Source organism: Leucopleurus acutus, assembly GCF_964270905.1.
Source record: "Leucopleurus acutus genome assembly, chromosome: 14".
NCBI lineage: Eukaryota > Metazoa > Chordata > Mammalia > Artiodactyla > Delphinidae > Leucopleurus > Leucopleurus acutus.
In genome coordinates, this window is record NC_139156.1 from 14,193,540 (window position 1) to 14,337,718 (window position 144,179).

Here is a 144,179-nt window from a genome sequence, read left to right on the forward strand (position 1 = left end):
GCCTGTCTCCACTTCATTTAGTTGTTTTTCTGGGGTTTTATCTTGTTCCTTCATCTGGTACATAGTCCTTTGCCTTTTCATTTTGTCTATCTTTATGTGAAAGTAGTTTTCATTCCACAGACTGCAGGATTGCAGTTTTTCTTGCGTCTGTTGTCTACCCTGTGGTGGATGAGGCTATCTAAGAGGTTTGTGCAAGCTTCCTGATGGGAGGGACTGGTGGTGGGTAGAGCTGGGTGTTGCTCTGGTGGGCGGAGCTCAGTAAAACTTTAATCTGCTTGTCTGCTGGTTGGTGGGGCTGGGTTCCCTCCCTGTTTGTTGTTTGGCCTGAGGCAACCCAGCACTAGAGGCTACAGGCTCTTTGTTGGGGCTAATGGCAGACTCTGGGAGGGCTCATGCCAAGGCATGCTTTCCCAAACTTCTGCTGCCAGTGTCCTTGTCCCCATGGTTAGCCACAGCCATTCTCAGGCTCTGCAGGAGACCCTCCAACACTAGCAGGTAGGTCTGGTTCAGTTTCCTGTGGGGTCACTGCTCCTTCCCCCTGGGTCCTGATGTGCACACTTCTTTGTGTGGAGTCTCTGTTTCCCCCAGTCCTGTCGAAGTCCTGCAACCACATCCCACTAGCCTTCAAAGTCTGATTCTCTGGGAATTCCTCCTCCCATTCCCGAACGCCCAGGTTGGGAAGCCTGATATGGGGCTCAGAACCTTAACTCCAGTGGGTGGACTTCTGTGGTATAAATGTCCTCCAGTTTGTGAGTCATGCACCCAGTGGTTATGGGATTTGATTTTATTGTGATTGCGCCCCTCCTACTGTCTCATTGAGGCTTCTCCTTTGTCTTTGGATGTGGGGAATCTTATTTAGTGAGTTCCAGTGTCTTCCTGTCAATGATTGCTCAGCAGTTAGTTGTGATTCTGGTGCTCTTGCAAGAGGGAGTGAGTGCACGTCCTTCAACTCCACCATCTTGAACCAATCCTTTCTAACTATTTTTTCCATAACACTCTCTATACATACAACCAATGTTATATTTTGGATGAATTGGTGCATTGATATATTAAAATCGAATCAATAACTGGTGAAATTCTATTTAAAAAAATCAACTTTGTTGCTTGACTAAATTGCTCTTGTCACTTTTTAAAAACAAAACTGACCAGTTAGTTGTCTTAAGTTGGCTTGTGGACAGAGCTTAAATGTTGTGTTCACACACTGTTGGGTGCTGTTCAACTAAGGGGAAAGTTCAGTCTCTGGAGAGAAATATCTTTATTGATTACTACACCAACAGCAATTACACTGAAACAGAGGCTAGTGAGTAAGACTTCTAAGTTCTTATATAAGCTGATGACAGATAACTGAAGAACACCCACAACGTGTGCCCGTTCTGCCCCCACACGCTAGACATTCTGTGAAGTTGGACTATCACTACTATAGTTAGTGTTCACCTTCTTGGTTCCACAGGCAGTCCCTGTCCCACCTGAAACATGTGCTGGGGGAAATCAACAGCAAACCAGCAGAGTCCGGGACCCAAAACTTCTCCTCCTTTACTGATGTAATTCATGCATTTGGTGAACAAAACATCCTCTATGTTTTATAACTCAATGCACACTCTTCCTCCAAGAGCAACAATTCAATGATGGGGGAAGTTTTAAAAATGATATTCTACTTTTACATGCCTTGTTATTCTTAAATTTCAAGACTGGTTCCAAATCAGAATTTAAAGGGAACTTAACCAGAGTGATATATTGCGATCTTGAGAACTAAAAATTTCCCTGCATATAGCACTGAGGTTTGATTCATTAAAAATTCATAGTGTTGTACAGTGGTTTGTTGACTATTAAGCTGTCACTGGATGACACAATATGCTCATTCTTCCACTAGAGGGCAGCTTAATAAATTATATATTAAACTCAAGCAAGGCTTTCCACAATAAAAAGAAAAATAAAACTTTAAAAAAACATGAATTTTTTAGGGCCAATCAATGTACATCATAAAAACATATAGATCCCTAATGAGAGCATTATATGGTTGGGAAGAATTATGAACACACAAGAAAATCCAAATTTTATTTTTAAATGATTGATTCACCCATCTATCCACTCATTTAGGTATACATACCCTCACCTAATTAGCCGAAGGATTTCAGAATGAGAAAGCTATCTCAGAAATCATACATATGATCTTTGTTTTATAGGTGGACATGCTGGGGCTCAAAGTGAAATTATTTGTCTGAGTTCACTTCGTTAATTGATTCTGGAATCAGAACCAGACCTCCAATTCACAATTCCGTGCTCTACATTCACTACATTAAATTTTAAGATATTTTGAAAGTTCGAAAAGAAATAACCTTCTGTTTCTGAGATTTCAGAAAACATCATCGGCATTGTTGGTACAAAATAGCATGTGTCCCATATTCCATTTGTTTTCTAGTTTTCTTTTTCCAACTTGTGTGTTTTGGACTCCTTGGGCTTGTCTTTCTCTTTGTGATAACCAATAGAATTACAGTTTTTGTCCTTGAACATCCACAAGGCTTCGTTAAGTGCTGGTAAAAGAAACCTCTGCAAATAATACAGGGAAAATGTGGCATTTTCCCTTGCAGCTTGGGAGAAAAAGCAAATGGCATTGTGTATAATGAAAATGTTAGTCAAACACCTGGACTTTAGATGGTGATGTTATATCCCATGAAAGTAAACCTCATCCTGTGAAAGGTCTAATTTTGACTGGTTGACTTAAAAATGTTTTGTTGTAGAGATAAAATTTAAATTCCTTTCTGCTTTCCAGAAGCTACAAGTGTGCATACCTTTTCATTTTAATCCAGAAGGGAATCATTAACACTTCCTTTTTCTCACTCTTGAATGAGGTATTATGATTTGAATAGAATTCTTATTTAACCAAAGAGCTTGAGAGTCTTACCTCATATTAATGAACAGCGTCCAGAGGCATCACCTGCTGCCCACATGCTCTTCAAGGTAAAAGTCCGGAAAAAATGCTGTTTCCCTTACTTTTAAGTGGTATTCTCATCTCCACACACAAATCTCTAGCCTTAAGCTATTTAAAATTTTAGGTTTGCTGTGGTTATTCCTAAATGATGGATTGAAGTTTGGTAATTGCATCTGTCTTCATGATGCATAGGCATTGCTCTGCAGTTGACTCCGTTAGGACCACTGGACTGGGTCTTACACGAGCCCAAGATGAGTGGATTAGTCATGCTCTGGTTAGCGTCATCCTAAATCTATTGGGCATGGCCTTTGCTCCCTCCTCCTGGGAACCTCAAGGAAATTATTGCTCCTCTGGCCACAGTTGACAATCAGTAGATCCTTGATGGATAGATTTATGTGTGAATGTTTGAGAGAAATGTCAGTTCTGTTTCTCCAGGACCACAGGTACTGGAAAAATAAAGTACACTGAATTCCAAATGGAATGTCTTATAACAGTATGTATGACAACCACAGAATTCAGAAATGAAAACCTACTGCTCTCTCTCTTTATCATTATCAGTGAGTGAAGGATGAAGGTGTGAAAGTAGTTGAGTAAGCTGGCTCTTTTCTATGCCACTCTCACTCCTGTGCCTGCTTCTATCACAGTCCTTGTCATGATGTATTATAATCAAGGATTTATTTTCCTGTGTCCTCTGCAATGCTATGTGTACCTCAAGAGTAAGGACTATCTCTTGTTTTTCATATAACCTTATGATTTAGCACAATGCCTGGCACATAAGGGTAACGCAATAAATGTTTTTTAAATGAATGAATGAAAAAAAGCCTCCAAAAAGAAAAGAAAGATATATGACGCTGGAAAGGTTAAATATTTGCAAAACTCAAACTTTGAAAATAGACTGTATATGGGACAAAGCATTTACCAAAAATCTTGGCCCAGTCTATATAGACATTCAGACATTCTCTCGTATTGGAGAGAAATCTAATAGAAAGACTCCACTCTCCTGAGTATAAGACTTAAATCATTTAGAGCAGAACTCTTAGAGAATCATGTGTAAAATAAAGAAGCCCATCTGGTATTATAAGTATGCATCTGGGGAAAAAAATAACAAAACATAACAGAAAACACACCTATCATTTTTATTACACAATCTGCAGAAAGTAAAGATTTACGAAATCTTTTTGGCCAGAGGGTATATGAAAAAAGATTGATTTTCCCAAGTGTAGGAGTAAAGACCCCAGGAGGAACACGAGATTTTTATGTTTATCTAACATGAGCTTAGGTTTTAAAAGGCTGAGAAACAATAACTTGGCATAAATTATACTTCTGTTCCTGAGACCCCCTGCTTGTTCTGAAGAGCTGCAGAGTCAACACAACCTGAGGGCTCTGTTAAGCAGGGTAATTTCTATTATTCATTCTGATCTGAGGAGCCTGGGGAAACAGACACACAACTCCACCAGGTATCTGAATTTTCCTCAACTTCTGCAGGAACATTTATGACCCACCTCCTCCAGCCCTAGGCATAGTGCAGAGTTCAGTGCCTCTTCTGTAATTGGATCTTTACACAATTTGCCCCTTTCCTCCAATCTTCCTGGAGCACAAACCCTAGTAAATCTTCTTCAAGTCACCTTTCTCCTCTTAGCCTGCCATTTAGCAACTAGATTTGAAGCCCATCAGTATTTTGTTTTACCTACAACTCTAACTGGTATAGCCCTTTCAAATTTATAAAGTGAGTACATATATAATCCTTTGAATGAATAAAAGATCACCAGTTAACTTGAGAGCTGTAAGTAAGGTGTAGAAATTACCCATCTCGCATGGAGGGGGTCAATCCCCACTGTCCAGCGGACAGGAACCCGAATCCCATCAAGTGTCCCGACCTAAGTACTAGTTTACAGGAAATACACAGGAGAGAGGAATGTACTAAATGATACCAAGGGGATCCCATCAGTTGAATGTGAGAAATTTTACAGGACAAGTGACCTGGTTTATTTAACAACTGGTGTGGAAGAAGGGGGAGGGGAACTGTTATAGATGAAAAGAGACTTAGGGACATGTTAATCATGTGCAATTTGTGGATCTTGCTTGGGTCCCAATTTAAACAAACCAACTGCCGAAAAGAGCTTTTTCAGACAATCTGGGAGATTTAAAAACAAATTGAATGTAAGATGATATTAAGGAATTATGGTTAATTCTTTTGGTTAACCTTAAATACATTTAAAACTTATTGTTAAAATAGATATTATGATTATGTTCAACAAATTTATTGTTTAGAGATTCATACCGATGTGTAAATGGGAGAGATGGTATCACATGTAGGATCTGGTTTAAAATTGTTCAGCAAAAACAAACAAACAAAACAAAAACAGGGGGTGTGTGTTTGTGGACATACTTAGAACAGAATTGGCAAAATCTGAAAATCATTTAACTCGTTGATGAATTCTTGGGAGTTCTATTTAACCAATTTCTCTGCTGCTGTGAATATTTGAAAATTTCTACAACAAAAAGTAAAAAGAAAAAACAGTGCTGAGTTCTGTTGAGGGATGGAATAAATGAGTAAAACTTCCCATTCAACTTCGTACCTGGCAGTCACTGGAAAAGTGAGTGAGAGCTGTTTTCAGGTCAGATGGGACTAAAGGGGAAAACAGGGTTGAGAATGACTGTTTTCCTCCAATGGGAGAGACTTGGACTTTAAAAAATCTAAAGCAATGAGAGCTTGAATGCGCAAAGGAAAGAAAATGTAACCAATAGGATAGGATTCCCAAGAAGGCTAGAGAGAGTGAGATCCAAAGCACAGAGGCAAGCATTGGCCTTGGGTGGCAGATGGGGCAGCTTCCTTATTAGAAAGAAAAAGGATAAAATGGATGCAGATGTAAGTAACTGACGTGTTTGGATTAAAAAGAGGAGAGATTTGCTCTCTGATGACCTCTGTTTTCTGTATAAAGTAGGTGGAGAGTTTGGGGTAAGAGGTGTTAAAAAGTGAAAAACAGACACATAAACAAAAAACCAAAAACCAGGTAGAATTTCAGGACAGTGTTGATGATCAGTTTATAGCTATACATGTCTTCTCTGAGACATGACTGTCCCAGTAGCCCTCAACTATTTGAGTGCTGGCCTAGAGGAAGAGGAACACTGGGTGTGCTCCGGTTGAGGTTTTGCCCAACAGGATGCAAAAAAAAAGGGAGTTTAGGGTGTTAATAAGCATTATTACTAAACTAAATTATCATGCAACGTAAGCTGGGTATGAAAGGAAATGGGTTGGTGGGTTTCAAGAAAGTAGAAAGGTAATGGAACAGAAGTTGCAAGGACTGAGAAGTTCACTCCGTCGGCCTGAAGGGAAAGCAGTTGTGGTCCAAGAGGGGGATGCTCCCATGTGCAAGTTTAGAGGAGGGCATTTGTGGGTAATGTGATGACGAGGTACGAGTGTGAACTGATGGCAATGGGCAGTGGAGAAAGTGATGGCTAATGGGATTGGAAGTCACTTTTCAGCATTAAGGGCAGTTCGCTCAAGAAGCAGAAGAATTTCCTAACAGCCTTTGCCCCCAATACTCTGCTATAGTTAACGCTAGGCACTCAGAGAGCAAGGGAATCATTTTTTTAAGATCTTTCCTAGGCAGCAATACACACAGAAAATAATGTTGTCACCTTGAACTTTCAGATCTGCCTGGATAGCTCATGCACTATTCTTCATATGACATTCTTATAATGCAAAAAAGGGGACAGATATTAAGAACAATGGGACAGAAAGCCTATAGTTTATTAAAATAGGGTTCCCAGAAGTTAAGTGACTCCAATTTGTCTTTTCAAGCTTAGAAAGAGCCAGCCCAGAGACGCCTGGAACAAGGAAGCAAGCCAGGACACACAGAGCCTAGTGCAGCATCCTGATTCATAATTCTTCCTCCCAGTTGGCAGCCCCCTCCTGAAAGGAAGAAAGGCTGAGCAGAGAGCAGTGCAGGCCCGGGGCAGCTGCTCTAACAGGTTTCCATCCCCCAGAGCCATGGACCAACTCCACTGCCAGGTTGCTCAGGAGTGCTGGGGCTGCGATGCAGTTACTCAGTAGGGTTCGGAGCCTCCTACAGGGCTGTTCATGGCCTCCCTGTTCCTGGGCTGGTGTGGGCCTCAGGCTGATGTGGCACCAGGGAGGTAGGGTGCTCAGCCGGATCACGCCAAACACACCCTTATCTCCTCTCCTCCTTCCACTAAGCCTTGCTCTCCAATCAACCTTCTATCTCCTCCTTGCTCAGCGGGAAGGTCACCCCACTTTGTTCTCTGCTTTCTGCCACAACTCAAGTTCACGTACACCCATGGGTCTCTTCTTAAGGTTCAGTTGGCAACAAGGCACAAGGAGAATCAAGAAACCCTCTGCAGAGTATCTGTCATCGTTTCTTTTCAACAATATTCATAGCACAGTGCTATGGGCCAAACACTGAGCCCAGTGGTAGAGAACAGAACAAATAAAAACACTCATCTTTTATTTTCACTGGATGAGGACAACTGAATTAGACGAAATTGGAGCAAAATAAAAGAAAAAACACAAATGACACATTTAAATATTACAATACTGTTATTATAAACACAAAGGGTTAGTCACGGGCTTTAGAAATGAAATACTGCTTTTAGGTTAAATAAAAATTTGCAATGGGACCTTCAAGGCCCGGGGAGATGAGTAATTCTGTGGTGGGGGCTTCTAGAAGGAGGGGCTGATGATCCTCAGGGCCCATTACTAACTGAGACATACATCATAGATAAGCTCCAAAATCTCTTACCTCACACACTCCCTGAAGACCAAGGAACACCTTACAAACACTAACGCGCTCTCATTAGTTTTTATTATTAATCGATAGATGTATCAACCCACAGGGTTATCATCTACTATACATCATGAACTATAGACATAATTTGTCTTAGTGAGATTTAACAACACAGTAAATATTCTTCAAATCATTTTAGAATAAGGATTATTCCACCTGGAAATACTCTAAATGTACTTCAAACACTCAACCAGACAGAGGCTCATTTTCTGATGAGTTTACACCACCTACTTGTAACAACTCCTCTTATTCAGGGAAATACTAACTCAGCTCTATTTTGTCACTGATAACCCAGAATCCCAGGGCTCAGTCTGGTTTTAAGGGACATATAAAAGCTTGTCAATAAGAAAAACATTCTATATAGAAAAAAGGCAACTATACATTTCTATCTCATTTACAAGGGCCAAGTTTGGTCTGGATACCAGCTTAATTTTTCCATTGCTCCCATTAAGTAAATCCATTGAGATTATATCTGGAATTAGCATGGTTTCAGGATCTGGGCAATATTAGGTCCTACAAAGTTCTAGCTACAGAAGGCAGATCTGAAAAATTTAAAGGGGAAAAAAGAGGATATTAATATGATTCCAGGGTAGGTGGGGTGGAAGACATAGGTAGGTCTTCTAATTAATGAGTAGTTACTATTTTATAAACACTTTCACAAATATAGTATTGGTTTCTTAAATAATTTTTATCTCCTCTAATTGAAAACTTTCAATGGCACAAATTTTTATACTATTTTCAAATTTCAAATTATATATGGGTTTTAAATGTCATTTGCAAAGTTTAAACTATGTTTGCAAGTGCAAAGGAAAAAGTAAGACTTACTCATATCCATATTTTCCAGATATATCTATCATCATTTCTGCTCCCAGCTTATTCTGAGAATGTTCAAATGAAAGTTCCTTCCAAATGAACTCAATACTTGCAATGTTTCCAATGTTAATGTCTGCATCAATTAAATTTGTATAAGTCATGCCTGGCTTCAGTGTTCCACTGTAAAGAGAAAAATAAACTCATAAGCTTGCACCGGGTATTCACAATGCTGAAGTTGAAGACAACATCTCTGTGTACCATGGAAGAGAAAATTTCATTTTCTGGCATTTGCTTATAGGAGATTTATTCTTTCCATTCACTTTGGTCAGCCTCTCAGAATAGCATGATTCTGAAGCTTGAAAAAAGGGTTAGGTAAATGGGAAGCTTGACTAGGTGATTTTTAGGGGATGAGTACTCCATAATAAAAGATCTGGTCTTGGCTTTGTGGCATCAGAAACTAGATTTTATTGACACCAGGAAATGATCAAACTACCAATGATAGACTAAATTCACACAAAACTCATATAAGAACTAGAAGCCTGTTTATCAGCTCACAATGGTGAACTGCTTCCTTTCTATTAACCAAAATGTTCTCCTACACTTTCCCTGGTACCTTCTTCATCTGTATGAAAAGAATTGGGTAACCAAACTAATGATAAAAATGATGTTTTGGTGAGTGTGGAAATAGAGCAGAGAGAAGTAGATTATCTTGAGACATAAGGCATATTTTATGCACGCCAAAATTAGACCAGATGAGATTTCTCTATTGCTGCTATTTCCTTATTCCTTTGCTGATGTATTGTCTGTCTCCTCTAACTGGAAGATAAGCTCCATGAGAGTAGGACCTGTGTCTGTTTCTCCAGCAGTTAGAACAATTCCCGGTATATAATAGGCATTTGAACGTTTGTTGAATGAGTGAACGAATGAATGTTGCTATTCTTAGGGCCTTATTCCATTACATGTAAAATTAATTGATTTAATTACCAGAAGACAACTTTTCTTCCAGATTATTGGGGTAATTTCCCTGTTGCCCCATGAACTGCCTTCACACAGTGCACACACAGTGCAGCTCTTCATGACAGTGTCATTGGAAGCCCAAATAACTAAAATATAATCTACGGTGACACCAGACTCTTAAAGGTTGACCGAAGAGTGGGAATAGACTAGCATACAAATTCATTTAGTGGCTTCATTTCAAGATAAGACATCTACTGTGGACCTGAAATGCTTAATTATTCTTAAAAAAGAGGACTGGATAACTATGCAAGGACATTACAAATAGCTTCTTTAGACATTAGCAAAAGAAGTATAGAGATGTCAAAACACTGTCACAAATCTTAGAAGGGGCAGGAACTGCACCTTTCTCTCCACCTGCCCCACGTCAGCTGCCTTTGGGCAGGACACAAAGCCCACAGCCTTAGGCAGCGAGTGTACTGTGGGCCTCAGAGCCACAGACACAAGATGGTGTTGAACTCTTCTCAGAGGAATAGCTTAGTGGAGATATGAAAAGCAAGTGGATATGAGACATGCTAAGACACGGAAGGGTATTTGGAACATGGAACAGCATGGATAAAGTCAGGAAGGGAGGAAAGGGGGGGATCTATTTAATGCTGGGTGGAGTAATCAGGGTAACATGGCTGAGCTGAAGATGAACAAAGCCAAACAGCAGGAGGCAGGGCTAGAAGCCACGGGCTGGAGCCTGTGCATGAACCAGAATCAAGACAATCACTGACCGTACCCATCTTTAGAGGCAGGTGCGCCAAGGTGAGATGATGAGCACAGATGCTGCCAGAGCGGTTGATCCGAAGCAGCCCTCAACGGACAACCATAAAATCCCTGCTTTTTGTGCCTTTGCCCAGTATTTGAAGATGACGGAACTCACAGAGGCAATGCATCTAATCCGTTCATCAGTTTGCACAACGCTAACCTCTAATTAGTATGTATAATGTTAATTCTGAAATGATTGCCAAATTAAGCAATGAAAATGAAAGATGTAATACAAAAATGCTAAGGCTGATCAAAGAAAATATTAAGGAAAATTCAAGATAAAAGGGGACTTCAGTCCAACGTGCACAGTGAATGTCTCTACTGAATTATTCCTACCTTTGACTGTCCCAGCATATAGCATATACCTGTGGGTACTACTTAGAAAGCTTATTAGGAATTTGGCAATTTATATAAATGTCTTAATTTGTATGGAATCTATAAAAATAAAAGAGAGCTACCCAAATTTGTATAACACTAATGGACTGGATTAAAAATATATTTTGTTTCCTGTCAATTTTTTCCCCTTGCTTTAGATCTGTATTTTCATGTTATCAATTTCCTAACATTTTCTGTTTGTAGCTGGAACTGTAGATATTATTATTTCTATTTTATATTTGGAAAATATAAAGTAAAAAGAAAAGATAGCTCGTGGTATTGTAGGAAAAGAAAAGACTGAGCCTTACTGAGCCAGATGAACTGAGAACTGAGTGCAGCACTGTTACCTGCCAGGTCCTCGTCCTTACCTACCTGACAACCCCAAACTCCCCTGTCTTCTCTGTTGTTCCACCTACATGGAGAAACATGCTTCCTTGAGTGACATTGTTTCCATCAAGTTTGACAGACACTTTGTGCCTCCAACCTGGAAATAAAGAGAAAGAAGGGTTAAAACACACGGAAAGCATGACATCCTGGCTACTTTAATGCAAATACAACTTTCAAGGTTAAAGTGGAACAGGGCTGTTCACGTCCATGAAAAAATACAACTTTATATAGCTCGAGTGAATTTGGTGAGAAATTATATTTTAAAAAACATATAAACGTTCACATTTTGATTTTGTAAATGTAAATAGCTTAACAATATTTTTTAAAGAAAATTCTTTAATTTTCCAGACATTTTTATAACTTTAAGAAAATGTGTGGTCTTTTCTCATCCATTAAATTTGTAATCTGTGGCATGTATGCTTTCTGTAGCCAAGTTTTAATTTGCCATAGTTTGACAACTAATCCAGAAAAAAAAATCTAGAAAACCTATTGAGCAATAAGGTCTGTGCTTTTTTTTTTTTTTTTTTTTTTTTTTGCGGTATGTGGGCCTCCCATGTTGTGGAGCACAGGCTCCGGACGCGTAGGCTCAATGGCCATGGCTCACGGGCCCAGCCGCTCCGCGGACCGGGGCACGAACCTGTGTCCCCTGCATTGGCAGGCGGACTCTCAACCACTGCGCCACCAGGGAAGCCCAGGTCTGTGCTTTTAAAATGACTTAGAGGCAAAGTAAACTGTCCCTTCCTCTCCTGCAGGGCTATGTACTAGGAATGCCCAGCCAATACAGGTCTGGGTCAGCACAAAGCCTGTCAATAGGATAAAGCCCTTGCAAATGGTCAAGTGTAACTAAAAAAAAATCTAGAGCTAAACAGATCTTTTATTCTGAATTCTGAAATTGTTGTATGCTTAATAACACAGAAAAAAATGCAATTCTTCATAAAATTGTCTGAAAAGCCTCTGAAAGGGGAAAAATTTTACTAGAGAGAATTTTCAATCTGTGAGTTAATCATTGCCAAAGAGCTCCCTTTCCCTCCTCAGCCCATTCCACTGCCGTATGGCTCCCACCGTCACCTCTCCACTGAAACCCCAAACTCAGCAATGACGGAATTGGTGGCTCACCCCTAGAGCCCCTTTGGGCCCCTGTCTCATCTGACCTTTTAGCATATTTGGTGCAGTGAATCCCTCCCTTCCTCATCAACTTTCTTGCCCTAGCTCCCACACAGCTTTGTATTTTCTCTCTATTCATTCCTCAGTCTCATTCACAGGGGCCTCTTTCTCTGCTCTCTTTCTTCTCATTTGACACAGTCTTCTTGGGTAATTACATCGTCTACTTTCATAGCTTAGATTACTGTCTAAATGCTTAAATCTGTAACCTTAGACCACATCTCCAGAGGCCGAGACCCATATCTAACTGTACACGCCCAAGTCCTAAGGGCATCTCAGACCTAACATGTTAGAAACTGAGCCATCAACTTACTCCAAACCAGCCTCTCTGCCTGTGTTACCAAGTTCAGCAAACGGCACATCATCCACCCACCTAGAATCATCCTTGACTTCTCCATTTTCTGCATCCCTCAAATCCATTCACCCAGTTCCTTTCTGCTTCTACCTGCCCAAAGATAAAGCCCAAACCTCCCACATGGAGCACAATTTCATTATTTGATCCAATTTACCTCTCCCACCTTTATCTCGTGTTACCCTCCTCCTGGTCTCTACAATCCAAGCAGGGGGATCTTCTTTCAGTTCCAGCTCTCTCTTACCTCCAGGTATTTTCATATGCAGTTCCTTCTACCTGGAATACTCCATTTCCTTCTCCCTCTTACTCACTTTTCAGGAGTCAGCTTGGAAATCACCTCCGCTCAGAAGGCTCCCCTGATCTGGTTGCAGAAGTTCCTCCTTTGAAAATCTCCCAAAAGAAAGTTTATTACTCAGGATTGAAACTGATTTTTGTTTTTTTTTTTGCTTTCCCCCTGGCCTAAACTCACTACATTGTTCTTCACTGCATCCTCGGAGTCTGGCCCAATGCCCACTTATTTAGTAGACACTCAGTAAAAACTGTTGAATTTTAAAAGATAAGTGCCTTAAAGCATTACAATAAAATTCAGCTACAATACTTACGGGAAAATGGGGAAAGAGTCCCTGTGTTTAAAACATAATACGATCTATTAGGCTTCATTTTTTTGAGGTGAAATCTATCAGCAAAATGACCCATCATTGGGCAACCTTCCTTGTGACAACGGAAGCAATTTCCCTGGTGACAGAAAATAAGAGGTAATTAGAAATGTTCACCTTCAATAAACTCAGGATGTATTATTAAACTATCAGAAATTTTTGGAATCTAAATAAAGTATATATGCATTTAAAAATGACTAAGTTGCCTAACAGACCATCCTGCCTGTTTGCAAAAACAAAACTTAATAAAACAAAAACAACTGAGGGAAAAGAAAAAGGGCCTGTTAGAAAAATTAGTAAATGATATGAATAAACAATCCACAGAAGAGGAAACTCAAATAGTCAATGATTATGTAAAAAGATACTCAATCTTACCAGTTGTCAGGAACGTGCTAATTAAAGCAACATACAATTTCATACTCAGCAGATTCACAAAAATTAAGACAATCGGCAATACCAAGTATGGGTAAGACATGGAGTGGGGAATTCTCATTTGCTTCTTATGGGAATATAAATTAACAGACATTGCAGACAGACATTTGGTAATGTCTAATAAAGATGGAAATGCACATAATGCTTTGACAATTTCACTTCTATTATATGTCATAAAGAAACTTCTACACAAGCACATAAGGCGATATGCAAAGGTGTTCATTGCAAAATCGCTTTTAATAAGAAAAACTGCAAACAACCAAAATGCACATTAGTAGGGGAATGAATAAATAAATTGTGGCAGATTCCTACAAAATAAATACAATAGGTCTATAAACATCAATGTAGATCTTAAATTTATAAAATTTAATTTAAAAACAAATTCAGAAAGATACAGTATGGTACTATTTATATGATATATGTATATTGATTTGCTTCAAAGTCTGCCTTAGGGAAGGGCATTAAGGAAATGTAAGGTACTTCAATTTTATCTGTATGTGTTAAAATCTAAAGCAAAACTAACACAATATTAACTTAAAAAAATCTGGGTAGCAGTGTTGGAGTATTTGCTGTTTTAGGTTTTGAACTTTTAGATTTTTAAACCATGGACACTTAGGCTAGGACTATAGTAAAACACCCCATTTAAAACTCCATTTTTAATGAATAAAAATACTAACAAAATAACAAGGGGTCATATGTATTGAGTGCTTACCATGTGCAAGGCACTGTTTGAAGCACTTTATATGCATTTAGGTCAATTACTCCTTACAAAGTCCCTTATTATTATAATGCTTTTACTTTCCTTATTTAGCAGATCAGGAAATTAAAGCCCAGAGAAGTAAACAATCTGTCCAATGTTGCATGTCTATCAAGTGATGGAGCAAAAATGTGAATCAGACAGCCTGGCACTAAAACCCCTCCTTATTTTATTTTATTTATTTTTTAAAATTTCATCTCATTTTTTATGACTGTTGGGTAAAAGTACAATAAAACATGCCAAGGAAATTGACTTGATGTTCTCTAGTTTGTTGCCATGATCGGCATCCATGTGGCACAGGAGCCTGTGGTTCTCCAGTTTAGCAGGTTGAACCCCACTAACTCTGAATCCACTGTGACTCTGAGGACCTGCTTCCTTCCACCTGCCTTTGGTGTCGTAAATGTCAGCATCCATTGAGCCATTCAGAGCAGCATTTGGAGCTTGAAGAAGGTTTTGAGGAAGTGCCAGTGGCTGGATGGCAAGCTTTCCAAGAGCAGCAGTTCACCAGCCACAATATGAGTAAGGACAACTTGCTCAGGAAACTGAGAAGCCAGCCTGAGGGCTCACTCACCTTGCTCTGTAAAAGGAGGGAAATGCTTATTCCTGTCCCAACACTGTACTTATTCACAAAATGCTATCACTTACAACACACTTCGGCTGGAAACCCCACATTTTTCTTCCCTGATAAAACAGGGGGTAGGTGTCTAAAGCACAAGCAGCAAAGCCTTTCCACTTCCCGCTACAAAATGGATTTTCTTTCTCCTTTTTTCACGACGATAACCAAATGAAAAATAGGTTCAGCTCAGATCTGGGACCACGAGCTTTCTGACTCAAGCAAAATCAGATTTGGCATTTTGTAATGTATTGAACTGCATGGCTCTCCTGTGAGCTATCTACGCCTCAGCTCTGCTCTGTATAAATAATTAAATTTTAATAAAAATAATTTTCGTGTTCCAAGTAAATGGTAACATGTTTCATTGTAGCTATGGATTGGTTCAGGCTTCTCGGGGATGACATTTAAAATATATACACACAAAAATTTTTGCCCTTTTAGATAGTAGCATCTAATTATGGCAGAACAAATGGCCAAAACAGCAAAATTGGATATAATTCAAAAGAGCCACAACAACCTGAATACAAATAGTTGGTTTAGTTATTTAAGCCCTCCAGCAACCCCAGTGACTGTTCAGTACTCAGCACAGAAAGAATCTATTATTTCCCAAAATGGCAGATGCATTTTTTCTGCTACATACTCAATGCTCTAATTTTTAGTTGGCTGATCATGCTTCAAAAAATGACTTGCTAATTAAAGTACACCGCAAAACGTTTTACTCACTGCTTTGAAAGATTTGTAGGATCTACAAGGATAAGCAATAAATGCATCGGGATTGAGAATGCTTTCAGCATAAAAGCGATGACTTCGGGCATGGTTGTAATCAAAGAAGGAAAACACTTCTGTGAAAACAATTTCCAATTAACTGATAGTATGAACCATTTCTTAGAAAAAGTAATTTTAAATGATAGTTTTTTGACTTGGGTCTAGGTCACCAGACCTTGTGTGTAGGCTTGGATATTCCACATTATCAATATTACATATCATTTTCTTGTACGAAAGAATTCGTGTGACTCTAAAGGGACATTCAATCAGGATAAATAAACAAATGCAAATGTAGGTGACTGTGCTCTGACACTAATATCCCCAACACTTCCCAGATCTCTGATGTAAGCACTTAGAGCTCTGAGTATCATGGTGCACATAGCATCTCCGCCTTAGACCAATTAATTCTCCGTATCCCTGTTTCTGCAGGAGTGACTGAACTCCCTCCTATTCAGTCATAGAACAGCCAGCAAGGTTAACCAGTGCACACCTTCAGCTGAGCTTCCAGGTGAGACAGGTGGGAGGTATTGTAAAGAATGCTACAGACAAATTAGTTTTGCCATTGTCAGGCATAACATTACTGCTACTAATAGGATTATTGCAATAATACATAAAAGTTCTAAGTACATTTGTGCATTCTCAAGTTATCATAGCATTCCAGTCATTTATACTCTCTTTTCCTTACATAAAAATGTTTTTACTCTTTGACATGGACTATTCTTCCAATGACCTACCCAGCTTGGCTGACTTTTGAGAAACCAGAGTTTGGTTTTAGTGTATGTGGTAAATCACTTATCTATAACTGTGGCTTCCAAAGAGTCACTCCTTCCTGGGTCCTCACCCCTTTGCAATATCTTGTTACTCTTCTTCCCTTCAGGAGGTGGAGTTGTTTTGGGTTTTTTTTTTCCCTTCTGGGTTGGGGTCACAGGCTAGTCTTGTGACTTCTTTGACCAATAGGAACTGACACTGTGTGAGTCAGTGGAGGAACTGACACTGTGCAAGTTCCAGGGCCTTGGTCTTCAGAGACCTTCCAGCATCTACTCTTGCTTTCTTGGAACCCAGCCTCCATGTTAAGAAATCCAGGTTAACTGGCTGGGGAGAGAAGCTCTGAAGGATAACAGACCACTTAGAGAGGAGAGCTAGTACCAAGACCCCAGACATGGAAGGCCATCTTGGACCTTCCCACTCAGCTTAGCCCAGCCCAGCTCCCAGCTGGATGCAATCACATGCATTCGTCCAATGGACACGTCACAAAGCAGAATCTCGGCAGAACTCTGCCTGCATCTTGAGGCTTAGAATCATGGGCAATAAAACCAATATTCTCTTAAGCCACTATGGTTCATTATGCAATAGATAACTGAGACAGCGTAATTTCAGAAATGCAACATAGCAGAGATAAAGAATTGGCATCATTTTTTTAAAAGGAGGACTTCTCTTACATCAGGTTTCTTTACATACAGATTTATATTCATAATTAATTGTGATTTAGACAAGATGGTTCATTAGAATATTGGGAGCTATGAATTTTAAAAGTAAATGGTTTCTTAGTAATAAATATAATGTAACAGAATATCTTGAAGCTTAAAAGTCATTTAAAACTTAACATGAATGATAAATGTACTTTTAATCCAATAAAGTTGTGGGAATTATATCTCAAAATGATAGCTTACGATAAATGTATGTTTTATTTGAATTCATTCTTTTACAGAATTTCAAGTGCTCAGTATATAACACTTAATATAGTTATGTAAAGGAGTCTTATGATCTATATTTTATCCTAATAGAACTAATTTTAAATCATAATATGGCAAATAACGAGAGAGATAAGTTTTATAATGGGTCTTTTCTGAATGAATTTCGCTTACCTGCACTAGGTCAAATTGGCTTTAATTCTCATTTTGAGTATCCATAGTTTCACCAGTTTTTTTTTTTTAAGTAGTCATTGCAAACAGATATTTCTAATTACATTTACTCTTTCAGAACGGCTATTAAAACTTTGTAACTTATCTCTAGTGAAGAGGAAAGTCGAGTTACTCTCAATGTCACGATCTGTGTGTCTTTCCTCTACAACAGCCAAATGGAAGATAAAATAATTACATCATCTAGCTATTCTGACCACATGGGATCAGGTGATGGGATATTTAGAATCCTCCAGATATTTATTATGTCATCATACGTTATATTACTGTGCATTATTATATGTTATGTATGATATAGTTCATTATTTACATGATGACGATATGTAGAGATAGGGAGGAATGGAACTCCCAAATAATAACTTTTTGGTGTCTTATAACTAAGTGCCTTATAGATATTATTATTATTATTATTAGAAACCACTTTAAAAGGTTAAATATTATTTGTTTAATTTGTGATTAATTTAATTTGTGACTCAGAGTGATTCTGTTAAAAAGCAAGTCAAACCATGTCCCTGTCTGCTCAAAATCCTCCCACGGCTCCCCTCTCACTTGAGTAAAAGCTGAAGTTTTACTACAGTCCATAAGGTGCTGTATTATCTCCCTCTGCCCTGTTCCTTCTCTAACTTAATGTCCTACTACTCTCCTGTCTTTCACTTCATTTCAGCCACAACAGGCTCCTCACTGCCATGAACTTCACAGGCTCCTGCCCCAGGCCCTTTGCATTTGCTATTCCCACCCCTCAGCCTGGAATGCCTAACTGGCTAACTCCTTCAGGTCATCTTTTCAGTAAGGACTTCCTGGCCACCCTATCAAAAATCTCCTTCCCCTACGTCACCCCCACTGTCACCAACGCATCATATTCCCATTACATGCTTTGTTTTGTCTCTTAGCACTTATTCTATTTTTGTTTTTCTAGCAAATTAGAATATTAGCTCCATCAGGGAGGGACTTCTGTCTTTTGTATGCGTTCCTACATCTGCTATTCCTAGAATAATGCTTGGCATATAGTAAGCACTCAATACATATTTGTTGGATGAATACATCCTCCTTGTTCCTACTGAGTGAGTACCACATACTAGACATTCTGTTAGACCCTGGGGTTGCAGAGATAACTAAGACGTGCACCCTGACCTTGCAGATCTCACAACTGCTGGGAACTTCATACATGCAACTGTGTTTTGGGCTAAAACATATTTTTATATTATATTATATTATATACAAAAGGACATGGATTCTATCCAAGCAGGGAGCTCACTGAATTTATAACAGCAGTCCTCATATTTTAGAAAAGTATTTAGCTTCCTTGTAAATATTGAGATCAAATTTAAATAAAGGTGCAATTAAATCTTCACATCTTGGCATGTGCTTCCCTCCATTTGGGTAAAAGTCAAGGTGGCCACAAGCATTAATAGTTCCAACACCTGAAATTTTAAAAAGCAGGATAAACGCTTCTAAAATTCTCCTCCATGTTTCAGTGTAGTTTCAGTTTGTGTTAAAAACTTACCAAGCTCGAAGAGGAAGCGAACTTCATTTGTATGAATAACATCAACAGAGTTGGCATCTGAGGGGTCCAGCCTGACTTCATTTGGAGTGCTGTGGAAACCTGGCCCAGTTGGGTCCAACCCTAGGAAAAAGCATAATGTGTATTAAACTAATACATACAAAAGTACATTGATAGTACATGGATAGCATTGTTATTTTGGAAGGATAGATGGTGAATGCAAGGTATTCTTTCTTATATGATTTATGTAGGTCAAACACCACTCAGCTTGAGGGTCAGATACATAAACTGTAGGGTCTGTTTACATTTATAAATTCAGGGTCTGTATATACTGCAATGTCGGATTCCTACACACAAGTGAGGCTGTGTCTAGACAATGCCAAAGTAGCTAACAGAGTCAGAAAAGTCAAGGTGGCTATTCTAGGATCTGTACATGCAATATCATACATATAACTAAGGTTACGGATTATAGACCATCTTAAAAGCAACATTTATATGTAAAAATATAAAAATAAAAGATGAGAGCTCTTCAAACGTAAAGATGGATCTCAAAGCAACACAGTAAAAATAATAGAATCATAGTCCTCAGCTAAGGCTCACTGAGTTCCATTCATTATAAGAAAAACAAAAGCCCGAAGCCCAGGGAAGTGAAGGGACTTGACAAGGCCATCATATGTTAGGTGCAAAATGGACCAGAAGCCTGGTGGCCAGACTCTCAACCCATTGTCTGCTGTTCAAGTGTCTACTAAAACAAAGGTAAGATATCTAGGGTCCTTAAAATGTTATGATCATTCACATAACTCATTTACACGTTTGACAGTTATTTATCAAGCACTTACTATGTGCCAGGAACAGGGTTCAGCACCTGGGTACAAGGAGTAAGGTCTAGCCTTGTCCTCAAGGAGCTTTCTGTTTGGTGGGGAAGGCACTACAATGCAGTGTGCTCAATGCTGAGACAGGTGAGCACAGGTGTTATGCAAGTACAGAGAAGCAACACGTAACCCAATTTTGGGAAACTAGGACATGCATCTGCTGGAGATGAGAAATACAAGCAGAGATGTGAGGGAACAGAAGGCCAGCCAGGGTGAAGATGGGGTCAGCAGCATCCTGGGAAGAGGATAGAGAATATACGTGACCATCAGGCGAGAGGGTTAACCACATTTGGGAAACTGTAACTAGCTTTCAAGGGCTGGTGCACAGAGTTTTAGAATTTGGTGAAAGATGAAGATAGCATTTTAAGCAGGAGCCAGAGGCAACCTGAGCCACGATGAGTTTGGACATGACCTGGTTGTCGATGGGCAGCTCTTACAAGTTTGCAGAAGGGGAGATTTACGGTCAGATTTGTATTTTAGCAAAGTCTCTTTGCTGTTAAGTGGAGAGCGGGCCCCAGAGTGGAGAGGACTCAGAGCTGAGCTGCAGCTGACCTTTGGGAAAATGCGGCATGAGTGAGAAACGAAAGTGCCGCAGTTGTGGGTGTGCATTACTCAGCGCAGCAGCCTGTCATACGATTCAGGTTTTGTTTCTATTTTTCTGGTTAATATAAGCATGGAGAGAGAAATGACAGAATGAGAAGAGAAGAGGAGAGGAGAGAAGAGGGGGCCTAGGATAGAACCTTGAAGAATACCAACGAGTAAGGGAAGGCGAAAGAAAAGGCACCTGCAAGGGAGCCTGGAAAGAAGCTGTCAGACAAGAACAAAGACAACCAAGAAGATGGGGAACCACAGGAGCCAAGAGGAGAGGAGGTTCCAACAGCACAGAGGGGCCAGCGGGTCAAATTCTGCAGAGGGGCCAAGGAAGGTCAAGATGGGAAAGGTCTGGGAGAGTCCCACTAAAAAGTCAGAGTGCAGGGAAGGGATACAATTAAGTATCATCCTCAAAACCCTAATTCATAGGGTTCACTCTGCAACTTGTTTTTAGACTTAACAGTGTATCCAGGGGCAATATTCAAAATGTTCACAACTGCAATGGCATGGGCCTTAAACAAAGCAGTTCAGCACTGCAGCTACACTGGGCGAGCAGGACCATCATCAGGGCTCTATCTCGTTCTGTGTTATCAGTTGGTATGGAGCTGCAAAGCATGGAGTGCGTCATAATTCAGTCAACCGTCCCCAACAGGTGGATGATCACAGCTTCCATTACTTTGCCACCACAGATAACGCTGCGGTGAACACCCCTTGAACGTGGATTTACACACTCACACTTTGGAAGCGTTTCAGGTTTTGGTTTGGGGGAGTCACGTTTTCTCCTGTCTTACATTTGCTTCTGAGACTTCGTTTGGCATTCAGATACTTGACATTTTGTGCATAAACAAATACGGAAACAAACCCAAGGCCCATCTGCAGGGCTGACTTGCCAGTTATCCTTCCAAGGCCTGGCGTCCTTGACCCGGCTTCCCCAGCCAGATGAGCTCCCAACCTGCGGCCAATCAAGTGCACTTTAGAAGGGGAATATCCAAATTTTTTCTGATAGGATTTTTTCAAAGGAAAACAGAACAACTATTTTTAAAAGAGCAGTAGAATGGTTGAAATAGGCTTAAAATGAAAACGGAGCTGACATGTTTCTCCCTCTCACACCCAGGATGGGGACTGTTAAAGTGACAAAGCGACCCCACGTTCAACTACATCCTTCCAGCTGAAGCAGAGAGCATCAGGTGGGCTGGAGGGATGCGTTCTGTCAGAGTTCTTCTCCCTGTGCTAAGGGGCCTCAGAGTCCTCGGGAGCAGGAAGGAGAACAGCCCAGTGACCATGGCTGTGGCTTCCAGCCTGTGCCCATCCCTCCTGAGACCCAACCCATCCAGCACGCCCCCAACACAGGGCAAAGGCAGCTCACGCCCACGCTATTATCCACCTTGCCTGTGTCTGTCTTCTCCACTTTAAGGCAACTCTAGCAAATGTCTGGGATGACTTTGGCCTTCAGAAAAAGTTTTTAAGAATATTCACAATGAGACTATGCGGCCTGAGAGTTTACACACACACACACACACACACACACACACACACGCACAATCAACTTAATGGGGAACAAAGGAGCAAACATTTTTAGTTTCAGCAAAGTTTCAGGCTCTCTTCATAATAGTGAAAATCATGCAGTTGGCTTCACTTGGATAAATCTGTCATTTGATCAAATCTTCTATTTATTTTTTCACCAGTAATGACAGTATTATGTGCTGCATTATGAAGAGTATTTTTACATGTGAATGGCTGCCCCAGTGGCTCCTGTCGTTAGGGGGCCCTGTCCCCCACTGCTGCCACCATTTAAAACCTCTGCTTGCTTTCTTATCTTCCCCTACAGACTGTGTCTGATATTGGTTCTCACCCTCCCCCCCTTCAGCTTTCTCCTCCTCCTTCCCCATCTACCTGTAACCCTATTCCAGGCACCTGCTTGCCCCAGGGCTAATCCTGGTATCCTGTGATAAAATGACAGAAGAGGGGGCAGGGAAGAGACTCCTACCTGTTCCTTAGCTGCTCCTTCTGCAGGTCTGGCTCCTGAATTACTCTCGGGGGCTCCAGGCTCCCTCACCCTAGACCTTCTCCTGCTTTTCACCTTGGGCTTCCGAGGGGGCGAACAATTCACTGAACATTAAAGTCAGCCAACACTTTCCTCTTCAGTTCAGCAAAATCTCCTCCCAGCTTCCTACAAGCCACTCCTATTTATTTCCTGGACCTTTAAGAGCCTGCAGTTCAGGCCCCAAGATCAAGGAAGAAATTCACAAAAGCTTAGGACTGGTTTTTCTCTGAAGAGGTGATGAATCTCATTTTATCCTTTGTGGACAAAGACTCACTCTGAGCTCTTCCTTGTACTGTAGTGTCCCTGACAGAGCGGCAAGGGCAGGCAGAGGAGTGGGGGGCAGACAGAGAAGTGGGTGCAGACAGAGAAGTGGGGTGCAGATAGAGAAGTGGGTGCAGATAGAGAAGTGGGTGCAGATAGAGAAGTGGGGGGCAGATAGAGAAGTGGGGGGCAGATAGAGAAGTGGGGGCAGAAGAAGGTGAGTATTTGGCTCCCTGACTCTTCTCCAGGCTGTTTCCTAACTGGGCTCAGTGTTCTACGCCACCTTCCCTGACCCACCATCTAAGTGAGGTGCTGGTCCTGTCACGCCCCCTCCTGTTGCCTTGGAATTCTCCACAGTACTGTTTCCACACTTGGCCAGAGCAGAAACACTGTCTCACTCACCATGTACCTTCAGTGCCTAGAACAGAGCCGGGCCCACAGCAAGTGCAGAGTGAAATAGTTGTTGGATGGACGGAGTGAACTCTCCTTAAGAATCTGAAAGCGTCATAAATCTTTAGATTTTACTTCACTGCATTTCACGGCGTGAAATTACTTTCTATTATGGTAGAGCTTTTGGAGATTTATAAATGTCTCAAAGTATATCCCTCATAAATAGCAAAGTCTGTTTTATTCTTTTAGAAAACGTGTAGGTTAAAGGGTCATGCCTGGACTGGCCCATGGACCTAATTCACTGCCATAGAACCCAGTTTCTGCTGGAAAATGCATTTCACGTTCTACACAAATAGCATCCATAAGGCAGAAACAGTTTCTTCTCTATCATTAAGGATAGGTTTACAATGTGATGAAAACGAATGGAGATGGTCCTACACACTGACCGTGGCAGTAACCTTGCGGGGTGGGGAAGGATTTGGTGAGGAGCCTGTGAAGGGACACTGCCACCATGTGGCACTTTGCAGAACCACAGGCACTTCTTTCACAGGAAGTAACTTCCCTTTTTGGCTATCATACACCAATGCTTATTATTTCACGTGTTCAGTATATGTGTAAACTAATAAAAAAGAACATAGAATTACCCCCAAATTCTTGGTGTTATGATACAAAGTCAGTTAAATATAATTTAAAAAAATCAACAGTTCTTACCACAAGAACATCAATACAATAAGCTATCTCAGCACCAACAGCACGGAGATTGCTTACAGCGTGGATATATTTCAGCAAACCATTAATCCAGTGTAAATTAATGCAGTTCACATCTTCTACTTTTAGGAACACCTAAAAAGATTTATTGTAAGTATTAAAAAGTAAGAATTAAAGAAAATCAAGGTGCCTGAACAACTGATTTCACAATAAGAAATAACATTTGCAGGTATTGAGAACCTACTACATGCTAGGCCCTGTCCTAACCCTTTTACATACACTAACTTAATACTCATTTAAAGAGAAGGAAACCTAGGCACAGATAGGTTAATTAACTTGCCCATGACCACAGAGCTAGTAAATAGAACCCTAATATGATTTCAGACAGCCTGACTCTACCACACTATATGGCTTATAAATAATTAATTGCTTACTACGTTAGCAGTCTATTAACCCTGGTATAAAAGAGAGGAAAATTAATTTCATGGAGTGAACTTGGAAATGTTTTCCTTAAAATAAATGAGAAATTTATCACACCACTCAATCTTTTGTCAAAGATGAGAATTTACCAAAGAATAATTATAAAAATCTTCCATCATAATCTGTGTGATTCATAATAAGTGAAAATAAATGGGAAATGGGTAATTCATTTGAGGCCTTGGGACACGGACAATGTGAATAACTGAATGGAGAATTTCCATGAATACATTAGTACCTTGCAAAGTACATTCCAATTAAACATAAAGCTTTCATACTAGTGTAAAGAAGCGTTTATTCACATCATACATTGCACGTCTTGCTGCCATTGCCATCTGATTTCCATCCAGGTATGTTGATATGGGTGATCTTGTCTGTTCCGAAGTGTGAGGCTTGGATAGTTAAATGATTAGCTGCACTGATTTCCTGTTTCAGGTGAAAAGAAATTAAGGTAAAATAATTGAAAATTATTTACTATTTAGTAAAATTCTTCTAAATTTGCTCAAAAGTCTTCCTCTAAATTTGATTTTAACAGGCTTCTTTAATACATTTTTATCAAAGAAATAGTTACTGCTACATATTGCAAAAGTACCAAGAAATTATTAATGCATTACAAAGTGCAATATACAAATTTTATCATAAAGGAAATAAACATGTTTGGTTTTGAGGCAATATTCATAAGACAATGTTGGGTCAGTTTCAATCAGAATTTCAGTAAGCCTTACTTTTGTATAGTATTTTTCAGTTGTCAATATAATTCATGAGAATTATCTTACTGGAGACTTAGAAGCATGCTCCAAAGGTAGCAAAATAGATCGTCCACCACACTTTATGGATGAGGAATAGAGGTTAGACTTTCACCACATGAAATACAACAGCTTATTAAAGATAATTTTATGGGATTATGTTAAATATTGTTTTGAATTTCTTGTACTTTGTTGGATGGTTTTTATAACCAAACTCTCGAAGTCTTATAGAATGCTATGAATTTAAGTGATTTTGTTATTAAAAGAAAAATTAAAAGTCACAAGTATAGGGCTCCCCTGGTGGCACAGTGGTTGAGAGTCTGCCTGCCGATGCAGGGGACACGGGTTCGTGCCCCGGTCCGGGAAGATCCCACATGCCGCGGAGCGGCTGGGCCCGTGAGCCCTGGCCACTGGGCCTGCACGTCCAGAGCCTGTGCTCAGCAACGGGAGAGGCCACAACAGTGAGAGGCCCGTGTACCGCAAAAAAAAAAAAAAAAAAAAAGTAAATTCTTGTCTATGGTCCAAATTTTTATAATTATAACTTTCAACAACTTATGGAGAAGGAAGCAATTCTACAAGTTCATTCATTCCATTCTCCTTTTTTTCTAGTACATGTAGGCACTTAAAAAATCAGCTTCAGGCCTGGTTCCCATTCTCTGAAATCCAAGGATCACCATTACGTATTGTTCTCACTGAGACAGTAAAACTGGTACGTGTATCCCAATATAACAAATATATGTATTCCCACAACAAATAATGCCAAGAATTCAACTTTGGTACTGATGACTATTTACCTCTAATCAGGTTAAATATTGGATTATTTCATTAACTAGTTCAATTTTATTTATTTATGATCCTATATTTCCAAAATGTCTAGTTGCCACTTTAATGAATTTAAATTTTCTGAGAAAAAGATGACTTAGGGGCAACTTGAAGACAATTGGGTTTTCTCTTTTCACTAGAGAGTCAGTATTTGGGCTGCTATAGACAGAATGACATGCTACTACTTGAGGTTTATTGAATACATACCCTTAAGCTCCTTACATGATAAATCACAGGACACATTTTAACCAAAGCATTTATTTCCCTCTGGTGGATTTTATATTTAAATTTTATGTGACAGTACATGATACAGAAAAGACAACCTAATTTGACATCTGAAGAGAGCTGTATGAGAAAGTACTCTGGACACAGAGAGATAATAGAAATAAAGGGTGTTGGTCTCTGCTTCTCATACCACCACTAGCTAGCTAACCTAGGACAATACACTCTGAATGTGACTCCCTCGTCTATAAAATGAGGAAGTTGAACTTTGTAATATAATATCCTTTGTGGTTCTAAAACAGTCTATGCTTTGAATTTTAAGAGTCATATTCACAGATATTTGTGTAAGTTCTTCTCCTGAGGGGAGGAGGGACCTCTCTCACAATAATTCTGGTGCTGTAACCATAAAACCACCCTAAAGTGATTATTTCTTACCATCTATACTGACTCGGTGTTTACCACAGCCAGGTGCTGACTCTTGGCACCATCCAGAAAGGAACTCTTCTCTTGAGCAGGATATCATGAAGTAATTTTAAGAATTGAGCATGACTGGAATTGCAACTAAAAAAAAAAAAACAAAGCAAAGAACCCGTGTGCTTTGGTGAGTAAAGGCGTTGATTTAGGTCCAGTCAAATCTGAGACCTTGCAGCGGCAAAGGGAAATGAATACCACTGTGTTTCAAAGAAACCCATCAACTGAGATCAGCTTCCCCACCCCGCCCCAACCCCTCACTGTGGAAGGGAAGAACAAGGGAGCAATAATAAGGAGCTGCTTCACCTTAAAGATGAAGCCCCACCCTTGGGCTGGGAGACTCTGCAGAAAGGAGTAGGACCAGCTGACAGAAGTTGAAGAGTTCAATTTAAGGAGCAATTTTCTAATAAGTAGAATGTCCCCAAATTAGAACTTATTGATTGATTACTTCAATAATACATTTGATGGGACTTCCCTGGTGGTCCAGTGGCTGGGACTCCATGCTCCCAATGCAGGGGGCCCGAGTTCAATCCCTGGTCAGGGAACCAGATCCCACATGCCACAAATAGGAGTTCGCATGCCACAACTAAAGATCCCGCATGCTGCCCACATGCCGCAATGAAGATCCCGCATGCCGCAACTAAGACGCAGCCAAATAAATAAATTTTTGTGTGTGTGTGTGTGTGTGTGGTATGCGGGTCTCTCACTGTTGTGGCCTCTCCCATTGCGGAGCACAGGCTCCGGAAGTGCAGGCTCAGCGGCCATGGCTCACGGGCCCAGCCACTCCTCGGCATGCAAGATCCTCCCGGACCAGGGCACGAACCCGTGTCCCCTGCATCGGCAGGCGGACTCTCAACCACTGTGCCATCAGGGAAGCCCAATAAATAAATATTTTAAAAAATAATAATAATACATTTGAGAACGTTGTTACAGGGAAAACACTTATTATAAACAGGATATTAGGGATTTAAATATTGAATCTGCCCTCAAGGAGACTACAGTCTAGTAGAAGTCATACATCATATACATAAAGAGCTCTAAAACCAGACAGAAGGTAAGATTTATGAACTGAGTAGAAAGGTAATAAATCCAATATCAGTGGCACTGTTCAAGGAGAGCCTGCATGACTATTTGGGGTGACGTAAGAGAGATTTACACATCTGGTAGAAAGTTAACTATTATACATGACCTTCAAGATCCTTTCCAACAAATGCTTTGTGGTTTTATTAAAACTATCACTATAGTAAGGATTTTTTAAAAAACAGGATTGTCTGATTTTCTGTTCCACTCACAGCTAGTTAGATATTTTTTTTCTTGCAGAAATGTAAGAAATCATTTTCCAACACAAGCTCTTAAAACAAACATTCTTTTTTCAATAAACTTTATTAATTTTTTGGCTGCGTTGGGTCTTTGTTGCTGTGTGTGGGCTTTCTCTAGCTGTGGCAAGCGCGGGCTTGCGGAGCACGGGCTCTAGGCGCACGGGCTTCAGTAGTTGCAGCACGCCGGCTCAGTAGCTGTGGCTCGCGGGCTCTAGAGCACAGGCTCAGTAGTTGTGGCACACAGGCTTAGTTGCTCTGCGGCATATGGGATCTTCCCTGACCAGGGATTGAACCCCTGTCTCCTGCATTGGCAGGTGGATTCTTAACCACTGTGCCACCAGGGAAGTCCCAAAACAAACATTCTTAATTTACTTAAAACATGTTTCTGAGAATTCAACCAGTTTTAAAAAGCCAATACAGCACATTTGAAACTATTCCTAAAAAGGCACGTACCAACATTCTTTCCAGTATAATCATGATGGATTTTTTAAAGTAAAACTTAATTATTTTATATAATACAAACCAGAAAAATGGGACTAATATAATAAACTTACATACATCTATAATTTCCATTTGCTCTTCATACTGTTCTGGTTTTAAAATTAATTGTTCAGAATCTTATTTCACAGTCACTCAACTTTTATTGACTCCAATATTGACAGTCTTGGTACAAGTTATAAAGCCTTATGTGGCATGATATATAATTAAACTACTTCGTCTCTTAACTTATATTAATGGGTGCACGTCAGAGAACACCAATTCTCTCTGAGAAGAATGTAAACTCACGTTAATTTATTGAGGAAAAGCCCACCAGGGCCATTACCCTCTTGGCCTGTGCCTCATCTAGTGAAGCGCTGGCAGTTGCAGGCCGTGGTTGGGAGCCCTGCAGCTCAGTCTACAATCTTCCTTAATGTAACTTCTATTAACAGTAAATTCATATTTAACTAGCCTGCTAGGTACATTTTTCAAAATGTAAAGCCACTGGATTAGATTAAAATACAGCAGAAAAAAAAAAAAAGCATTAGTATAAACATCTTTTCCTGGAACTACTCACCAGCTATTTTGATTAGCATTTTAAATAATCCCCAAATTTCTCCAAAAGTCTTCACCAATGCCTAAGCTCATCCATTTTATGTGGGCTTTCGAAGATTACTTTTATTTCTAAATTATTGTGGTAGGGGAGCCTCTCAATGTTGTTTCTAAATACTCATACATAAATTCAGTTGAACGGTAATGGGTATGGCCCAACCATTTTTAGAACACTGAGTTACAAATAAATAAGTAGCAGGATCTGGTCTGTTGTTTATGGGTCAAGACACTTACTCTGTTCTTACACCTAAGGGCGATAAGGCCCTAGCAAATGATTTAGCCACCCAAACTGACAAGAGGTTGCTATGTAAACTGGAAAGCAAATTTATTAATGTGTAAAGGAAAAATTCACTTCTAAGGAGAAAAGATACTCTGGTGTCTGATAATTATGGTCTCTCCCCTAGGTCAGATCAATAATGTTCCTGTTACTTGGTGAGCATAGCATCTGATCAAGGATAGCTAGTTGAATGATAGTTATGGCCACTGTTACCCACCTAAGAAAAGACTGATGCATCTATCTCCACAGTAACAATATCCCTGAGGCCACTGGTTAGGTACATGTCCCCCCTAGACAGTGCTGGAGACACTCTGACAAACTCACTTCCCAAATCTGTTTATAGACACCATACAGTCATTCCCTTTAATACAATCTTTCATCAAAGGATGACTGCGCATCACATAGAGGCTTAGGGGTTACTCATTCAAATGCGTACAAGGGCCAGCCAGTCACGGAAATAAGTGAAGCAGATGAGACGTGAGAGAAATCAAGTGTCAGAAAAACAACCAAATTTACTTTATATTTTCTGAATGTGTATTAATATAAACAGGTATGTACGGTTTTTTTAGAGACACATGAAACTTTAAAATAAAAAATAACATTGAAAAAGTAGAAATATTTCATTACTTAAGTTTTCTTTCATAATTTATTATTTATTGACTTATCATTGAACCTAACATATCACCATCAGACCATGTAAACCTAAACCACAAATCCTTTAACTAGGTGCAATAATCGGATTGACTCAATTTCATATGCAAAAATGGAATTTACAAACACCAGTGCTACTTAACATGTATAGACTCTCTTTACATGAGGGTTATTGTTGGACAAGTGTTCAGTTATGACATTCCAACATCACTGTATTTAATTTTCAGTTACTTATTGTTTTGCAGTTCTACAACTTCAATTTGTAGCTTTTTCATATTATCAATATCAAATTATAAAGGTAGGCTTTCTAATGTTTCAATGTTAGTTTATTTTCATAGAGTTTAAAATCAGAGAATCTTTTTGGAGTTTTACTTCAACTCTACAGCTTTGGTAATGTGGTTCAAGCCATGCCTTTCATTTCAGGAAAATGATTTCAGTGTAGGGTAATGGGCCAGATTATTCCTTGCCAAATTATTCTCTTAAAGGTACAATTTCACTTCAAGTGAGCAAATTGACTCATACATTTGTGTAGCTGTTTGTGAATGCCTTTGCAGAGAACTATTCAAAGTTGATAGGTTCTAACATCAACCCAAAAGGCCAAGACTTTGATACACTTTTTATTTTTGGATATTGAGTAAGGATTTTTTCTCTTGAATAATATAAAAGTGTCCAAAAATATCTTTCAACACTCAGCCACATAAATCCATATACTACAACAGGCCACCTTAGCATACATCTAATTCATAAAAAGAAGGCCTGGAGTATCTGGATTTCACGCTGTGGGATTTTATCCAGTTCACACTGTTAATTACTGCACATTCATGGTATACTACATTTTAAATTATTTAGCACAAAGCTATTACTGGAAAATGATGTAATCAGGAGGGCTTCCCTGGTGGCGCAGTGGTTGAGAGTCCGCCTGCTGATGCAGGGGACACGGGTTCGTGTCCCGGTCCGGGAAGATCCCACGTGCCGCAAAGCGGCTGGGCCCGTGAGCCGTGACCGCTGAGCCTGCGCATCCGGAGCCTGTGCTCCGCAACGGGAGAGGCCACAACAGCGAGAGGCCCGCATACCACAAAAAAAAAAAAAAAAAAATGATGTAATCAGGAGACCTAAATTCTATGTCTCTTGGAAAATGTTACCTTCCTAAGTTTAGGTTTTCACCTTAACCCTGTCCATTTCAGGAGTTGAATCACACTGACTGATTCGGACCAAGTACATTATATGTTGTCAATTTTCTTATGGACAGAGAGAAGTCATTTGCTAAATTCCAACCAGAGCCTCTCACCTTCCGACACAAAAATTTTTGTCAATATCACCAATTTAATATAGCTGACTACGTGATATCATTTATATCTGTGCTCTCATCACCTATTCTATTTTCATGTAACAGAAAATGCTACAACCAATTTAACTTTTTTAATGCAACTTTTCTGTAAGTGCTAAGACATGACTTCAGTTTGCTGGTCAATAGTATTTCCAGTAAGACTTAAATTTACAAATGCTTTCTCTGTGTAGAACACATAATTTCTGCTGTATTCTTTTACAAAATCATCCTCTATTAAAAAAGCTTTTGCTGTCTCAGTATTTTTTTGACTTAATATATAACCTCATTTACAGTAGCATCAGATATTTTATTCATATTCAAAAACAACTGTTTGTTGACATTTCAGTCCTATTTTCAGGTTAAGTTTTTCATTTCTCATCTCCGTATAGCAGTCCTGGATCTTATCATGGTTTACTTCTTGTAGTTTCATATGGTTTATTTCATATTTCACAACCATTTAAGTTGTGGTTCTTTCAATACAGACATCTTTTGTTTGCATATTACACATGGAATAATTTTCTTTACTTCATCAAAAAAACATGATCTCGTCCACGGTGCCTGAATCAAGCATCCTGTTCCCACATTCAGTGGAGACAGGGTATAGAGTAACTACTCTCTGTTCCAGGAGAAACGAGTGCAGGTGGCAACTAAAATCAGCTTTGGTGCTAGAGAGACAATAAGGAGTCATAGTAATTGTGGCTAATGAAAGAGCAAATGTTCCATCTTAAGGGAATAATTGCTGCTACTCCATATTAAAAAAGGTGGCTACTATTTTCATACAGAAATGCAAGTTTAGTATTGCCAAAATCAATTTTTTAAAAAGAGAAGCTGAAAATTATTGGCTCAATTAAACAACAACAAAGCAGTATAAGTCAACAGGCTGGACAGAATAGTTCAGTAAACTGAATTAGCCCCGTAGGCAATCGGTATGCAATCTGTGTATTCGATGTTAGATATTTTCATAGAATTTTACTTTTCTGAGACTACATCGACCACCATGATTGGAGCGCTATATATTCCCCAACACTTCAAACATTTGCAAAAACTTCTATAGATGTGAGTTTACAGTGTGAACCTCTTATTTTTGTTATCCCAGCAAGCTCTCCCTACTGGAGGGGATGTCCCTACTGGGTGGTTATACTGCACCCACCATCATAGAAAGGAAGTTATGTGCTGCAGGCTAGCCACAGTTCTGAGATTTGTGGACGGGCACGTGACCCAAGCCAGCCCAGTCAGAATCCTTCCCAGGTTTTTGTTTAGACAGTTGAGATACTTACTCTCTTTCAGGCTCACTTTACCTGAAAGTACAATGAAGTCTAGAATTATTTATGGTCATTTTTGTCACCATATAGAAAGAGTCTACTTCAAGTTATGCCAACGTGGAGGAAGATATCAGAGCCATAAAAACTGGAAGAAAAGGGACAAATTGGATAATATCATTTGAACTGCTGAATCCAGCCATTTCTGAAGCCAGAATTTTCCCTGGTCTTCCTGGTTACATAAACCAATATATTCTCTTTTTGGCTTAGGCTGGTTTAAGGTGGGTTTCTACAACAAGCAAAGAGTCCTGACTCTGTATCTGACTAGTACAGATAACTTACATTACCAATTATGTCTGAGTTGTTTGACAAGCTGTGTCCATATAACCCTGAGTTTTCTTTATTGTAACTTACTGCACTTAATCGTAATCTCTTATTTAACATCCACTTTACGTGCTAGCTTTGGAAAACTTTTTCTGTAAAGGGCCAGACAGTAAATATTTTAGACATTTTGGGCCAGACTGCCACAACTAACTCAACTCTGTATTTTAGTGTGAAATCAGTCATAGACAATACATAAACAAATGAGTGTGGCCGTGTTACAATAAAACTTTATTAACAGCACTGGAATTTGAATTTCATATAATCTTCACATCATAAAATATTACTCTTCTTTTGATTTTTTTCAACCACTTAAAAATCATTTTTAGTGTGTGAGCCATATTTGGCCTACAGGCTATAGATTGCTGACCTGGTAGTAGACTGTAATCTCCACAAGGGTGAGGAGTGGGTCTCACCCTCACTGTGTCCTCAGCACCAAGGGGCAGGGCTTGCCTACAGCAGTTTATCACTAATTATTGAAAGAATAGATGAATGCTCAAGGAAAATCAAGATTACAGAAAATTCAGTTTTCACAAAAAATACAATCACACCAAGTAGTTTGGAAAATTAGTAGAAATTATTAAAGACTTAAGGAACCTGAGGAAGGTCGTGCTTCTTCCTAGTTCTCCGGTATCTTCTTTGTCCCTCTCTGATCTCTTTACAACAATTGCTCCTGAATTGTCCCAGGAACCCCCAACTTTTTCTCCTTCTGTTATGCAGATCAAATTTTTCCCTTTACAACTTCATCCCCAAACTTGCATATCAAAACCAATCAAGGTATTCAGACGAACAGAGGGATCTACCCCACAAGTCAGGTGACCAACCTCCACAGTTCCACTAGCGACATTCTCAGTAGGTCACTGGTCTCAGGCAACACACTTAAATGCTCATTTTTTTTGATAAAGAAAATGGAGAGACTATCACCTATTGATCCAACTCATATGTTTTCTTGAAAGTTTCACATGAATTACTGAATATATAGTATATATTCATTCATATATATAGTGGAATATATACATAAGTTTTTAAAATTCTTCAAAGAATTTAATACATTATTAATAAAAATTTTAGTAGTGTTCACAGTGATCAATGTGTAATAAGGAATGTGATCCAGCATGCTTACATCAAATTTGTTTTTTTAAAAAGTAGTCACTTTAATGAAATTTCTCATCTTAAAATAAAAACAAACTAGTTCAAAGGCTTTCTCAGAAAAAAATCAACTACAACCAGAATAACTTTCATACTATATTTTTCTTAACTGATATTCTCATATTCAACTAATTTCAAACTGTTAATGAATGAAAATGAAAAGTGATGACACCTAAGTTTTAACTGTGTAAAAATAAACAGAAGAACTCAACCAGTCTAAGATCATAAAATATGAAAATTTATCCTTTTAGGATGTTTTGCTCTATAGGAACATGGATATTTCTGAATATCTTTAAAAATAATATTTTACTCTCATGGAATCCTTTTCTCTTTCATTAACCTGGAGAATAAACTTAGACTTTTAGTTAAAGTAAGTATAAAATGAGTAAGACAGCAATGTGTTATCAATACATAACACAGCAGTATTATAAAATTTTTAAGTCTTTCATACAACAATGAACAGGTCTCTTTTCCTCAACATCATCTTTAATGCATTGCTCAGCTGCTGTTGCTAAGATGTTTTTCTTTTTTCTTTTTTTTGAAAAAGAATAATATGTCATATAACCTATGCACTTCTCTTTTTCTGCCTTAATATCTGCTATTATATCCATGTAAAACTAAAAATTTACACAGATATATCTTTGTTTTAAATAATCACACATAAAAGTGGTTATAATTTAAATTGTTTTAAATGTTTGCATTATGTTTCAAACCGAAAATTCTCACAAATGAAAAGCTTAGATTTATAGCTCCATCCATTTAATCCGTCCATTTTTGCATTTACATCCGTTTATTAAATATGCAAGTAAAATATGAAATACCTAATGCTAAGCAAAGGTGATTCCATCATTTAAGAAACACAGGATGAAAACACCTGATTGCAGACTTTCCTGGTGGTGCAGTGGTTAAGAATCCGCCTGCCAACGCAGGGGACACGGGTTCAATCCCTGGTCTGGGAGGATCCCACATGCTGCGGAGCAACTAAGCCCGTGGGCCACAACTACTGAGCCTGCACTCTAGAGCCCGAGCCCACGAGCCAGAACTACTGAAGCCCATGCGCCTAGAGCCCATGCTCTCAAGAAGAGAAGCCACCGCAATGAGAAGCCCACGCACCGCCACGAAGACCCAACGCAGCCAAAAATAAATAAATAAATAAAATTTAAAAATCCCAAACGTCTGATTGCTTTAACACTACACAGAATTGATAGCTCTCACTGGTTATCTCCCCCTGGCTCTATAAAATCAAGTGTGGACCTAAAATGGAATCTTTTCCCTGCTCTCGAATGTCATGTCATTTTCCACGGCTGACTATGAGGAGCCTTTGCCAAAGAAGATTTCACTCCCATTTGTTTTTAATTGAGGGGATAGTGTGGGGAGAAGGGCAGTAGGGGAATGCAGGAAATTAAACCAAGTCTAGTCAATTCTTAAAAAAAGATAATGTGTTCTTGCCACCTGTCAGTTGCAACCTCCTAATTGGCAGGAACCAAGTTCGCACCGAGGTTGTGCACAAGCCTAACTACATTACACTGTGAATTCTTCAAGGGCAGGGCCCTGTTTTATTTATCATTTTAGCTCCAACACCTAGCACAGTGCAAGAGAATTAGGAAGAGTTTAGTAAGAGTGTTGAAGGAATTAATAAATAGGTGAAAGCCATTAGTTGAGATTCTATTTGTAGCCATGGCCATAAGTCTTTTTAGAAGAGAAATGAAGACAACATCTCATTAACTAGGACTGTAGGTAAGCCCCAAAGAAGAATAAGAGTAATACTGTTATTGATTTTAAATACAGAAAATAATTAGTGAAAATCACTCAAAAATTTGCATTCATCTATTGAGATCTGAAAGTTTGGGTTGGTTTCTGATGACCACAGGATAGGAATGAAAGAAATACCATTGGATTAGAAACTAAAGTTTTGCCATGTCAAAGACCATTTTGATCAATTGTTAGAATTTTTGTCCCCTTTCAATTCCTGTGTTGCATATGGCAATATTTTAGAATAAGGTGGGGTTAGAATTGCTTTTTATCCAATAAAAAGGTAAATGGAAGAATTGGCTTACCTTCTATCTATTTTTTGGAGACAAAGGTGGGATTCTGTTGAAAAGAAAACTGGACCAAGAAGGGCATAATCAACTCATTCTCATCATTCCTGATCTCCATCTGGTACTTAAGTAGATCCTTTGTTTTAAAATGAGCACTTTGGGATGTACTGATGAGTTAGATGTTGATCAGTATATGTCCCAGGATTTCTTTAATGGCTTTCCTTTGCACAAAGAAACAGATGTCGCTGAGCAGTTTATGGAATTTGCTCATGTATTTTTTTTTTTTTTTTTTTTTGCGGTACGCAGGCCTCTCATTGTTGTGGCCTCTCCCGTTGCTGAGCACAGGCTCCGGACATGCAGGCCCAGTGGCCAGGGCTCACGGGCCCAGCCGCTCCGCGGCATGTGGGATCTTCCCGGACCGGGGGCACGAACCCGTGTCCCCTGCATTGGCAGGCAGACTTTCAACCACTGTGCCACCAGGGAAGCCCTTTGCTCATGAATTTTGATAAGGCTTTCCATCGTTACTGCTTTACTTATAGTAGTACCACTGATCATCAGAGCCGTAACATCAGACATTGCTCAAAGGTTACCCCTTCACAAGTGGAACCAAGAACTAAGTTGCTTAGGTCAAAGACCTATATATCTTTTGTCAACATTTAAATTTTTTGCATTTCTTAGACAACATAGGACAAAATCTAACATGGAGTTACCAATAAAATCCTCCTCATATACTTTCTGACTGAACTCAGCCCAAGTAAATTCCCCAGCCAGTGAAACCACATAACCAAGCATCACGATAACTAAAGAAATATATCCTAATACTAACGTCCGTATTACACAAGGAGAAAGCTACTGCCCACAGAGTCAGCAGAACACAGGAATTGTATGCATCATAATACAAGGAGACAAGCCCGATATGGCTTTGGCTATGTAGTATCTAAAGCTTTACCTACAAATTCAAGGATACCATATGAATATTTTCTCAGGAAATGCCACTTCATGTGAACCTGCCATTAGGATGAAAACTTAGCAATAGTATAATAAATTTCATGACTGGATACGAATATTCATGTGACCTTGACTATAAAAGGGTTTTACTCAGAGGGTCTATGCTAGGGCATATACCTTAAGGCAGGGAAACATTAGCAGTAGCCCTCAAAATGGCCATGACTTGGTAATGTCTACTGCAGTTCTTGGGAGTCAGTCAACGGTGACTACTTCCTCACATGGTCTGTTGCACAGATAAGCACCACATCTGATGTAGCTAGAAAGAGTGCAAAGAAGGGCAACAGCAACTCAGGCAGGGGGACAGCTTATAAAAGTGTCTGGGAAAGAAATGATTCACAAATTTCCTAAAATATAATTCAGGGACCTGCGAGCTTATGAAAAGAAACCTGTATAATCCACCTGGATTCAGACGTTACACCATTTACTTGAAAACTGAAATATGTCTCTCTTGTTTTAAGCGGAAAACAACGGGCACCAATTAAGTTAATGGAAAAAGAGGGCCTCAGACTAGTGGGACGACCCCAGTTGGACTACACCAAGTCCCTTGAGAAAGGTCCCAAACATAGAACTACAGGAACATGTTGAGAGACCACCAGTTATCCATCAAATAAGAATCTAAGCACCTATATTTAGTGCTTTCGAGCGCCTCAGTTTTTACCATATCTTGCTTCAATAAATGTGAACTACTGCTGAATTATTTTATAGCCCACTAGAAAAATGTTGCTCCATGATATTAAATTCACCAGCACAGAGATGCTTTCTGGAATATCAAGCAGGTACTGAGTCTTGAATTTGTGCCACAACATTGCAAACACAAGCCACAATTTCTTCTGCTTCACACTAAGAAATCAGACGGTGCTGAGGGAGCAAATGCTCGTTCTTAAAGGACAATGTCATCTTCACAATGGAACCAAATAAAGTCCTTGATCCTATCTCAGAGTTGAGAAGTTCTAGACATTATTCTAGAACTCTTATATAGAACAATTATGTCTATATAATTTACATTGATCACAAGTTGCTTTCTGGACTACAAGGAGGATGCATGCGCTTTGAAGTAGTGGACAGAGAGAAGACATTGTAAGAGTCTTAGTGTAAATAGTTAAGGCTGGTGGGAGTAGGAAACAGGTGGTTGGATAAACAGGACCTGAACTTTCTGACAGGAAGAGCAAGGAGAATCCCAGCCTTATTCACACGAAGTCAGGTGTCAGAACCTTGGTAGAGAGGAGGTATCCAGAAGAGGATATCCAGGTTCAGGAATATGACCTCATAGCCAGAACAGTGTCCAATGATTTTTTTTTTCTCCAAATAGGAAGGAGACCAGGAAGAGGCAAGAGAGCCAAGCATTGCAGATTTACAGGGGGGGAAAAAAAACCCAAAACTGCTGACAGAGATAGAGATACATCAGTATACTCCACACTTCCCCAATTTCCACAATATCCTACAGAGGAGTGCAACTGAAAGGTATGAAAAACAAAATAATTATCTTTGGCTCTCAGCCACCAACAACAAAATAGACTTTTTGTGACACAACCATAGTTGTATAGTAGTTACCTGCAACTGGCAGATCACTAGATCAGATGGTTTCTGACTCAGAGTCTAAATGAGTGAATCAGTTTTGTCTATGCTGATATTGGGCAGTCTGTGATTATTTGAACTGTCCTTTGCCTCCAGCATTTAGTCAAGTGGAATGGATGATGTAGATAACAAGGATTATCACTTTGAAGAAAATTGCCATTAAGGCTCACCAGGTTTCTTATCACTCCAGTATCAATTGTCCCACATTTAATTTTTAAAATCAAAGTCTGTCCAGTGAAGACAAGAAGATGGTGCCTCACTTGGCTTCAGCTGTCTCAAGTAAACTGAGAATTCACAGGACAGTCATTAAGGCTGCTCCCTTACCTGTACCTCCCTTCACATTTTTTTTTTTTTTAACAGATTGGTCTTTGCAAAAAACTATAGAGTTACCAGCGTTGTTTCCTGCCATGGGTGCTGAGGAATCCAACTTTCAAATACCCAGTACAGTGTGCAGATGGGCCAACAGCTCTGGAATGGCCACCTGGAAGATGTTTTCCCCCAAGGAACTAAATAATACCAGAACCATTAAAGTATTTCTCAGACTTAACTGAATATTCAATGTTCATTTGAATTTTGTTCATTGAATTTTGTTCAATGAACAAAATCCAGTGTTCATTTCAATGAGTATTTTTTTTTAATTGTGGTGAATTATAGATAATGATAAAATCTATCATTTTAACCATTTTAAAGTACATCGTTCAATGGCATTAAGTACACTAACATTGTTTTGCAGCCATCACCACCATCCATTTCCAGAACTTTGTAACCCAGACTGAAACTCTGTACCCACTAAACATTAGCTCCCCTGTCATGTGGAGCATCGTTTCATACGCTTACTTTCCATCTGAATATCTTTGGTGAGGTGTCTGTTAAGGTCTTTGGCTGATTTTTCAATCGGGTTGTTTACTTTCTTGATGAGTTTTAAGAGTTCTTCGTATGTTTCTTACTCCTGCCCCTGCCTCTGCCTCAGGTAACCACTGTTTTGATTATTTTTCGCTGTGGATTAGTTTTGCCTGGACTTGAACTCGATATAAATGAATTATACAGTATGTACTCATTTGAATCTGCCTTCTCACTTCAACTGTAGCCTTGCCTAAATTCCCATAATCATAGTACTCATTGCCCTAAAATATCCCATATTGGGTATAAATGCTCTAACACAGTGAATAATAAATGAATATCAAAGTAAGTTCTCAGCACTTATAAATTGGCTTGATAAATGAGACCTTATGGACTCCCAGTTAAAATAGTTAATATGACCCAATGCATATTAAAACAGAGCCTTCAAGGATAAAAACTTACTATATAAAACCTAATTAACGGAGGGATGATCATTCTCATGACTTCTCCATTTAACAGCCCAATTTCACCTGTTCTTAAACCTGGACTAAAATAAAGGGCATCCCAAGGTGGATTACTACTTAACGCTGGCATCCTATCCATTAAGGCCTCATACTCAATACCCAATATTATTAAACTTACTGACTTCAGTCAACAACTATAAATATTTTGCTCTTATAGATCTGGCTAACATGTTCTGTTCAGTGCCTACTTCAGCAGACTCTCAGCTGCTGTTTGCCTTTACCTCCAAAGGGACATTAGGCCTTTTCCAGGCTACCCATGGGGTACCTGCAAAGTTTTGCTAACGCACACAATCTTTGCAGACAAGGTCTTAACCATATCCACCTTCCTCCAGGAGCAGAGGTATGAGATTACATTGATGACATCATCCTCCAAGGAGATTCATTTCACACACTCACCTTTCTTTAATAAGAGACAAATTCTGAGGTGTTGCTACAGAGGCCAAGTGCAGGCCAGGATTCCAGGGCCACAGGTGGCTACTGCTGTAGGAGCAGAAACTTAAAAAAAAAATCCTTCCATTCTATAAGGAACAAAAACTCTTAATTCCTTGTTTTAACAAGTCAATGGTCCTTAGACTAGCCCCCTTATCAACCTATTACCAGTTATACCTAGCCTCCAGCTAAACTAACCAGTCCCTTATCTGCCTTGATCCTATGGAGTGGGGGAGAGGAGATCAAAGGACAAATATACTATACTTTAATATTTTTCAAAGTTTTTAGCATTGTTGCATGTGTAGTCATTCAGTCATTTGTTCATTCATTCACTTACATAATCATTCATTGACAGCTGACAGTGCTGGGTCCAGTGCTCGGCCCTGGAGTATGAACAGTGGATGAAGCACCACTTCTCTCTCTAGGAGCTCAGTTACCATTTGAAGGCTCTTCTCAAAAGAGGCAATGAAAAGGAAAGATGCTAGTTGTTTTTCCTCAGTTTTTAGTTTTATCCAAGTTATAACTTAAAAAGTCAAATTCTTCTATACATTTCTGCTTCTATCTAGTCATGACAGAGTAATGGGCACTGGACTTGCTATCCCACTGAAAACAAGGAGAAAATGGGACAAAATATATGAGACAACTTTTTCAGGCACTGAGGACAGGCAGAGCAGAATCACAGCCTCTGAGACAGGAACCACAGGTAGGTGAGCCTGCGGCAATTTTGTTTCTGTTGCACAGAGAGGTAAGTCCCAAGTAGAGAGAGGTGAGATAGGTGGTTTTCCTGAGCTGAGAAGGCACAGACTCAAGTTCCAGGTAGCCACAGCAGCTGTAATTTGTGGGGCGGGCTACTTAAGAGGAGGCTTCTACCCAACAGGGTGGGAGAAGAGGCCTGAGTGGGGGGTGCAGGGTAAGAAGTAGGGGTGGGGTTAAGACCTTCAGGAAAGCCACGCCTTAGTATACAGACCACACCCTAGAGTAAGGGCCCTGCCCTAAAACTAAGTTCATAATGAAAATAGAACCGCCCAAACAATAAAACCAAACCAACAAGATCAAAAGAATTTCCTAGTAATCTAAATGACTGTTGGGATAAAATGAAACACTCTCTAATAGAAGATGTCATAATCAAAATTCATTACAATGTTATCCCACACAATATGCAGCATAAAGTCTTAAACACTGAGGTGTATACATATAATAAAATACTTGGTACGCTGAATGACTGAACTGCCGTTATATGCAACACAGGTGAATCTAAAAGACATTGTCTGAGGCCAGAATCAAGTGAGTACACACTGTATAATTCAGTTATATAAAGTTCAAGTGCAGGCAAAACTAATCTACAGTAAAAAAATAAAATAAAATAATCAAAACAGTGTTTACCTGAGGCAGAGACAGGGGTGGGACTAAGAACTGACTGCAAGGAGACATGGGAAACTCAGGAATGATGAAATTGTTCTATCCCTTCCTTTGAGTGGTAGTTACATCGGTGTTTACCTTTGTTAAAACTCATCAAACTGTTCACTTAAAAACTGCATTTTATTGTATGTGAATTACATCTCAAAAATTGATTTAAATTTAAAGAAAAAAAACAACAGCAAAGAAAAATATAGAACCATGTTTTATATAGCAACACTGAGTTTTTCATGCAAGTCAGAGAGGAATTTTTTACTCAGAAAAAACAGGTACTTTTTTTTTTTTTTTTTTTTTTTTGCGGTATGCGGGCCTCTCACTGTTGTGGCCTCTCCCTTTGCGGAGCACAGGCTCCGGACGCGCAGGCTCAGCGGCCATGGCTCACGGGCCCAGCTGCTCCGCGGCACGTGGGATCTTCCCGGACCGGGGCACGAACCCATGTCCCCTGCATCGGCAGGCAGACTCTCAACCACTGCGCCACCAGGGAAGCCCAAACAGGTACATTTATTGAAGTCTTTATAAGTTGATTTACACTGCCTTGAAAGAAGTGATTGTTAAATTTTAGGAACTTTGGAAGCTAGCTGTTAAACTATTGCTAGCTCAAAATTGGCCATGGTATAAGTCTTTGCAACACATTACAAATCAGGCCTCCCCAAACCCACTCCCACCCCAAGAGCTGGTTTATTAGCACACGACTGGATTTATGATTTATATTAAAATAAAGATCTGCTTTGCATGTCATGTCTAGAGTTATGGTCAATAAACAAAGCAAACTTTCCAAAATATAGTTCTAGAAAGATTACTTGTAATAATGGAGACTAACAATACCTCCTTCCCTGCTCCCCTTTTCATCTTATCACCACTACTCCCAAGCAATGATTTCAACTCTTTTGGCTGTTTACTTTTGGATTTACCTTCATGTCACTAAATGATATGCTCATGCTGCTACTTATTTTTTCAGTTTTGGCATTATCTACTGATTTCCCAATATGGAAGATATGAATTTAGTCTTCTTTTCCACAAAACGCCTGCCACCATCAAAAACACATTTCACACCACTCCCATCCTTGAAACATTGTGTTATACTTTTAGTTAGATCAATATTCAGTATTTACACTAATATGGTTAAGAAAATATCCACAGATGATCTGTCTAGTATTATGATTAGTATTACTTTTCCTTCCTTGCACAACTTTTTGTTTTCCCTGGAGTTAGTGATATCCTTGCGGTTTGCTTCTTTCAATTGCTTAGTTTTCTATGCACTTATCACTGATTTATACCAAAAAATTTATCCCAATTGTTTAAAACTTCTCTCAATAGTTCCAACATATCAGGTATTCTAGCAATTTAATCTTCTTGGAAACATCTCTCTGGAGGCTGCTCTCATTTGGATTGACTGCTCTCTAGGCTGGTACATAGTTATGATTCCGGAATTTACCTTCCCCATATCTGTGAGATTCTCATCACCTCTCTTGTGAATTGTGAAACCAACTGTTGGATTGTTCATCCAAGTATCGCTGTTGTTGTTCCTTAAGCACAAGGACCATATCTTAGTCACCTATGCCACAACTATCATGATATCCTGATAGTAGGTGCTAATTTTTCACTTTAAAATATAGGGAGAGATAGTCAAACTGACTGTATGTAAAGGATAAGAAGGTTATACTTACTTGGACATTTTAATTTAGAGTTGACAAAAGCACCGAGAATATGTCCCTACTAATGTAATTTATAAAATATTTTGAGAAAGAGGAAAGTAACTCAAAGCAAATCCGTTTGTGTAAGAAATATGCTATATGAGTACATATATGTGTCAGGCATTGTCTGAGGCACTGGGGAGATTGCAGTGAACAAGAGACAAAAATCCCCTACATTCTAGTCGGAACGATAGATGGTGAATATGACAGAATTCATAAATAAGTAAAATATATCAGATAAGTGCTAAGAGATAAATAAAGCAGAAAAGAAAGACAGGAAGTATCAGGGAGCCTACACCAGGGCAGTAGCCATGGTATAATGAGGAGAGGTTCCAGATTCTGCATATATTTTGAAGGTACAAACAACAGGATTTGCTGATGGATTGGACACATGAAGTACTGTAAAATATTCAACTATTAGGATATTCTTGGAGTCAACAGACATTCAGCCCAATTTCCCTTCATCAACAGCACTGCACTAGGAAATACTCCAATCACTTAATTCATGAAACAACATGAATTCTGACATCATGAATTCTATAGATGTTAAATGATAAGGAGATAGGAATTTTTAAGTAAAGCTTTAAAGGAAACACATACCTGGTGATAAAGCTGACTGGCAGGTCAATTACCAAAGATCCTAAGTAGAATGACTTCACTTTATTTGATGGACCAATAATTCATGAATGAATATTTGAAGACTAAAGACAAAGACTAAATAATCAAGATTAACACATCCAGAAGTTATATAAATAATCAACAACTTAAACTAACATCAACTTTTCATGTGGTCTCAGGGTGAAAGTCTGTTACTTATATTTTTTAATTCAAAAATAAAGAAAATGTGTTGATTAATCAACAAGGCTCTTTTAAGTTTAGCAAAAGTAAAAACAGTACTGTAATGTTACTGAAATTTCACTTTTATGTCCCTTAAACTTTATATTTTCTCAAGGGTACATGTGACACTAATTTGAAAATAAGCATCAAATACATGGTATTTGAAAATTATGTATGGAGCAATTGGAAAATATATAGAGAGAGAAATTTTAAATTTATACTTACATAAATGGGGAAGGAAGGAGGGAAGAAGGAAAGGGAGGAAGGGTCACTCTTGCAATTTTATCATCTTGTTCAAGGTGGTACCAGAGAAATCCAGCAGATGGCACTCATACATTTTTCTAAATATGATGCTGAATTAAAAACAGAATTGTTTAAACTTTGTATTTCAGACAAGAAAGACCGAATAAATCACAGTTGAAAGCAAACACATTTCAAAATTTTCTATTACCATGGAGAAATAATGCTTTTAAGCTACTCTAATGCACATTCATGGCTTGCAAGCAACTTACAATTTTCACTTCCTATTCTAGCTGCTGGTGGAAAGTAAGCATTCATAATCATTACCTGCCAATCAACAGCTTGATAATAGAAAGCTGTAAGTTGTCATTGAGAGACTCACAAACTTTTCCCATGATGGAATATGGGATCATTGTTTTCTTCCAGTCTCTTTTGAATGCTTTTATTGGTTATTCTATATAGATGGGTTCTGAAATTAGGAAACATTATTACTACCATTTTCAACTAAGTAAACAGAGGCTCAGAAAGAGTAAGAAAATTAGGGGATATGGTAACTCAACCAAGAAAGAGAATCAAAAATAAATGATTTTATATATATATATATATATATATAATCAAAAATAAAGTATCCAGTTATATATATATATATATATATATAAATATATATATATATATATATAATCAAAAATAAATTATCCAGTTTCTTTAACTGGATAATCAATAAATCCTCAATTAATAAATATGGGTTAAATGAACAAGTTAATTCAAGTCATACTTCAACGCACATTTATTGAACACTTCCTGTATGCTGACACTGTTCCAGGCTCTCAAAAAAAGTGGTGCGTAAGACAAATAATATCCCTGCCCTCATGGAACTTGTGGTTTAGTAGTGATAAATAGAAACAAACAAACAAGAAAGAGATCAGAAATCACAAATAGTATGAAGAGAATTAAACTAGAGTGTGCGATAATGTGATGATGTGAATACTTTAGACTGACTGTTTAAAGGAAGGCTTCTCCCAGGAGGTGACATTTCAGCTGACACCTGGACTACAGGAACAGACAGCCATACAAAGATCAGGAGGAGGAGCGTCCCAGGCAGAGGGAACACAGCTTCCAAAATGATCCCAAGGCCAGAGTGAGTCGGGCCTATTTGGGGAGCAGAAAGAACGGCAGTGCGGCTAGAGAGGAAAGTGCAAGGAGGAGAGTGTATGGCGTGAGTTCCAAGAGGTAGCTAGGAGCCAGGATGAATGGATACAAGAATGGATGGAAGGAACAACAGATAGGGAAAAGAAAGAAAGAAGAAGAGGGCTACTTTTACGTTAATCAGAGATTCTTTTACACATTGATCTTTCTGGAAGTTCTCCATTAGTCCATATCCCTGCCTTAGCAGGTACTGAAAAAATGAATATAACTCTTATTATTTGATATTTTAAGAAGATGCCATTCCTCAGGTTACCACCTTAAATTATCAATGACCACAGGGTAGCACTGAAAAAAAAATCTGCAGAAAATGTAAAGTAGGGTGAATAGGTATTAATTTCAAGAGATACCCAGAAGGTGAATTTTCAATAGTACTTGATTTGAGTCTGTTTTGTACTGATTTGCCTCTTTCTTCTCATGGAGTGTAAAGGATATTCTTAATTAATTCAAGATTCATTCACTGATTCTGATTAATCCATGTTTTCTGGTACCAAAAGAGTGATTTAAATAATTCTCAAATTTCTCTTATCTTCTAATATTTACCTGCTGTGTAAAAGTTTATTGTAAGCATATTTTCAAAAGCAATGTATTTTTAAGATTTTTAGAACTGAAGCCCAAGCAATTAAACAGTAAATAAAGAGGCCCACTGCCCTCTGTGACCTCAGACGAACCAGATCATTAATCAAAATCTCAGTTCTTCCTGAAAAAAACTGGGATATATGCTTGGTCTCCAACTAGAATCTCAATAGAGATCTTTGATTTTATTGGATAAAAATATTTTTATAAATATAACCTTCATTTTATAAATTTTAATTGGCACCAGATTTTAGAGGTGACATTACACTGACTCTATGATTGCTCTCATGTCACCCATGCCCAACCAGGAGCTTCTTTGTCTGAAGTCACGAAAGCTGCCAACATCATGTCATGGTGGTTTGAATTTACACCTTCTCTCAGCAGTCACAAAGCCCTATCCAGAAATATTTATTAGTAATTGTATTTGTATCTATTAAACGTAGATTGAGAGGATTTTATTTTAACAAGATTTTATTTACCAACTAATTAGAATGACAATTTATTACAAGTAGGACAATAATTAACCTAGAATTAACAGAATAGTACAGCTTTTCTGGTTGTAAGAAAAAAATAAAATCAGTTTTCTCCCCCGCTATGGGCCTCATTTTGCACAGCTACTTATATCAGTCATTGTTATTAATTTCACATTTTTATTTACTCTTTATTTTCCTAGACATTTGAATTCTGCTGCTGTCAATTTCACAAAGGTCTTTTAAAGATAAATTCGCTATGTACCAAAAGCAGTTGTTTAAATGAGCATTCGGTTCTGACAGCTTTGCTCTTGATACTTTTCATAGCAGCAGCTTAGGAGAGCATTTTACCATCAGTCATGGTTTTCTTTGTTATGCTTTCTTCTTTTCCTCCAATCAAAGTAAATATGTTCTTACAAACAGCATTACCCTAAAAAATTTTCCTCATGTTTAATGAATGTGACCCTCAGTACAATGAATAACAACAAAGCAATGAAATCCCGATTTTCCCTAAGAGACAAGACAGTTATCACATTATTTCATTCATATATTAGTCAATGCTGTCTCAGTATTATTCTTTTGTCAAACGTCAAGTTAATAAGAAAATAAAGCTTCTTCACTGGTATGATGATTTTATCGTTAACAGGCCAAGCAAAAACTTATTTAAACTTGAAAATACAATGTTTAGAAAGCACAAATGCAACTAATTATTCATTTCCTACCTCCAACATTTTCAAAGATAACTTCATTCTTCCCATTCTTCCATTAAAAGAAAAATCTGTTCTTAAAAACTCCAAGACCTAATCCCTGCTTCAGGCTAATGACAAAAAATATTTTTCATTTTTAGTTCACATCTTGAAAAAAATTCCCTTGACAGAAAATGCTCTGAACTAGACTCTGAAAGGCAAATGTATTTGCTTCATTTAAGTTTTTCAGGATGACAAAGGAGAGAAGAGGAGTCAAGAAGAAACATGAAAGTTGAACTAAAATAATCTGCTTCAAATACTAAAATATTTTTTAGTATAATGAACAACTTCAAATATCAAATTTCATACTATAAATAAATATTTGAATGACAGAACACCTTACCCTTCTATTCCCAGGATTAAAAACCATATCATATTTATTTCTAATCATGTCACTGAACTGCTACTGTTTTCTGGACTGCAAATAAATGACATATTCATAACAATGTGACACAGTTATGTATGACTGATTGGTATGAAATAGAAAGGGACTTTGTCCTCAGCATAGATTAGAACAGGGCCTGTCTAGTGCATGCTGTCTGTATATCTGCAGCTACTGATTGCCCTTCTGGTAAAAGACTCAATAGATTTTTCTTAGCATAATTTCTACTCTACAATAAATTACCAAATCTCAATTGACTCTGTTTTAGAGTCATTTCTAGATTCCAATTCATTACAATACAATGACTTCAAACTTATCTTGGACTTTAAGAATCTCATCATGGTTTTACACGTTTCAAGAGAAAAAAGATAGGCAGACAATGTGCTCCTCAATTTTTGTTTCTTTTACAGAAGAAAACACTACTATTAATAAAACAATGAGTACTTTAGAAATCTTCCTGACTGTACACACTTTAAAACTTTTCCTTTTCTTTGCTTTTTCCTCCCATTTCAATAATTAGGCCAGGGAATAAAGAAAGGAATTTCCAGTCCAGTGGTCATGCTCTACATCCTATCATTGTGTTGCTGTCTTTCCCCTAGCCAAATAGCTCCATTAATCAGCAGGAAAAATATGCAGCAAACTATCTATACATCCTAGTATTATCCCCAGTGGAAGGCTGATAATTAGGAAGTTGCTTCTACTTCCATTAGAGTAAAGAACTATGGTGGCATGCCAGGAACCTCAGAGATGTATCAGTGTTACTCTGGGTTAGTTAGGCTTTGGTTATAACTAAGTATAGGGAAAATTTAGTGAATTTATTTAATGAATGAGCATTAATTTAAAAATTGCCTTTTTATATAGCCAAAGTCTTACTTCCAGAGTAAAGTCAGTCTGAGACACACTTTTACTTAGATAATTTCAGTTATTTTTCCTACTTAAGAGTTGTATGAATTACGAATTCTTAAAAAAACTAAAAACAGACCTAATCTGCTGGTGTACTGACAGTGTAGGTTCGTACACTGCAATTTCTATTGATTGTTGTATTTCCTTTTTTCAGTGAACTTGTGCCTTTGATTACATTGATTCTAATAGTCCCAGTTATTTTGGTTGGTATTACACGGGCAGTGCACTGTATTACTCTACCATGCATTGCCAAAACAATCATTCGATTGTTTGAAAAAAAATAGTTTAAATCCTAAAATACGCATTTTAAGCATTTTGAAATAATGAAAATACGTTATGAACCTCCCATTTTGTCTCAAATTCAATTCATATGAATTCTGATTCATTACTGAATATTAATCTAGATATTCTATATGATGTGAAGACATGACAAGACTGTTATATCAGTAAGAGTTTATTCTGCATATATGCCATTGTGTGTTAGTTGTGCAAATAACTGGCAGATCTCTAATTCACATTGATATTTTAGCTACAAAACCAATAATGAACAAAAATTACTGTGAAAAAGGCTTTACATGTAAACTTAGCCTGCATATTAATGATGTGATACACATTTAATAATAAATATTCCGAAGACTTAGAACTTAGAATGTGGTTAGATAAATGGACTAAAATAAGACAGAACTGAAGTCATGACTAATTCCAGTAACCATTTCCCACTCTGCATTTGCATATAAAACAGACTGCAATTCTCTGGTACCATTCATTTTTTTTCTTCTTAAGCAAAAGTAATTTACTCTTAAATATTTAAAGAATCAAAATAAAAATAACTTTTGAAAATACAAATTATTTAAACAGATGGCAATTGGTACACATCTCAAAGGAGAGTTTTAACTTTGCTACTTTTAAAAAAAATAAGGATGTAAAGCAACCTATACAAAAAGCTATGCCCTAATAAGACTTGATTTGAAACAAGACTACCTTAACATTAATAGATCTAAGACATTTGTAAACATCTCATATTTGATATTAAACTAATTCAACTAGAATCATAAAAGAAAACATTTGCACTCAGAACTTTAAGTTATATCCTTAAAGTATCTTTTGTTTCCCTCCCCCGCCTACCATACTTTAGGGCCTTGTTGAATAGTTTCAATATACTTTTTTAAGAAACAGGTGAAAATACACCTTTCTTCCTAGTTAGGACTGCTAACAGCAGAAAGAGATGTGATGTTGGAAATTTGGTGGCAATATCATGATTGATCCAAACATAAGTACACTGTTTTCAGTTGCAATATTTTAGGCCACCAGCAAAAATGAATCCTGATGGCCATAAGGAGACTATGTACCTCCCCGAGTAGATGACTTATTTCATTCTAACCAACACTGGCATTAGGAAGAGAACTGGCAGGCACAAAGTGCTGGAAAGTGGCTGCAGGTGTCCCAGACTTAAATCTGTAGACACATTTAGAGAAAAGTGGAGAAAACTGGCTTCTGTAGATGAAAGGCCTCAGAAGGCCTCTGTCAAAAGACATCTTATGATTACAGAAGGATTAAAATGAAAGTAAGCATCTTTGTTGGTGCAAATGGCACTGACAAAATTGGGTCAATAATCTGAGCTTTTCTTCCTACACTTGATTGGATCTGAGGTAGACTGTAACAAAGAATGAACAACATCAGAAAGTATAGATCAGCTTAAGGGTCGGGGGGGGAATAACGAGCCTGAGAACACAATATCTGTTTCCCCTTTTTTCTTCCTTTAGAAATAAAATCAAACCACATAAAAACTCTTAAGTTTCAGCAGGTAACAAGACCAAAAACTTACTTTTTTTAAGTGCTAATATATCAATTCTAGATATCAACAACTTTGAACATTTTAAACCTCACGTTTTCCACAAGAAATGGGTATCATTCATGTATCTACCACAAAGATTTGATACTAAGATGCTTGATCAAATCTTAGATAGCTGATCACTTCTCTACAAGTTTTTAGTTTCCTGAAGATCTTTCTGTGCCAATGTCTGAAATGAAAACATACAATTATTCATGAGAGAAATGAAATTCTTAATAAAAGAATTACATAAAATTCATGTAAATTTAGCACAACAATAACTGGGCATTTCTAAATTTTACTATTGAAAGTTTTTCTAAATATATAAATCCTATAAAATATAAATCCTAACATACCTATTGGATAATCTTAAATAAGAAAATATTTCCAGAAAATAAATATGGAAGAAAATGTAGTGTATTAAATTAAAACTATATTTTAACATACTTTAAAGCTAGCTATATATGTCTTCTATTAAAATAGAGCATGACAAATACTGTGTTCATTTTATAAACAACGAAAGTAAGAGGTTAAAAGCAATCTGAAGTGCTCCCACACAATCTGAAAATAAGTTTCCAATAATTGAATCCAAAGTTCTGGAAATCATAAAAATTTGTAATAAGAAAGTTTTAGGATCAAATATAATCAAAGTATAATTTATGCCTATCAAAAACAAAAAGCTTTTAAGCATTATGATAGTTAAACTTCTTCAGTGCATTAATCCTCTAATAACAGTTTCAGTCAAGGGGATGTTGTGAGGTCAGGTTTGAATTTTTTTTAACTTAGTTTGAAATTGTACATATTCTCTTTATATATTGATATAACTTGCCTCATGCAGCATCTAAATCTCCAAGACTCAAAACATTTCACAGATTTATAGCATGACCTTAGTTTTGTTTGTTGTTGCTGTTTTGGTTTTTTTTTATTTATTTATTTTTGGCTGCGTTGGGTCTTTGTTGCTGTGCGTGGGCTTTCTCTAGTTGTGGCGAGCGGGGGCTACTCTTCCTTGCGATGAGCGAGCTTCTCATTGCTGTGGCTTCTCTTGTTGCAGAGCATGGGCTCTAGGTGCACGAGCTTTAGTAGTTGTGGCATGTGGGCTCAATAGTTGTGGCTCGCGGGCTCTAGAGCGGAGGCTCAGTAGTTGTGGCGCACGGGCTTAGCTGCTCTGCGGAATGCGGGAATCTTCCCAGACCAGGGCTCAAACCCATATCCCCTGCATTGGCAGGTGGATTCTTAACCACTGTGCCACCAGGGAAGCCCTGTTTTGTTCTTTTGTATCTAGTGCAAATCCATGTGAAGGGCACAATACTAATTCAGTGAGATGTATTCCAGTAAAACCATTCTTACCAGTAAGTAAAAACAAGTGCTGAACGAAAGTTAAACAATCAATTATGGCTTACCAACTGCAAAAATTCTATTTCTGTCTGGAGAGCATCATAAACACTTTGCATGTCATCTTCCTTATAAAGTTCTAATTCTTTTTTAAGTCTGTTTTAAAGGAAAAATTCACTCTATTAATTAGTTCATTAGTAAACTTTTATAATAATTCTTTATTACATGAATAGTGCCAGATTTGCAGCTTCTATTATCGGAATTTCAAGTTAACACTAAAGAATTTGGAAAGAAATTTTAATTCTCTATAATTCTGTAAGGAACCAGCCATTAAAATTAGTCTAGGAAAGATAACTGGAGGAACAAGAATTTGAAAGAAGAAATAAAGCTATCTCGTTTTTCAGGTAATTTGAAAACATACTTGGAAAACCCATGAATCATGTTAAAACCAACTCAAACAATAAAATAATTCAGTAGGGTGACAAGATACAAAATTAGCAAACAAAAATAAGTAGCCTTCATTGTCACCAGCAATAATTAACATGACTTTTTCATGGATAGGACATCATAAAAATGTTAACTATCCCCAGTTAAATAAAACTTAATTTGACCCTAATAAAAATACTAACACTTTTTTCCGCTGGTGCTAGGCGAATTTGATTCTAAAGTTCATATGAAAAAAGAAAAAGAACATTCTAGAAAAGGCCTTGAATTTTTTTTTTCCAAGAAAGCCCTGAAAAAAGAAAACAAAGAAAGGTGACTAGCCCTGTGAGATATTAAATCATACCATTAATCCTTTATAATTAAAAGAGTGCAGTAGTGGCATATAAATAGAGCAGTGGAACACAGAAGACAGAAATAGCTTAAAAGGGACAAGTGGACATTTAGCATATGCTAAAGGAGCTTCCTCAAACCACTGTAAAAGACTGACTTTTTAATAAGCTGTGTTAGAAAAACCAGATAGCTTTGTGCTATGTGGCTATAGATGGATTGTCAAAGCTAAAATTGGCTCTGTATCTCATAGCATACACCAAAATATACTCTAACTGGATCAAAGATTTAAGTGTAAAAAATGAAACTATCTACGGACAAAGTGAAAGAATAGGGAAATTCCTTTATAAGCTGGTTGTGGCCAAGAACTTTCTCACTATGGCTCAAAATATAAATGAAAAATGAGTACTCAATTCAATTACATTTAAAAAGTTGCATAGCAAAACACATGAGTAAAGTCAAAAGACAATCTGAGAGAAAATACTTGCCACATACATCACAGATAAAAGTGTAATCTCTCTAATATGTAAAGGGACTTTATAATCAAGGGGAAAAAAGACCAAAACTCTGATTAAAAAATGGGGGAAAGTCATAAACAGTCACTTCACAGAAAAAAGTATAAAAATCATCCCTAAACATTTGAAAAGTGCTTAATATTACTCGTGATAAAAATATGGTCAATTTCACTCATAATAAAGACTTGAAAATTTACTACACAGGTATATAATTTCGCATCTATCAGATAGGTAAAACTCCAAAAACTTGATAACACACTTTCTTCATAAGGTTGTGGATAAACAGCTCAGACATTGATGGGGGAATTTAAAATGGTTAAACTTCAAAGGAGGAGAATTTGGCAGTATATAACAAAACTACATTTATATTTTCCTTTTGACTTTGCCATTCCACATCAGTAATACACCCTATAAAAACAAACAACATATGCACAAAGTTATTGTTGTATTATTATTTGTAATCACAAAATATTGTCAACAACCTGTGTCCATTCTTATGAGACTGGTTGAATAAACTATAGCACATCCATATAATGGAGTATTATACAGTATAAAAAGAATGAAGATAAAGATGAAAAGAAACACAGAAAGGATAAACCAGTAACTAGTGAAAATGGTCATCTACAGCATGAGTGAAAATGGGGTGGAATAGATATGGAATGAAATGAAACTCATCTGGGTATATCCTTTTTATATATTTCTGACTTTTGAATCTTGATGATTATTTACATATTTGACAAATAAAATTAAATAAATAAAGTTGAGGAAAAGACCATAAAGTTTAACACAAAATAACAGTTGAGTTAAACACAAACAAATAAACCTGTTTTTCAAATTTATAATCACAGATTAAAAAAAAAAGAATTAATTCAAGTAATTTTCAAACATAGTAGTCTATAACCCTCAGTGGGATATGTTGTAAGGCAATAAGAAGTATAAAGGAATCTTAAATTTTATTTACTACTTTTATTGTTAGTGAAGGTACACAGCTAGCAATTCTAAAATTATTTTACAAGATTGTAAGAAATGGATAATTACATTGATGTTGTTAAGAACCAGAGTTTTCACTAGAAGAAAGAAGATATACATAGAAAATGGAGGGAAGAGGAAAAAAAAAACCTGTCATTTTGGATGTGAATGGAAGGGATCACTATAAAAAAAATCATGATTTAAAAAAATGGTATTTTTATTTCTGTCCGTTTAAAGTATTCAGAAGCAATGATACCCAGTAGTAACGAGCACATCTAGCATGCTAATCTTAGTTTCTAAAACCAGTACCAACTAAAAGATACCAGGACTCCTTGAAATAATTGGTCCCAGGGCTGAGGTAGGTATTATAATATACAAGATGAGCCTAGAATATTCTGTTGCACAAGAAGGAAGGAAAGTGACCAAAAACTGATGGGAAAATGTCAAAAGACACAAAAATTTAGTTCAAGCGACTGCCTCTAGCCAAATCTGGGACAATTTGAGCATCAAAAATAGTGACAATAATGTACTATAACACATGAAATAAAAAAGAAATCCATGAATCCATAGAAAATCTTAAAAAGGAGAAATTAAAAGGATGGGGTAAGAGGAAGGGGAATTTCTGTCTTTTTTTCCCCCAGAATTTTACTAGCTAATAAAACACCATCAATGTGACATCTATGACTAACTTAACTGGATGACCTTTTCACTGAAGAGGCAACAGCACTGATTTACTACTTCATATAAATGCATTTAGAGTCTCTCAGTAGCAGGTGTATATTAACTTTTGTGCTGTTTCCATTGCAAACATGCTGTTCACAAAACCACTCTATCTTCAAATGTTCAGAAAGAAAATCCCATGCTATTGACTTTGTAGCTTCATTTCTGAAACAAACTTCCTGCTGTATTAAACAAGCATAAACATTGGTTATAAAAAGTGTAAAACCATTCTAAGAAGAAGTGTTGTAGGTAAAAAAATGCCTGAAATGTTTCAAGTTGTCTGGTATGTTACTATTGCAGTAAATAAAAAGTCATGATGAAGAACTGTATTTTGGTGACCCTGGTGTTGAGTAATAATAAAAAATAATAGGTGTTGGGAGTTTGAAGTGGTCCAGTATATACTGCTATTCTTGCCTACCTGAATTCTGCCCATCTGAGAAATAAGGAAGGTCAAGATGTCAAGTTTGCTACTAATATAGCAGTGACTGGAGAATGTGGCTTATATCTGCATGCAAAGGATTTACTAACACTGAACCCCAGAATTAGACTAATGTAACTCACACCATTAGAGACAGAATTGGATGCCACAAGCTTTCTTTCATGGAGTCCTATCACTGTAAAACTTAAGGGATAGAGGAGCAGAGTGGAATATACACTCTGAGGCAGGCCATACTCCAGAGAGATAAGGAAAAGAAAGCTGGGCTTCGGTTTATCCTTCCAAACTCACCAATCAGACTGAATCACTCCTCTCCACCATAGAATAAGAAAGAAGGAGTTCTGGGGGGGACAACAAGGTGGGTTAAACCAGTAAAGCTTTTTCTTCATGGAAGAAAAAAACCAGGAGTGGAAAGAAGAATTCCATGGGGCTATCTCAGGGGTTAATATATACCATGTCTTTGCAAATAACACTGAAAAAAGATGAGGAACTTTTATCTTCTTTGTAGTAAAAATAAAATATGTAGACTCAATCACTGGAACAAATATTTATTAAACACTAAGTACCCTGGACTATGTTAGATTCAGACACTGATAGAAAAATGAAGAAGAAGTAGAGGGAGTTCCCAGTTAAGTGGGAGAGACTGATACACATAAATATCATAGAATATGATCAATGATATGACAGAATTATAAACATATTCTCTATGGACACAGAGAAAGGAACAGTAGAGGAACGCTTTCATAATTTATTATGTTTATTCCTTCATTTATTTATTCAATACCTACTATATGCCAACCTCTGTACCAAGTATTAGACCATGAGTATACAATGGTAAACAAAGTAGACAAGATCGTTCCCCTAACTGAGCACATGATGACATAGACATAAATAAAATGAAGCACATAAATATGTAATTACAAAATGGAATCTGTGCCATCAAGGAAAAAACACAGTGTGTTATTAGGAAAAACAACAGGTTATAAAATTTAGATCACAGGGATCCTTCTCTGAGGAAGTATTTCAACTGAGATCTAAAGGATAGGGCATGTCCCACCAGGCAGGAGACAAGCAGGCAAGGGGCAAACAGATAACTTGAGGGAAAGCAAGGCATAGATAAAGGTCTTAGGTGGAAGAAAGCTCGGAGTGCTTTAAGGAGCAGAGTGAGAAGGGGACCATGGTTGAAAATAACATCAGGGAGGTGGTCATATACCATATTGTGACGAGTCTTGGACTTCAGGTTTTATTATGTTCATTATGAAGCCACTGATGATTTTAATAAGGGGGCTGACACGATTCAATTTATAATGCAATGAAGGTTGCAAGAGTGGATGACAGGAAAGCAGAGAGAGATTGTTACTGTGATCCAGGTGAGAGAGAGTAGTGGCTAGAACTAGGATGGTAGCCATGGAGAGAGAAGTGGAAGGATTCAAGAAATGTTTTGGAGGTAAAAGCAACAAAACTTGGTGATGGACGGGGGTAGGGTGAGAATGATGAGATCTCTGAACACATCAAACATGCCTGCTACATTTTGGGTTTACTCAGGAAAAATTACATGTGAGCTAGGCCTTGAAGACTAAATCAGATTTTTAACTAATAGAGAAAAAAGAGAAAGATACAGAGGTGTGAAGTCCTGTGGCATATTTGGAATTCCACAAATAGTATTCTGATGTGCTAGTAGAATAGAGTATGTGATAGAAATGCAGGGAGATAGCACAGATTATGTTTTTGTTTGTTTAATCAGGACAGCATCACTTCAGATCTATTTCTACGTTTATATTAAATTCTTGGGAATTCAGAACTGGAGCTTAGGAAGGAGGGATTACTGACAAAGATTTGGAAATTATCTATGGATGATAACTAAAACTTTAGACCAGATGAGATAGCCCATGGAGAGTACAAAGTAAGAAAACAATCAATGACTAACCTTTAGGGAGCCTCTGCACTTAAAGGACAGGCAGGAGAAAAAAATGAGAAAGAAGCCTGAAAGGCATGAAACTCACATGGATAATATGAAATAAAAATGAAATCATAAGTAATTATACAATTATAATTATGTCTAATAATTATAGAGCATTTACTGTGTACCAAGCACTGTTGTAAGGGCTTTATATATATTAAGACATTTAATTTTTGCTATAGTCTTGTGAGGTAGGGCCATTATTAACCTCATTTTATAGATGTAGAGAATGAGGCATAGACAAGTTAAATTGCTTGTCCAAGGTCACTAACCTAGTAAATAGCAGAGGTGGGATTCAAAGGTGTTTGTAATCTTAACCTCTATGCTTTCTGCCTCTCGAGACCCTGAGATTTCTGTCCTCCCTGGACTACATGAAAAAACTAGCTTGGTATGTTATACAACCCTCAGGGACGCTTCTTAGAAATTAACACAACCTCTGGTTTAGGTATTAATCATAGCAATATTCTATAGGTTAGTTGCTTTAACATGTGTTAATTAATGAGCCCACACTCTTCACATTAGAATCTTTTAAATAAACAAACATCTTGTAATTTATAAATAGGGGAAGATTACTTAAAGCAGAGACCATTAAACTGTTGTGAATATAAAGTACTGGTTCTCAAATGTAAAATAGATAGCTAGTGGGAAGCAGCCGCATAGCACAGGGAAATCAGCTCCGTGCTCTGTGACCACCTAGAGGAGTGGGACAGAGAGTGTGGGAGGGAGATGTAAGAGGGAGGAGATATGGTGATATATGTATATGTATAGCTGATTCACTTTGTTATAAAGCAGAAACTAACACACCATTGTAAAGCAGTTATACTCTAATAAAGGTGTTAAAAAAATAAATAAATAAAGTACTAGTTCTCTCCATTAATGGATGGCATTAAGTTAGAGTCCAACAAGCAACCTGGACATGACAGATTAACTTTATAAAAACATAATCATTACAAAAGAATTTCAATAATATAGACAGAATAAAATATGCATCAAAATTTTCTAATTACAAAAAGTAGAAACAATAAGTTCATAGAGATGAAGTTTTAAGTTTTTGTAATTAATTTTTTGTAACTTTTTGTAACCCAGTAATTGCTTTCTTACTGGTTAAAGTTTAATAAAAGTAGAAGTACAATTTTAATAACTTTAAAATAAAACTGGTTCTGAACTGGGGACAATTTTGCCCACCCATCTGCCCAGGGAGCACTGAGCAATATCTGGAGTCATTTTTGGTTTGTCACAGCGGGGGGTGGGTGGCGCTACTGGCATCTAGTTGGTAGAGGCCAGGAATGCTAATAAACATCTTACCCTGCATGGGACAGCTCTCCCACAACAAAGAATATCCCGAGCCAAAATCTCAACAGTGCCAAGGCTGAGAAACCCTGCTATAAAAATAGCATCTATACCAAGAGTAGTTAAACTTGAAAATTTAAGATAAAGGCAATTACTATAGAATTCAGTATACATTTGAACACACAGATGAAAAAGATTATTCTATTCCAAAATTTAGGGATAAAACCAACTTAATTTTGGCCTTAATGATGTTCAGTAAATGTCATATCATTTTTTGCCATCATTAGCTCCTTGTTATTGCGCTAATTATAAGACTGATGGCCCTCTTTTCTAAAATCTTTACACTTAGTATTTTGACTCTGCTCTTCACACTTGAAATAACTTTTATGGAACATACCAGAAGGGAAACTAAGCTACACATATTAAAGAATTTAAAGTGGGAATTGATAAATATTGGCATTTCATTCAATAACTGCTAAGATGCAAAGAACGGACTAGGTATATTGATTGATGTTTCTTTCTATCCAAATTTCCTTTGTCACCATCTGTGAAGGAAAAGCTCTGTCTAACAAACTTTGTGTGCTTAATTTTAATCCAGGGCAAATTTTTATGACTGAGTGATAAACAAAACTGGAGTTCATATTGGAAGCCCCTTTACTACTAACTATAATGATACCAGTGGGCATTACCATTTTTAAAAGTGTAAAAATATCAATGAGCAGACTGTCATTACAGAAACTCATTCTGCATCAAACATATCACCCAAGAGATTGATATTTCATGCTTATAAAACTTAACATAAAATTAAATTGCAGATATTTTCTCACAATCTACTAAAATTATGGCCTAAGGCAATACACTGCTAATATGAAGCATTTGTTCAGCTCTAGTGGACTTATTTCCTATATGATTTATGTGAAAGAAGTCTTCATTTGCCTCTTTGTAGATCTGGCAATGAGGTTTCTGTTTCTTACATTAAATGTAGAAAGTATAGGAAGTTCTTTAAAATTAAGCCAGCAAATATAACACTGAATTATTAATAAATAACAGTGAAATTAATAAACTGGGGGGGGTCCTCCTTTGGTATATAATTATGTCATTTCAAACCTCAGCCATTCTTTCATTATCCAAATGCATTAAAAACATCTAAGTATTCCGTACAGAAAATACATTTTCAATCTTTAGGCCCCAAACCAGAGTGACAGATTTCAAGTGAAACAGTAGACTCTGGTTTTTTCCCCTGAAATCTAGAAGGACCAAAAATAATTTCAATCATTTCACTCCAGAAAGTTAGGGATAATAAAAAAGAGAGTTGTGGAAACAATACTGTATCTTAATCTGTTAGGATATGAATAACTCTGAGACCATGAGGTATATGAAAAGATTAAATTGATTTCAACCTTATCAACCTGATGCATCGTGAAACTTAAGTGTAGCACTTTCTAGCCAGTAAAGTGTTTGCTTATTAGTATGTTTCAGAATACACATAGAAGGAAATAATTTCTTAAACAAACTTTAAAAAAAAAAGCAACTGTGCGTTTAGTTTTATGCTGAAATCTACTTGACGACTTGGAAAATTATCAGATTTTATACCAAAGTATAATAGGCAATTCTTACCTTAAGCATTCAGCATCATTTTGAGGCTTTTCACTGATTTTTATTTTTTCTTCCTCTAGGTACTTGGTAGTACAAACGGCTTCCTTTTTTTTATCTTCAAAACCTAAACAATTTAAGAAAATTCTTACAATCTTTAAAAAATTAAACATAAAGGTTATCTTTATGCAATCATAAGAACAATACTCAATTTTGGTGCTTCATGTAAAATATATGTACTAGTGATTTTTATTTTTCTACTTTAATGTAGCAATTAAAGGCACACACAAAAAAGATCTTAACAAAATTTGTGACATTAAAAATACCAGATCTAACACTGATCAGCTCAGTGCTTTACCTATTCCTTTTTTACATCAATAGCAGCACTACATCCCAATAGGTGAATACATTTTGAAAGAATAATACTACCCTATGGTAGATATATAACAATATTCATCAGCAAAATAAACTAACTCATAAAGGTAATACCTTTAAGCTCTCTCTGCAAAGTAAATAATTCTTGTATCAATTCACTCTTTTGTTTTTGAAGTTCATTTAACTGGCCACTATCATGTTCCACTGACTTCATTTCTAGAAACAAATAGACAAAAACCAAAAAACATAATTTAACTATTTTAAGTTTTGCTTTATGTATGTCAGGAATGATTAAGTTCTTCTTGTGTAGTAAAAATTTAAGCAGTATATGGTCAATTTTAAGTCCCAACAGCTTCCCTTGGCCACATAGGAACTGTTTCTTAATAAACTGACCAGGATTATTTAAGCAACAACTGGATACAAAAGAACAAGTTAGTTGAAGGTTAGACTGCTGAATGAGAATTCAAAATAGTGTCATATTACTAAGTAAACCGAGCTTCCCAATGAAGTTAGAAAACTCTACTCACTTTTTGGTTACCATGAACAATGCTGCTATGAACATTCATGTACAAGTTCTTACGTAGACATATGGTTTCAATTATCTTGAAATACCAGGGAGTGGAATTGTGGGTCATAGGGTAACTCTAGGTGTAACATTTTGAGAAACTGTCAAACTGTTTTCCAAAGTAGTTGTATAATTGTACATTTCTACCAGCAATGTATGAGGTTTCCAATTTCTCCACAGCCTATCCAACACTCTTATCTACTCGTTTATTATAGCCAGGCTAGTGGCATCTCATTGTGATTTTGATTTGCATTTTCCTAATTATTTTGAACGTCTTTCATGTGTGGCTATTTGTATGCCTTTTTTGGATAAATGCCTTTTTAAATACTTTGTCCATTAAAAAAACTGGGTTATTTTTCTTTTTACTGTTTAGTTGTAAGAGTTCTTTATATATTCTGGATGCTAGTCCCTTATTAGATACATGATTTGCCAATATTTTCTACAATTCTGTGGGTTGTCTTTTCACTTTTTTGATAGTGTCCTTTGAAACTCGAGTTTTAATTTTGATGAAGTCCAATTTATCTATTCTTTTGTTGCTTGTGAATACCTAGAAAACCATTTCCTAATCCTAAGTTAGGAAGATTTACAACTGTGTTTTATTCTAAGAGTTTTATATTTTTAGCTCTTACATTTAGGTCTGTGATCTGTTTTGATTTAGTTTTTGTGTACAGTATGAGGTAGATGTCCACATTCATTCTTTTGCATGGGGATATCCAGTTATCCTAGCACCTTTATTTAAAAAGACTATTCTTTTGCAAATGGTCTTGGTATACGTGTAAAAATCAAGTGACCATAAATGTATGGGTTTATTTTTGGATTCTCAATTATATCCCCTTGATCTATATGCCCATACTCATACCAGCACCTCACTGTCTTGATTACAGCAGCTCTGTTCTAAGTTTGAAATCAGAAGTGTGAGTCTTCCAACTCTGTTCTTTTTCAAGTTTGTTTTGACTATTATTGGTCCTTTGCATTTCTATGAATTTTAGGGTCAGATTGCAAAAAGCCAGCTAGAATATTTGATAGGGGTTGTATTGAATCTGTAGATCACATTTAGGAGTATTGCCATCTTAACAATATTAGATCTTCCAATCCATCAACTTGGGATGACTTTCCATTTATTTAGGTCTTCTTTAATTTCCTTCAACAATGATTTTTGTAGTCTTGAACTTTTGTTAAATGTACTCCTAAGTATTTTACTTTTTGATTGTAAATTGAATGTTCTTTAATTTAACTTACAAATTGTTCATTGTTAGTATATAGAAATATAATTGATTTGTATATATTGATCTAATATCCTGCAACCTTGCTGAACTTGTTTATTAGCTCAAATAGTTTTCCGGTGGGTTCCTTAGGATTTCTATACACAAGATCATGTTATCTTCAAATAGAGATAGTTTTACTTCTTCCTTTCCAGCCTAGATGTCTTTTATTTCTTTTTCTTGCCTGATTGCCCAGGCTAAAATCTCTAGCAAAATGTTGAACAGAAGTAGTAGGAGTGGATATTTGTATTTTCCCAATCTTAGGTGAGGAATTTTCATTATTTCATCATTAATAGCATTCACCATGGGTTTTTCATAGATACACTTTATCAGGTTGAGAATGGTCCCTTCAATGTCTACTGTATTGAATTTTTTTTTTAAAACCATGGAAGGGTGCTGAATATTGTCAAATGATTTTTCTGAATCTTTAATTATTTTTATATCTTTTTTCTCTTCACTATATTCATGGTCTTGAGTATATTTATAAGAACAATTTTAAAAGTCTTTCTCTGCTAATTGCATTATCTCTGATTTCTAGAGATGTTTCTATTGACCTTATTTCCTCCTTGCTATGAGTTATAATTGGCTTTTTCACATGTATAGTGATTTTTGATTGGATACTAGACATTGTGTTCACTATTTTCTTGAATGTTTGAATTTTGATCTCTTCCTTTAAAGCATGCTGATGCTTGTTATTTAGCAGGCAGTTAGGTAACATGATTAGGTCCAAACCTTGCTTTTAAGATTTTTTTTAAAAGAGTGTGTCCAGAAGAGCCTTAAGTCTAAGGCTAATTTAATCTTGCTATTAAGGCAGGACTCTTCTGTTTAATGAGATCTTTCTATTCTGACAGGATGGAACATGAATGTCTCCCAGCCCTGTGTGAGCTCTTAGAATTGTCGACCTTATGACTCCTCAGCAGTTTTTCTTCACTCAGCCTAGTGGTTTTCCTGTACGTATGCACAGAGTAATATATAGCCAAAGGCTCAAAGCAAACTCTATGAAGATTTCTGGAGGTTTTTGTCTGTGTAGTTCTTTCCTCTCAAGTACATTGTCCCGAAAATTGCAGCTAACTCAGCCTCCCTGAACTCCAATCTTTGTATCCTCAACTCAATCAGTCCATTCTGCTTTGCTTAAGTTCCCCCTCTCAGTCCTGCTGTCAAAGAATTGCATCCAGGTAAAAAGCTAGGGTAATCATACCTCAAGTGTTTCCCTTCTCTCAGTAATCATAGTCTTGAACAGTCTCTTTTCCTCAATATGTAAAAATAGTTTTTAATATATTTTCTTCAGTTCTAGCTGTTTGTGTTGTGCTTCTTCCTGATTATAAGTGAAAGTTCTCCACATACTATTTAAATTATCCTTTTACTTGTCTATCTCCCATAGTAGACCATAAGCCCCTTAAAAACAGGAGCTTTCGGGCTTCCCTGGTGGCGCAGGGGTTGAGAGTCCGCCTGCCGATGCGGGGGACACGGGTTCGTGCCCCGGTCCGGGAAGATCCCACATGCCGCGAAGCGGCTAGGCCTGTGAGCCATGGCCGCTGAGCCTGTGCGTCCGGAGCCTGTGCTCTGCAACGGGAGAGGCCACGACAGTGAGAGGCCCGCGTACGGCAAAAAAAAAAAACAAAACAGGAGCTTTCATTTATCTTTAAAGTCCAATTCTTGTACAGTGCTTGTCATATATATACAGAACACACAGCATGTGCTCAAGAGAGTGTGCTGAACTGAACTCAAATAAATCATATAATTGAATTAAAAATTTTTATTATCCATGTTTTTGTCAATTAATTTAAAATGCACAGTTCTTTGAAAAAAATTAATAAACTCACATTTATGCTTCTGCTACTTTAATAAATGAATATTTAAAATATAAACATAACTACATGCTAATAATTAAGAGAAGTATTCCAGGATACCATTACAATCCTTAAGAGATTTAAAAAGTGAAACTATATTTTATTCATTATTAACTGATTTATCAGACAGTCTATGATATGATTTATGATTTAAAATATCTTTGTAAAACTTGGCCAAGAGTGATAGAGAAATTTTGGACTTAAACATTCCTGAGGTAGAGAATGTATTATTTTTCTTAGTCCTAACTCTCTAGGCTAAATGGAAAAGGCATGGTTCCAAGACTGTTTCTTCCCTCCCAAAAAATAAGACAAGTGCATCAATTCCTATGACACTTACACAACAGAAAGAATAAACACAATGTTTGTGGTAATAACTTTTTTCCCACTTTTCTACTGCCTCATTTTTTTTTTTTTTTTTTTTTTGCGGTACGCGGGCCTCTCACTGTTGTGGCCTCTCCCGTTGCGGAGCACAGGCTCCGGACGCGCAGGCTCAGCGGCCATGGCTCACGGGCCCAGCCGCTCTGAGGCATGTGGGATCTTCCCGGACCGGGGCACAAACCCGTGTCCCCCGCATCAGCAGGCGGACTTTCAACCACTGCGCCACCAGGGAAGCCCTCTACTGCCTCATTTTAATTTTGTTATTACTTTTATTTTATAGCTTTATTGAGGTATAACTGATGTGGTGATAACTTTTTACTTCCTTCCACTGCTTAAAATCCAAGAAGTTCTAATCAAGCTAGGTTTTATGGCTATGAATATTAAACCAAAGTAAGACAATGAAAATTCATTCCCATCGTTTGACATGTGAGTTGTCTTTCTCATATAACTGCACATACATTGCCTATCTTTAAAGAATACTAGCAAGCAAGGTGTGTCATATGCTTCCTCTTATCTAACATCCAAGAAAAACTGATTCACGAACTGAAAGAAAGAAATAAGGGGGACATTTTGAGAAAAATGTTGTGACAATCATTATAGTCATTATTTTGAAGCCAAAAGTGATGGACCCTTTTATTTATGAATTATCAGATGTTCAAAATAAATAAACATTTACTAATTTCACAGATATATATTGAATACCAAATACCAATGCTTCTAGTTGCTCAGGCCAAAAAAACTTGGAGTCAACTGTTAATGCCTCTCTTTCTCTCACACCCCACATCTAATCCATCATGAAATCCTACTTGTCCATCTTCAAAATTTATCCAGAATCCAAACACCTCTCACCATTTCAATTGCTTACAGTCTTAAACTAAGCCATCATTATCTCTGGTCTGGATTACTGCCACTTTTCCCTAGGTTTCTGTTTCTGCTTTTACCTCCATTAAGTGTATTTTCAACTGAGGCCAAAGAAATCCTATTAACATATGTGAGACCCTTCACTCCTGTGCTCAAAGTTCTCCAATGACTTCTGATCTCACTTGAGTAGAAGCCAAAGTTTTTTGAATGTCCCACAAGTTTTAAATGATCTGAGTTCTTATTTTTAAATTAATTTTTATTGGAGTATAGTTGCTTTACAATGTTGTGTTAGTTTCTACTGTACAGCAAAATGAATCAGCTATACATATACATATATCCCCTCTTTTTTGGATTCCCTTCCCATTTAGGTCACCACAGTGCATTAAGCAGAGTTCCTTGTGCTATACAGTATGTTCTCATTATTTGTCTATTTTATACACAGTATCAATACTGTTTATGTGTCAATCCCAATCTCCCAATTCCTCCCACTCCCCCTTTCCCCCTTGGTATTCATACATTTGTCTCTATTTCTGCTATGCAAATAAGATCATCTATACCATTTTTACAGATTCCATATATATGCATTAACATAAGATATTTGTTTTTCTCTTTCCAACTTACTTCACTATGTATGACACTCTCTAGGTCCATCCACAAATGACCCAACTTCATTCCTTTTAATGGCTGAGTAATATTCCACTGTATATATGTACCACATCTTCCTTATCCATTCATCTGTCAATGGACACTTCCATGTCCTGGCTATTGTAAATAGTGCTGCAATGAACACTGGGGTACATGTGTCTTTTTGAATTATGGTTTTCTCAGGGTATATGTCCAGTAGTGCGATTGCTGGGTCATATGGTAGTCCTATTTTTAGTTTTTTAAGGAACCCCCATACTGTTTTCCATAGTGGCTGTATCTTGTCACCTCTCTGACTTCACGACCTCTCCTTCTACTCTAAAGACATTAGGCTCTTGGGACTTCTCTGGTGGCGCAGTAGTTAAGAATCCGCCTGCCAATGCAGGGGACACAGGTTCGAGCCCTGGTCCGGGAAGATCCCACATGCCGCAGAGCAACTAAGCCCATGCACCACAACTCCTGAGCCTGCGCTCTAGAGCCCTCAAGCCACAACTACTGAAGCCTGCGCACCTAGAGCCTGTGCTCTGCAACAAGAGAAGCCACCTCAATGAGAAGCCCACGCACTGCAACGAAGAGTAGCCCCTGCTCACTGCAACTAGAGAAAGCCTGCACGCAGCAATGAAGACCCAATGTAGCCAAAAATAAATAAATAAAAAAATAAATAAATTTAAAACAACAACAACAACATTAGGCTCTTTGTTTTCCCTCAAAATCAGATTAGGCACAATCTCCCTTTGTAGGCTTTATATCAGCTATCCTGCTGTCTGAAATGCTCTTCCCCTAGATATTCATTTGGCTCATTCTCTTACTTCTTTCAGGCTTTATTCAAAACACACCTCATCAGTGAGGCCTTCCCAGGACATCTATGTAATATTATAACACACACACATGCACGTCTGTGTGCACACACACACACGCATACACATAACGTATCCCTAGAAGGTGGAGAACCACTAGGTTGTGTAGGGCTGGCAAAACAAGTTGAGGAACTTGGTTTGCTATGTTTATCATGATATTTTAAAACATAATGTAACTAAATTAAGAGGCTCATAGTAATAGTCCAGAACTAGTAATTCCTTCTAAAAATATACGGGTGTTAATATTTTGGCAACTTCAAGGGGTAAGGATAGCATCCACATCTGAAGTTAAAAACTAATAAATCAAGGAAGATATCAGACAGTGGAAAGAAAACTCTAAGTAGCAGAAAATAATAAAATAGCTATGGAGAGATGAAGATGAAGATTATTCAAAACCCAGTGTAACTGGCTGACTAACCATAGTTATGGTCTAAAAGCTCAATGGGAAAGGTCAGAGGGGACAGCCAGCAGAAGGAAGAGAGAAAGAAAAATCAAGTATCAGGAAATAACAGATATGGTGGCACAAATTAGAAAAGGGAATGCAAGAGCAACCACTGACGGGACGGAAGACAAATGGAAACTAAAACTGCTCTGAGAAGAAAATGGCTCTAGTATGCTTAAAATTTGAGTAACTCCTTTCTCCACCAGCACCAACAGGGAGAAACAGTCACCATAAACAGTTTCACAGGTGAATTCTTTTGAACCTTGAAGGAGTTGATAATTCTAGTATTTACATTTTTTCCAGCTGGAGAAAGAAGAAAGCTTTTACATTCTTTCTGTTAAGTCAATATAACACACACAAAAAGATTAATCTCACTTATAAATACTGATGCAAAAATCTTAAAGAAAACATTAGAGACCACAGCTAAGTAAGGTTAATAATAGGATATTTATTAACAAAGTTCACTATGTTAATAGATTAAAGTGGGAAAAGCATATATGATCATCTCAAAAGGGAGAGGGTAGGGAGGGAAAGAAAAAAGAGGGGAGAGAGAGAGAAGGAGAAGAAAGAGAGAAAGTTTCAATCTGGTGTCATGATTAATAGTAAAACTCTTTCTAAGATGGAGACAAAAATCCAGACGCCATAATGGAAAAGATTGATGAAGATGACTGCAAAAATTTAAACTTTCTATATGGCATTCAGACATATGCAGACACACACAGAGACACATACATACATACTACAAGTATAGTCAAAGGTAAACAATAAACTAGGACACAAATTTATGACACAGGGCTAACTTCATTAATTTACAAAAAGCTCATATAAATCAGTAAGAATAAAAATACATAAAGATGAACAAAGAATATTAACAGATTGTTCACAGAAAAAGAAAAATATAAATGGTCAATAAATTCAGATAAATTCAACATAGTGAATAATCAAAGAAATGCTAATTAAACCAACAATGAAAATAACATCTTGACTTGTCAGATTGGCAAAGATTAAAGTCATTGATAATGCCCAGATTGGTAATGGTAGGAGATAATAATTTAGGAAAACAGGCACTTTCCTATGCAGTTGGTAAGAAAATTAATTCAGTGCTATAAGGAGTGTAATTTAGTATTAAGTCTCTTAATATTTCCCTTTGATTTAGCAATTTCATTAGTAGATTTTTACCACACAAATACATTCATAAAAGTACAGATAACATACTCAGATTATTAGAGGCCCTTGTCGTTGTTCATGTAGGTTGTTTCTTAACTTTTATTTTTATTTTATTTTGTTTTCTTCTTGAATCACCACCAGTCCCACCACCTGTGTACTGTTACCCATCTTCACTGGGAATTTAGCTTCTTTCTGTAATCTTCAACTCTACCTCCCTACTGGCTCCAATCCATCAATATTTAAATATGTTCAAATATCTCCCATTTCAAAAAAGAAAAATGAAAAAAGGACAATCCCACTTTCCCACTAAAATCCCTCCCCTGACCTCACATCCTCCTGGGTTACTGGACTTTCTATCTTATCTGCAGAGAAACTTCTTCGAAGACTTACCTATGCTCATGGTCACAAATTCCTCTTCCTCACTGCTCAACTCATTACAACCCGGCTTCTGCCCTTCTTTTCTAATTATCTCAATCTGTTGCTTTTCCTAAAGATCACCAGGGACATCCAACTGCTGCTTCTTAGTCCTTATGGTTGACGGTTTGGCAGCTTTGCCAAATATTCTCAAATACAACCTCAAATACTCTCTCCCCTAGGTGATCCCAACTTCACAGAGCAATGTATCCTTTCTTGAATGTGCCTAAGTTTCTCGAAGCTCTTTCTCACACTCTGCTGGCTTTCTTCTTCTTGAAAGTCATGGTGTTACTCAGAGTTCTAGTATTTTCTTTCAATACGTTCTCCCTGGGTGATTCCCCAAATTTAATAGCTCTAGCCCAAACCTCTCTCTGAGCTCTTAAGTTAAATACTATCTGACATCTAGACCCAAACCTCTCATTTAGCTAATACCTATGACACTTCAGATCTCAGTCTGAAAGTCACTTGCTCAGGTAGTCCTTCCTTAACTACCTAGTCCAGGTTAGGTTCCCTTACATGTTCTCATATCAGTTTGTACTTCTCCTTTTGAAGCAGTCATCAATTTATAATTATCTAATTTATACTGTTCGAGATAGAGCATTAAACAAAACGAAGTACCTGCCATTATGGAGATTAAATTTCATATGGAAACCCTAGAGACATTTTGAAAGTATAAAGAACCAACAGTATCAAGCACCAGAAAAGCAAATCTGTTAAAATAAATTCATATCTCTGAAAGAAAGAACACAAAATAGGGGGCTCCTACATTATTTGTGGCATCAAGGACCTTTTTTCTCTATCATTTTTATAGAGGAGTTCCCTTCTATTCCTGGTTTTCTGAATGTTATACAGAACTGTACGATACACTTACCAGGCCCCCTTTCCATTTCTTTATGTTATAGTTGTCATATATGCATATGACATACATGTATACAAATTGCCTCTACATTCGTTATAAACTCCACAAGACAATATATTTTTTGCTTTAAGAAATCTTATGTATTTTTTAAAATTAAGAGAAAACATAGGTACTTGTATTTTATTTGCCATTTCTGATTATTTTAATTAAGATATGAGTTTGTCTCTGGTGTCATTTTTACTTCTACTTGGAGAGCTTCCTTTAACATTTCTTGTTGTTCAGTCATGGTGGCAAAGAATTCTCTTAATTTTCCTTTACTTGAAAATGTCTTTATTTTACCTTTTGAAGGATTTTTCACTGGATATAGAGATTTACTTTTCTTTCAACACTTTCATTATTCCACTATCTTCTTGACTTCATGGCTTCTAGTGACAAGTACATGGTCATTTGATTAATTGCTCCCTGTTTTCAAGATATTTTTATCTTTGGCTTTTCAACAATTTCACTATTATTATGTCCCTAGGCATGAATTTCTTTGAATTTATCTTGTTTGGATTTGCTGAGCTTCTTGAATCTATGAATTAATATTTTTCAGCAAATTTAAGACATTTTCTGCCATGATTTCTTCAAATATATTTTCTGCCCCACTCTCTCTCCTCTCTCCTTCAGAAACTCTAATTATTTGCATGTTAGACCTTTCGAAATTGTCCCACAGGTCCCTGAGTTTCTATTTTATGTTTCAATTTTTTCTCTCTTCTTCAGATTGGGTAATTTCTATTAATCCAGCTTCATGTTCATTGGCTCCTCTGTCAGCTCCATTCTGCTATTAAGTGACATTTTAATTTCAGATATTGTATTTTTCAGTTCTAAAATGTTCATTCGATTCTTTTTTACATTTTATATTTTTCTGCTGAGATTACCTATCTTTTCATCTATTACAAGTGCATTTTTCTTAACTCATTGAGCATAGTTAATAAAGCTGCTATCAAGTTTTTAACTCCAATATCTAGATCACTGTGGTTTTGGCATCTCATTATTTTCTTTTGACATTAGGGCATGTTTCACTGATACTTCACAGGTCAAGGAATTTTGGATTGCATCCTGAACAGTGTGAATATCATGTTGTGGAGATTTTGACTTTTTTTAAAATAACAGCCATCCTAAATGGGTGTTAAGCAATATCTCATTGTGGTTTTGATTTCCATTTCCCTAATGACTATTTAGGTTGAACATCTTTTCATGAGTTTACTGGACATTTCTTTGGAAAAATGGTCTATTCAAATCCTTTGCCCATTTTTTAACTGGGTTTTTTTTGGTTTGGTTCGGTTTTTTTGGTGTTGAGTTATGGGTTTTTTTTTTAATATTCTGGGTATTAATCCCTTATCAAAGATATGATTTGAAAATATTTTCTCTCATTCTGTGGGTCGTGTTTTTACTCTCTTGATAGTGTCCTTTGATGTACAAGAGATTTTAATTTTGACCAAGTACAGTATATCTATTTTTTCTTTTATTGTCTGTGTTTTCAGTATCCAAGAAATCATCACCAAATGCAATGTCATGAGGTGTTTCCCATATGTTTTCTTCTAAGAGCTTCATTATTTTTTTAAGTTTACAACTTTGATCCATTTTTAGTTAATTTTCATACATAGTGTAAGGTAAGGGCCCAACTTCATTCTTTTGCATGTGGTATCCAGTTTTCCCAGCAGCATTTGTTGAAAAGATGGTCCTTTCCCATTGAATGGTCTTGGCACCCTTATCAAAAATCATTTGACACAAGGGTTTATATTTGAGCTCTCTATTCTATTCCATTGTTCTATATGTCTGTCTTTATTCCAGTATCACACTGTTTTGATTACCACAGCATTTTACTAAATTCTGAAATCAAGAATTTTGAGTCCTCCAACTTTGTTCTTGTTTTGGCCATTTGGGATCCTTTGGGATTCCATACAAATTTTAGGATGGGTTTTTCTATTCATGAAAAAAATGCTGTTAGGATTTTGACAGAGATTGCATTGAATCTATAGATTATTTTGGATAATAATACCATAGTAGCAATATTAAGTTTTCCAATCCATGAACATGGGATAGCTTTCCATTTATTTAGGTCTTCTCTAATTTCTTTGAGTAATGTTTTATAGTTCTCAGTGTACAAGTCTTTAATCTCCTTGGTTATTTTTTTTCTAAGTACTTTATTCCTTTTGATGCTATTATAAGTGGAATCTTGAAAGACTGCTCTTTGCTAGTACATAGAAATGCAAGTAATTTGCAACTTTGCTGTATTTATTAGCTTAAGCTGTTTGTTTTGCTAGTTTGTTTGTTTTGTTTTTTTTGTGGAATTGTTAGGTGGTCTACCTATAAGATTATGCCATTTGGGAACAGAGATAATTTTACTTCTTCCTTTCCAATTTGCATGTCTTTTGTTTCTTTTTTCTGCCTAAATGATCTGGTCAGAATTTCCAATACTATCGTGAATAGAAGTGGTCATATCCATGACCTTTTAAAGAAAGGTAGTTTTAGAGTATCTCCTAAGGTTAATACCTATTTAAACTTGTGTTCTACACCTGTGATCATTAAATAGCAGCAAACATGAATATTATCTAAGGGACTAAAAAAATTATGTTCCATATCCTGATTCAATAAATCTGACATGAGACTCAAGCATTTAATATATTTTTTTAAACTTCCCAGATGTGTGCCTATAGTTAAGAACTTCTGTCCTACAATCTCTACCCAAAGCAATTTATCTCTGAGAACCTCATTTCCTTCATCTATAAAATTAAACGAATTAAAAACTATAATCCCTATATTTTTAAGGATTTAATTATGTTCCCGGTAGCATTCTATGTACTTAAATATTATTTCATTGAATCCTCACAACAACCTTGTTAAGGTCATTATTATTATCCTCCGTCTTTACAGATGAGGAAACTGAGGCAAAGAAAACTTAAGCATCTTGCCCCAAATCACATATTACTCTCTGCTGGTTCTCCCCTTGCCTTCTTTGACATCTCTGTCTCATTCTTCTTCTCCTCCTTTCCTTAAATGCTATGCTTTCCCAGTTTCTGTCTTTGGTCTTTGGTCCTCCTCTATGTTCCCTCTACATGTTCCCTTTGAATTATGTCACCAACTCCTCTGTATTCCCAAACCCAATACTCTAGCTCTGATCTCTCTTATCAGCTTCACAACCAAATTTCCACCTGCTACCTGGGCATTTCCACCTGTTTATCCCATAGACATCTCTAACTAAAACTACCTGAAATAAAACTTAATCTTTTTGTCCAGAAAAGGCTATAGTTCACCTCCACCTCTGCTCTTCCTCCTGGTACCATATTCTACCCAATCTCTTAAGTTTGAAAACTGTGATTCATGCTTGACTTTCTATATATCTGTTTACATTAATCAGTGATACAGTCCTATCATTCTTCCTAAACATCTCTTTAATTCATTGTCTCCTCTCTTTGGTAACTTTTTTAGTTCAGGATCTTATCACAAACTGCAATAACCTGTATACTACTGTTTCTGAAATGAAATTCTCCCCACCTCGCTGTGTAACCGTGTTTCCTAGTTTAAACTGGATTGATGGTAAAATGAGGATCACAGCAACAGTATTACCCTTATTATAGCTTCTATCACATTTTACTATAAACATTTGCTTATGGATTTGATCCCTTCACTTTTTAGTTTTACATCTCCAGGACCTAAAAGAGTAGCTAACACACAACAGATAGTAAACAGATTTGATTGCTAAATAAATGACCAATGCTCATGTCACATCTACTTCTAAAGAATTTGAGACTGCTCACAATAAAAGATACATACCATTAAGATAAAAGTAAAAGAATAGCTATGCAATAACCCAATTTACTTATGAAAAAGTTAGATTTCTGGAAAAACCATTAATTCAAAATAAGTTACTTTCAATAATACTAGATAAATGAGGTGGTACTATGTATTCATACCCATTTTCAGAATGTTTGCCTCGTTTTCTAAGTCAGATATTTGAATCTTGACATTTTCTTTCATCAAAAGCTCTCGTTTCTTTGTTATTTCATACTCATTATTGAAGTCTGTAATTTCCTCAATAAATTTTTCTTCCTCCTCTGTCACTTTTCTCTTTGTAGCTTCCTGAAAAATGGAAACAAAGGAACAAATATAGGTATTAATTGCAACAATATTTTTCCTTAGTGATTTAAAATGCAATCATTTGGAAATATTAACAACAAAATAGAAAATTATACTTCCTGGGATTAAAATGCTTTACTACTCCAGCAATATTCATTAAAAAACTGAAGTTAGTACATAGTAACAGCCAACTATATTCATGTGAAAGATTTACCCTTAATGTTTTAGGACAATTATTGAGGTAGAAATTCTACCACCCATCATTATGTTTGCATTTGTTTGTGAATTAAACTGACAGCCATGTATGCCATTTTTTCATTGCAAAATGGGTGGTAAAATAATTAAATGACCAAAGTTGAAAATGAAAGTCTACACGCAAAGGAATTACTGTCTTACAGGATAAAAAAGAAAACAAAAAAGGAAATCCAAGAAAACCTTTTAAAATTTAGACAATAAAGGTAAAATTATATATTCATTTCAAATTCAGTTCTAAATAATAGCTACATTTCATGCAATGTCAATATGGAGTAGAAATAAGAATTTACAAAAACTTTAAACAATGCTAGTACCTAAACTTTTTGACAATGGTAGAACCTAAACATTACTACATTTTCCTATTTTTTTTCTAAGAAATGTAACTAATTATAAGCTACATTTGGAAACTGGCCATGTCATTCATAACCATTTGGTGGTTGATTCTGACTTTAGATATATATTTTTAATATTTTAAAATGCATTTTTTTCAAAATGTCAGTTAGTTACAAATCATATTCCTAAACTGTCCTTATCATTTAAAACTACTGAGTCTGTTGGCTCTGATTTATGATAAAAAGATAAACAAAATCTATCTTTTCACCCACATCCATTAATATGCCTAAAGTGTGAACCTCTCTGCCTTTCAAAAGCATTAAAACCAAGGTCTTGAAGCCTGAGCAATTCAAATCAATTTCACTATTTCTTTTATGCTTATTACAATTGCAAATAATTTCTATTCTGCATGCTGCCAATAAAATTCTTTCAAACTATATTACTCTACCAACTGGTTTAAAATAGCACTTAATAATTTTCCATATCTGAACAGGACTATCTGCCAATATGCATACGGATAATTTTTTCTAAAAGTACACCTAAGTATATTTTAATACTTTTTGATAGAGTTAGTGAAATAAATTTTTCTAAGTGGCTGGAGACTTACAAACGTTTGGAGAAGCATATTCCTTTGGCTTGTAATTTCACTGCACTGTCTTTCTAAGGCATTTTCATGAGTTTTCAAAAGCTGTAAGAGGAAGGCTTTTTCAGAAAACTGCTGAATCTTTAAAGTAAAAAAAACAGAAATCAGAATGAAACAATTAGACATCTTAGGGTACCTCAGTTAATAGAACAGATCTGTATAGTATAAAATTTTTACATTAATCTTTAAAATGCAAAATAAAATTCACATTAAACATCTTACTTTATATGCTCTATCTTAAATTATTTTATAAATGCTTTATAATTATAATTTTTATAATCTCTTCCCCTAATAAGACTATAGGCGCCTCAAGGGCAGAGAATATGTTTACTTTTTCCTTTCTAATACCTAGCACATTTTGTACCTTAGGTACTAAAGCTTTTTGATGACACACATTGAAATCTGCTTTAAGACAGCTTGTTTTAAAGAACAAATTTCTATTCTCATCACTTACATGAAAGATATGGATGAATAAATCATGAATAATCAAATTATGAGATAAAATCTAAAAACCACAGGCAAAAACCTAGTCCCATGACTATAGTTATACCAAATAAAACACAAATCTGCTAAAGTCTTCAAATGGGTTTTGAGAACTCATTTTTTATTTTAGTACCTCATTTGGTTCTAACTAGCAAAGCATAAAATAAACATTAATATTAGATATGTAACTGTTATTTCATTTGGGCTGTAAAGAATAGCATCTCTTGAGACCATGAACATTGAAATGAAAGTCAGGAAGCTTTAATATATAAAAGCTAAAAATGATGCCAGACTGGAAATAATCTTTCCACTACATTCAGTACTGGCCCTCATAAGAAACCATCACTTCAAATCTGGGGCTGTTCCCATCTCCACAGAGAAAAGGAAAAGGAAATAAATTCAACTGAAATTGCAGAAAGCATGATTTATGTTAGCTGTTAAGAACTTCCTCAAGGTTAGAGACAGGTTGTGAAATCTCTGTCCCAGAAGATATTGAATAATAAAGAGCTTAGGAATAGTTTAGTCCAGAGGCAAAGGGTTGGCCTAAAAGACATTTTGAAATGGTATGGCTAAAAAGCCCTAGAAATACTGGCATTAAAAAGAAAGCAGCTGAAATAAAACAGAAAATATGATCTTAAATTTATTTAATATCATAGCCCATCTGCCCATACCTTCAGCACTTGGTGCTGATTTCATCAACTTTATCTTAAGAAAGACATCAACAAAGATTAGAAAGGTGCAATTTACATGACCAAAGGAATTCAGAAAATACTTTCAAAATTGGGGGAAGGGAGAATTGGCAGTTAGTATTTTACTGTCTGAGAAGACAGAAATTAGAAAACATATGGTCTGATCTATAAAATTATATAGAAACTGGTAACAATGGTGAGCAAGAGTATGATCATGAATTTTATCACATTTATTTTGAATAAGAAAATACTTCTGCGCTATTTAGTATATATTATATAAATGAGAATAAAATGAGTTCTAGAGAAGTAACAAAGGTTATATAATTAATTAGGGGCAAACCCAGGACTAAAATTCAGGTCTTCTGACTTTATTCCTTCTAAATCATGATACTAATATGTAAATATTAGAACTATTTCAAAGTAGTAAAAAGATACTTTTGGTACTAAAAAGGGACTTCAGTCTCTGACAACAGCATAAATTGAAAGTATGTAAGTTTAAGAGACAGAAAAATTACCAAATACTAGGTCCATCAGAATTTATGAGAAAAGGTTGCTTGCAGTATATTCCTAACTCTCAGAGTTGCAATTATGAACAATACCATGAATGTTTACAAAAATGCTTTGAGACCAAATATCAGGCTGGATAAATTTTGGTTTAATCCAATTAGGTATTTCATGTAATATGCCTTTCAGAATCAAAATTCCTAAATTCTGATTCTGTTTCTACCACTGATCTGTAGTCAAACCTGCATTGAAAACCAAAAATGGAGAAAATATTATTTATCAAACTAAGGAATTTTAAAATAAGACAAGCAAATTTATCACTCGAATTCACAAAAGCCTTATGTTAAGGACTCAGAAATTAAGGTGCTCTGTTTCCAGCTATCACTAAGACCTATAATTATCACTGAGCTCATGTCTTCTTTCTTAAAAGGAAAAATAACAATTATTAAGGAGAGATATTAGACATATTGGCATTTAATTGGAATGTTTTACCATAACCTGAAAAGATGAAACCTATAAACCCCAAATGAAAATCAGACTGCTGTTCAAAAGATCTATAAGAAGGGTAGCGCTATAATTTTCCTCCTCCCTAAAATTCTATGTAAATTATCCATTTTGAGGTCTTTTCTACTTTTTTGTTTTCATTCTTATTATTGGTGTACTCTTCATTCTTACTGTTTTACACTCTGTCTTTATCTTTTACTCACATATTTTCCTCTTTTAATCAAGACCTAAAAAGCCCCAGAGAATCAATAACTACAGAAAGATTACAGTAACATTAATTTTTAAATTTACTTAGGATCTGTGATGAAAACATTTAATGCATAATGGAATTGGCAAGTAGGGAAAAGAGAGTAATAGAGAAAGAAGCAGGACTTTGGAAAAGCTCAAGTTAGGAAGGCCAAGAAAGAATAGATTGCCTACGCTGACTCACAAGTTGAGGAAGGCAGTTAAGTTATGGTTGCAGAAACTACATGGGGTCTAATATTATTAGACCTTCTATTTTAATGGAACTAATGGGACAAACGCCTTAGGATTTATCCAGTTCCAATCTACTGTAAGTTATTAACTCTCACTACTAAAAAAAGCTTTTCAAGACCACCTATTTGCAGAATGTGTTTCTCATTGTTCCTTTTGTTCTTCCTGTTATCACAACTCATTTCTTAAATTATTTTTCACATTCTTGCTTTTGAAAACCAGACCTACTTATGTATAAATATTCCAAATATAACCTGAAGATGTTGATAGGATCACAAGATGAGGTCATTTCACAGAATAAATTATCATCAGAAATCTCTCTCACCTTTGTTTTGTCTCAAAAGTGATGGGTAGGAATCAGAATTGGGAAGATACTAGAAGAGATGTAAAATTGTGATTTAAAAAGATATTTTTGAACTTATCTGAGTCAGGTTTGAATTGAGGCACTATCTTATATCCATGGTAGCCTGGACATCCATGATAAATAAAAACTTAAGAAACTACTGGCTATATCTGCTAAATTACCCAGGGATCTCAAGGGGCTACAAATGATAAAAAGAAAAGGATGGAAGGTTCAAATTTCTCTTTCTAATCTCTTTCCTTCCTCTGACTACAAATGAAATGAAAATATTTGCACGCAGCCTTAAAGTTATATGCTAGAATCAAATAGCCAAGCGTTGTCAGAAAATATTGCTGTTTTGGAAAATTTTAACTATAACAGTGCCAACACTCTAGTTAATTTTACTTCTCTCAGAAATAAACATTTCTTTTTCCCTTTCCCTGTCCTATTTTTCCTGGGATATTTGATTTTTCAAAAGAGCTTATAGTTTCCCCAGTCAGCTGACTTATCTGGTCAACTAGGTCAGTTTTCAGCATAGCCATGATTTGTGACTCTGCACCACTCTTGCTGCTTGGGCACCCTTAGGTATTTTTCTACCAGAATAACTTGAAAGTTGAGAATGACTGAGGATTTGAAGTTAATGTTTGGGTCCAAGTAAGCAAAGTACAATCTACACTTTGTTGTGGCTGCTGTTGCTTAAAATAATTTCAGGCTTTAGGAACTGGTATTTTGCTGACTAAATGCTCTGCCCAAGAGTAAAACAGGCAACACTACAAATGAAAACATCATGAAAGTTAGGCAGAAGATTTCACATTCGTAATCACAGCAACTGGGGAAAGAATGCGTTTGTTATATGATAAAGATGTTTCAACACTAGAGTACATCAATGAATACTGTATCAATTGCAGATATTAACTTTTTAAAAAATAGATCTATTTTTTATAAATACATTTCTTAACCACAGATGCAATGCTTAAAGAATAACTCACTATGACACAGTAATCCTAATATAGTAAGCAAGGAAGGTTCAATATTAGTAAATATTACTCCTTTTAATGGCTCATAAGGCTTTACATGATTGCACTCTTATTCCCTCTCTAATCTAATCTTCTACCAGTTTCCTCCTCAATCACTCCTCTCTAGCCACACTGGCCTCCTTGTTATTCCCCGAACATCCAGCCTCACTCTCTCCTCAAGGCCTTTGCACTGGATATTCTATGCCTGGAAATCTCTTTCCCCAGATTCCTCATGGTTCATTCCTTCATCTCAGTCAAGTCTTGGCTCATCTCTCATCTTTTCATTAAGGATTATCAGGATGCCTGATAAGACCACTGCTATTTACGTCTGTTCTGGCAGTTCTTACTAATGCAATATGTCAAGAATAGGAACAAGAGATAACAATTATTTAAAAAGCTGGCACACAATTCTCACTCTCTCTTTTGTTTGTTTGGGCAAATGTGATTACTGTGTACCTAATAAATCCAAGAAAATCTACTGAGAAACTTAGAAATAGAGAAGAGGTCGTTAAAAAGGTTAGTAACAAAATAAATACCAAAAACTAGTATTTTTTCTATTTACCAACAATAAATAGAAAAAAGCATGGAAAAGATCCCATTTACAACACCAAAAACTAAACAAAACACAAATAAACTTAACATGAAGTATGTGGGACCTATATGAAAAAGCCTGCAATGAGGAACATAAAAGAAGGTATAAATAAATAGAAAGATATGCTATATTCTTTTTTTAAATAAATTTATTTATTTATTGGCTACGTTGGGTCTTTGTTGCTGCACGTGGGCTTTCTCTAGTTGCAGCGAGTGGAGGCTACTCTTTGTTGCAGTGCGCGGGCTTCTCATTGCAGTTGCTTCTCTCGTTGTGGAGCACGGGCTTTAGGTGTGCGGGCTTCAGTAGTTGTGGCATGTGGGCTCAGTAGTTGTGGCTCACGGGCTCTAGCACACAGGCTCAGTAGTTGTGGTGCACGGGCTTAGTTGCTCCGTGGCATGCGGGATCTTCCCAGACCAGGGATCGAACCTGTGTCCCCTGCATTGGCAGGCAGATTCTCAACCACTGTGCCACCAGGGAAGCCCTTATGCTATATTCTTGAATGTGAAGATTCAGAGTTGTAAATATATCAGTTCTCCCCAAATGAACTTAGTATAATCTTAATTATAACCCCAATACTTTTATTTTGTTGGAACTTGAAAAAATGATCTCAAATTCATCTAGGAAAACAAAACAAAACAAAAAAAAGAATCAGGAAATTCCTGAAAAAAAAATTGTCACTCCACAGGGTCAAAGATATTTTAAAGTTAATGTAATTAAGTGAATATGATACTGGTCCCAAAACAAATAGATTAACAGAATAATATAGAATATCTAAAAACAAACACAAATATACAGTTTCACATATATATATATTGCACACACACACACACACACACACACACACACATATATATATCATAGTCAATGAGAAACATGTGACATTTACCCAGGCAAAAATGGAGAATCATTTTAATTTAAAATATTAAAGAAAAAGAACTGTAAAAGTACTGGAAAAAGACATTGTTTAAACAATGAATTTCAGAAACAAACAAAAGGATTAAAAATTCTAGCAACATAAACATTCTAAATTTTGATTAAAAAATCATAAAAAACCAAGCTACAAATAATAAAATTTGCAACAAATGACAAAGAAAGGGTAATATCTATAGCACATAAAAAGCTAGAATTCAGGGCTTCCCTGGTGGCACAGTGGTTGAGAGTCTGCCTGCCGATGCAGGGGACACGGGTTCGTGCCCCGGTCCGGGAGGATCCCATGGGCTGCGGAGTGGCTGGGCCCGTGAGCCATGGACGTTGAGCCTGCGCGTCCGGAGCCTGTGCTCCGCAACGGGAGGGGCCGCAGCGGTGAGAGGCCCGCGTACCGCAAAAAAAAAAAAAAAAAAAAAAAAAGCTAGAATTCAGTGAGAAAAAGACAAGGAAAGCATATAAATAGGCAAAGCACAAAGTAAATATGAACAATCTGAACAAATGAAAAAATATAAGTAAACTAAAAAGTTCAAATTAAAACCATAAAAGATGCCATTTTTCTTGTATTTGTAAAAAAATCAATAATTTCTATTGTACAAATAGTGATATTGTGGGAATATAAACTGGAACTTTTCTGGAGGACAATTTGGAAATTATCAAGAGCTCTAAAAGTACAGTTGATCCTTGAACAACACGGAGGTTAGGGGCGCTGACCCTTGCTGCAGTCAAAAATCTGCATATAGGGACTTCCCTGGTGGTGCAGTGGTTAAAAATCCGCCTTCCAATGCAGTGGACACGGGTTCGAGCCCTGGTCCAGGAAGATCCCACATGCCACGGAGCAACTAAGCCCGTGTGTCACAACTACTGAGCCTGTGCTCTAAATCCCGCCAGCCATAACTACTGAGCCTGCGCACCTAGCATCCGTGCTCCACAGCAAGAGAAGCCACCGCAAGGAGAAGCCCACGCATCTCAACGAAGGGCAGCCCCCACTCACCACAACTAGAGAAAGCCCGCGCGCAGCAACAAAGACCCAACGCAGCCAATAAATAAATAAATTTATTTAAAAAAAAACTGCATATAACTTTACAGGTAGCTCTCCATCTCCACAGTTCTAATCCACACATTCAATCAATCGGATCATGTAGTATTGTTGTATTTATTTTAAAAAATCCTCACATAAGTGGACCCATGCAGTTCAAACCTATGTTGTTCAAGGGTCAACTGTATCTACCCATTGACATCGCAATTTGATTACTAGGACTTTATCCTAAAAACATAAGTGCACACAGATGTATGTATAAAAGTATCATCACAGTGATATTAATAATAGTAACTATTAATAGTAATAGTAAATATTTATCAATAGGAAACTAGTTAACTAAAATATGGTATAGCCATTTACTATGCTACCATTAAAAACTGTTTATTTAGATATATATTTACTAATATACCCAGGGTATAGTGAATGGAAAAAAGCAAATCATTTAAGAAAAAAAAATACATGCATTTAAACAATTCTGAAAGAAAACCTATGAAAATATTAACTATATGGCAGAACTATAGGTGGTTTTCACTCTGCTTTTTGCCTATCCCTATCTTTTGAATATTGCAATAAACAGGCATTACTTTTATGAAGAGTTAAAATAACAGAGCTAGTTCAATTCAGCAAAAAACAAACAAAAAACTGCACGTTCACCAAATATAATGGTGTAAGATCCTCAGAATTTCCCAGGAATATAATCAACTCTTCCAGTGGGGACATAACCAAGCACTGAGAGGAGAGGGAGCTCAGAATAAAGAGGAAAAGAACATTTTAGAGTGACAGCCTGATCTACTTTTCTACTGTGATGGTCACATATCTCCCATTCCTTCTTCTTTTCTGTCTTCTCTTGAGGGAAATTGATTCGAATTTTAACCAAGGGAAACTGGACTATATTTTAAAGTCATGGAACTAATTTTAATCAAAGAAGCTGAGGTAGGCAACCTTTCAACTTATCTTGAAGTATTAATTCAGGCAATAACAATTCATAAGACTACACAAGTACCAAAGGCTATATGAGAAATTTTTCCTGCAGCATCGAGATCACAGGCACAGCTGTGAATAGCCAGTTTGCCTTTGACTGTTTCCATACACCTTTGCTGAACCCATCTGGTGTTCCAAAGTCTACAGATAACCTACATCTACCCTTCTCAAAGTAACCCTCCATCTCCAAAATTTTTCTTCGCCTTTTCCTCAAAAAAACCTCTCCCATTTCTAGAGAACTGCTGATTCAGCTAGATATTAATCTGATTAGGGAAAGAAGGGTAAAGTACAAATACTGATAGGCCAAGAACATTCTGTAATGATACTGTTTTTTGTTTTTTGGTTTTTTTTGCGGTACGCGGGCCTCTCACTGTTGTGCCCTCTCCCGTTGTGGAGCAAAGGCTCCGGACGCGCAGGCTCAGCGGCCATGGCTCACGGGCCCAGCCACTCCACGGCATGTGGGATCTTCCTGGACCAGGGCACGAACCCGTGTCCCCTGCATCGGCAGGCGGACTCTCAACCACTGCGCCACCAGAGAAGCCCATGTAATGATACTTCTTAATCTGAAAGACTCTTGCTGGGGAGCTATTTTGAAATAAGGTGACTTCCGTGCAATTTGGCACCTTAGGAGGCAGGACCTCACCTTACCTATTACTACATCTTCCTGTTCTGTCGGGATATAAAACAATGTAATGCTGAGGGTAGTGATTTTTCATGTACTGCTTTTAATGGAAGATCTATAAAACGTCACAGATTCTTTAAAACATACATTTTCCTCCTCATAATAAGAAAACTTCGCACACGAGCAAGAAAAGATCACACCTCAGTCGAGTATTCCATAAGAACACTAGAAATTGGGTTGGGGATATTCACATCAACCTGTCAGACAGTTTTAGTTTTAAGAAGACAGTTCATTCTTCAAGAACTCAAGAAAACAAGAATGGGACAAAGAACAATTTATATATCTGTTGGCAAAACCTAAGTCTGAACAGTTCTCACAGAATAACAACATACACTCTACAAAAATACCGTCACAGAAGAGAAAAAGAGAAGTGCCTGACAGATTATGGAGAAAGAGTATTAATACACCTATAATAATGTTTCTACAAGGTACAAAAATTTTTTTTGTTAATCAACTACTTGATGTCAAGAGGATGCAAACAAAGATAAGTCCACTAAAAAACAAGAGCAAGCAAGGACATCAGAGAATAAGAAAAAAATACAAGCTAAGATAAAAAGATAGGAAATTTTTAAAAATGTAAAAAAGACAGCAACACAGAACTTAAATTTGCAGAGAGTATTAAATAATAGAACTAACACTGCAAAAGATGGAATCGGTGATATAAAGTATAAAAAACTGTCCAATACTGCTGAAACTAGCAAATAACAGAAGATAATAGATTCAGAGAACAGAGAACAAAGATCCAAGCTATAAGAAATAAGCGTACTTGAAAAATAAACCAGAATATAACATCTACAGTTAAAATGGGAGACTTATCCCTGGACTAGACAAAATTGACAGATACACAAATTTGTTTATCTGTGCACACATCTGGAATCATGAGGATAAAAAAACAATTTCTACAGCAACCAGGGAAGAAAAAAGAAACAAAACAGGTTCATGCACATATTCTTCCTGAAAAATTACTTGAACAATTACATACATTGACCAAAAGATAAATAAAAAATAGGAACTCAAGAATGAGGAAGTTGAAGCACTAAGATATTTTACAGTGAAAAATTCTAGTTAATGTGACAATCCAGACAAATATGGGAAAGACCAACTTTCTATTCAAAGACAGAGAAATGCTGGATAAAACATAACTGACTTAAAATATATGTCATTTACATAGGTAAGCCAAAAAGCAAGAGACAGAAATAATCATGCCAGAAATCATCACGCTAGAATTCAAGTCCAAGGGGTATCTTTGAGATTGGATACAGGCAACAGAAGCTAGGGTTTTAAAAATGCCCAAATAATACTCAAAGTCAAAGCCAAAGGGAAATACTGGGCTCATTCGATAAAGTTAGGAATAAAATAAACAAATGGGACCTAATTAAACTTATAAGCTTTTGCACAGCCAAGGAAACCATAAACAAAATGAAAAGACAACCTAGGGGCTGGGAGAAAATACTTGGCAAATGATGTCACCGATAAGGGATTAATTTCCAAAATATACAAACAGCTCATACAGCTTAATATCAGAAAACCACCCAATCAAAAAATGGGCGGAAGACCTAAATAGACATTTTACCAAAGAAGACATACAGATGGCTAACAGGCACATGAAAAGATGCTCAAAATTTCTAATTATTAGAGAAATGCAAATTAAAACTACAATGAAGTATCACCTCACACCAGTCAAAATGGCCATCATTGAAAAGTCTACAGATAATAAATGCTGGAAAGGGTGTGGAGAAAAAGGAACCCTCCTACACTGTTGGTGGGAATGTTAATTTGTGCAGCCACTATGGAAAACAGTATGGAGGTTCCTTAAAAAACTAGAGTTACCATATGATCCTGCAATCCCACTCCTGGGCATATATCTGGAGAAAACTATAATTTGAAAATATACATGCACCCCAGTGCTCATAGCAGCACTATTTACAATAGCCAAGACATGGAAGCATGTCAAGAATGAGATTGATAGTTATGGTTACCAAAGGAGAGAGTGGGGAAGAGGGGAGAGATAAATTAAGAGTTTGGTATTAACATATACACACTATTATATATAAAATAGGTAAACAACGAGGACCTACTGTATAGCACAGGGAACTATACTCAATATCTTACAATAACCAATAATGGAAAAGAATCTGAAAAATAATATATACACACACACACACACACACACACACACACACACACACACACACACACTGGAAACTAACACAACACTGTAAATTAACCATACCTCAATAAAAAAAAAAAAATATGCCTGGAAGGAAACTGCTGGCAGGGACTACCTCTCAGCCTGGAAATGTGGCAGGGGAAGGAGTATAAAGACTTCAACGACTATCACTCTTTCAAGCTAAACTGTTGCTTTTGTTTTCTGCAAGAAAAAAAAAGTGCCCATGCTGGTTATGCAAGCAGAGTAACAAAACTCCATCCACTGGCTTGGAGATGCAGCATAAAAGTGAGCTGCCTCCATTGATCCATACGTGGAAGAAGAATCATACCCAAGAAACCCCAAACCCAAGCTTGAATTGTTCATGGATGTGACAGTCAAATGTCTCCCAGCCATGCAGTTCAGAAATCCTGAGCTCAAAAATTAACATGAAAACTGGTCCTGAACAAATGAAATCTGCAAGGTTCTGGCAGCTGCAGTGAAACTGCTCCTTAGGAACATCTTTTTTATCAAGAGAGTATGTAGGACTCCCAAGAAAGAAAAGCCCTGCTAAAGATAAGTTCACAATAAAAAATTTTAAAGCTCATATGCAAATGTACCACCATGTGAGAAGGCCATCAGATGAAACAAGCAGAATTCACAGAAAAGGAAAACAGAAAACAGAGAATTCTAAGAGAAAAAAATTAATTTATTCACTCAATAATATTTATTTAACACCTACTGTGATTCAGGCACTGTTCTAGATACTGGGAGTAACGGTAGTGAATAAAATAGATGAATATGTATTCCTTGTGAAGCTTACATTCCACTGGGCAGAGACAAACAGTAAACAGATCAATACAAATATATCAAGAGAAATTAAGTGCCACAAAGAAAAATAAAGCAGAATAAAGGATAGAGATACTGATGGCATGAGGTCATATTATTTTATATATGGAGCTAAGGGAGGGTCCTCTACAGCAGCCGTTCTCAAACTTTCTGATCTTATGACTTTTGGTCTTTATGACTTTATGGTCTTAAAAAATTATTGAGGACTTTTATTTGATGATTTTTGAGTTATATCTATAAATATTTTCAGTATCAAAGATTAAAACTGAGAAATTTTGAAAACACTTAATTCATTTAGGAATAACAATAAATCCATTGTATGTTAAAATATATTTTTATGAAAAAATAATATTTTCCAAAACAAACAAAAAAAAGAAGAGTTGCATTTACATTTTTTGCAGATCTCTTCTAACAAAAGACAGTTGGGTTCTCATATCTGCTTCTTTATTCAACCTTTTGCAATATGTTCCTTGGTTGAAGTATATGAAGAAAACCTGGCCTCACATAGATGTATAGTTGGAAATGGGAGAGTTATTTTAATAATGCCCCTTCCAAACAATTACGCATATTCTTAAGGAACTTTATAAGTGTTAGTTCCTAAAAGGTTGGTTGCAATGTGGAATCTGAAACCACTTCAATAAATTTTTCATACTCTGTTAAAATAAAAACAATTGGTCTATTTTGTGCTTTGAGTGGATCTTTTATCCATGCACATTTCTGTAAAATTATGTGCTGGTTATCTGGAAAATATTCCTTCACTGAACTATTCAGATTCTCCAAATGTTGATACACTTCTTAATACAATACTAAAAAATAACACTTATTAATATCACCAACAAACTCATTAGAAAAGTCTTTCAGTACTGGGAAACTGTCAAGCTTACAATGACAAATCTGAGTCTTCCAAAACTCTAATTTTTGTTTGAAAGGTTGAATATTATCATTGGCAAAATAATAATATCAGTTTTTTGCCTTGAAATGTCAGGGTCATTTCATTCATTTTTGAGAAAATTTTGCCAAATACTCAAGTTTAAATAACTACACTTATCTGTCAACTATTCAAGTAAAAAATGGTATTCCAGAAAAAGAATAGCTAGTTCATATACTGCAACTCAGACAATCATACAAACACTCTCCCTTGAGACCATCACTGTACTTTGGAATATAGTACTTCATGTGAACTTTCCATTTCAACACACAATATTAAAATCACATACACACCATGGTCAGTTTCAAAACAATATTTTTTACACTTTAATCAAGGGCATACAGTGAAACTGGTGGGTTTTGTTTTTTTAGTGTGAGTGTGTGGCAATGAAGGATACAATGACTACTAGTAGTTTGTTTCCACTGCCTTAATTTGTGCTAAGGTGCCAACAGTTTTACTCACCATTGCCACTGCACCATCAATGTACATATCAGCACAGTGAAAATGGCAAAATAATAGCTTTGTATTGTTAAGAAAATAGCTTGACCTCACAAAACTCGTATAAGAGTCTTGGAGACGCCCGTGGATCACAGATCACACTTTAAGAACTACAGCTCTAAAGTGGCAATTGAGCCTAGATGTAAGGTAACCAACCATCAAAATTTGCATGGGACTGTCCCAGTGTTAGAAATGAAAGTCTCACGTTCTACTAGAATGGTTGGCCACCCTGCTGGGAGAGAGCTAAAAGAAGTGAGTGTGTATAAAACACGAACAGCTGAGGGAAGAAACATTTCAGGCAGAGGAGAGAGCAACTGCAAAGGCCCTGAGGTCAGATAATGGTTGGTATATTCAAGAATAAAAGAACCCACTGCAAAGGTACACACCCTAGAAAATCAGATTATCCCCAGTCAGGTGGGCTACTAGAAAATGCCCAGTGCTACACTCAGAAAATATATGATGAACTCATCTATTTCCACATTTTAGATAATTATTCATGACAAATGTGGTAAGGCTTTCTTTGTAGAATTACATAGAGGAAGTTTAAAGTAATTACACAATTTAAAAAAAATGAGAACATCAAGAATTTTGAGTTCACAGTTAGGTTTATATAGTTGAAGTTGCTTGATGTCAACTCTCTAAGGCAGAAACTTGTTAAGTAATTTATTTGCCAATTACTCTTGGTGTTGTTTAGGAGTTGCTCAATGAATGTTTGTTGAGTGAATGAATAGGAGAAGAGAACATAGCTAACTGATTTTCCAAGAAATCACAAATCAAAAGGTAAACTTTTAAAAAGGCATTCTTTTGTGCTGCATATTCTTACGAGGCTAGCAAACTAAATGTTAATCTCATGCTTTCTGCATACTGAGCTGCAAACTTACTGTCCTTAATTAGAAGACCATTCTCTCAGTTCCTGGAAAGGAAGCTTTTTTTTTTTTCTGTTCAAAACTTTTCTAACATTTTAGGGTAAACAATTTATTTACAGTAGCTCTTTTAAAAAAAGGAATAGAGGCAAACTAGTAGATTTAACAATTAGAAACAGTGCAGTAGATTTTCCACTTTGTGGATCCAAGCCAGGAAGTGTGCAACTTTTGTGATTTATAAGCACTCGCATATAGAAAGCCTATCTGGCATACCGTTACACAGTTTGCTCTAAATGCTATTACCATGAAATGTTCTTCAGATTTATTTTCTTAAGATCATGAAAACAAATTTGAGAAAAAGGAGTCCAACAAATGCTATATGTAATAATTTTTTACTTAATTTGGAAATACAATAATTTCAGTTCTACTAATATGAAGAGAGATTACTACTTCTCAGAGACAAGGCCCCACCGTAAAAGAATTGCAACCAATTATATGACCAATAATTAAGTAGCTCATGTTAAGAATAGATGTGCCAAATGGCCAATAAGCATCTAAAAAGGTGTTCAACATTAATCTCATTGGGGAATTGGAAATATAAACCACAACGAGATACCACCTCCCATCCACTAAGATGGCTATCAAAAGAACAAACCAACCAACCAAAACCCCCAAGAAAATAAGTGTTGGTGAGGATATAGAGAAACTGGAATCCTTGTATATTGCTGGTGGGAATGTAAAACGCTGCTGCTGTTATAGAAAGAGTCTGGTATTTCCTCAAAAAGTTAAACCTGGAATTAACCATATGACCAAGAAATTCTACTCCTAGGTGGAATACCCAAGAGAATTGAAACATATGTTCTACAAAAACTTGTACACAAATGTTCACAGCACTATTACTCATAATAGCTCCCGATGCACAGGCTCAGCGGCCATGGCTCAGAGGCCCAGCCGCTCCGCAGCATATGGGATCTTCCCGGACCGGGGTACGAACCCATGTCCCCTGCATCGGCAGGCGGACTCTCAACCACCGCGCCGCCAGAGAAGCCCAAAAATGCCTTTCTTTTATCTATGCTTTTATGTAACTTTTAATCAACAGTAAAATTAAACTCAAGTAGGACATAAATTTTTCTTTGATTAAACTTTAAAAAAAGGAAAAAATCTCAATTACAAAGCTCTATTTCAATATTAAAATGATAATAATTTGTGATTTTGTTCTTTCCCGAATTGGGTAATAGAGTACTAACAGATATGACTTTGCCTGCTGTTCTGGGAGGGTTCCTAACTTTTATTAATTAAAAAAGAAATGAATGAGTATATTTTGAAGTAAAGAAGTAAATGAAGCCACCTTAAGTTACTTATTTATTTCAATATCACTTTCCTTTAAAAATTCATGGAATATTATTTCATTAGTGTTATGATGTTTATGCAATAGTTTAAAACTGGAGAAGAAAAAAAATAAAACAGCCTCAGACTTCCCTCCATTTACTTCTTCTTGTGGGAGTACGGCTTTATGTTAGGTTTTATGTTTATAAAGATTAAATGCCCCAATTTTAACTCTATGCTACTATTTTTAAAAAGAAAAAACCCGGGCTTCCCTGGCGGCACAGTGGTTGAGAGTCCGCCTGCCGATGCAGGGGACATGGGTTTGTGCCCCGGTCCGGGAAGATCCCACAGGCCGCGGAGCGGCTGGGCCTGTGGGCCATGGCCGCTGAGCCTGCGCGTCCCGAGCGGGAGAGGCCACAGCAGTGAGAGGCCCGCGTATGGAAAAAAAAAAAAAGAAAAAACTCTTTTAGATGCTAAAAAGAAACAACAAATGTTCTGTGAGTCCTTAATTTTGATTTTCTCTGTCACTGATACTATAAAACCTTTCCTTGATGATCAGAAGCTTTAGGTATATTGGTAAGCATTAACGTAAATCCTGAGCATGTTCTTGTCTTTCTGTTTTCATACTACCAAACCTAACCAGGTATACTATAGCTCTCTAATTCACAAAGTACTCATACTGTATAATCTGAGACTTTTGCAACCATATATTTTAAAGGGCTCATTGAGCCCTGAAAGGCAAATGCTATCATTTAAGTTCTAATTACATGCTACCTGGGTTTTACAGAACAGAAAAAAATACTGTACTTCCTGAATACATTTTTTGACCATGAGCAACTTCCAAAATAAATGCCCAAAATTATTTTCTGAATGTATCATTGTGCAGATAGCTCAAGCACTGGCTATTCAAATTATGTTCTAGTTTCTCCTTATGCTGCTTCTACTTGATAAATTGGTCAATAAATGCCAAGTCAAATATTCAAGTAAATATATTTTCATTGTTATTGGCAGACATATAATTAACTCTGAGAATAAAAGAAACAAGAAATCAATTTATGATTACTTCTTCAGTTCTTCTCATTAGTCAGTTACACTGTAATTGTGGCTCCACTTTAAAAATCTTTATACACACACACACACACACACACACACACACACACCCTGTTGACTATATTATAAATCAAATTATTTCAATTACAAATTAGTACTGTATGAACTGTGAACCTCCACATGTAAATTTTATTAGTAGAAAGCAATTTATTAGAAAGCAATTTATTAGTAGAATTTATTAGTAGAAAGCAATTTATTTATTATTAGAATAATAAATTAATATTAATTAATATTAATATATTAAAATTAATATAAATAATTATTAGAATAAATAAATAAATTATTATTTATTTATTAGTAGAAAGCAATTTATTAGTAGAAAGCAATTTATTAGTAGAAAGCAATTTAACCACATATATGAGCTGATTAAATGCACATATATGTGCATTTTATGAGCCTATATTAATTAGTAATTTCAGCAAATGTTTTAAACAATGCTAGGGATTTGTTCTGTCTTCTCTTAAGTATAACTATTTGAATCAGCTTTTTTATGTATGTGTATATATCAACAGACTACATTTCCATTTTCAGGAAGACAGACTGTTAACTGAGAAAATATTACAAAGAGTAAAGCTACTTTTTTCCAAAGAAGATATTCGGAAGAGTAAACCTTTTTTTTTTTAACATTTGTTATCTATCAGGTCAGTATCTTCATCAATCTGGGGAAAATACATTTGCACAAAAACTTACATAACTGCACTTTTAGAAATACTGCCCTTGACTAGAGGCAAAAGCTTCAGAGACACTATTATATGTGAATTTCATGAAGAAAAAAGTTTAAGATGAGCCCCCAAAATCTGTTTTAATAAAATATGCTGTCATTACTCAATTGTTACTTTCATTACTGCCGTTTGTTTTTAGATTATAATACCATGGACAAGTCATTTAACCTCTCATTTTCCTCCCCCAAAAAGGGGGATTAACAATGGTGCCTCATCACAGGATCCCTGGCAGGATTAAAAGAGTTAATACAAATGAAGCACTCAGAACAGTGCCCAGCACACAGTAAGTGTTCAGTAAGTGTTAGCTATGCATTACCTAACTGCCTATGTTTTGCCTATTACTTATATTAACTTCTAGTTACCAATCCCGAAAGTATCTTAATTCTTTTTAAAGAAAAATTTAAGGTACATCATGACATTCTTAATGCTTTGCCCATGCCATCAGCTTTTAGCATTGTTTTTACCAGCTAGTTTATCTGCTACTCACAGGCAAAACAAGACCTAAGGTCTCACTGAATATTTCCAAATTCTATTGATATTTTAAAAGACAGCGCTCTCCCTATTATCTCCCTATTAGTACTCATTAATTCATTCAAAACACTAATGTATACTGTGTGCTAGGCATGGAATACAGGCTGTGGGAATAAAAGATGGTTAAGAAAAGAATTCCAAATACATTGCTCACAAAATAGTGAGGGATACAAACACAAACACAAGCACGTACTGTTGTTTAATTGTAAGGTGGTATCCAAATGCTATGATAAAACAAATTTTCCAAGATGTACAAGGGAGGGCTCACAGGTCATGTTTGAACAAGACTTGGAAGGAAGAACAGAAGAAGCTTGCAAGGTGGAGAAAGAATCTATGATTATTTTATCCAAAAAGAGAACTGGAAATTTCTCACAGTGGTAAGTCTATTTGACTTATTTTAGCAAAGAGACTTCCTCAAACAGATTTCCCACTGTACACTGCTCGCATCGTTTATCTTTAGGAGTTGAATAAATATTTTTGTATGGCTGTCTGCTGCCACCCATAGCTAGACCTTCATTGTGATATACCTGGATGACGTTCTTAGCTCCCATCCTCCCACAGCTCAGAGAGACTTTCCTAAACCCCTTTTATCACACCATTCCATTGTCAAAAACCTGCAATGGTTTCCTCCTATTAATACCTAGGTATCAGCCCTCTGCTTTGGGAGATTTCTCTTCCCAATATGCCTTGGCTATGCCTCCCTTTTGTTCATATTCTCCCAGTGCCCCAAATACTTTTCTCCTACTACTTCTCTTTGCTTCTCAAAAAATTCTACCTACACTTCAAAATCCTCCTTCAAGAAGCCATCAGATTCCCTTGTTTCTATGTAAAATAACAGAACTTTACAAATGCTGCAGAAAAAAGTGAAATACTAGTGGAGAAACGATCCTTTTGGACGAAGGCCACGTCCAAAATGTGGTAGAAGACTGAAAAACAGATGGCAGAGACTCGTTTGAAAGTTACATTCAACTGTTATATCAACACAGAACACTTCTTAAATTATTTATTATTCAAAATTTATTTCCCGCACCAACTACTTAATTGAATAATTCTTTTTCCAATGGCATTGCGCTCTTTTGAAACGTTAACCATCCCACAACACGGTCAATGAATTCTTCATTACTTAAGCTGGTTTCTTTAGGACAAATTCATGTTAGGATGGAAGGCGTCACCAGATTCAGAACTTTAAATATTACCAGACAACATGGAACTACACTCACTAACACAATAGCGTGCTTCGTAACTGACGGACGACTAGTTAAATATCAATAGCAACGTATCCTCCAAAAGTCAAGCGAAAACACTTTTTCAACATGTCAATACCTTCGATTCCAACTTGATTTTCTCTTCATTCAGCTCCTCTGCTGCTTTCTTAATGTTTTCACGACATCTGTTTATTTCCGACCTGACTGTAAGACAAATTAAATGCTTAAACACGTCCATCTTTCTGGAGTCCCCGTTTCTGGGGCCTGTGATAAGACACCTTTCAGCTGTCCTTCCCTCCGCGTGGAAAGCCGCCTGCCCTCCCCGCTCGGCCCACTGCCTCCTGATTCCCTCCGCCTCCAAGCCCAGAGGCCCCCGCGAGCGCCCGACCTTGTCGCATCAAGCGGCGATTCTCCTCCGCCAGGTGCTCGGAGAGGATGATGTGCTGAAACAGGGAGTCCAGACTCATCTCGGGCTGGGCTTAAATATTTTATAACCGAGTCTGAGGATCCTGAAACGCACAGTAAAGGCTTATTCCAGGACCACTCCTAGCTCGGCCTCCAGCGGCCTGTCCCCCGCCCACACCAAGGACTGGGCCCACGCGGGGTGAGGTGAGGCCCCGAGGCTCCGGGCGCCGCGAGCCCCGATCCGGGCCTCCGTGGCTTCCGTTACGAAGGGCGAACCCGCTTTGTTCTCCCCGGCGCCCTCGTTTCTCCTGTGACCTGTCTCAGACTGCCTTTTTCCCCTGGCTGAGCGCAGCTCCCCTTAGACGAGGCCTTGGCCCCTTTGCGGGTTCTTTTTCGTTTTGGTGGCAGGGGAAAAAAAAATGGAGGCCCTGAGGCCTCCGCTTGGCAGCGGTTTCATAAGGGCAGCAGCCCTGCCCTTTCTGCGGTCGGCCTTTTCCTCTCATTCCACCCCCGCCATGCCCCCTGTTCGAGGAGAAGGTCCTCAAAGTGCACTTTATCTCTGCAGAACATGTACTTGAAACAATTCTGCGGGCTGCAGAGCTTGCGGAAAGCCGCAGCCACCGCCTCGGTCGCCGGGTCTGGGTCTGGTGGGAAGTGACACTACGGCGTCTCCTTGGGTCCATTGCGCGCTCTGGGGTCTTGCTTTGTTTTGCTCTGGCCATGTGGCCCCCAAAGGTCTTTAGGTCGTGCTTGGAGCTGGGCGGGAATCTATCGCCAAGGCATGAACGCAGTGTTATAATAAAGTACAAAGTACCCGTGATCCTAAATATAAACTTTTGCAAAGCCTTATCCTTTGACGATGGGAAAGACTGCTATAAATGTGCAATGTCTGACATTCGCCTTAATCATTTCTTCGTTATCAGGGCATATCTTTTTTGTCTGCTTTAAAATTAATCATTGCCTTTTGTAATCAAGCTGCAGTAATAGTAACACTTCAATATCTGCACAGGATGTGTCAGAGACCAAACTGGTTGCTAATTAAAGCTTAAACATGAAAGGCACCTTTGGGACTTTGGTATGGGATTTTTTTAATTAAAAAATAAAATATTTTTAATTTTTAGCAGGTCAAAATATTAAGATTATAATAAACATTTGACTTTATATCTGAATGTTAAATTGAAATTGGCTAAACTTTAAAAATACATTTAGTATTAAGTAAAATAAATAGTAAATGTAAATTCTGTTACATCATCTGTATAATAAACTTAATTAATATTTCATTAATGCTGTAGTATAGTCGGTTATAAATGCTAACCTTTTCCAAATTTCCACCTAAATTTCCATCAAGCCATGTATGCATAAAACTTAATTTTTAAACTTTATTATAAAAGAATGCATACTGAAAAGTGTAATGAAGTAGAAAAGAATTGCCCATAAATATATCATTCAGAAGCAAATAGTAATAACAGTTTGGTTGTTGCCTTCAGGTAATTCTCCTCATCTTGCATTTTTTCTTTACAAATATATTGTGAATATATTGCAAATAAATAATAACGGTAGTTATTATTTTATTTGCCAGGTACTATTCTGAACACTGTAAGCCCTTCTGAGATGATTTTTACTACAACCTTCATAGCATAGTTGAGGAAACTGAGGCACAGAAGTTAAGTATCTTGCCAAGGTTGCCTATCTAGTATGTGGCAGAACAGGATTTGAAATCAAGAAATCTGAGATCAGAGGCCATGGATCTGATTTTGGATTCTGCTCTTTTTCACTCTTAATACATCACAAGCGTTTACCATCTCATTGAAAACTCTTCATTAATACATTTTTGTAACTTCATAATCCTCCATCATATGGATGCATATGTAAAATTTAGATATGTTGAAATAAATTTGACTCTTTCATCTGTTCAGGATTGGGAAACAAAGCTGAAATTGTGGCGTGAACCTTTTTCTTTGAGCACTCGTTTGGAGGCTTATGAACTGTGCCACAGCAGCCATCAAAGGAAACAGCTTCCAGAAGATAAATTATATTACTAATTAATATTACTCCTTTCAGAATTATTTCCCGTGGACTTGCACAGGGAGCATCCTCACAAGGAGGCTGGTTTTCAAAAGCATGCAGCTCTTTAACATTCCAATTTTATTAGTTACGCTCAAACTGACATTTATTATTTAACATGCTCTTTCTGTACTGAAACTTGGCAGAGTGAAATTTGGGCAGCCTTTAGGGAGCCCGGTTGCCTCACTCACACAGGAGTATGGAAGAGAATGCTGCTGGGGATTCTGGGAACGGGGCATGGGAAAAATGGCTTCTTCATCTTCCGTAGTCTTCTTCACGTCCCACAATATTTCGGTGCTTTTAAATCCCAAGTTTGAGTCTTCTTAGAGGTACCACAACTATAGGCATTAGCAGGATTTTTTATTTTATTTATAGAAGCAAACATGTTTATGCAAGGTCACAATTCAAATTTTAAAAGTGTTTCATAATAGTAAAAGTAACGTATTAATATGTTAAGATGTTGCTATCATATATCTAGCTTTATGCATACATTTTCTGTAGTGTTAAGATATTTTTTTCTTATAGATATACATGCTGATTATATTCCATAATGTTCAGAGCAAGAGTAACATTACTTAAATTTATGCCAAATAAAAGTGCTACAAGACATGGTAAAACTAGGGCATTCTATTTTTTGAAAATGTATCTTATAAGCCTCAAAAAAGATGCTTCATTCAACAACTGTTTAACGAGTGTCTGCTATTCATTCAACAAATATTATTGAGCATCTCCTATGTGCCATATTAGAGAAACAACAACAGGATTTAATAAAAACAAAACTACATAAAAAGTATTTTTCTTCCCCCAGATATTTCTAACCTCATTGGAGAATTATTATATTTTTCAGCATTTTGGCAGCAGTATAAACAACTGCTTTCAGAGTTTCAACAGATGTTCTTTAGAAAGAAAGCCAATTATTTGCATTATGATACCCACATGATTCTCAGATCGAAACTTTCCGTCTGTACATGTTTCATTGAACTGTGTACCCATGGAATATAAAAGTTGAGATCATTCACTGTCTCTCAACCTCGTATTTTTGTTCATAATAACACTAGCACCTGGGTTATTGAGCCGTCGATAACTGCTTTGCTAGAAGGCCTTATATAAGGCTATATTACTCTTGTGATTTAAAATGCATTTCCTTTCCTTTCTTAGATTGATGACTTCCCTAAATTCTAAACCAGGCTTACAAATACCCACTAGCCCAGGGCATATATATTGCAATGAAAAGGAGAAAAGTAATTCATTTATTTTATGATTTTCTTAGGGCATCTGCCAAAAAGAAAAAAAAAATGTGGGTTCAACCAAGTTAACAACCACTTATTGAGTGTCTACTAAGCGTAAAATCTCTGGTACGTACTATGGAGGATACAAAATTGAAAGATACAGGCCCTGCCCTCCTGGAGGTCATAATCTACCAAATGAGACAGAGCACGCATGACTCCTAGTGGGCTGTGTATAAGAGTTTACGCTGGTTGCTATGGAGATATGGCAGGGGGAGAAAGAGCTAGTTTGATGTAGGTAATCTGGGAAGGCTTTTCAGGAGGGGATAAAACATGAGCTGGATTTTAAAGGAGAGTGAAACTTCAGTATAGCAAGTAAGGGAGAAAAAAAGTAGAAAGTCAGATGACGCCAATTTTTGGAGTGTTTAACATTTTTATGCATATGATGGGGATTCATGTAATGTTTGCTAGCTGGTGAGTGGCATGTCAGAATTGCTTTATGCAGTCGTCTGGCAATGGGTTAGAAACACTAGAAACAAAGAGACTAACAGCTAACCTCTGTTAATAACTATGTTCCAACCACTGCCTGAGACCTTGACATGTCTTCATTATTTTAATCAATCCAACAGTCCAATAAGATCAATGTTTTTATTATTTCCACGTTACAATTAGAGAACCGAGGCAGAGGGAGCTCAGTAACTTGTCCAAGGTCACATATACTAGCTAAGAAGTGGCAGAATCAGGATTTGAACCCTGATAGTCTCTTAAGGCAAACCCGTAACCACTTCATCTACTGCCTCCGAAAGCAAGAGGCTGGAGAAAATGAGACTATTTCAGCAGCTGTGTTATATTTCAAGACAGATACATTTCCTAAAAAAAGTTTATTACCAACACATTAAGGTCTTTTTTAAAGACATTTTCAGATTTCTAGAATTTGTATTAGTAACAATGTATCTTTAACAAATTAAAATCAAATGTGATATAAAGAAAAATAATTGAAAATGGATCATGCCTTGTTGTAAATGCTTATTTAACCAGCTACATATTAGTATACAAAGTACCGTATTAGTTTCTTATTATTTTTATTAGATTCCTAGGGCTGCTATAACAAAGTACTACAACTGGATCGTTTAAAAACCACAGAAATTTATCCATTCCCGGTTCTGGAGGCCAGAAGGTCTGAAATCAGCGTCAGCAGAGTTGGTTCCTTCTGGGCCCTCTGCGGGAGCATCTTTTCTGTGCCTCTTCTTAGCTTATTGTCCTTACTGGTAATCTTTGGCATTCCAAAACCTTTGACAGAGGCATCGCTCCTATCCCTGCCTCTAATTTTCCTTGGCGTTCTCGCTGTGTCTCTGCCTCTGCCTCTGTTCTCCTCTCCTTATAAGGATACCAGTCATATTTGACAAAGGGCCTACCCTACTTCAGTATGACCTTATCTTAGCTAATTCCATCTCTAACGACCCTATTTTCAAATAAGGTCACATTCTAAGTTACTGGGGGGTTAGGACTTCACGTATCTTATTGGGGATCACAATTCAAACTGTAACAAACCTTAAAAGTTAAGTCGTGGGAAAGAGTTATGATTTTTTTTAATTTTAAGATTTATTTCTATTGATATTACAATCAAAGCATTTTTAGTGGTTTAATGGACTTTAGAAAATATCTTGCACAGTCCTTTTATTTTTTAGACGTTAACACTGAGGCCTGGAGGATGATGGATTTCCCCAACATTGCACAGACAGTTAATGTCAGAGCTAAGTCTAGAACTCCCTCCTAATTCCTTCTGCTGCAACAAAAGGTCTTTTTTGTTCACCAGTGGCTTTCAACTACTTCAGTTAAAACAACTCCTCTTTTATCTTTTTTCTGTATTGAACTTTCTAGTAAGAATTTGAAGAAAAGGTATAACAACTAGGGTACAGAGCAGGCCTCAGGCAATTTAACTACTGCAAGAGTTCCACCCCATTAAGGAGATTAGATAGATAGATAGATAGATATAGGGAAAGAGACAGAGACAGACACACACAGAGATAGGTAGATAGATGTAGAGAAAACACATATGCAGACATACATATACATACATATATAGATATTCACATATATATGATAAAATCATATACATATAATATAAATGCTTAAAGGTGTGAATTTTATTTTCAGACACTTCTACAATAGAAATGAAAGTAAACTGTCAATTCTTAATTACTGATTAAGAAAAGCAAACTTTTTTCTTTGGTTGTAAAATATATTGCATGAAGAAATTCCATGAACACATTAGGAGTCATTCAATACCAAAGTCTTTGGAAGAAGAAAGCTGTAGTTTAGCCAGTGAACTTGATTTTCACATTGTCAGAGCCCAGAGCCCAGCACAAGGCCCAGGAGGGCTACTCCATGTGCCCTACCCAAGAGATTAGACTGTCAGGCCCAGGAAATGAAAATAAAACAAAAGTTAGAAACCACTGTTCTCCACCTTGTACAATTCATTTCTTTAATAAATATTTACTGGTATACACGTGAGGCAAGTAAGAATTTGGGATTGCAAAGAAGAATAAACAAGGGGCTTGAAATCTGGTTTTATCAAGTTGTAGTTTCCATGACAATAAATTTAAGTGGCCAGGGATTACGTAGGAAGAATTAAAAGATAAATGTAAGACTTTTTGTTTGCTTGCTTGTTAGTTTTCTTACCAGTTACTTTAGGCATTAATGTATTCTTTGCCTACCTACTAAGTGTATGGCTACTTAGTAAGTAATTGACTCTTTAGTTATTAAGCCGAAATTTAAACCAACAATCAATATATTCTACTCTAATCTCTTTTTACAATTTTTATGAAAATTTCTATTAATTTCAGTGAGTTAGTCATAGTGACTATTTGGAAATGTGGCATAAATTTCAATATTTCTACTACTTTTTATGAATTATTCACAGTGACTCTTTGGAAAGTTTGGAAAAAATGTACATATATACATATATTGTACATGTGTAGGTAGAGTGAACCATAAACCCTATATCTTCTTAAAATACTTTGAAAAACTGCTCATTTATCAGGATAAAATTACTTGATGTTTCCAATGTTTAAAATGAATTTAGTGGCCTTAGTGCAATAATATTACATTTTAAAAGCCAAACACTGCCATTATTTTCCCTTCAGGATGCCACAGACAGTTCGGAAAGTTTTATCATTGTCTACACGGCTCAGAAACCTTATCTTTTATTTGATATTGCAGGTGCGTCGATGATAGGATTCGGAAACTGTGTAAGATGGTTAAAGGAAACAATTAATTAGCATTTAAATAAAAGAGCTCCCTAAGAAACATTTTAAACAGAGAATAAGCTGATGATGTAACAGATGATAGTAAGCAGTTCTGGAATAGAATTGAAGGAGATGAATAAAGAGAGTGAAAGGAATTTAAATATCTGAAAACAAATAAGGAAATATTGCAAAATATTAGAATTACTGAAGTTGTGTATATATCCTCATTTGAAATTTGACAGTCTCGTAATTCTGTACTTGTTATATCTCATTATTCTACTTATAAAACGTGTACATGCACAGGTTTCCCAAACCGTTGGATAATCTACCTTTACCATTTTCTTTCTGAAGGTGTTAACACAGAGAAAAGCAGGAAACAGCCGAGATCCTGCACTCTGTTGTGCCTTAGCCTCAAGGGAATAAATGCAAGCATGTGCACACAGGATCCACTCATAAAAAAAGATTCCTGGGGATATTCTTAGAAGAAATTAATAAAGCCTAAGAGAACTTGTGAGAAGCATGTCCTAAAGATGATTTTATTTTGGTAATTGTTGTATTTTAAATGCTTTCATTTTCTTCTTTTGATGTCTTGTATCTTACTTACAGATGCTATTACTCATAAAATATGCTATTTCAGTCCACAAGGCTGTAGCTGTGAATGAAACCTAATATTCTCATCTAGAAGTAGATAAGGGGATGCAAATCTCCTACTTCACAGTGTAAGCTGATTACTGCAGGGGTCAGAAAGCTAGTTTCCACTTCCTTTCAGTACGAGCTATGATATTTTCTATAACTGACCAGACATCTTGTCTTTCCTTTATTCAGTCCAGGCGTCTGATTGGCAGCCTGTTTCAGTGGTTTACATGGTGGACTGGGAATTCTGTGGCTTGCGCGTGGTGGCAGAACTTTAGGATGAGGCCATGAGGAGTGACCACAAACGTCATTCACTAAGTGTTCACTGAATAACTACTATGTATGAGTCTCTGCCACAACGATGAGCAGGACGAATGAGCTCTCTGCACGCATGCACCCATAGGGGCCACAGGAAGCAAAGGACACACATTCATTAGCTCCATACCCACAGAGTGAGTGATGGTGTAAAACCTATCAGTGTGGGACTGTGGGACACAGACCCTCTACAGGCTGTGGACAGAACATTTATGCTTCATCAAGTCCCTCAGGCTGGACAGAGCTGGCATCTGGAGAACAGAGAGGAAGCCAGTGGGATCACATCACAGATGGGGTTGGTGAAATGGTCAGGGTGCAATCCTGCCGGGCCTTCAAGGCAATGGAAGGAGTTCAGATTTTATTCAAAATGCGGTGGACGGCCATTGAAGGGCTCTGCAGGGGAATGATTGCATTTTACAAATAAGAAGATGACCATGAAGCACTGTTGCCTTGGTGGAGGAGTGACTAAACATCACTGGATGGAAATGGAGACTGCTGACCCGGGTGCAGGGCCCATTTGGCTGATAGCACACATCAATAGTGATGTGACCTTGAGAAAGTCACTGACTCTCTTTCCCCCTTATTCACTTGTTTTCAAATGGGGATAGAGAGGCAGAGTAAAAGAGAGAAGGAAACAGGAGAGATTAAAACAAGAAAACCTCGATGCTCACAGATGAAAATTTCAGACAGTAGATTGAAATAACAAACAACTGAGAAGTCAGTAATAAAAGCCTTAAAGCAAGACCTAAAGCATCTCAGTCCACACTCAGGAAAAACCCCACGGAGGATACATAGAAAAGAATCTAGAAATCTGTTAGAATCATTGCCTTGGTTCCTTTGGTTAAGGGTTAATATCAGGGCCCTAGGGAAGAAAAATTCAAGAATGATGCTAGAATCTACTCTGTATCCTTTAGATTTACATCTAGATTTACATCTAGATTTACATTTAGATTTACATCTGTGCGTACATAAGTGTATGCACAGCAAAAATTCACTGGCACACATGTTCCAACTGCAAAAACATTGAAATACTCCCACCGTGGCTGGTAAATAACCATGACCCCAGCCCTCCTGTGTCAACTCCCACCGCCAGGACCATGCATGTCTTCCACAATCTGGCCACTAAAGGTTGACACCTGGCTTAGCAAAGTGTCTCAAGGAACCTGCTCAGTGTCATTTCTGATTTTTTAGTGCCTGGACCTATAGGCGTATTGTCCTATTGCTGCTATAACAGATCACCACAAACTCAGTGGTGTAAAATACAAATTTGTTATCTTACAGTTCTGGAGGTCAGAAGTCCAAAGCCGGTCTTAATGGGCTGAAACACACAAACAAACAAACAAAGGAATACTCAGCAATCCTTCTGGAGGCTCTAGAAGGAAATTTGTTTCCTTGCCTTTTCCAGCTTGTAGAAGTTGCCTGCATCTTACGGCTCCTGGCCCCTTCCTCCATATGCAAGGCGGTAATGCATCCTCAAATCTCTCTCCTTCTCTGACCTCCCTGCTGTTCTCTTCCAAGGACACTTGTAATTCCCTTGGGCCTGCCTGAAAAGTTAAGATGATCTCACTATCTCAAAATCTTTAACTTAACTCACATCTTCAAAGTCCCTTTTGCCATGTAAAATGACATAGAGTTTTCAGGGATTAGATGCAGATATCTTCGGAGGCCATTATTCTGACTACCACAGTGGTTAGATATTTTAAATATCATATAATAATAAGTTACCTTAGAATGCTCATAAAATAAAACTGAGTGTGTCATAGTCAAAAACTGAGACACGAGTGGAGAGAATCTATCATATAGGAAAAACGGAACGTGGGTCCATATCTCAAGAACTTTCTGAAATACCGCAGACCTTTAATTTTCCTATCTGGTTTAGTAGTTCTCAGTATCAAAGAGATGAAATAGTTAAAAGGAAAAGAAGAGTTGAGGGCAATATAGAAAGATGGAGTAAGGAAGAGGGAGAAAGAATACAAATATTGCTTGTGTGTCCAAATCTCCTGTAAGGACTGAGGAGGGGAAGAGTAAGGACCCCCAAGTGAATGGATCCCAGCAAGGGCAAGAGGAGACCCCAGAAACTGATGGTGGGATTGCACCAGGTAATGTCCAATCCGTCCAGGGTCAATTGTCTCTCCTTCTTGCATACTCAGGCACAAAGCAACTGAAAAAATGACAATTTAAATTTCCCCTGTGATTTAATGCCCATGGAACTACATGGGATTGGTTTGATGAGGTTTGGGGAAATTTGAAGATGGGTAAGGGACAACTAATCTTAGAGGGCAGGACCATATCTGGTGGGTCTTTGTATATCAAAATGCCTTGTATGTGGTGAGAGCAAGCATCCTGAAATAAAATCCAGGAGCCACAACAGACTGTTAGCTCCATGAAGAAGCACCTGTTGGTCTTGTCACCACCGATTCCCAGATTTTGGAACAGTGCCAGGCAAAGAGCAGGTACCCCGTAACTCTGTGTTAGATGAATAAAAGAAAAATGAATGTATGAAAAGTTTTGGTGTAAACAACAGGTTTTCTTTTTTTTTTTGCATAGGCAATGAACATGTAAACATTCTTTTTAATAACCAGAAAATGCTGGAAACCAATACTCAATTCAATGTATTGACATTTTGATGCATTGTATCAGAACCTAAGTGATCAAATGAATGACAGGCCTATATTCCTGTCTATAAATATGGTTGCCAGATTTAGCAAATAAAAATACCAGGTGCCCAGTTAAATGTGAATGTCCGATAAACAATGAATAATTTTTTAGCATAAGTGTGTCCCAAATATTGTATGACAATCTAGCTATAAAGTCATATTGTATCATATTTTAGATACATTGTAATTTTGTAAAGACGTTATGCTCTTAATGACGGTATTATTAAGGAAGGAAAAGGAAGTGCTTTCACTAGATTGTGTTCAAAATGGGGATAGAAGGCTGTGTTGCACTGTAGCGTTTTAAAAGCATGCTTGTCTGTAAGCAAGTGCCCGTGGAGGAGGGCTGAAATTCAGCTTCTCATAAATTCTGCAGAGCTACCAGGGAACAGTAATCAACACGGATAAAATCTAGAGGGAAGGTCAGTGAGGCAGGTAAGAGCTGCTGCATCCATATTACCTAAAGCACACACAGCTCCACAAAGCAGGACCACGCGGGGCCGGGAAAGAGCAAGAGAGAAAAACGGAATCACCCTGTGCGGGTTTCATTAGATTGCCTTTAGGAAAAACACCCTCATCAGCCCCAACAGCAACTTTAATTTTATGTGCATGTTGTGCTTGCTTATACTATGCGATAGAGTTGAGCATGTCCTATGTACTAAGTGGTCTGTTTTCATAATGCTCAGCTGCCAGTGAAGTAATTCACTGTTTTTCTTAAAAAGGGCGTGGTGTTGCTGAGTTCATTTGTGCCAGATCTGAGGAATCTCTATCGAAGCCTTTCTTTTTTTCCACTAGGCATTTTAGATGCTACCTGGCTGTTAGGCCTGAAAATACCAGATGGAGCTTGGGAGCAGAGCAGGCACCATTGTCATAGAAACGAGATGCTATCCCAGCTCTATGCAGCCGCCATTTTTTTTTCTTTCACTGTGTGGAGTTCTGATAGGAACAAGTACTGATAAAATATAGAGATTCCCCCTCCCCCGACACACTCACCTACCTTGGAAAATAGACCTACATTTCAAATGTTGCACAGATAATTCATTAATACATCCCGCAGTGGACCAACTATGGAAAACTGGAAAACTATGGAAAACTTTAACTATGGAAAACTGACTTGATTTCCAGGTCTTCTAATCAGAGTACATCTGGGAAGCCCACGCTTTGACATCATCTTTTTTCCTCTAAATGTGACGCATTTGTCCTAACCCCAAATGAGACAATATCCTTTGTAGCCAGGGGAGCTCAGCTTTGAGATTCCTGGAAAATGCAACCTAAGTGTTCGTAATCATTCTGCAATGTCTCTACTCAGCAGGAGAATGGGGAGTAACCTCTCGTGATTCTCTGCACTCCCCACGGTGGCCAGCAGAACGCTGAGCACACAGGAGGGGTGTGATGGATCCTTGTGGCTTGATGTCCAAGCTTGAGGGATACAGTTATTGGCCAGGGTCCCACACTGCTGCCTTTTCTCTTGGGCAGCCATGGCATCCTCAAGGGAATGTGACTGTGAGCAAAGTGCTCAACGCAGATGGGGCAGTAGTATTTTCTAGAGACAAGGCTGCTTTTGTGTCCGTCTACCCTTGGGAACAGGGTGAATCCTAGGGCCTTGAAGCTGAGGCTCAAAGAGTTGTGTTTAGCAACAAAGGACTATTAAAATTGATATGGTTCAGGGCAGTGGTTTCTCCTGTATTCGTTTCCTATTGCTACCGTAACAAATTACCACACATGGTGACTTAAAACAACACAAATATATTCTTCTACAGTTTTTAAGGTCAAAAGTTTAAAATCTGTTTCACTGGGCTGAAGTCAAGATGCCAGCAGGGCGTGCTCCTTCTGGAGGCTCTCGGGGAGAATCTCTTTCCTTGTCCTTTCCCATTTCCAGTGCCCACCTGCATGCATTGGCCCTCGGCCCCTTTCTCCATCTTCAAAGCCAGAGGCCTGGCATCTTGCCTCTATCATCATTTTCTCTCTTTCTTCTCTAGTTAAAGCTCCCTGTCTCCCTCTTATAAGGACACTTGTGATTACATTCACAGCCTACCCAGATAATCCAGGCTAATCTCCCCATTTCAAGAATCTTAATTTAATTATATCTGTAACCTCCCTTTTGCAACATTCACAGGTTCCAACGATTAGGACATTTAGGTCCATTATTCAGTCTACCACAGTTCCCAAACCAAGATGATCATTAGAATTACCCGAGAAGCTTTTCAAAAATAGAGATTCTTGAGGCAACTAGAGATTATCATACTAAGTGAAGTAAGTCAGAAAGAGAAAGACAAATACCATGTGATATCACTTATATGTGGAATCTAATATGTGACACAAATGAACCTACCTATGAAACAGAAACAGAATCATGGACATAGTGAACAGATTAGTGGGGTTGCCAAGGGAGAGGGGCTTGGAAGAGGTATAGAGTGAGAGGTTGGTGTTAGCAGATGTAAGCTATTATATATAGAATGGATAAACAGCAAGGTCCTACTGTACAGCACAGAGAACTATATTCAATATTCTATGATAAACTATAACAGAAAATAATGTTTAAAAAAAAGAATGTATATACATGTGTAACTGAATCACTCTGTTGTACAGCAGTAATTAACACAACATTGCAAATCGACTATACTTCAATACAAAAAAAAAAAAAAAAAAGAAATTCTTAGGCCCTACACTAGAGTGATCCTACCAGAATTTCTTAGGTTGGGTGGGCCTGAAAAGTTCTTTGGAAGACTCAGGTGATCCTGTTGGAAACCTCCGTTAGAGATTCTTCAGGGTCTTTCCTAAACACATGCAGTGGGGTGTAATGACACTGTGATTGGCTTCTTCAGGGTCATGGAGTATGTGGGAGAGGTTTTAAAAATGTATGCGTTTGGAAGCGTGGAAAGCCCAACCATCCTCTGAGGTTCACAACACTCCCACAGAATGGCTTTGGCAAATGACTGCATCATGTGACCTGGGCCTAGCAACTCTTCAATTTAGTGGTAAAAATACCAAAATTGTTTGCTAATTCCTCCCTAGACCTTTAACCATATGAAATATGTCTTTTTTTTTTTGTCTCTCAATTCTTTTTCTTTTTTTAATAGATCTTTATTGGAGTATAATTGCTTCACAATACTGTGTTAGTTTCTGCTGTACAACAAAATGAATCAGCCATACGCATACATATGTCCCCATATCCCCTCCCTCTTGCATCTCCCTCCCACCCTCCCTATCCCACCCCTCTAGGTCGTAGCAAAGCACCGAGCTGATCTCCCTGTGCTATGCTGCTGTTTCCCACTAGCTAACTATTTTACGTTCGGTAGTGTATATATGTCGATGTTACTCTCACTTTGCCCCAGCTTCCCCCTCACCCCTCCATGTCCTCAAGTCCATTCTCTATGTCTACGTCTTTATTCCTGCCCTGCCACTAGGTTCATCAGAGCCTTTTTTTTTTTTTTAAGATTTAATACATATGAGTTACCATACTTTGTTTTCTCTTTCTGACTTACTTCACTCTGTATGACAGACTCTAGGTCCATCCACCTCACTACAAATAACTCAATTTCATTTCTTTTTATGGCTGAGTAGTATTCCATTGTATATATGTGCCACATCTTCTTTATCCATTCATCTGTCGATGGACATTTAGGTTGCTTCCATGTTCTGGCTGCAATGAATATTGTGATACATGTCTCTTTTTGAATTATGGTTTTCTTAGGGTATATGCTCAGTAGTGGGATTGCTGGTTCCTTAAAACACTGAAATATATATTTGATATCTGGGATCTACTGTTGTTTCTTTTCCTTATAGAGACTTTTCCATTTACTGCCTCAGGATATTCTCTTCCTTCAAAGATGCTTTCATGCTGTCCTCAGAGCTCTTAAAGTTGCCTATTTTGCCTGCTTCAAGAATGGCTATGGTAGAGAAAAAAGCCCATGTAGTATCTTTAGAAAAACTCTAAATATTTCATTGTTTCTTACTAAACATACATTAATTACTTTGTAATGTAAATATTTTATGGCCTGCAACTGGCAATTTTGGAATATATTGGTATGTTTGGAGAATGACAGTTCAGTTAAAAAAAATTCTACACTGCACACCTAGCTCATGTTTAACTTACACAATTGTTTAAAAGGCATTTAACTCTCGGAATTAAGCGAGTAATAGACTCTATTTTTTAAAAGGGGCCTTGAGGACCAAACTCAAAACCTGAGACAACACATTTGTGTGAAAAGAGAAAGTTGGAAACTGTATGACAGCTTCAGACTTGCCTCCGTTGCAGGATGACAGCATGATACAGTTACCTGTGCCGAGTGGGTCCAATTTCACCCAGTGGATCAAAGGGGTAGCCAGACCACAGTCAGCTCATGAGAATGTTCACAATCTGGTTAGGAGTGGAATCTGAGAGGAAGAATTTTACCACACACAAAAAGGCAGAAAATCTCCAGCTTTAGTATTTGGAGCTGTGGCTATAGGATAAGAAAATCCTTTCATTAAATAAAATGGCTCCACGTCAGACATTTAAGCCAGATTTTCAAATATAAACCTAAACTGTTTGGAGAATTTTGTTTTTAATTCCAGTGACTCTCCAATATAGAGGTCATAGGAGCTGCCATCATTCTAAATTACAGCCCATTTCAGAGGTTGGCTGTAATCCAGGAGGTTGCATTATTCCAAATTGCCTGTCAAAAACTGTCAAAACACTGCCATTATCAAAAAGTAGTTCTTTTAAATAATTTTCTCACTGTTTTCCCTGAAACTTTACTGGCATTGAGCCTTAATATCATAGCTTATAGGCGTAGTAAGTGAAAGCCATTCAAATAAGAAGTGGGAAAAAAAAAACATTCTAGGCATACAACAACATACAAAATTCTAGGCAGAAAAATGAGTCAAGTTTGGAAATGTTGTATCCCTCAAAGCAATAACCAGTGCTAATTTACATGTGAAATGGTAACCAAAGAATCCAGAATTATGAATCCTAGTAGTATGACTTTTTTCCCACATTTAACACATGGGGAAAAAATTCTAGAGTTAGTTGATAGACTCCATATTTTTCCTTTTTTTCCCTCTCCTTCCATATCATCCTTCTAATGAAAAATGTTATATCTTCTAGATTACTGATGTCTATTCCTTTCATTTCATAAATGTGGAAATTGACACCCAGACAGCTGCCTGATTTACCTAAGGTTTCATGACAGATCTAGATCTGAGCCCTGCATTCTTTTTAATACACCTTCCAACTCTCATTTGATTTGGAAGTCCATCTCCTTTATCTTCTCCTTTTTACTTTAGACTTGACCCTACAGAATTCCCCTGCTTGGAGTAGAGAAACCTACCCTCAAAAGAGCAATACCTGCCACCTACATTCTCTCTGATACAGACCCTGATGTTAAAACTTCAATTCTAACAAGAACTCCAGCAACTATTCTGTCTAAGACCATTTATCTTTCAAACAGTGTAAGATGACAAAATATTTTAGAGGCACGGCTCTTATTTTGAGTCATTACAATTCAGGCAACGAATTAGGAAATCAACAGGTAATTCAGTCTTACAATCATTGTGATAGTAGTATTTGTCAACAACTAGTTTTCAGAAGAAACGGAACTCAAAGAAAATGCATAGCTTCCAGATTCAAAGAGATGCACAGAAATATGTCTCTAAACTATCAGTAGTGTATTGTAGAGAAAAGTTAATGCGCAGGTGAATTCGTTTAATAGAAAGACAATGCTTTGAACAAGTGTAGAATAAAGGTATTTCAAAATAGATCTGCAGTTTCTGGGGATGCCAGTAATACGTGTAATGGTTCTGGGTCTCATTCACAAGCAGCTCAAACTCTTCAGCTACCATAAAATACAAATCATCAGCAGCACATTCTCAGGAGCAGTATGTCTGTCTGACCCGACTTCTGCTCTACAGTTAACAATTTTGTTTTAATCCATAAAAAAGAAATTTTCATCACCTTTAAATTGTGCAAATGATCACACTTAAGTCTAGTTTTCATGGTGTTCCACAGCAATCTCTAGGGCTGGGCGAAAATGTTCTTTTTAACATCACTGAAAAGCCATAATTAATTCATTACTTACAAAGACAACCCTAAGACCTTCCAGTGGAGGACTGTATGAAACCCCCCCACCCACCCGAAAGAGCATTTTGCTTGAGTAGTTTTGGTTCTTTAGCCTGTTATTAAAAATCTACCAGCCTAAAATATCTGAGCTTGAGAAAACTTACATAAAAATGTATTTTCCAAGCGGTGCCTTAAGGAGCCCTTACTATTCCTCCAGGTTTTCATAGGCTTTCTTTAAAAAACAAGAACAGTGATTCTATGTGAAATTAATTTGGGAATGGCATTCTATAGGCCCCTGGAGACTCACAATGCACATTAGTTTATTAAAGGTTCTGAGACATCCTGCACTCAAGAAACCTGATTTGTACAGTTTAAAGAAATGATCCCAAAGATATTTGGCCGTGACCCTTGTTTCATGTAGCTTACTTAAGCATGTTAGGGCCAATGATGTCCTACAATATACAATATGGCTCAAAGCCTGGTACAGAGTTCTGTCCTAGGCAGCTACCAAGGCCTTGGTCACAAGCTACTCTCTGCCAGGCATTCCAAAAGTTGTGTTCCTGATCTAGGCTAGCATTTCCAGTAAACTGGTCTTCACCAGGGGAACAGGACTTGACTGTATGTTTTGAATAGAGCAAATCACCACTGATAATTTTGCTGCTAAAAGATTTTCTTGATGATAAAAATAATGAACATTTATTAGGCACTTACAACATGTAGAAACACCATTCTTAGTATTTTGGCTATAAGCTCATTTAATACACGTGAACATACTTATATATTTTTCTTTCCCAGATAAGGAAACTGAGACACAACAAGATTAAGATTAAGTTGTTTATTGGGATTACTAGCAAATAAGTAGGATTCAAACTTGAGCCATCTGGTTCCAGAATCCCTGCTCTTCACACATGTGCACACACACACACACACACACACACATTCACCTTTACAAATGAATATGTGGGCTTCTCCATACACATTAATTCTCATGATACCTAAGTATGACCAGTATTTCCTTATGGTCCCTCAGCCTGGAAATAAAAATAGGATTACAAAATAAATAGCACAATGATATCTCACTTTTAAGACAATAGCTACCTTTGAAAATAATGTACTGTCACTCTGCTTCCACACAAGACTATATCTAAGGTATCTAAGAAGAAATAATTGCTGTAATTCGCTTTTAATTAATTGATTTTTCAAATACTAATAATGGCAGCTCACATCTGTTATCTCATTTGACCCTCACAACCATTCTGTGGGAAAGCAGAACAAGTATTATCATTGTCTCTGTTTTATAGATCAAGAAACTGAGGTTCTGATTTACTCAAATGTGCAAGCAACAGAGCTGGTTCTAGACACAAAAGCCCACACTTTGGCTTGACTTTTTCTGAACTGAGAAGCCTTAAAGTCTACAGCTTCTTTGTCTAATCTTAAAAATTCTCTCAACTTCACACTTTTTTTAAGGAAGGCCGGAAGTCAGGGTAGATACAGCCAAAGGCTATTATAATATCACTTGAAAAATTGACCTAAGAAACCAGGATTTAATTATGAATAGGAATTTTGGTTTTTACCCATTCTGCAAAATCATGTTTATCTGAGTTTGCAAAATCTAACATACCTATTATGATTTTCCTGTTAAATATTTTTTCTCAAATTTCATTATGAATACAAACCATGGTGTGGCCCAGTTCTGTTATCCCAACTTTATGTCACACTTTTTTCTAAATTGTATCTCCCTTTTGTATTTAATCATCATTCGGAATGATGGATGACCACGAGGAGCCATATCTTGCAACCGTTCAGCTGTTTCAATAAATCACAAACAGTCGACACATCCCTTTGGTGTACATATCCAGCTAAAAGTCAATTTAAATGGCAGCTATGTGAATAAAGTCATGGGAAATTCTGCCCACAAAGTGTGTAGCCCTAAGCACTCTCTTCCATGAGTTTCTTTTCAATTTGATATCTGCAATCAGTCACACTTTATTCCTTATGTATTAAATGAGGTGAATTACAATGTTTCGAAGCAGTTCAAAAAGGTCTATTTACAACGCAACTCACTGAAAAGTTTGCCATGACTTCTATTTTCACACAAATTCATATTTCAGTTCCTTAATAGGAAATCAATTCCAAGTCAAGAGCCCAACAGGCAAATACATTTTAAAGACATGCAGCCTTGAATTATGTATCTACTTCTTGTGTGTAACGTAAACAGAACGTGCATAGTCATTTTTGATCCATAGACGACTCCACTGTTACCCACACTACACTTCAGTTAGAAGCTTATTCTTCCTTCTGTCTTATAAAGAGAATATACAGCTCAAGCCAAAGATTAAACATAAGCAAATTCTGAGACTTAATGCTCATGAAGTGACATGTTTTTGAAGTGTATTTTCAGATAACATGAGGAAGGTCTGTCTTTGGGGATGGAAAAAACTTTGTGTCATGGCCTTTGGGCCCAATATTAACATTAACATTAGCACTCCTTCTTTCTCTCTCTGCAGCCAAACTCTCGTGATGCCAAATGGCCAAGGTTTCCAGCAAAAGGAGTCCAATGCCCTTCTCTTTCCTCTTTGCAAATAACAAAAGGGTAAAAAGCACTGAAGGTCATCGCTTGGCCCTCTGATGATATTCAACATGTATCAATGTCATAATGACAGTTCCTAAATCTTGTTAATGTGACACCTTAGTGAAGGGACCAACAGATAAGATAGATGGTACCCGATTAGAATCTTGATGTAATGTCTGCTTCTTGGTTAGTACCAGTTCTTGAGCAATTTTCTGTAATTTCACTGCTCTGTTGATTTTAAGATAATACTGTGTACCAGGCACTATGTAAAACTTTTTTTTCATGGATTGTCCCTTTTAATACCCCAAATAACTCTACCCTATAGGTACTGCCGTTAGTCCAATTTTAAAACTGAGGTCTAGATAGGTTAAGAAACATGTCCAAAGTCAGTTAATAATGGTGGTGCTAAAACTCAAACTGAAGTCCATTTAGTTTCTGTTCATTTGCGGTGTATTTTGTGGACTTTAAGCCAGAATTTCTTCCCTCTTCAGATTTCTATAGACGTTTCTACCAAAGACTTGTTTTCACATAAATTCATAATCTCTTTCCTTGCAAGGCAAAAATTTAATGCTATTTAATCTTCAAAGGATGTGTTGAATGCTAACAAGCTACCCAGACATTTGGGGAGATGGAATAATGGAGGAGAGGGCATGGGAGTCAATTCCTGGAGTTCTACTTTAGTTTGATTTTTTTTTTTTTTTTTTTTTTGCGGTACGTGGGCCTCTCACTGTTGTGGCCTCTCCCGTTGCGGAGCACGGGCTCCGGACGCGCAGGCTCAGCGGCCATGGCTCACGGGCCCAGCCGCTCCGCGGCATGTGGGATCTTCCCGGACCGGGGCACGAACCCGTGTCCCCTGCATCGGCAGGCGGGCTCTCAACTACTGCGCCACCAGGGAAGCCCTTTAGTTTGATTTTGATGTTAGTAAATTCTTGAAAAATTATTTGAATGATTACCATCATCCTACTACAACTACTTGTGAAGCTTTGACAAGACATCGATTGCATATAAATACATGATTTTTGCTCAGGGGATTTGCTCTGTGAGGTGAAACCCTTCCTCCCCACTCCCACTCCCAGCTCCCCCCAAAAAAGAGGAGGAAAAAGACAGAGAAGAAAGGTTTTCGTTTCCCTTTCTTGTAAAGTCTACTTTTCCCCAGTTGAATTCAGGTGTTCTGGTTTTTCTCTGTTCCGTCTATAAAATAATTTTTCCATCACTTAACATTGTGTGGTCTCTGGAATCAAGACTTTTTCTCTTACAAAAATGCAGCAATGGCCAAATTTTTACAGCCAGGAGAAAAGGAAAGATTGAGACAGTTTTCTCAATCATTGCCTCAATCCTCCCCTTGTGCTGGTGGTGGAAACTTGGCCAGTGACTAGTAGAGAGATGCTGGATTGGTCTCCTCCTCCCTCCTGTTACTGTTTCCTCTGCCTAAGATGCTGTTCTCCTTCTAAGTTATCACACTCCCTCTAATTCTGCAGGTCAGATGTCACCTTCCCTGGGAAACCTCTACTGACATCCCTCTCGCCCCACTTCCCTGATTCCTGCTCGTTTCCTTCATCTCCAGCAAAATTCATCACCTCTTCCTCTTTGTTCCTGTAACACTTTGTTATACCATTCTCATGCTTTTCTGTGTTCCCCTAAAAGCTGTGAATTTTCTAAAGGCAGGGCATTTTTAAAAATATTCCCCAATGTGTCCCCATGATGTCTGATATGTAAGAGATGTACAGTCCATTTTTCTTTGACCAGGTTTGCACCAGAAATGGCACAAAGCCTCCTTAGCCAAATTCCAAGGGAAGAGAACTTTCCCATGTCAATGCCTCCCCTCATTCACTGCAGTAAACAACAGGTTACTCCATGGCCTGGTACCTTGTCCACATTTTGAAGCCTGGGTACATGTGTACAAGTTTTGAGCAACACATTTTCTGGTGAGGATGGGTCTGATGCCACAGCAGGAGGTAGAAACGAGCCTTCCTTTCCTCATTTACCTATCAGTGACAGATCTCCATACTGGAATTATTGCAACTGGCTTTATGGGTCTCCACTGGATCAGAAAACTGAGATCAGGGAAAAATCACATAAAACAACAAATCCTGATTCTTCACGGTGGTTTCAGTAGTTGAGGTGGAGTCTGTTTCTTACTTACGCGTGGTAGAACACTTACTTCTGGGGACTGCTTCCCTCACCCCATTTGCACATGTAGTTGGTGGGGCTGTCCATTAAGATATGCTTCAATTGAAGGGCTTCCCTGGTGGCGCAGTGGTTGAGAGTCCGCCTGCTGATGCAGGGGACGCAGGTTCCCAGTCCGGGAAGATCCCACATGCCGCGGAGCAGCTGGGCCCGTGAGCCATGGCCGCTGAGCCTGCGCGTCCGGAGCCTGTGCTCCGCAACGGGAGAGGCCACAACGGTGAGAGGCCCGCGTACCACACACACACACAAAAAAGATATGTTTCAATTCCCATGGGGATGGGCACACTCTAGGCACATCAGAATACTCCACCCCACCGGGCATAGTGATTGTCAGGGTTGAGGGAGTTGGTTACCTTAGCAGGACCAATTAGTGCCCTGTTTCAAAATTTGATATGGATTGGGAGGGGCGTGGAGGGGAGGAAGAGAGAATGAGAAACAAAGACAGAGCAAGGTAGATAGATAGACTCTTGCCTTGTGAAATTATCATGGAAGCCCTTGAGTGGACCCATGAGAGGAGAGAGAGTTGGGAGTGCGTGTGTTGAGGGGTGAAGATGTAAAACAATTTAACCTTGGTGGAGAACCTGAAAAAAAAACGTCCTTCAGGCCGCACCAGCTCTCAGAAGCACTGTCAGGGGCCTTCTACATGGTTACAGCCAGTTTGGGGACGAGTCCATTACAGAGAAAGCACAGCTGAGAAATGCAGAGAAAAGGACATACTCCTGATGACATCATCCCTACCCCTGCATCCAGCCTTACCTGAACTCTCCAATAACATGTGGCAATAGATTATCTTTTGGCCTGAGCTAGCTGGAGTTTGGTTTCTGTCGCTTGCAGCTGAAAGAGTATCTGACCAATAGACTTTTCTAATGCATAAATCTGCTTCCCATTTCCAGGTTATGGGAAGAGTACTTCAAGGGCAATGATGCAAGGCCATTGACTTAAGTTTGATGCTATACTTGGCTGTTATTTTTGGGAAGATGTTACCTAAGGGTGATTTTAAAGGAGTGAGCAGACTGAGAGAGTTCAGATTCAGACTCTATTAGAGCACTTGTCCTACCTATAGATCAGAAGTTAGTTCCTGAAAAAATTTCTTGCCTACATAAATACATTCTGGGTCCTTCAAGAGTGATTGCTTTGGCCTGCTAGGGTTTCCATTAAAAGATGTCACTGCCTATGGCTTCTGCCCAACTGTGCACTTATTGCAACATAAAGTGAGTTTATAGTCTAACTGAATATCTTGGAACTTTTCAAACTCTCATAAAGGTGCCTGGTAAGAAAGGTTTGACGTTAATAAGATTCCTCTTAGTTTGCATTGTTTTTTCTATAACCTAGAAACAAAACAAAACCCCACACCTTAATAATTTAAAATGACCATACCAGGCAAATAGTCCTCGCATTTTCAACTTTCCTGTAATATATCATGTTTCCATCGAAGTGGACTATTGTAACTGCCTGAAAAAGTATTGTCTGATGTCTGTAAGCACAGTCAGCAATCAATAATTTGAAATTTGTACAATTTGTACCTTTAAGTTCTGGCACGACATTTTTTTATTTCATTCAATCTGCTTTTACTGTTGAAGAAAAAGCATTTTGAACCATTGCCACAGAGCACATTTATGTGTGAAACAGGGTTCATTTATATGGTGGGAAGTATATCATTTTGACGTTTATTTGCAATATTAATTGTATATATTGATTCCATTTTTTTAAGAAATTGTAAATTTATTATAAATACTACCACTGGTGTCCTTATTTTGGTGAGAATGTTCTTCTACAGAACTTGAAAACATTTTGGAGTCAAGTCATGGATTTTTAAATTCAGAAAGACAACATATGCTGTAATATTAAATTAAAATTCCATAATCAGTTGTTAGTTCAAGGACAAACTCGAACAGGAAATTCATTTTTTTTTTTAATGTTGTCTCTTAACTGTTAGGTTAAGAACGAATGATCTTCTGCGATCATTAGCTCTTCTTTACTCATTTCTTGTGTTTGATCTTAAGCCCAAATATAAATGTAGTGTGGAAAGTTATCTTTAGCCATTTTTAAGTGTCCCCAGTGTTTTCAGTTAATAATCATAAGAGCAGTCTATCTCAAAATCTTTCTCTGCCCTCTCTGAATATACCACCCCACACAAACACACAGGGATAGGTCTGGATTTGGAAATAGCTGAGTCATGACCCTTACAAGGAACACCTGAATTCAGCACATGTGGAAAGAAAAGTCAGAGAGCTGCCACCCAAGAATCCTGGGAGCATTTCAGACTGAGAAGATTTCAGATTCCTCACTAGGTATGAGATGCTCTCAAGCTGTTAAAAGGGTTACGGGATATAGGCTGCAGGGCAGGCAAGCTTGTCCCTGAAGGAGTGTTGCCAGCAAGAGAGGAATACTTTTCAGACAGGATGACTCCCCTCTGGGAGAGAGAGGGATAATCTGGATTCTGTCCTTTTCACTCACTCAGAAGTATAGGTCAGTTACTTTATTTTGCAGGCACGTAATTTAAAAATTACATCAAGTGATTTAGTACTTGCATTTTTATCAAGCACCTCCTGTGGGATGATGTGATAGGCACCCCGGAGGGCATGCAGGTGGGGGAGATGAAAGCCATGACCCTTGAAGCTAAGAGGCCTCTAATAGGGTGGGATAAAAAGTAAATGTATAGAACTATAAGATAATGTAGAAGGAGATAAGTGTCTGCAGATATGTACAGATATAGTGCTATAAATATTTACAAGGCGGAAAGACTGTCTCTGCCCTGGGGAATTTAAGACTTCATGAAGGAGGGGGCATTTGAGTTGAATCCTGAAGGGAGAGAAGAACATTAAGCAAAGGGAATCCATGCAAAAAGGCAAAAATTACATATATAGTATATTCAGGACATTATCCAGTATACATGGCATATAAAATATAAAGAGTAGCGAAGTGGAAGATAAGCCTGGGAAAGCAGAGTGGAGCCAAACTATGGCAGGGCAGGTCTTAAATGACAAAAACAGAGTTTGGACTTCCCTCTGCAAACACTGGGAGGCCACTGTGTTCTTGGGTAGGAGAGCCAGGATCCTATTAGAGTCTAGGAAGTACCTGGTACTGTTTTTATTGTCATGAAAATTGGGGAGACTGGAGGGAGACATTCAGGAAGAAGGCAGTGAGGGGCTGATTGGGGTGATGGCAGTTGGACTGCAAAGAAGGGGAGCAATAGAGGAGACATGGCAGAGGCAAGACCATCAGGGCCCAGCAGCTGCATGAGTGGAGGATGCAAGAGACAAGGGGAGAGCCGAGCCGGGGTAAGGAGAGGATGGTGGGAGGTGATGAATTTGATCCTGGACATGATGACTTAAAATTTCTAGTGTGAGACTTAGAAGAAGAGTCCAGCCAACAACTGGAAATGTGGTCGGGAGAGAGTATGGAGCTAAGATAAAGATTTGGGAGTCAGCCACAGAGAGGTGAGAGTTGACACCGTGAGAATGGATTAGATGACCAAGGAAAAACCATATGGAGGGAGGACTGGGATGAACACAGAGGAAACTGAAAATGGATGGGAAAAAAATCACTGTGGGGCCTCCCTGGTGGCGCAGTGGTTGAGAGTCCACCTGCCGATGCAGGGGACGCGGGTTCGTGCCCCGGTCCGGGAAGATCCCACATGCTGCGGAGCGGCTGGGCCCGTGAGCCATGGCCACTGAGCCTGCGCGTCTGGAACCTGTGCTCCACAACGGGAGAGGCCACAGCAGCGAGAGGCCCGCGTACCGCAAAAAAAAAAAAAGTACTTTGGAAGACTGGAGAGTGCCAGAGAAACGCTCTATAGTAATGAGGATTCATAGAATAAAAGGCTATTATTTGGAGATGAAAGAGACCTTAGCACTCAGTCAGTCCAATCTTTTCATTTGACAGGAAGCAGAGGCTCAGAAAGGTTAAATTACAGCTGACAAACAGCTGTATTCCAGGCTGTACTGAGTCCAGATTGAGAAGCAGGTAAAATGTTTCCTGGTCCTCCCACGGCCCTTTCCCGGACAGTCCTCTCCATCTCTGTCACTTATAATAACATTCAGAGGAGCGACATCTGTTAAGCTCTTTCTCGGAGCCATGTATAGAGTCATGGTTATGAACTTTGGAGACAAAATTGCCTGGATTCTAAACTCGACTCCTTTGCTTCCTAGTTGTATGACTTTACACAGACTACTTAACCTTTCCAAGCCTGTGTCCTCAGCTGTAAATGGGGGTAATAACAGTATTTGCCTTATAGTTAATATATGTAGAACACTTAGAATAGTACTTGGCATTGTGGAATCACTGTGTAAGCATTAGCCATTATTTTATGAAGTACTGTGAATTAGGAAACCATATAATTTATTGTTCAAACTCGGATGCTTTTGAGCAGTGCCATGTGGAGCCACATAGGAGCCTGAGGCAAAAGGAAAAATCAGTAATACTGATCCTTCTTTTATTTAAATTTTTGGTATTTGTTAGTCATGGATCTTTTGCATTTTTAAGGTTTTTTTAAAAAATTGCTGTAAAATACGATATATCTTGATTGCTGAGTTTTGGGGCATCCCTTAAATTTCGCACCCTCGGCAAATATCTCACTCGCCTCATTCCCCTACTTCTAGGTCTGCTGTTGAGGGTGATTTGGGAGACTTTCAATAATTACACAGGGAGAGCAGGCAGAAATCAATACTTTCCTGGGCACACTGAGACATACAGTCCACCTAGTAGCTTTCAGTGCACAATCTGTAGAGCTCTTCTCTATTTGTGTGTGTGTGTGTGTGTGTGTGTGTGTGCACATGTGCGTGTGTGTGCATGTGTGTCTTTTCTCCCACTAGTGGACACACTACCTTTCCCAGGGCATAGCTGTGACCTCAAGACCAACTGGGAACCATGTATGAAATTCAAGTTCATTCCACAAAACACCACCTGGAATTAGAACCTGGCCCCAAGCCCCCACCTCACTGAAGTTGTTTCCCTATAAGTTTGTGCCCTCAACTTTCAATCCTTATGTCCCTAAAAACATGCCACTAGGGCCAATGATAAGCTAGTCTCAGGAGGTGAAAGTGACTAACAGTTTAGGGTCTTACTGTTTCCTGGAGTATTTGCATAATTTGAGGGATAATATTAGAACCTACCTCATAAGATTAAATGAAATAATGTATATAAACTACTTAGCAAAATGTGTGGACCTGGTAAATAGTAGGTAATAGGAGCTGTTATTGCTATTTAATAACAAATTATTATATACTTATTAGTATGGTTGAACTGTTTGAGATTGTTGGTAATCAATAGTGTTTGATCTACAAAAATAGCAATCTCATATGATTCAACTGACTACTAATACTACTACTGTGTTAATTAGAATATACTGAACCCTATTAAATGCCACTTGGGGGATCAAAAAATGGTCAAGTGTTGGCAATTTCATATGGTTCAACCTAGTAAAAACAGTCTATTGTTGGCAACGCTGAGTTAATCCAAAGGGCTGAGCAATTAACAATTGTTGTATTGGGTAATCACTTCACATGGGCAACTGCTTGCTTTATGAATTAGAAAGCTCTTCCTAATTACATGTCATACAATCATCTGCAGAGTATTATCGCATGCACTCCACTGCCTTCCACAAACATTTATGAAGCTTTCCCAATGTGTTAGGTATTGGGAGATGACTGAAAGGACTAGATGCCTGCCCTAGTGTAGATTTTCTCCAGAGCTCAGTGTTCTGGAGAGTAAGGCTGTACCTCAGATTGTGTCCTTTTAGACACTAGATATTACTGTAAGTAATTGCACCACATGGTCATTTTCCTATGTTGATAATTGCCAAGTTTTCCCAAAAAAATTCACTCTTTTTAACAGAGCCAGTGAAGTTATCAGGAATGATATATGAGATGGTGTCAGATGGTGGTGTTCTGACTTTACTACCAGTTCTGTAAGATACAGCCCAGAACAAGCTGAAAGGAAGCCTACACACTTGACTTTGATTTGCTGACATATACTGAGAACCCCTTCTGCCCAGACTCCCTAAGTCATCCCCATGAGAAGACAGGATATAAAAATGCATAAGCATTATACCCTCCGGAAATAATGTGGTTTAAGTTACAGTATGTCAGCCAGCGTGACCTTTGCGTTTTTGCACCTGGAGAGAACTGGAGGGATTTGCAAACTCTTCCCTCTGTCTTTCCAAGTCTTCTCGATTGACTTAGATTCTTCCCGCAGTGGCCTAATTCAGCCTCCCCTAGTTCACATAGAATCTGGCCTCAAATGAACTTTACCTAAAAGTAAGTATTCTGGTTAAATAGGGGTAAAAAAACCCCAAACAAACCCAGGAATCATCAGCAGTCCTATGAAATGCTTAGGAATTCAGTTACCAAGAATCCATAGAAATAAACAGATTCAAGATTTTTCTTGAACTCTTCATTAAAACCAGTGAAGCAGTAACTGGGACACGATTAATGCTCTGAAATAGTGGATGGTAGATAAGCAGGCCTATGTGAACTTCAACATAAACAACTTGGATTTCAGTAATTTTTCCCCTGAAAATGTCCAAATATGAAAATTTTTTTAGAAACCTTTCAGAAGATGTTTCAAAGTCAGTTAAAACAATCTGTCGTGGCTCCATCTTTGTTTTGCTGACTTATTTATTAGCTATAATTTTTCTTTGTGTAGTAAAAACACTTAAGATCTACTCTTATCACATTTCATGTATACAATATAGTATTATTAACTATATAGTCATCAACTTGCACATTAGATCTCCAGAACTTACGCATCCTGCATAACTGAAACTATTCCATTTGACCAACATCTCCCCATTTCCCCCACCCTCCAGTCCCTGGTAACCACCATTTAACTCTCTGCTTCTGTGAATTCGACATTTTTAGATTCCACATATAAGCGAGATCATGCAGTTTTTGTCTTTCTGCACTTGGCTTACTTCACTTAGCATCATGTCTTCCGGGTCCATCCAGATGATTGCAAATTGCAGGATTTCCCCCTTTTTTAAAGGCTGAATAATATTCTATGGTATATGACTGCTTTATTTAGTTACCTTTCTCTCTCCCTGGAATAGGGGGGAAAGAGCCTTTCAAACTTCAAGTTAAAACTTCCTCTTTCCTTTCCCTCTGCACAGCTTGTCCCCCATCCCTTTCTCTCTGCTTACCCTTTCCCTGGCTAAAGAACTGATCATATGTCAGCCTGAGCCGCTGGATTCCTCGATGCACAGACTACAAAATATGTCTGTCTGTGCTGTCATATTCTGTGACTCGCTCTGACCGGTCCCTTTATGCCAGGCAGAATGGGGTCCTGAACTTCTCCAGCTCTAGCATTTGGTCTGATTTGTCCTTCCAGACGGGAGTATTCCCACTTCTGAGAAGGGCACTTTTTGAAGGATAAACCACAAGCTGCTAAAAGTCTTGCTTTTCTTTAAAAAAACAAAACAAAACAGAAGTTTTATTTGCAACATTTTTGTTTTCATAATTGTTTTGCTGCCTACCTTCTCTAACACATAAATGTGTTAATTTTAAGCAAATAGTAACCCATTTTTGCTTCTTTCAAAATTTTCAGTACTGTGAGTTACTCAGTGCTATTGTTGAGAGGTATTCAAAGATGATCAAGAAATAGTTCCTACCTTCAAGAAACTTGCAACCCGATGAAGTAAAATAAGAAATACACACAGTAACCTATAATACAAGGTATATTATAATAAGTATCATCCAAGTTAAATGATTTAAGTATTCAGAAGAGCATTCTCCTGAATTTCTCTGAGTCTCCCTCAGCCTAAAACCTTTATCTCTGACTCAAGCATCCAAAAAATCGTGTCCCACTAGACATTTTTTCATAATATCAGATCTTTTCAAAGTAATTTAGCCATGAAAGTCTTCCTCTATTTTTCCTCTCAAAGAAAAAAAGCTTTATAGTCAATGTGTCAAGATAATCTCATATAGCTTTGGTGAACTCTGGTAAATGTGAGAAGAATCATTCTCAAATGAGGAAACCAAGAAATCAATGCCAATATTTCATCAGTAACGAAGGAATGGATTCATGATTGAAATAAAAAATGCCCCCAAAACACAGAAATTATCACCAGTGATAATTCCCTTATGCCTAAGGAAAAAAAATTTAATGTCATCAGCTCAGGTTCCTACAGAGAGGCATTTAAGTATTAAATAATCCTTTGACATTCCCTGGGATCAGCATGGAGGGAAATTATTAATAATGATAAGCGATATAGGTGGATTTTGTGAAACAATTATCAACATTATATGTAGCCACAGTTTTCTGTAACTTTCCAGTACCTAACATGGTGGCTGGCTCATTCTTAGTAAGTGGATAAAAGAGCACATGATACTTCTTGTACCTAGCAAGATGCCTGGCATACAGAAGGCACTTAACACATATTGGTTAAAGGAATGATTGACTAATACTCTTGTTTTAGGTACCAAACTAAGTTATGACACCAATTTACAGTCCTCATGGCTGATGAATGTTCTTGTGTCAACTCCAGAATCTCAGTATTTCAAGTGAATGTCAGAGCCCCACTTCCAAGTGTGCAGGGTCATTGTTGTTACCTCCCTTTGACCTGATCAACTCTTACTCATGCTCTGAGACTCCGTTTGAATGTCAGTTTCTCAGGGAGCCTTTCCCTAACTCCTAGAGCAGCATTTATCAAAGTCTGGCTCATGACCCACCTGTATCAGATTCATCTGGGTTATTAATCAAAGTGCAGATTCTTACAAGTATCAAACAGATACTTGTACAGCCATGTTCATAGCAGCTTTATGTGTGATAGCCAAAGGTGGAAGCAACACAAGTGTCCATTAACAGATGAATTGATAAATAAAATATTGTATATATGCACACACAATAGAATATATATATATATTGTGTGTGTATATATATATATATATATATACAATAGAATATTATTCAGCCTCAGAAAGGAAGGAAATTCTGATACATGCTACCACATGGACAAAACTTGAAGACATCATGCTGCTGGGGAGAGAGGAGAATGGGGAGTTATTATATGGAGTTTCAGATTGGGAAGATGAAAAAAGTTCTGAAGATAGTGCTAATGGTTGCACAACAATGTGAATGTATTAATGCTATTAAACTGTTAAAAGTAACTTTAAAATGTTAAATATTAAAAAGGTAAATATTTCGTTATCTGTACTTTACCACAATTTAAAAGGAAGGGCAGATACCTGGCTTCCACTCTGGTCTATTAAATCAGAAGATTGAGAGGAAGGGACAGGAATGCAGCAGGAACCTGCAAGCCCTCCAGGTGACACTGTTATAAAAATGTGAGAACACTGATACAGACCACATTAAATCCCCCCTGTTTTATACCAACAAAGCAATCTACACTTTCACTCTGAGATCATGCTTGTAATTTGACCATATACTCCACGAGGGTAGGGACTGTGGTTCTCTTGTTCGACACTGCATCCCCAGCATTTAGCACAATGCCTGGCTCAGAGTAGCACTCATTAGATATTGATTGAATTACTTTATCTGAACATGAATCTCATATTCCTTATTTATAAATAAATATAATAATTGTCCTAAGATGTTTGATATGAAGATTTGAGATAGTACACGTAAAGGACCTCCCACCGTGCCTGACTCATAGTAAAAGTTCAATTACCAGAAGCTTGCTTTATTATTAATTGCATTATTTTGTTGTTATTATTATTACTAGGAGGGGGAGAGTATAACTATTCAAGGTTTAGACCAGGAGTTACAGACTTAGTTACCTACAGCCTCCAAGCAGGTAATGAAATTACATTCAGCATGCTGGGTTTACACCATCCAATAGAAAGTGGTGGGAACTGCGGAGCTCTGAACATGTATAGTCCACATAAAGGAGGTTACCATTACCTAGTTTTTGTCTGTTGGTACTATATGGGTACTATCAGAGCTATCAGATCTTGTGATTTTTGAAGAAAAGCTGGTAATACGAATTTCCATCTGAAATTTCACAATTTGTAAAAGACACCTGTTTTTTTTTTTTAAGTTTTTAAAAGTTCTGTGCAAACCAAACAAAACACATTGATTCATGGGCCATGAGTATGTACCCCCTGATCCATCCCAAGTCCAGAGTATCCTTAGGTCCCTAGGATAGACCCTCCTTTTATGAAAATGGAACTAGAAACATCCATCTTGATCAGGCTCACTGTACCTCTGGGTTTTGGAGACTATCTAGTGCAAACCAATCAAGACGATAGGGGAAAGGGTGGGGGCGGTGTCTTTATAATTGACCTGTTAAGAAGTTCAGGGTTATGACAGGCTAGAATGGATGTCCATGGATGCTTACAGCAGTGTGGACATTACTACCAACCCGAATGGTAAGACAATAATGGAGGACATGCCAGATGCTTTTATTTGTTTTCCAGTAGGTTTCTTGGTGAATTATTTGCTGCCTTTGCAGTTAGGTTATTCACCTACACCCAGAAGGACAGAATTATTTCTAACAGCTAGAGGGCTCTAGCAGTCCACCTTTCAGATGCAAATGGATTTGCTCTAACAGTTTCACATCTAAAAGTGGATGACTCTCAAATGTCATCTCTAAATATCAATAGATTAATATTACCTACACATTATTTAATCCATATGCAAAATTACCAATACTCTATATCAAAAATCCTTTCCTTTTTTTTAAACTTTTTTTCTCCCTTCCATTACTTTTTTTTCTATATGTAATTGAGCTTCTTGATTTTATGTTGAAAGTGTTCCTCCAGAAATCTAAATTAGAAAGTAAATTTCTATTGATGTGGTAGATTATTAAAATGTCTGGTAATCATATTAAGCATTTAGGTTGGTATATTTTAATTCAATTCTTGTCTAGCACATCCAGGAGAAAACTAAACAGACGGATAGTGATAGAAATCAAGAAAAATAAACTCTCACTCCACAAAAATATAATTTGACCATTTTAGAACCAAAACAACTTTTCAGCTTTTAGGGTTGCTCAACAAAAGAAGATTTAAGTGGAGCATCTGAAGTTTTATCTGCTCGTCACTCCTGCTATTTCTTCTGACATTTCCACTATCAAGACACTTAAATGTTATAATTTAGCCTTAATTCCCAGTTTCCCTTTCTTGCGCCCTCCATTCTGCTCTAGGACATGTTTTAAAAGCACTTAGAGGCACTTAATGGACAGATTTAGCAAAATCTTCATCCTGTTTCCACAGCTCAGTCGCATACAAAAGCCTGGGTAAACTCTCTCCTCCTTCTGCCTTCACCCCCTAAAAATATTGATTGTGGTCAAGGGGAGAGGCAGAGGGAGATTTCTCTTGTGTGAAAGCTACACAGAAAAAGAAATGTTTTTTTGAATTGGTTCTTTTCAGATGCTAAATGCCCACTTCCCCCTTCTTATCAGCCACTTTAGTTACTTCTGGAAATAACAGTACTTAAACAAGTGCCCACGCGTATTTTCAGTTTCTTGAACATCTCAAACATCACTGTTTCCCAAATATACTGACTTCAGGAAAATAGAAAATGCATTTTATTCCAAACCACTCTTTCTGATTTGCAAACCCAAGAGAGTTTAAGGGAAATGCAATCCACATGTTTCTGGTCATTTCTACTCACATGTATTTATACAAAGGTTTCTATTTTTTTCTTTATAAAAATAATTTGAAGTCTATGAAGCTGTTAAAATAAATCATGATACCTTTTATTTTTCTAAGAAAGAGGAAGTTTCTTTGGATAAGATTAAATTAATAGAAACTCTTTAAGATTTGACTTTGGCTTCAAATTTAAAAGTCATTTGGTAAGGGTGGGTTCCAAACTCACTTCAAAACTATCACACCATCTAGTCCCTCAACTGTTTTTACTATTTCCATTATTACATTGTTTCAAATTCTCTGTGTATAGTAAATCATTCATTCACCCATCTTATGTTTAGAGTGCCTACTTGAGCCAGGCCCTTGACGGGTGCTGGGGATACAAGAATATGGCAGACATGCTTCTGCCCTCACAGAGCTCAGAGTCTAGAGGAAAAAGACATATTGAACAAGGGATTGCAAGTCTGATGAGAGAATGCCAGGGGATAGCAGAGAAGGCTTCCCAGAGGAAGGGTCTTAGAAGCCACGATGTTCAGCCAGACAAAAGAAGGGCCACGTCGAGAGCCAGTCTAAGGGACCAGCAAGTTGTAAAGCTCTGAGGTGGAACAGAAGGAAGGTCAATACAGTTGGAGCTTAGGAAAGTGAGGGAGAGGGGTGCAAGGTGAGGCTGGGGCAGATCACACAGGACCCTGTTACCCCATCTGCCTTTTAGAATTCATGGTACAGGCACACTGATAGGGACAAAACAGGATGCTCCCAGCCTGACACATCTCCCAGACCAGCCCTCTGAGAGATGTTCCACGGAGTGCCACCAGCCAGGCAAAGAAAAGGCTCAAAGGGCAAAGACACGTCCTCTGAAATCTTTTTATAAAGATCCTATATATAAAATAATATATATTCATATGTATGTAATATATGTATATTGTAATATAATATATGTAATATATATGTTCAAATATATTTTTGAATATGAAAATATATGTATGAATATGAATGTGTGAGTATATCTTTTATATTTTACTACCTTTTCAGTGGAGCCCTTCTCCCTCACCACTGCAGCTGCCTTAGTTTAGGTTTCTAGTTCATCACACCCCTCAGGCTGTATTATTCAGTCTCCCTACCTCCAGCCTCTTCCCTTTCCAATCTCCACTGCCATGTTTAATACTGTCACTTTCCTGGTTAGAAATCCCTGAGAAACTCTAGATGAACCTCTGATACATCTGCTTTACCCAGAGGGCTTTACCCAGAGAAGTTTCTGGCCCTTATCCCCTTCAACAGCCAGACCTCCTGCCATTCTGCCCTTCTTCACATCCTCCCCTTCACCTCTGGGCGCTCTGTGCCGTAGCCAGGCAGCCACACAAGCTTTCCACTCTTCATCTCTCAATCTATGCTGGGAAACACTGGTTCCATGGGATGTTAACAGGAATTAGGCCCTCAAGTAGTTCAATATGTTGGGGAAATAATGATAAAGTTCGTTATGAGTTGAATTGTGTCCCCTCACCCCAAATTTATGTTGAAATCATAACCCCTGGTACCTCAGAATGTGACCTTATTTGGCAATAGGGTCTTTACAGAGGTAATCAAATTAAGATGAGGTCATTAGGGTGAGCTCTAATTCAGCATGATTAGTGTCCTTATGCAAAGAGAAAATTTTGGACACAGAGGCAAACACACATGGGAAGAATGTGAACACGAAGGCAGAGATTGGAGTGATGTATCTTCAAGTCAAAGAATGCCAAAGAGCGCCTGCATCAGGACCATTAGACGTTGGAGAGAGGCATGGAATAGCTTCTCCTTCGCAGCTCTCAGAAGGAACCAACGCTGCTGACAACTTGATCTTGGCCATCCAGTCTCCAGAACTGTGAAACAATAAATGTCTGTTGTTTAATCCACCCACAATGTGGCACTTTGTTATGTCATCTCTAGGAAGCTAATGCAAAGGTAAACCGCTCATTTCAATGCAAGACTTTTCAGAGTTTTTAATATGCTAATGTATATCCTAAACTCCAAGAGGGGATAGAGCATCCCAAACTTATTTGACAACAAAGCTTTTCTCCCCCAGTGCATTTCATGGGAATCAGTAGTCTGAAGAACACGCTTTGGGAAATGCTGACCCGGGACTTTGAACTTAGCTAAGGGTTAAGGAGACAAATATGCAGTGAGTGAATGAGTAAACAAGTTCTCCCTGAGTTGTGAATAACGAACAGCCATTTAACGTTCCTGTACGTTCTACTCCACAAAGTGCATCCCTAACTGGTAGACGTTGAGGCCCTGTGGAAAACTGAGTGAAAAACTGCCAGGGGTGAGAGGGTAAGCATTTGGGGGTGATAAGATATTCCATCCTTTTCTCTCTTAACTACCAGGCCGATCAAGGTCCAGTTGTATAATTTGTAGGGGTCAATGCAAAATGAAAATGCAGGATCCCTTGTTCATAAATTATTAAGAATTGCAAAATAGTGACAGCAGAGCCTTAAGCCAAACTCAGGCCCCTTGTAAACATGGGGCCCGTCTCATGCTCATGAAGCCACTCCTTCCTTGATGGACCCAACCTAATCCTTCATAATCTTATACGCTGTCTATTCATTTCATGAATTACATGTAGAATATTTCTGTATTGGAGGTCCCCCATACCACCCCCAGGTCCAATGATTCTCTAAAAAGATGCATAAGATTCAGTATCTAGTTGTACTCATGGCCATGATTTATTGCAGTGATGGGAGACAAAGCAAGATCAGAATGGGAAGAGGCACATGGGGCAAAGTCCAAGGAAACCAGGCAAAAGCTTCAGAGTCCTCTCAGGAGGAGTCACGCAGGACCCGTTTAATTACCCCAGCAAAGGGTTGTGGCAACATGTGAAATGCTGTCTACCAGGGAAGCTCACTAGAGACTTGGTGACCAAGGTTTCTACTGGGGGGCTGGTCATATAGTCACACTCTTCCCAGCATGATCCAAAATTCTAGACTCCTAGAAGGAAAGTGAGTCTTTAGGATAAAGCATATTGTTTTCACAAACTGTTTAGGCATGGTGAGTCATTCCTGTCAGGAAATGCTGGGAACTCTCCTAAAATCCAAGTTCCCCAATTCCAGCCAAGGGCCAACCTCGTAAGCAGGCCTTTCTCAGGATAGTGGTTCCAGGCCTGTCACGTTACCTCTTTTCTGCACAGTCCAAAGGTGTGTTTTCTACAACTCATTAGGTTTTGCTAATAAGTGTTTACACTAACAGGGAATAGTGATTTCAGGCACTAGTCAGCTTCTCTGAACACTCTTTCCAACTCATAGTGAGTTGATATACTAGTCAATGAATTCAAATTTCTTCTGTTCAACAATTTAAGAAGACTCCTCCAAGAAGCCTGTAGAAGATGACACACAGTGAGTCTCGGCTATTTGGCAAAGAAATCTTTCCATCTCTACTCCTACAACTTACTTGAGCCTGAGGTAAAAGTGGGAATTTATCATACCTTTTTTAGAAGCATTACACTCAAGCATTTGGGTGCTGTTACAAACCAACTCCAAGCTGACCGCCAGTTTCCAGAAATGAGTCTCTTTTGGGAGCTCGATGCTCATATGCTCCAGAACACGGTGACATTTGGCGCTGCAGCCCTTTCTCCTTCCAACCAAGTGGCCGCAAACTTAGTCACGCTAAAATGAAACTGACTGAAAACACTTCTAAGTTAACTCTCCCAAGGATGTTGGTGTTTGACAGAGGACACTAAGTATGTCAAAGCCTTAAAGACGGCTCCTCAGCCAGCAAAGCAGGGAATCATTTTGGTAGGACAGGAAGCTATCCTGAAGCCTCTGATGAACATCCTGCACACTCAGATGCATCAGAATTGGACGCATTTGACAGAAGTCCCAGTTAGTTCACTGGAAGGTTGCACTGACTTGACATTCTTAACCATTTCTTAGCCTTCACAGTAGTTACAGTGGCAATGACTCAGGTTAAGCCAACTGTCTTCTAATATTTTTGGAGAGGCACGTAGGAGAAGGGGTCTGGGGTAACAATCCAAATTTCTATTTGTCCATTTGTGTTTGGTCTTGATCAGTTCTCATGAGGTTATGACCTTAGTATTTCACGAAAGGAGCAATTAGACAGTTCACTGATCATTTTCAAAGCTATATTAGTATTTAACACATGCATTGAATGTACTGGGGAATGTAGAATATAAAAATATGGGTTTTGACCTTCAGAACATCATGAAGTGTTATCTTTGATAAACACTGTGGCATATGGGAAGGGACACTGGACTTAGAGCTTGGCTCCTTGACTAGGAAGTTGAGTGGCCTTGGGCAGTTCACTCTTTGGCACGTCACTAGACAGCTCTGAGCTTCAGTTTCCTCATCTGCTCAGTGGAGAAAATAACCTCTCCATCACAGAGTAGATATCAGGATCAAATAATGTAGTTGAATTCATGTGGAAGTGGTAGGTAAACTATAACTTATGTGTGTGTGTGTGTGTGTGAGTGTGTGTGTGTGTGTGTGTGCACTTAAAGAATAAGGGAAAGTGACTGCGTTTAAGAAAACCAGCACATCTAATAAATGATGGCAATAACCCAGCCCCATTATGGAGAGCAGTTACTGTCACCGTCTGTATCGCTGATGGTACAATTAACTTAATTAACACATACCTCTGTGGCAAGTCTGCTGAAATAACACTTTTCCTTTTCATATGTCCCAGCTTTGCCAGTGAGGCATCTCCAAGTCATGCATCTTCCAAGTTGAGAAGCCAGAGTATTAAATGGCTTTGAGTTGGTATGCAGAAAACGGAATTCCAGAATACGCACATGGCTGGCAGCTCAAATTACCTAAAGCAATATTAGGAACCTCATCGAAATCTTGTAGAATAAGGCAGAACGACACCAATGACTCCTAAAGTGGAGGTACGTCTGGGATGGTTGGGACCCCCTAGGGAAGCCATTCTCACCAAATCCAGAATAACTTTCCACAAGAATAACATCCCGTCCCTTCATGAGGTACAAACAAGGGAGCCTTCGGGTCTGTCATGATGGTAACAAGGGATAACAAGGGCTTTTGACAAGTGGGAGTGAGTCTGTGTCTAGATAAGGAGCAAGTCTGTTGATGGGCCGCTTGGCCATAGCAAGGACTTCTGCTGATAGCCTTGGTTGAACGCCGTAGAGGGGTGGTTTGGGGAGACCTGGGATAAAGGGACATACCACTTCTATTTGGGGGTCTTTAGTTTCATTCCAGTTCTTTGGAGTAGTTGAAAACCTCTTAGGACTATTACCCTCTCTTTTCTCAAGTCCATGCATCCACTCATTTTCTACTTTTCTACCTATTACTTCTGACTCTGTAGAGCTTTATTTTTTATTTCCATTCATCTTGACAATTCGCCCTACACTCCTTTACCGAATTGATTATTTCAGATATACAGCTCATCAATGAGATTACACTTTCCCTCAGTGCCAACATTCTTCTGTATTTCCCACAGCAACCTAGCAGGGGGCTGGTCCATAATAGAGGCTCAGGCAATAACTGTGGAATTTATTTTTTCTTCTTTCACTTCTTTCATTAAAAATTGGATGTACTAGTTCCAGAAGATTGCCTGCTTGTATTGGAGACCCAGTATAACAGCGGCTTAAATAAGACAAGTTTATTTGTCTCCCACATAATAGTATGGAGGTGGAAGGTCCAGGGTAGGCAGACAGCTTTGCTCCAGGAGGTCATCCTGGGACTCAGGTCCCTTCTGTTTGCTGCTCTGCTATCTCTAGTTGCAATTCTCACCTGCCTGGTCAAACATAGCACATCAAGCAGCAGCACAGAAGACAACAGAAAAATGTAGAGTAAGACTGGCCCTCAGAGATTCTTCACATCCTTTCTGTTACATCTAATTCATCGGTTCCAGGCCACAGGACCACAACTGGCTGCAACTGAGGCGCGAAAGTATAGTCCTTATTCTGGCAGGCCAGATGTCCAAATAAAAATCAGGGTATGATTAATATAAAGCAGTGATTTTCAAGGTTTTAAACCATGATTCACAATAAGAAACATATTCTACATGACAATACAATACAGGCATCATACACATACAGAAATGAAAACTGTTTTGGAACTATTTTTACCCCTTCTTTGTGTAATGCATTCTTATATTTCACAAATGTTTTTTGTGATGAATGAATGGAGCGTGGCCTGAAATCTGAAAGGCACTATTTTAGAAGGACGAGAGAAGAATCCTAGGGGGTAATTAGGGCTCTCTACCATTGGGAAGGAAGCATTTGGGTCTGACCTTAGGTGAGATCATTTACCTGCATCCTTTGTAGTGTACATCACAGTACCATCCACAGTACTGGAGAGATACAAGAAAATAAATAAATCAACCAAAGTAATCAGACCACAAATCAATTGAGCAATCAATGAAATCTTAGAGAGTAAAGGTGAATCTCTACTGACACTTGAGATGAAATATTGAAGGCTAGAGGGGCTTTTCCACCAAGAGGTCCTCTAGGGATGGGAAAAGAAGAACTTCTTTTTGTCTCTTAATATGGGTTATGTGTAGATAAAACACTCACACAAATATCCATCCTATTGATCCTTCTGTATTTTAAGCTTAACAGATAATTCAGATCAAAACCAAATTGATCTCATGTTAATTCTTTGTCATGGCCTCAAATTTATGAACTGTGTCAAGGGCAGCCTCATATATTCATTGTGCTAGTGTATCTCCCAGACCATCTTAATTCACTTTTGTGCTAGAGTAATCTATATACCAGATTTGTCATTCCTTCTATCTACTTCAAATCTGGGGAAAACCTCAGATCATGTGATGTTTTTTTCCTTGACAGTTTCAACTGACTTTTGTAGATTTTTGACAGGGGGAAATAAAATCAACAACTCAAAGAACATTACACTACATTTGTTATCAGAGCAACAGTTTTGGATGAGTTTGAAATGACTTTTAAATGATGTCACAATAGATGCTTTAAAACAGGCCCAAATCTTTTGTGCCACGAGCACTGTTGGCTTAATTAGTTCTGGTGGGGGCTTCATCATTAACTGCGAGCTAATTGTGTTAATGGGCTCCTACTGCAGTGCTGCCAGAGGTTTTGGTTTTGGTAAACAGTGCATTTCCATGGCATTTATTGAAAGACGCCTGGTAAGTGGCAGGACAAGGATGTGCTTCACTACAGAGCTTTTCTTTGTTGCAGGCAGGGCCTCTGAACCACTCACTCCCAAGTTTTTGGTCACCTTTGCCGCTTCCCTGCTTCATCACTGCTTGGAGAGGCCCCATCCCATCACTTCAGACCTAATAAGTAGCAATAGAAGTCAGAAGTTTTTACTGTCTTAAAGCCTGCTAAAAGGCTTCTGAAGAAATGAGTCCGTATTTTCAGTCCTGTTTTCATTCCACGTCCCAAAGCTCATCCGGATCGGCGTCTGTGTTTGCTGCCTCCGGAGAGAGAGGCTAATTACTGGACAAAGCTGGGGATTAAGCTTCCCTCTTGCCCTTATGAAGGAACAGTCCCACTGGAACAGGGTTTAGGGCTTATTAGGAGAGTAGTGGAGAGAAAAGGTGTTTCCTCAGTGCAGCCATTCCCCATCCTTTTTGGATGAAGAGGAATGAAATGTACAGGGCTTTTCATCCAGCACCTTTGGCAATCACCAAGAGAGCCTTGCAAGGCCCCTGCAGATGGGGTATCTTTTGCCATCTATGCAAGCAATAAGACATGACAAGCACTTTATTTCATCAAGGCTGCACACCTTGAATGCATTTTGTGGCATAAGGCCAAAGTACAGATGACTTAAACTCTCACGAAATGCAATATTCTTTCACAAATGCATTAAAACCCTTGCACTGGCTTATTACTACTAAGAAGTGAAAATTACTTGAAAACTAAGGAGGAAGAGAGGTTTCCTAAGATAGGGTCCTAAGGGTCAGGCACCTTGACAGCCAATAAGAAGCCTCCATTTGCAAATAATGTTCAAAAGACACATCTTAATATATAGTCAGCCTGGAAAAGGGCTCTGAAATCTGAAAGCAACTGGCTCTTCCTGTATTGCCAAAGGACAAATGTTGAAGTACAGCCCTAGAAGGTTAGATCATGTCAGCATATAGACCGTTACACCAGCCTTCTGGGTTTGGATGAATACTATTTTCTCATTTTCCTAAAAGATTACACAAGGTCTTATGCGTTTATAAAAGAATTTTTAACACTTTTGGGTGAACTTGGCTTTTAAAAATTTGCCTTCGAGGATGAAGGCTCCAGGGTAGCTGCACTCTGGCCCTTCTAAGTCCTTCTCTCCCAGAGAGAGACACATTTGTAGATGATTAGAGAACTTCAGGTGGGAACTTTACTCTGCCTCTGGCTTTATGCCTTAAAATATGACCTAAGGCAAGCTATCATTTCCCAGAAATGAAATATGTCATATGTTACTATTAAAGTGAACCAGAAAAAGAGCATTCTATTACAATAATGGGTGTTGTTTTTTTTTAAAAAAAGTAAATGTCAAATGCCCAAAGGAATAATACATATTTGATACTATTATTGGAACAGCAATGCCAGTAACTGCATGAGGTACTTATATTTAGTACTATTCCTATAGTAAAGGGATTTTATGTAAACTTTTCAGTAGAATTATTGTGTCAGAGGAAAATGAGATACAGCATCACTCATTATTCATGCAATCAGTATACATTTATTGGAGGTGACTGTGTGTCATTCATCAGTCTAGATGCTGGGGATGCAAAAATAAAATGAATAGAACATCTCCTGCCTTCAAGGAACTCACATTCCATTTGAAGATACAGATATAGCAACCAACTACAATGCAATGTCACAACTGCTGTAATAAAGATTCCGACTGATCCGTGAGAGTACACACTACAGAGAATGATTCTTCAAACAGGAGTCCTCGCTATCCTTAGTGGCCTGTTCAAGCTGAGCTGGATCTTCACATACTCATCTATCAGGATGAAGCGTATATGAAGCAGATGGAACGGCATGGGCAAAGATGTTGCAGAAAAAAAAAAAAAGCACGGCACGTTTAGGTAATGATGAGTGGTTTTGTGTAGCTATGGAGGTAAGCCTGTCAAACTGACTAATGTCAAATACTTTGATAGACTAGTTTGAGTTAAAAAAAAACCTTGAGTGATTTTTGAGCAGTATAATTTGACAAAATGAATGTATTTTGCATTATACTGTATAGGGCCAAGGCAACGAAAGTAGCAGACAAAATACTGCATGGAATAAAACTGTCATACTCACCATGACTCAACTGTTAACTTACAAAAATACACTTACATCAAGAAATGCAAGAAAATTGCTTACTTCATGTGCTTATGGGTGGATTGAACCTAATTTTGTAGCATTAAAACCAATTTCCCACTGAGAAAACATGTCACAGAGGATGGCATGAACCTTTCTAATTATTAACAATATTTGATATTTCAATGTCACCTTTCATCCCGAGATCAGTCCTGTACACATGGGAACAGATAAGCTCCAAGGAAACAGAGATAATACTAATACAGTAATTCACACTGCATTTCTATCGTCTATATTCCAAGAGCTTTCCAGCCATGTATTTCTCTTACTTTTACTTTTAGAAGGTGGTGGATATAGTTGTAAAGAAGAGGTTTCTTTTTAATTTTTTTTTTATTAGCTCCTACTACAAGAAGTCTTAGCATGGAGTAAGGGCCACATCTTTCCATACACAGCTATCCTTGGGAGATCATTCCCCTTTCCTTAGCTTCTTTGCTTGCTGATCTTCTTCTGAGACACAGCAGTGTGCTGTGTTTTCATGAATTCTCCAACTTTCTCAAAAGATTAACATCACCATCATCATCATCATCACAACAACCTTAACTACTATTGCTGCTCCTTATAAAACACTCACTTTATGCCTGCCCTGTTCTAGTATTCTAGGAACTTTAGAAATACACCACATTAATTTCGCACCAACATTATAGACGAGTGCTGTTCAACAGAACTTTCTGTGATGATGGAAATGTTCTATATCTGTGCTGTCCAATATGGTATCCACTAGCCACAGGGGATTATTGAGCACTTGAAATGTAGCTAGTGCTACTGAAGAACTGCATTTTTCTTTTATTTAATTTTCATTGAAATAGCCTCATGGCTAGTGACTACTACTACTGTATTGGACAACACAGTATATACTTTGTGGTTTATTAAAAAAAAAAGTCTGTTTTCATCAACAGTAAGAACTTAATGAAGACTAGTGTGAGTGAATAGTTCAGAAATATCTTGAAGCTACAAATATTTTAAAAGAAGTCCCATGTTTTACATTTGGAGAACTTTTATTCCACCCTTTCTGCTTGCTATTAAAATTTTACTTAAAAGATGCCTGTGGAATGGTAGGAAAACATAGGATCATTTCTAAACAAAGAACACTTTAAAAAGATGCAGATGATGTCCTTAAATGAACATTTATTTTTGTTTTGTATTTTATTTATCATTGTCATCCAACCATCCCACATGGTCAGCAATGATAAGCTATAGGCCATCCACTGAAAATTGGGATTCCAGTTACTGATTTTTCCAAAGGAAGACATTCACCTCTGCTTATAAAAAGGAATGATGAAAGAGGATTTTATGTTTTGGGTGTCCACGGAGAAACAGACTTCAGATAAACTCTTAAGTCACATTTCCACACTTCTCTCACTAAAACCACCTCCCCAGGATTTCTCTAGTTTGTGTGTGAAAATATGGGAATAAACTTCTTTAACGTGAAGAAGCTGATTGGAAGACAATCACATTTCCGTTAGTCCGCTCTGTAACTTAGACTGTTACCACTGCCAGAGAAAGAGAACTTAAGTAGCCCTTGGTTTGAACCATCTGTCGCGAAAATGTGACATATGTTTGCTTCGTTTACTCAACAACCAAGTGTAAACTGATACACTGAACAAGGAATCCGTGTGTGGTGTGACTACGTGTGTGTGTGTGTGTGTGTGTGTGTTCGCGCGCGTGAGGAAGGGGGTGCTTGATGAGGGCTTCAGTCTCCTCATACCTGCCCCCGAGGAACACGTGCACAGGAGCGCAGATCCGTGGGATGTCCCCGGGGTTTGGGGCGTCAGTCGACGTGCAGACACACTCCAAACAAAGCGCCGCACGCAAGAGAGCGGCCGCCGCAGCAGCAAGGGGCGCGCCCGGCTGATGTCTAGTTGAATGGAGAGCTACCCAGCCCTCCCCTTTCCTCCTCCTTTTCTCCCCGCTCTTACACCCCGCTTTCAAACTTCAACCAAAGCCCTTGCCCTTTTCAATTACCCCCAGCCCCACCCCTCGATCTTCTCTCTCCTCGGCAGCCCATTGTCTAGTACAATGGGTTTGCATATTTGGCAGCTGGGCTCACCCACCCTTGATTCAAACTCTGTTTCCCTAAGAGATGAACTTAGACATCAGCAAAGATCCCCAATACAAGTCCTGAGCAGCTGGACGAGCTTGCGACTGCGGGCTGTTTCCCAGACCCCTCTCTGGACACAGCGTAGACTTCGGTGTCCCGGGCGCCCCCCTCCCTACCCGGCGTGTGAGGAGGGGAGCGTGTGTTCAGGGCGCGGTAGCGGGGTAGGCAGCCCGGCTGAGAACGAGTGGTCCCAAGGATTGGGGTGAAGGGCTGTGCGTGTGTTGAACCTTTAAATTTATTATTATTTTAAAATTTACTTTTGAAACAGCCAAGATGGAGGTCAGTTTATAAATTTCCCAGAGCCAGGTCTGACGCGGTTTAAATGCAGTGGGTCAGGGGTTCCGCTTTTGTCTCCTTGTACAAGCTCGAGGAGAGAGGTAAAGGCTGCGTGTGCATCTGTGAGTGTGAGCGCGTTGGTGGATGATTGGGTGGGCGCATCCCGCGATCGCAGCTCCGAGGGCCTGGGTCTGAGTGTGTTTTTAACACGCCAAGTCTTGGAGTCACAGCCGCGAGTGACGTGGGGAAAAACTTTATGTTCGGAAGAAGGGTCTGGTTTGATTGCGCTAGGACGGAGAAAGAAAGAGCCCTTGTGCATTGTGCCCTCGTGTGTGTGAGAGAGACAGACAGAGAGAGAGAGAGACAGAGAGACTAAGCGGCGCTAGCGGCCGGCTGCAGATCGCTGTGTGTCCTGTGCGCGCTGGCGGGATCTGGCCCCGGGTCCCACCGCCCGCGAGTGTGTGTATCTGCGGCGTCCCTGCCGGCGAGTATCAGAGGGGGGTGGCGGTGTGCTGCGGGGTGGCAGGGGCAGGCGGAGGGGCTTCTGGCAAAGAACTCTGGCCTCGGAACCCGCTGCCCGCCGCGCATCTCCCAATAAACACTAACATCCCTAAAGGGCATCCGAGCCGGGGTTCTGCTGGGAAATCATCCTGGCCCAAATCGATCTTCTGAGCTCTCGGAGATTACTGCATCTTTCTTCGTAGCGCAGAGACGTGAGCCTGGAAAGGGAAGGAGAGGGCGACAACATCTCCCACCCAAATAAATAAATAAATAAATAAACTGGCTTCTCGCCGCAGCTGGAAATGGTCGATTGAGCCCAGGTTGGTGGCATTTGGAGAGAGTTTTCTCATTCTGTCGGCTTGGGAACCCGCCGCCACTCCCCCACTCCCCTCTACCCCTCTTGTAGGCGCCCCTCAACTTTGGGGCCCAGGGGCGTGCGCGGCGCGGGGCTGCACCTGCCCTGGCGCTCCGGGGCTGCGGGCCCGTGCGTTCGGCCTGGGTGGCAGCGTTGATGTGCCGGACGCCAGGGCGCTGGGCTAGTGTGTATGCGCGGCGCGGACGCCAAGGAGCAAGCAGAGGACCGAGCGGCGGGTAGGGGCGCAGGAGCCGGGTTTCGGCCCCAACCGGGACGTAGGTTCCCCCTCTCCAGGCTGCCTCGGAACGGAGGCGAGCCCGGGGAGGAGGGGATACAGCGATGGGGGGCAGCGATTGGTGGTTTGGGTGGGGAGGGCTGGCTGAGCGAGGTAGCTGGCGCGACGAGGGGGGTGGCGAACTTCCCGGGAGAAGGGGTTTTCCCGGGAGAAGGGGCTTTTTCCGCGAGAAAGAGCTGCCGCCGCCGAGTGCTTAGCCTCCAGGCAGCGGCCGGCTCCGCTCAACCCGCTCGGAAAGTAACGTTATTTATTTATTTGCTTGCGTTCAGCCTCTTGGGTTGGACCCAACAGACACCCCCTTGGACTTCGGGAGCCCGCCTCCGACCTCTCCAGCCTCCACCCTGCCCGTGCAGGCGGCTCCCCGGAATACACGCACATGCACCCCCGGCACCCCCTCCCCGCGCCCCCACCCCGGGCAGGGGGTGGGCCCTCACCCGGGCGCTAAAAAGTCCCCCTAGGCGGGAGCAGGGGAGGGCAGAGGGGCGGGGAGGCTCCAGCACTCTCCGCTCTCGTTTCAAAGCGCGCTCTCCCTTCCAGGTTGGGTCGGACCTGAACCTCTAAAAGCGGAACCGCCTCCCGCCCTCTAGCCAGCAGCCCGCTCGGAGCTGAGTCGCCGGCGGCGGTAGCGGCGGACGGACCGGGGAGTTTCCTCTCGCATTGGATGGAGCTGAACTTTGGGCGGCCAGAGCAGCGCGGCCGTCCGGGAATCGCTGCGTGCTGAGCTCCCTCGGCGAGACCCAGCGGCAGCTCTGGATTTTCGGGGGGGCGGGGACCAGCTGCGCGCCGGCACCATGTTCTTGGCGACCCTGTACTTCGTACTGCCGCTTCTGGGTAAGTCGAGGCCGCCGCTAGCTTTCTTATCCGCTGAGTCTTCCTGGAGAGTACTAGAGGCAGCCCCCCAGTACCCCCTCCCCCCCAAAAAAAAATTGCGGCGCGGGCGCGGTGGGTGTGGGACCGCGAAGTTTCGTTTTGGGGAAGGGGATCCTGAATCCTCAGCACCCCGGGCTGGGGGGTGGGGCAGGGGCGGCGCGGCACTTGCCCGCAGCTTTTCTTCCTTGGTTTTTGTTTCCTACGTTTTTAATGACCTAGCCTGGCGGGAAATTAAAGCGTCCGAGCCCTCCAGCCCCAAGCCCGACGCCCCTTGCAAGTCCCGGGGAGCTTGCGGAGGCGCGGGGGGGCAGGTGGGGTGTGGGCGAGCACCGGGCCAGGAGAGCAAACTTGGAAGGGAAAACTTTTCCCGGAATAGCATCTCGGTGCTCCCCGCCGGGCGGGCCGGGTATCAGGGCTCACCCTCTCCGCGTGCAACGCCCAGCCCGCCGCCGTTCTCCCCTGGCGAAAGCCCCCGGGCTTCAGTCGGGCCGGGCCGAGAGAGTGGCTGGAGCCGGGAACTGCGGGAGGACGGCCCTGGAGGCCGAGCAGCCGCTGAGGCTGGTCGGTCCCGGGCCGCAGGGCCTGCACGCGCGGTGGGCAGCGTTGGCTCGCGGGCAAACCGCACAAAGCCCGCAAAGCCTCGGGGCGCCCCGGGGGTTGGGTAGGGGGAGACAGCGGCAGGAGGTGCCCGGGCGGGAAGATGGACCCCCCAGGCGTAGGGGGGCGGACGCGCTCCGGGAGCCGGGAGCCGCAGAAGGCTGCTCCTGCGCGCGTCCTCCCCCACGGCTGGCGCACCGCGCCCCAGCCCAGCCGCACTCACACTCCCTCCCCTCCCCCCCACAAGACGTGCTCCTGTCGGCCGAGGTCAGCGGCGGGGACCGCCTGGACTGCGTGAAAGCCAGCGATCAGTGCTTGAAAGAGCAGAGCTGCAGCACCAAGTACCGCACGCTCAGGCAGTGCGTGGCGGGCAAGGAGACCAACTTCAGCTTGACATCGGGCCTGGAGGCCAAGGACGAGTGCCGCAGCGCCATGGAGGCCCTCAAACAGAAGTCGCTTTATAACTGCCGCTGCAAGCGGGGTATGAAGAAGGAGAAGAACTGTCTGCGCATCTACTGGAGCATGTACCAGAGCCTGCAGGGTACGCGACCGTCTTCTTTTCCCCCTCCCCCAGCCCCTGAAGGCAGGCGGGTCCCTAGGCCCGGGGTCCGGCTGACCTCATCCTCCACTCACTTCTCCCCAGCTGCAGAATGAGGACCTTTCATTGGCCCCCAGGGACGTGGGCAGCTGGTGTTTGCTGCCGGTCTGGTTGTTGGAAAACCCGTGAGGGGATGAAGGGACATCCCAGGGACCCCGCTGACCTCTTTGAAACTTGGTCGGAACATCGGAGTAGGAATCCGTTAAAGGCCTGGCTTCCCAGGATAATCCAAAGGCTTGCCCTGCATCTTGCCTGGATGTCCCCCCTCTCTTCTATCTTTCTATCTATACTGACATAAGATAAAGAATTGAGAATGAAAGGTCCAGTGGAATCTATTCTATCTTTACCCCCCTCAAACCTAATCAAAGGCAGATGTGGGGAAAAAAAATTTTGTCATCTTAGATTAGCTGAGTCTTAAACCAGCTGGTGTAGTTCAGCCTTGGTTAGTGCAGAAGTGGCTCAGAGAGGGCAAGGTCTACTTGTCATAGCCATCCATTACAGGGGTAGTTTTTTGGTCCTTGTGTGCCAGAGGTGGGTCACGTTTGTAAATCTAACTCAAACATTCAGTGCATTCATTCTCCACTGAGTCTGAGGCTCAAAATTTGTAATATACAGATTTGACCTCTCAGCTGCCACTTCCTCCAGAACCTACTAATGAAAACCTGTTTCAAAGACTTAGTGTTTAATAGCCAGGGTACCTGCTTTCTGACTGCATGGCATTTTTTGGGAGTAAGAAAAAGGGCCAGCTTTGTTCTTCTATTGGCTCCTGGAGGCAAGCTGGGCTTGTGACGTCACTGGTTCCTTCCTCTCTGATTTCATTCCTTTGCAAAGAGTGGGAGAGTTTTCTGGCAAGATCAGGCTGGGTTGCTCTCCAATGTTTTCATGGCACTATGGGGAGAGCCAGGACAACAGAGGCAGAGGGAATGAAGAGAAATAACCAGAGCCAAATAGATGCATTTGAAATCTTTGAAAGTTTCAGCATCTTTTTGTTACACAATCATAACATAATTAGAATTCAGATTCAGTAACGAAAACTGACTGAAATATGTCTGTTTTCCAGATCTGAGTCCAATATTTCTGTTGTTTTTAGGAAATGATCTGCTTGAAGATTCCCCGTATGAACCAGTTAACAGCAGATTGTCTGATATATTCCGGGTAGTCCCATTCATACCAGGTAAGCAGATTTATACTTCCACTCTGATGCCTTCGCCTGCTTGAAATCTATTGGCTTACATTCTCTTTGGCTCTCAAGTAGTGTATAAGTAGATAGTTGAATGGCACAGTGTTTCTGGGAAATTAGAAATAGGATGATGATAATGAAGAGGCAGAATGCCTAGAGATGATTGTATGACTTGAAAGTAATTCTAAATGAAGTAATGTTGTGTGGTGGTTTGAGAGAGGTTGGAAGGAGGTGACTTTGTTGAATTTTTTTTTTCCACGTTAAAATATGATTAGCCAACTCTTGCAAAGGGAGTGCCACTTCTGTCTGTAGGTGGCAATCGTATTCCCTTCTTGCTGCATACTGTACACAGTGCCTCCCTGGAAATGGGACGTGTTTAAATGATGCCACTTTACTTTATGAGACGCCTGAAGATAATCTTAGATTGTTGAAGAATTTTGGTTGGACTCACTTGTCTGCCTTTGATTTAAAACATTAAGCTCAACCATTTGTTAGCAGTTTTTTGTTTTGTTTCTAATTTTTCCTGAGCAAATGTGTACATATACAGGAGAATGTATTACTGACCTTTCAAAAGTGGTCTCAGTTCCCATAGTCTGTTTTGTCTCTCTTTGCAAATCTACATGTGGTTTGGAAGTGACCTTAGTTTTCGAATTAAGTTTTTCATAACATCTGCATTCAGACAACCCCATAAATAATGAGTAAGGCAGTGATTTCCCTTAATGACATAGAGATTCCAGACTGATGTTGACTTTTTTTGTTTACAGTTAAGACTTTTTCTCAAGTATATATAGCCATCACAAATTGTATGTTTCTTGATTAACCATGGTGGTTCACGTTGAATTTGTTTCTATGAGATATGGTGGTTTGGTACTGGTGAGAGTGTTCTGGTGTTCTAAATGTTTTATGTTTTCCTGCAGAAAGACATAGAACCAAGGAAGTATGTAAATACTGAAATTATGTGTGGGTGTATTATACACATATTCATTCATTCACGGACATCCATTCTACATACATTCTCACCTTTGGGATTTTGGCAATGAGCCAGACAGATGTCATATCTGCCCTCGTGAATCTTAGAGGCAGGCGGCAATTGACATTTATTAAGCTCTTATTATGTTCCAGGTACTGTTTAAGATCTCTTCATCATTAACTTATGTAGTCATCATCAAGTGCATCTTAGATATTGTTATTTCCATTTTAGAGATGAGATGATTGAGGCAG

General features: G+C 38.4%; 3 protein-coding genes across 4 annotated transcripts in view; 1 reads left to right on the forward strand and 2 right to left on the reverse strand.

The window, feature by feature from the left end:
- Nucleotides 1–8,215: 8,215 nt before the first annotated feature.
- PNLIPRP3 (pancreatic lipase related protein 3) lies at nt 8,216–43,060 on the reverse strand (the record flags this gene model as incomplete). Its single annotated transcript, XM_082854444.1, is given in 12 exon segments — nt 8,216–8,260; nt 8,264–8,279; nt 8,563–8,730; nt 11,065–11,176; nt 13,195–13,327; nt 15,774–15,892; nt 19,033–19,155; nt 19,239–19,358; nt 21,589–21,697; nt 24,105–24,236; nt 24,888–25,004; nt 43,034–43,060. Coding segments are annotated over 12 exon segments (1,221 nt in total).
- An 8,052-nt stretch (nt 43,061–51,112) lies between these two features.
- Nucleotides 51,113–94,491, reverse strand: CCDC172 (coiled-coil domain containing 172; the record flags this gene model as incomplete). Its single annotated transcript, XM_082853941.1, has 8 exons — nt 51,113–51,194; nt 52,405–52,492; nt 60,615–60,717; nt 61,080–61,181; nt 74,222–74,387; nt 75,580–75,696; nt 94,143–94,228; nt 94,413–94,491. 8 exons carry the CDS (start codon nt 94,489–94,491, stop codon nt 51,153–51,155), a joined length of 783 nt encoding a protein of 260 aa, XP_082710067.1. The 3' UTR covers nt 51,113–51,152.
- Nucleotides 94,492–140,504: 46,013 nt separating this feature from the next.
- The window catches only part of GFRA1 (GDNF family receptor alpha 1), a gene marked incomplete at both ends in the record, with an annotated part of 199,150 nt that continues 195,475 nt past the window's right edge, over nt 140,505–144,179 (forward strand). For both annotated transcript variants that reach the window (XM_082854380.1, XM_082854379.1), the window contains 3 exons: nt 140,505–140,544; nt 141,428–141,721; nt 142,869–142,952. In XM_082854380.1, coding sequence (XP_082710506.1) covers nt 140,505–140,544; nt 141,428–141,721; nt 142,869–142,952 — 418 coding nt within the window. The remainder of the gene's footprint in view (nt 140,545–141,427; nt 141,722–142,868; nt 142,953–144,179) is intronic.